General features: G+C 43.9%; 4 protein-coding genes across 6 annotated transcripts; 3 read left to right on the forward strand and 1 right to left on the reverse strand.

Moving 5' to 3' along the window:
• Nucleotides 1-15,467: 15,467 nt before the first annotated feature.
• On the forward strand, nucleotides 15,468-65,998 carry ankrd28b (ankyrin repeat domain 28b). Of its 2 annotated transcripts, none has more exons than XM_079751342.1 (28): nucleotides 15,468-15,767; nucleotides 26,998-27,081; nucleotides 29,121-29,199; nucleotides 29,773-29,843; nucleotides 29,917-30,120; nucleotides 30,471-30,558; nucleotides 34,256-34,398; nucleotides 53,242-53,454; nucleotides 56,137-56,215; nucleotides 56,338-56,452; nucleotides 57,051-57,133; nucleotides 57,409-57,472; nucleotides 57,549-57,617; nucleotides 59,276-59,416; nucleotides 59,568-59,679; nucleotides 59,766-59,792; nucleotides 61,330-61,404; nucleotides 61,490-61,691; nucleotides 61,785-61,872; nucleotides 61,951-62,068; nucleotides 62,236-62,455; nucleotides 62,794-62,881; nucleotides 62,991-63,074; nucleotides 63,169-63,314; nucleotides 63,441-63,523; nucleotides 63,626-63,708; nucleotides 63,869-63,960; nucleotides 64,426-65,998. In XM_079751342.1, the coding sequence occupies exons 1-28, from the start codon at nucleotides 15,741-15,743 to the stop codon at nucleotides 64,710-64,712; spliced, it is 3,165 nt and encodes a 1,054-aa protein (XP_079607468.1). In that variant the 5' UTR covers nucleotides 15,468-15,740; the 3' UTR covers nucleotides 64,713-65,998. The 2 variants fall into 2 exon arrangements, with proteins under 2 accessions (XP_079607468.1, XP_079607469.1); XM_079751343.1 differs by having other exon boundaries at nucleotides 29,920-30,120.
• Nucleotides 65,999-68,037: 2,039 nt separating this feature from the next.
• Nucleotides 68,038-78,406, forward strand: hacl1 (2-hydroxyacyl-CoA lyase 1). 2 transcript variants are annotated; one of them, XM_079734576.1, is made up of 17 exons: nucleotides 68,038-68,723; nucleotides 69,033-69,137; nucleotides 70,000-70,040; nucleotides 70,143-70,223; nucleotides 70,339-70,411; nucleotides 70,500-70,577; nucleotides 71,150-71,244; nucleotides 72,964-73,076; nucleotides 73,568-73,703; nucleotides 73,872-73,977; nucleotides 74,072-74,155; nucleotides 75,439-75,540; nucleotides 75,841-75,995; nucleotides 76,831-76,989; nucleotides 77,250-77,357; nucleotides 77,730-77,916; nucleotides 78,268-78,406. In XM_079734576.1, exons 1-17 carry the CDS (start codon nucleotides 68,673-68,675, stop codon nucleotides 78,298-78,300), a joined length of 1,707 nt encoding a protein of 568 aa, XP_079590702.1. In that variant the 5' UTR covers nucleotides 68,038-68,672; the 3' UTR covers nucleotides 78,301-78,406. The 2 variants fall into 2 exon arrangements, with proteins under 2 accessions (XP_079590702.1, XP_079590703.1); XM_079734577.1 differs by lacking the exon at nucleotides 78,268-78,406 and having other exon boundaries at nucleotides 77,756-77,888.
• Nucleotides 78,407-79,244: 838 nt separating this feature from the next.
• On the forward strand, nucleotides 79,245-85,371 carry colq (collagen-like tail subunit (single strand of homotrimer) of asymmetric acetylcholinesterase; the record flags this gene model as incomplete). The annotated part of the gene is made up of 17 exons (XM_079731565.1): nucleotides 79,245-79,338; nucleotides 79,847-79,950; nucleotides 80,205-80,315; nucleotides 81,253-81,297; nucleotides 81,472-81,498; nucleotides 82,527-82,598; nucleotides 82,717-82,779; nucleotides 82,867-82,893; nucleotides 83,014-83,058; nucleotides 83,195-83,230; nucleotides 83,324-83,404; nucleotides 83,515-83,611; nucleotides 84,255-84,382; nucleotides 84,598-84,717; nucleotides 84,836-84,962; nucleotides 85,078-85,180; nucleotides 85,293-85,371. The coding sequence occupies 17 exons, from the start codon at nucleotides 79,245-79,247 to the stop codon at nucleotides 85,360-85,362; spliced, it is 1,350 nt and encodes a 449-aa protein (XP_079587691.1). The 3' UTR covers nucleotides 85,363-85,371.
• Nucleotides 85,372-93,738: 8,367 nt separating this feature from the next.
• Nucleotides 93,739-102,843, reverse strand: plekha8 (pleckstrin homology domain containing, family A (phosphoinositide binding specific) member 8). Its single transcript, XM_079730381.1, has 13 exons — nucleotides 102,695-102,843; nucleotides 102,004-102,120; nucleotides 101,742-101,897; nucleotides 101,541-101,662; nucleotides 101,127-101,285; nucleotides 100,983-101,023; nucleotides 100,734-100,849; nucleotides 98,173-98,440; nucleotides 97,312-97,397; nucleotides 96,493-96,551; nucleotides 95,666-95,867; nucleotides 95,366-95,427; nucleotides 93,739-95,274 (listed from the first exon to the last, which is right to left on the reverse strand). Exons 1-13 carry the CDS (start codon nucleotides 102,732-102,734, stop codon nucleotides 95,077-95,079), a joined length of 1,626 nt encoding a protein of 541 aa, XP_079586507.1. The 5' UTR covers nucleotides 102,735-102,843; the 3' UTR covers nucleotides 93,739-95,076.
• Between the last annotated feature and the right edge of the window lie 27,049 nt (nucleotides 102,844-129,892).

Below are 129,892 nucleotides of genomic sequence, written 5' to 3' on the forward strand. Positions count from 1 at the left end.
GATTCCTGCAGGGAAAGAAAGAGACTTAAGGTGTGAGATAAAAGCTGGCCCACAGCGAAAGACGTATACTGCCCTGATTGAAGGCAACTCCTCCCTGCAGCTTCCCCAGAATCTCCTGGTTGCCAAAGTTTGTGCTGATGTAAAGAGAGGCTGTGCCCCTGTCAGACTGATGAACCTGTCCCAGCATGCTATTGTGATAAGGCCACATACACATCTGGCCAATGCATTCCTGGTGGACCATGTCGTGGAATTGTCAGACGACAAGCAGAGTAGCTGTCACAGCAATGGTAGTAAGGAGGCATGCCTGAGTCTGGACCAGGTAGTGGCAAATTGTAAGGTGGATGTAAGTGAAGCAGCAGTCGAAAATGAACACCAGCGCTCCCTCCTTAACCAGCTAGTGGAGAGGAATGTAGGTGTTTTCTCCCAGCATCCCCTGGACTATGGCCACACAAAAACAGTGCAACATGACATACCCCTGGTTGACCCTAAGCCTTTTCGACTGCCGTACCGCAAGATTCCGCCTGCACAGTGGCAAGATGTGAGGAAACTGTTGACGGAGATGGAGGCAACAGGAGTCATCAGGCCTAGTAAGAGTCCATATGCTTCCCCAGTAGTGATTGTCACTAGGAAAGATGGGTCACTAAGGTTGTGCGTAGACTACAGGAAGCTAAACTACAGCACGAGAGATGCATTCCCCTTGCCCAGAATAGAGGAGGCTCTGGAAGCTCTGGGCCAAGCAAAGTACTTCTCCACACTTGACCTCACATCTGGTTACTGGCAGGTGGAGGTGGCAGAGCATGACAAGCACAAGACAGCATTTAGCACTCCCATAGGGCTGTTTGAGGCCAACAGAATGCCCTTTGGGCTGCAGAATGCTCCGTCCACCTTCCAGAGACTCATGACCTGATGCTTTGGGGATTTGAATTTCACCCACCTTCTGATCTATCTCGACGACCTCATAATTTTCTCCAAAACCTTTGAAGAACACCTGGAGAGATTGCAGCTAGTATTCGACAGGCTTCAGGAACATGGCTTGAAGTTGAAGCCCTCCAAGTGCCATCTTGTGAGGATAGAGGTGCAGTACTTGGGTCACTTGGTGTCTGCAGAGGGGATCAAGACAGACCCAGAGAAGATCAGCAGGGTAAAGGACTGGGAAAGGCCCACGAATTGGAAGGAAGTGCTGCAGTTCTTGGGGTTCGCTGGATATTACAGGCGGTACGTTGAAGGCTACTCAAGTATAGCTGCTCCTTTATATCGCCTCACATCCGGTGATCCCAGAAAGAAAATAAGGGGAAAGAAGAGATTGGGTCCCGAACCACCCTTTTTGTGGACTACAGAGTGTGAAAAGGCCTTTCAGTCCCTAAGACAAAAGTTGACAACTGCTCCAGTGCTGGCCTATCCAGATTACAGCCAGCCTTTTGTGCTTCAGACTGATGCATCGGGAGAGGGGCTTGGTGCGGTCTTGGCTCAATTCCAGGGTTGAACCGAGAGGGTCGTAGCCTATGCGAGCAGAGCCTTGAGCCCAGCTGAGTCAAGGTATCCTGCGCATAAACTAGAGTTTCTTGCTCTGATGTGGGCCGTGACAGGCAAGTTTTATGACCATCTATATGGGCGTCCATTCTCTGTCCAAACGGACAACAACCCACTCAAATATGTGATGTCTGCAAAGCTGGATGCAACAGGCCAGCGGTGGGTGTCTCGGCTTTCTGCATTCGACTTTGACATTCAGTATCGAAGGGGACGGAGTAACGCAAATGCTGACGCCCTCTCCCGTATGTCCAGCAAGGAGGTCACGCAGGTCCTACGAACCTGTCCTCAGCGGGTAGCAACCAGTGAGAATGAGCGCGTAGAGGCACAGCCCACCCAAGAACCAGGCGGCTCCCCTGGAAAGACCACCGAAGACCCTCAACCACCAAACCCTCAACTGTCAACGTATAGTGAGCCCTATAAAAAGGTGGGGACAGAATCACTGCCTGCCATGAAAAAACAGGAGATCCGTGTGGGGCAGAAGGAGGACCCTGTCATTGGCCCTGTCTTGCACTTTAAATCTTTAAACCACAAACCAAACCGCAGCGAGAGAATAAGTGTGGGCAAGTGTGCCTTCTCTTAAAAGAGTGGAGGAGTGTGGTGATAAGGGACAGTATCATGTACCGCTGCATCCAAGACGGCCGAAGGGGAGTAGTGGAGCAGTTGGTGCTGCCAGAGAAGCTACGTGCAACGGTCAAGACTGCTCTCCACGATGACTCAGGGTATCTAGGATTTGAAAGGACGTTGGAGATGATAAGAGATAAGAGATAAGATTCTACTGGCCAAGAATGGTCCAGGACATCAAGGCTTGGTGTGAGCAGTGTGAAAGGTGCTGTCTAAGGAAGACTCCAACTGCAGGCCTCAGGGCTCCCCTGGTCAGTATCCACAGCAGTGCCCCCATGGAGCTTGTGTGTGTTGTGTGCAGTTATACATGCCTATAACTGCACACAACACGATTCCACTGGGTACACACCATACTACCTGATGTTCGGTAGACATCCCAGACTCCCAGTCGACCTGGTCTTCGGGCTTTCCACACCCAATGAGCCATGTGAATACAGTGAGTATGTGCAAACTCTGCATGACAGTCTCTCACAGGCCTACGCCCAGGCTAATCAGACTTCTCGGAATGCTAAGGCACAGCAGAAAAAGCACTACGACAAAAAGACAAAGGGTCAAGACTTCAGACCAGGGGATAGAGTCCTCATCAAAGTGTTTCATGTGGAGGGCCGGCAGAAACTCTGAGATAAATGGGAGTCATTTCCATACATTGTGGTGAAGAAACAGCCCAGCACGCCTGTGTATGTGGTGCGATCAGAAGATGGCGAAAGGGAGAGAGTGCTACACCGCAACCTCCTTACACAGTGTATGTTCCTTCCAGTGGAACAGGCTGGTGAAGTGACAGGAGAGGAGGTTGAGTCGGATACAGCAGAGGATGAGGAGATATACAACACAGAGGAAGTTGTGGAGACCGTTCTACCTTGGACAACAGACGGCCAGGTGGATGGACACACAGTAATGGAGGAAGAGGATTTGGATGATGGACAAATGGATCAAGGAGAGGAGGAAAAGACAAGTGCTAGGAGAAACCCACAGAGGACCCGACGTCCCCCGAAAAAATTATCTTGCGAGTCACAAGTCTTGATGTCAGAGGACGGCCGGAGAAAGAGAGAAAGGGGATGGGAGTTGTGGCAAAGGGCCAAAGAAAGAAGAGCAGCAGGGCTTACGTAAAACAATGAAGCCATATCCTGAGAGGGCCCTTGGTGCACACACATTCTCAATGCAGGACACATAGTCATCACGTTTTTTGTTTGTTTTCATTGGCTGCTGTTTAACTGACTGTTCTGTGCATAGCGACCAGTGTTCCGTTTTGCTTATCCTGATGGCTGAGACGCCATCAAGTAAAGAAGGGGTAGATGTAAGGTTGTTAATTAGACAGGCCAATACTTTTTTGCCCCACTGTATATTGTGGCATCCCGCCGCTGAACCTCGGACCGGGCGGGTCCGAAGACACGCAGTAGACCTGGTTTACCGTCGCCAACCTCCAGCCGGCGACAGAGAGCACCACGTCTCTCCCCCCAATCAGCGCAATCGGGGACACCTGGCCGGAGGAAGGGAAAGGACCGCACCACATAGAGAGTGACACGGAGGGAGTAAGCACCAGACCGGGCGAACGGCAAGGGACGCGGAGGGATTCCGCACAGCGCCGGGCAAGTGACACGGCGGGAGTGCTCGCAAGACCGGTAGAAGGGCGAAGCGACACGGAGGGATTCCGCACCACGCCGGCGATCTAGAGGCTCACGGAGACCCTAGCACGAGTATACAGACTATTGATTATTCTCGTGAAATAAACGCAGAATGCGGCTTTAACCCTTGATTTCTGTGTGATTCCTGCCGGGTATCTGACAATCGGGGAAACGGGTTGCCACGTATGGTGGAGAATGCAGGCAACTCGGCCGCGCTACGGGCCGGTTTTGTGAGGGAACCCCCTTCAGCCGGCATGCAGAACCCGGATGGGACCGCGGCGACGCCCGCCCAGCAGCAGCAGCGGGAGACCACGGAGAGTCTGGCCCTGCTCTACGAGGTCGTACTACGGCTCACCGAACTAAGCGCCGCGACCGCCGCCGCAATTGCCGCCCCGTTGCAGCCGGAGACGACGCCGCCAGAGACGACGCGGCCCGAGATGAGGCCGCGGGAGATGAGGCCGTGGGAGGCGGGGCCGCGAGACGAGCCACGCGGGCAGCAGACGCAGCCATGCATGCGAGCAACCTGCTGGGCACAGGGGAAAACGGGAAGCCCGACCATACCGGCGCGGGTAATGAACCAGGACACGCAGGCCCTCGTGGATACCGGCAGCGTGGTCACTCTCCTCCGCCCCGACTTGGCGGGCGGGAAGGAGGGCGCGCCCATAGAGGTGACCTGCATACACGGGGACACCCGGACGTTCGAGACCTGCCACGTCGTCATCCGGACCCCGCACGGGGTATTCACGACGCGGGCAGGGATCGTACCCCACCTACCGGTGCCGCTGCTAATCGGGAAGGACTGCCCGATCTTCCACCGGCTACAGGACCCGGCGCGTGAACTCCGGAGCCGGAGAGAACCACCCCGCAGAGGGGTGAGGGGAGCTCAACAGGCCTACGGGGCCACCAGGCCTCCGTCGCTCCCCGGAGGGCGAACAGGAGAGGCTGAGCCCGCGGCCTCACCGGAACCAGAGGCCGTGGCGCTGCTCGAGGCCGACTCGGAGCCAGAGCTCGAGGCCGATCCAGAGACCGACGTCGACACCGAGCCCACGACAGAGGCCTCATCCAGGCCGATGAGACGTCGGTCGAGACCCAGCCTGTGGTGGAGACGGAGCCCGAGGCGGAGGCTGAGCCCGCGGCCTCACCGGAACCAGGGGCCGTGGCGCTGCTCGAGGCCGACTTGGAGCCAGAGCTCGACGTCGACGTCGACACCGAGCCGGAGGCAGAGACAGAGACGGAAGCGGCAGAGACGTCAGTCGAAGCAACAGACTCCCTTAAAGAAGCTGAGGACGATCACCTGTCCGTGTCGATCCCCAACAAAGACGCCATCACGCTGGACGTGGATTGGGACGACCTCCTGGAGACAGATGAACCTGTGAAGCCTCCAGATCCCGACAAGAGCGCTGACGACCACCTGGTCCCCTCTGGACCCACGGGCCACGACGACGACCTGATGGAGGAGGTGACCAAGGACCCCGGCCCCAAGAATGCGTCTACCGCCAAGCCGCTGCAGCAAATCACATTGGACCACGAGTGGGCCGATCAAGCCCAGAGCCGGCGGAGGGCGGAGGGAGGTCATCCTGGTCACCGACCACGCCCCCCGGAACCGGAGGGCCGGAGCCAGGGACACCAACGCACGAGTGACGCGGTGGTTCCGGGCCCCCCGAAACATCAGGTATTATCTTCTAGGGAGGGAGGTCATCCTGGTCACCAACCACGCCCCCCTGAAGTGAATGGCCGGAGCCAAGGACGCCAACGCTCGAGTGACGCGGGGGTTCCCAGCCCTCCAGAACGTCAGGTACTATCTCCTAGGGAGGGAGGTCATCCTGGTCACCGACCACGCCCCCGGAAGTGGATGGCCGGAGCCAGGAACGCCGGCGCCCTGTCACGCCGGGATGCCTGCCTGAGCGGGTTCACCGACGACCAGAGGCCTGAGCAAGCGGTGGAGGAGTGTGGCATCCCGCCGCTGAACCTCGGACCGGGCGGGTCCGAGGACACGCAGTAGACCTGGTTTACCGTCGCCAACCTCCAGCCGGCGACAGAGAGCACCACGTCTCTCCCCCCAATCAGCGCAATCGGGGACACCTGGCCGGAGGAAGGAAAAGGACCAGAAGCCGGGCTTAAAAGGCGCACCAGACCGGGCGAACCAGGAAGTGCCACGGAGAGAGTCCGCACCACATAGAGAGTGACACGGAGGGAGTAAGCACCAGACCGGGCGAACGGCAAGGGACGCGGAGGGATTCCGCACAGCGCCGGGCAAGTGACACGGCGGGAGTGCTCGCTAGACCGGGAGAAGGGCGGAGCGACACGGAGGGATTCCGCACCACGCCGGCGATCTAGAGGCTCACGGAGACCCTAGCACGAGTATACAGACTATTGATTATTCTCGTGAAATAAACGCCGAATGCGGCTTTAACCCTTGATTTCTGTGTGATTCCTGCCGGGTATCTGACAATCGGGGAAACGGGTTGCCACAATATTTATTCCAGATGTTATATTGTTGGAAAAATGTCCCAAAGTTTGGGAACCAATGATCCATGATTTGCTTATTTATTAAAGCATTTAGCGGCTTTTATCGAAAGTGACTTACAATATATATAATACGATATTGATAATACGATATTGAATGATATCTTTGTTATTTGGGTTTTCTTTTAGTCGTCCTTGCCTACAGTTGACATGTCTACCCCAACTTAACTATGTGTTGTTTTTGAAGAAACTCAAGTTCACAAGTTAATCCTACCAAGTTGATTCCCTAGCACTGTAGATGAACTTTCATCAGCTGCACTGGATCTTTTTCAACTCCAAGGGAGCATTACTCTTAAGTACATGGACAAAGACTTGGATAACCAATTCTTCGCTCTAACATCAACAGATTTGGTTAAGGAAAAAGACACAATGAAAATAGTTAGGAAAGAAGAGTCTGTTATTCTGACATTGACTCCCATCAACGAGTCAGTTGCTCCAGTGCCACAGGACCAGTCTTTCCAGGATGACAGTTCTGCAGTTAGCTCGGCTGAAACCTTAATTTTACAACGGCCCCCAGAGTATCGTTCGGAACCATGGCCAACTAATTTCCTTATACCCACCTTTTCATATGATTTTGAAATGTTCCTTCAAGCAGGAAAAAAGGATTATGAATGTAATGGCTCACTCTTAAACAATCCAAACATGAAGTCAAGCATACTTGACAAACTTGCTGACACCATGTTCTACAACACTGCTTATCCTACTGGCCTTCAAAGACTGGCCGTTGTAGAAGCTCTCTTAAAAAAGCATCCACGCCTTGGGGAGCCTCAAACCTCATCTTCAGGCATGTATGGTGGCAGCAGCGTCTTACTTACAAGGTGGCTAATTACCGTAGCAAAATGAAAAGGCGTCAAGTACCTTGTCCTGAGCTTGATGTCAACTCCTTGAAAGGGAAACCCCCGGGTGAACAAAATCTGGCAAAGAATTGCAAGAGACCAAAGGGAGCAGAGGTTAACTACCTTCCTCCACACCCAAATGGAGAAACTACAAACAATCTGGAGATGGAGAGACAAGAACTTCTCAATGAGGTAAAGAAGAAGAATAACAACAAGGTGATACAAGAAAAAATGTGTAAAACCTTCTCCATGCGAAGGTTTAAGGTTGTGAGTGGAACTCAAGCTGCTGAAGACTTCACAGAGCGATGGCCTGCTTTGTTTTGTGCAGATGGGGTAGGTGAATCTAGACCCTTGGAAATATTACCTGCTCCATTGAGCAGTAACAATGGTTCTATAATAAATATCCTTTCACCATGAATATCTTAAGGTTTAAAATGTCTCTTCATAATTTGCACACAACTTGTTTCTGTGTTTCATAAATGCAGATAATAGAGGAATTCCGCAGAATAACCACAATTTCCCTGGAGCAGAGCTTCATGTACAAACTGGACGCCTACACACCCAAACTTCTAGCCCTGATGAATGCCAAGGGGGGACCAAACTGAGGCCGTTCCTGTTTAAACTGAGGCAGGTGTGTGCTGGGCGTTTTTACTTTTGCAGGAAGATGGACCTTTTGTCTGACTTTCTCACACAGTCACACAGCCTTACACATATTCTGAAGCATACAGCGCAACTCAGTGGTTTCCCACTCATTGTGCTTGTATCTCTCCCCCAAATGTATTGTCTTGCCTGTGACATTTTATTGTTTATGAGTAATAGTTCAGTATTGACATTATCTATTGGTTTACAGAACCAAAGCATTGGGATGAGACGGATAGCTGTTATCCGCAGCCTCATTCCGTACCTCGGCGAGAAGGGAGAGGAACTTTTTGAAGATTGCCAGGTACATGTACAATCACAAAAACCAAGATATGCTCTTGGTTACAAAGCCATAGGGTTCCCTGGGACTCTTAGGGCCCTATCTTGCATCCAGCGCAATTGACTTTGACACTGACACGTGTCGTTGCTAGTTTGCAACTGGCGCAGAGCGTTCTTTTCCCTCCACCGCCACGCGTCAGTTAATTAGCAAATGATCTTGCGCCCCAAGGGGCGGTTCGGCGAAAGGAGGATGCGTGTTGTGGCGCAAACGTTCCCTGGTGCTATTTTGAGGTTTCAGAAAACAATTCCGCCACAAACCAGGAAATACCTGGTTTAAAGCTTGTTGTGCGTTGATTAAAGCGCGTGGTGCGTTGTTCAGATGCTATTTTAAGGGCGCATGCATAATGTTGCTTGTGCACCTCGCGCATACACTTTGCTTCTCTCATCTACCTGGCCACACATTCTTGGTAAATTATTTGGGAAAGAACAGCTGATACAGCGGTAATAAGTTGTACTTTTAAATCAATGCTTCTGCAAACACCGTACAGCAAACACATATTTTCTTGACACAGACATCGTGTACAAGCCTATAACCTTTACAATTGATGAGCATTTGATCGTGAGTAAACATTGTTTTACCGCGAGTGAGTGTTAAAAAGGATGAATGAATGCGGGCGCGCGTGTGTGCGTCCATCTGTTTAAACACCAAACTAAACACGTAACGCATAATACAGTCCATGGCAATGTATATTAACGGGGGGACACATGCATATCAGGAACACAAGTCGATAACAATAATGCATACAATACTGCTAAGAAACGATGTTTGTTAATGTATTGCGTAAATCATTAAATAGAACCACAGTTACCGCATATCATATTTGTGTTAAGTTCTCTTTGCCAAAATTTATTTAAGAACTTTATTGGAAGAAAACCCTATTCCATGTGTGAATTAGGCCATATTATTTGGCCATAAACTGAGTCATTTGAAGTTTGAAATTTATGTGGTCATGCATCAGTCTCATCGGAGACTGAAACGCGCTGTCAAAATCAACTCGTCAGATTCAAATGCGCTCATGGCTCTTAAAGGGGATGGGAGATGGCACTCTCATTGGTTCATTGCACGTTATGCCCAAACCACACCTACGGGTAATTAGGCTACTTCAGACCAACCCCTTTTAGATTTGCGCCGGGCGCAAGTCATTTATCCGCCGGTAAACTAGCAACATCGCCATAGAACCGCCCACAAAGCTACTTGCGTTTGGCGCTTCTCACTTGCGTTTCAGACCGTTAAAATAGGGCCCGTAATGTGCCCCTGATAGTCAAAATTTAAAATCAACGGAGCCCTCAGGTGAATCTAGTCTTCTAGTCGAACATTTGGTGTTGAGGTGCGTCGTTTTTTTCAACCAATGAGCAGTATCTCCAGCAGTGAGCTTTGCCCTCCAGGCATGAAATCATTCCAATACATTGTGGTATCCCAACCTTCTGCTTAGAAGTGTTTAGTTTAAAGCTCAGTCAACTAAATAGGAATTATCCTATGGCAATGAAGTCGATATGAATGATTGAAGGAATCCGGTTTGTTCCTCAATAGCATTGTCTTCTTTTCTTGTAAATTGTTTGCAGGAGGACAATCACAGTGATGCTACTGAACACGTCCTCAAGATCATGGTCGTCCATGATGCTTCAGAAGAGGATCCAGTCGATGTCTCCATCATTCTTGAAGGCAGAGAGGTGTTGCATGGATGTGGAAACACCGCTAAAGCTTTTAAATTATTGATGGGACTGATCTATGCCCTCAACCTTGCATACCCCCAAACACTACATTACACTTTTGAGGTGTTTCAGAAACTTTTCCTGGAAATGGATGGGATGAAGCTGTCCCCAAAGGTACCATCCTTAAAGTCTAAATTGCTATCTTAAACCCACACACACAGTGATATGTTCATTTTGCTGAATTAGAGCTTTGTTTAACAAAGCTGTTTTAAGGTACACAAGTTATGTGTACAGTTATCTCTGGCGAAGAGGAAAATAAGTTAAGTTATTGCAATTTTTGCAAAAGAAAGGGTATTCTATGCGATTGAGTTTGTTCAATCTTATGAAGCTCAAAATTGCTGAATTAGAGCTTTGTTTAACAAGCCGTTTCTTGTTTTGTAATTGCACCCTTTCATCGTTATCATGTTATGGTCTTTCATCACATACCTCTTTCTAATCTTCCTGTATGAACGATTGTACTCAGTTTTTAGGACATATTGTATTTCATACATTAATAACTACAAATTAAAAACATGAACAAGTTATTTTTTTAAGGTACACAAGTTATATGTACTGTTAGGACTGAAGAAGAGGAAAATACGTTTATTTAAGTTATTGCAATTTTGGAAAATTTCTTGTTCGTTCGTCTACTATGCGTTGTATTCGATTGAGTTTGTACAATCTTACGAAACGCAATGCTTTACTGTTCCGTAGAGACACATTGTTTTGAGAAACTGCAATAGGAAAAAAGATTTGACTATTCATCTTCATCCATTCCTTGTTATCAATAAAATTGCTTCATTACAGTACCATATCTTGTTGTCTTTTCAAGCTTAATAAGCTCAGTGCCTTATTTTTTGTTGACTTATTCAGTAATTGAAGTTGTGTATGTGGGGCTACTTTAAATAAGTAACAATTTTCAAGTTATTTGTTTTCATACAATAGTTTTATCAATGCTTTGAGCATTTAGCTATTTGCCATTTGGTAATATTTATCAAAATAAATTAAGCAACATTTATGTAATTTTAGTGTGTAAAACCACTAAATACAACTGAGTAATAGAAATAGAATAGTAAAATCTACTTATTCAGTTCATAACACTAAATATTATAGACAAGTAAGATTTACTCAATATTTTGATGACCATGATGTTCCTGTATTGACGTAATTAAGTAAAATATACTTAATATTTTCACAAATGTCAAGGATAGCAGCAAGTACATTTTACTTGTTGGTGGTAATTAAGTTGTACTTGATTATTACTTACTTTTTTTTTGTGCAATTTGTTACAAAGATTTTTTTTAAGTAAATTCAACAAGTTACTTTTTTGAGTGTACTAACTTCATTAAAATCAAGGCATTGTAATTCAAAGAATAAATCAATTGCAAAAGTATGAAAATATTTATTTAGCACTGACATTACAACAATGCACAATATAAAATAAAATTCAAAATAAATTGTTTAACTTGACCCCACTCATGTGTACATCAAATAAATAATAATTTACAGGCCTATAACTGACTGGCCTGCTGAAAGATTGTAAAATTAAATGTTACAAAAACACAAAGTGCATTTAGATGAAGTGCATTCTCTGTAGGACTACTACAACAAAGTGCATTCAGAACAAGACTGCAACAACAGTACACTATATATATATATATATATATATATATATATATATAGTAACAATATTTTTTCTGTAGGCCTACAACATAACATCAAAACAAAGATTGCTATAGCCCATATGTTAACCATAGCCCTTATCAACAACAAATGCGCAAAGTGGAAAGCAAATATTTAAACACTAGACACAAGCCCATTCTACTTTTCAGGTAAAGTGGCAGGTTTTTCTTGATGAAGAGTAGCTTCTCTGCTTTATCACAGTGAAGTCTGTTCCTCTTCTCATCGAGAATATGAGCTGCAGCACTGAACAGTCTCTCGCTGTCAGTGCTTGTGCACGGAGCAGACAAGTACCTGCGTTCCATCTTTGCCAGGTCAGGAAAGTGGCCTTTGTTATTTCTCCAGTAGGCAAGAGGGTTATCACTTCTGGGGATGGGGACTTCAGACAGATAACCATCAAACTGTTGAGCGGTTGAGCTTGTCCTCTGCCTGACATTTGAGAAAGATAAATAAGGCCAGTGCATAAATAAACATTTTTGTCAAATAAAATAAAAAATGTCTAGCAGAAAAATAAAATCATCTGATAGTCACATATAGCAAGTCAGAACAGAATAGCCTACCTATTATTTGGTGCACTCTCTTACAGGATCTCATTGAACATATCAGACAACGAGGGTGCCTCAGCTGGTGCAGAGAGACGAGTCCTTTTTCTGAGCTCTGCTCTCCTTCTCCTGCGCTGTGCACTTCTCCGTCTCCAAGCGGGTTCTCCGCATCCATCGTGGCCTGGATCATTTCTCGTGCACGCTGCTTTAATCCCACATCCAAGTAATGATCTTTAGAACGCGGATCAAGTACAGTCCCGATGAAGTGCAGAGGATCCGAATAGATCTCAGTGAAATGTGTGCTGACAGACTCTAAGAGTGTACTTTTCATTGTTTTCACTCTGTGGTCTGTCTCAACCTCTTTGCTTAGAAGACGCTTTAGTGCTGCTATGAAAGGAATAACGTCTGCTACAGATGCATCAGAGGAGCTGATCTCTTTAGTTAGCTGCTCAAAGGGGGCAAGAAGAGAGAGGATGTTCTCTATTAAGACCCCCTGGTGTGAAGTGAATGTCACGGGGAGCTCGTGATCTGCGCTGTGTGCAGCCAAGACTCGCTTTTGCGTGAAGAGGCTTTGTGCCGCATTCTTCTCATATTGAGAATGGCAATCAGAATGTTTTGATTTCAAGTGATAAATTAAACCCGACGTGGAGAAACTCTTTGTAGATATACCCCCTCTTGAAATTGTGGCATTACAATTTTTGCAAATCGCTATACGTGGGTCTTTCTCAGAAACATTGAAAAAGGTCCACACCGCAGACATATTGGCGCTTATCCAGACAAGCGTGTGCAGGCCGCGTTTTTTGTTTGCATCATCACAAATTTCTGTTTCGGCCGTGTTGTTTCGGTGATAAAAGTATTTTCGCCGAAAACCGAAAATGCGCTTTTGGGGCATTTTCGGCCGAAATTTTTCGGTGGCCGAAAATTCGGTGCATCCCTAATAATTAGCGTACTAGAGAGACGCCGTTCTTTACGCGCGTTGTGATGTGCACAAACGCGTGTATTTTACACAAAGAACTGTGTATTTTACGCGCGCTCTTGAAGGGCTTCATTGCAGCGTAAAAAGCGGCGCAATTTTTGCGTATTATGGCATAAGAAACACAGTTTTTTTTTTTTTTTTACATTTTACGGCGTAATGAAGGTGATACATGACTGAATGAGGTTGTTTTCTGGCAGTGTTGGCTTGCCATATGAACGCGCGCTGAAGGGCTTTCAATACGGCGTAGAGTTTGTCGAACGGCGTTCAATACGGCGTAAAGTTGGTCAGGACGGCGTTCTGACCAACGTAAATTAACGAATTAGCGAATTGTGGCACACTCGGCTTGCCATAGCCGGCAGCACGTAGCGCGCGGTTCAGTCTACTTCAGATTGTTGTGGAAGTGGAAGAACCAGAGACGTCGGAGAACCCGACGAAGTCGTTTGTGATTCATAATATCGTCTGGAGGCGCACACAGCTTTTGGCTGTGATAATATGTATTATTTGATATAGTTAATATCAAATAATAATCGCTCCCGGTTGATTGCACGAATAATTTGTGCTCCGATATCAACAGGCCTCTCATCAAAAGGGCATGCCATTGTGAACACATGCAATCTGTGATGAACGTGGGTTTAAATACCCAAAACGGGGTTATGTTCCAAACTTAACCTGCGCAAAACCTGCTCCGACCAGGTTTGATTCAGAGCATATGTTTCTATAGTAACTAACATACCGTTGTGGAGTGCAGTAAATGACGAGACAAGAGACGGAGATGGGTCGAGTCAGCTTTACTTTCCACTTCAAATTTAAAACAAGTTACTCCAGCATGAGTTCAAAACGTAACTGCCGTAAACCAGAACTGTCGTAAACCGGAACTGTTATCCCAAAACCCTTTTCCTTAAAGGAACAGTCCCTTGGTGAATGTCTTTATTGTTGTTGTGGGTCACCACACCGTGTTCATTTTGGAACGGATAACCTAGGGTTACCGCAAACCCTGGGTTAACTTACCCGGTTATGTGATAAACCCGGCTTTGTTGAATACCCCTCTGTTCATCTTTGTGGCATGAAATTGGCTAGTCGTTTATTGTTAGCTACATTAGCCTCTTTAGCAAACAAGCCCGAAAACAATAAACACAACTTTACATTGTATTGCACGCACAGGAAGACCATGCAATGTTTAAATTGGTGACCGGAATAAAATAGCAATGTAATCAAGTGTGTAAGAGCTTTAAAATCGACATTAAAATGACCTACGTGGTAGAAATACAAAAAAAAAAATCTCTTCACGGGCGCAGCCATTTTGTTGAGAGCGTCATCACTGCTCTCGGTCTACTCTCAAACTGTGTTCGAAATCATTCCCTATCACGGATATAGTGCACTATATAGGGTACTCGCCATTTTGTAGTGGTGTTCGAATTCTTAGTGGTTAATTTCATCCACTATATAGTGCACTTAAAATACCCAAAATTTGAGTGTACATACGATGTACCCTACATGTTACTCCCGTATACCAGAATGCAATGCGGTCGTGTTTTTCCGGAGGAGAAGAAGCCGAATAACCGCGAAAACGAACACATTTAATGATGGAGTCTCCGGCTTTCGTTTAGAAATGTCAACGATTTATTTCGGATTTAACATAGAGAATTTAACATTCAAAATTAATTAAAAAAAAAAAACTTGATCAAGGAAATGTAACATTTAACATCAATACAACCTCCAGCTTTCCTCAAGAGTGCCCGTTTGTTTACAAGATAATAAATTTAATAACAATGCATTTTATTCATAACGCACTTTACATCAACTTAATGACCTCAAAGTTCTACAATGCACATTAAAAGAAATACAACATAAAAGACTAACTAGATTAACAGAGAAAAAATAATCATTTAAAATAGCATTTTAAGCCAAAGGCTTTTCTGAAAAGATGGGTTTTTAGGCCTTTTTTAAAAGGAATCCACAGTCTGTGGGGCCCTTAGATGGTCAGGGAGAGCATTACAGACTTGGTGCAGCTGAGCAGAAGGCGTGATCGGCCATAATTCGGAGCCTGATGTGGGCTTGTCTGTCTGCGTCACACAAATACCCGGCGCATTTACTGACGCAAATAACGTTTAGAAATGTTCAGCGTAGTGTCCGAATTCTTGTTTGTTCGTTCCCTATATAGTGCAATATATCATGAACACTATATAGGGAATAGTGAGTGAGTAAATAGGGAACAATTTCGAACACAGCTTCAGATTTTCGAAAGATGAAGACAAAAAGGGGGCGTGCCTTCGAGAAATGCCCCAAGAAAGCTGGGAGATCTTCGACTTTCGCCTCGGAAGCCTGGCGTTCGAGGTTTCAGGAACACACGAGTCCGTGAGAGGTCCATGATGTTTCTGTAGAAGGAAGTCGTTGGTCCACCAGAAGCCAGCCACAACTGCTGTTACTGGGTTATGTAAACCATCTGACCAATTGAATTGCCTCTCTCTCTGAGGCAGACTGTAATTGGACTGTGATGGCGATGATGTTATCTGAGGTGGGCTGTGATTGGACCGTGACTTCGGTAACGTTATGGAGCTTCCGCTGATAACTTCATGCCATCACCCAGGAAGCTAGCAGGAAAGCTAAGCTAACGTCACGCTAGGCCTCATTGTAACTATCAACAAACCCGCCGGATTCGCTATTAAAACACCGCTATTGAAAGGACAGCGGAGACACGTTTATGATCCTGCATGAGGACAATCACAACTTTTAAAATATGGTGGTTGTCAAGATCCGAGACCAGGTAAGGTAGCACTTAATGCTACATTCAGCTACCGCTGGCTGCTCTCTTCAGTTCAGCTCAACTACCGACTGATGCTGCAGACACAATATAACTTAGGAAAGATTCCGTGATTATCTATTATAGAAAGAGTCGTTAAGAGAAAATTGACGAACTTGCATATTGGCTTGTTGATTGGGACACTTGTTTTCATCCAAAAATGAAGTTTGATGGGTTAAGTTGGGGTTACTGTCGTCAGCTAACCAAGGCTAATGTTTGATGCTCGTCTCCAACACACACACACTGACACACAGATATATGTATATATAAATAATTGAGCTTTCTTTAGGGTAACTTAAACAGTGTAATGAGTATTAACTAACGTGAGCTGTCTCCAAATGACGATCACAAGTCGGAAAATCTTACACGATACTGGCATTGTTATACCAATGACCATCTTATACATAAGTTATGTACTTGAATCTTTTTGAGCGTTATTGTGTCAAGTGCCAACTGTGTATGGTGACATGGTGGTCTCATAAATCGAGTTGGGCCATAAGCGGTGTCCATTCGTATCGGTGTTGCATGTGTTTTGCAGGAGATATTCTCCATGTTTATCCATTCCTCATTCCCTTTCCACGGTACTGTCACATCCTTGTTTTATAATGAATGCAGTGGCCAAACTGTTGATTTATGTATATATCACTTCTCTTGAAAGTGAATTGTGCCAAAAAAAAATCAATATCATTATTTTGGTTCGTGCGCCATTAATTGTGAATTGTATGCGTGAATGATGGTGGGCCTGTATTCAAGCGAGCTGGGTTAGCATGGATTGCCATGGCGCGGTCACCATGGTGATGGTTTTAACCAGTCAGGATGGAATGAGGTAAAATACAGCACATCAGACGGTCACCATGGTGATGTTTGAACGAGTCAGGATGAGGAACAATACAGCACATCAGGCGGTCTTCTTCAAGCACTGCAAATATCCCGCATTGATAAGTTACCACTTGGCTATTTCTGTCTGACATTTATTCAGTGGATAGAGAAAACAATTGTTGATTGTAAACTCAGTTTTACCTTGCATATCGGCCTGTTAACCTCTTCTGTAAATGCGGCCCACAACCGTGTTCCCAAAGTAGGGCTTTGACACTAGTTCCTTCTGGCAGTACTAAACTGTAAATACTGTTGACACAGTCACTTGTGTTTTGTTGCACCGAAATTTATAAAAGGACAGTTAATTGTTGAGTCAATGCTTACCGAAAACAGTTTGTTCTCTTAACTCGCATGCTACTATTTAAGTGTCTGTATAGCATTGCTCACTGTTACATCCTGTTGAACAAATGTAGGTCTAAATGTTTAGCCCTATAAGATATCCTCTGTGTCGTCTGCATGGCAAATTGTCTAAACAAGCAAAAAGTTCTGGTGGATGTGGTAGGTGATTGACATTAGCAAACAAAATGTTATTTATACAATAAATTGAGCTTATAAAATGCACTTTTAGAGCTGTTGAAATTGCCAACAGTTTGAAAATGATGTAGAGTAACAAAAAACAGCTAAATAAATTTATATTTCCTTCATTGTGACTAAAACTTTATGGTTGCCATTAGGGCTGGGCGATATATCGATATTTAAAATATATCGATATTTTTTCAAACGCGATATGGAACGAGACCATATCGTCAACATCGATATAATTTAATTTGCGTTGAAATTACAGCACATTTGTTCCAAATAACAGCAGTTTCGAACCAAGCTTGTTTGTAAGCGAAAGGCCAACGGCTCCATAGTATGGAAATGGTTTGGATATAAGGTGTCTGACGAATTACAAAACAGTTGGTAGGTATAGTAATAACGGTAACTCCACTGTAACTAACTTCAAGGTTTCTCACTCCGCGAGACCCAAACATAAAACATAAACAAGTAACCTAGCAACGCCCCCCCATGCAGTCGTTACATTCATAATATTACGGCTTTTGGCTGTAATATTATATATTATAATGTTCTCAAATACGAGGCGGAGGCAGTGTCTAGTCCATGGTTTATTCAACCATCAAACTGTATTCAATTCCGAACGGTAGGAATAGTAATGGTAAATCGGCGCAGAGATATGACTTTTGGTCCATATCGCCCAGGCCTAGTTGCCATTATGGTGACCGAATTGAGTACAGCTGCTTAAACACACACATATTGTAGGTCACACGTTTTTGCTGTTTTATAAACAATTAATTCATAAACTGTCTGCTCCGTAGATAGGAATGGACTTTTAAATGATTATAACTACCATGCATGTAGAAATGTAAGGTCTTAGTAAAAACATGAAATTTATTTAATGTATTTTTGCCAGCCAAAAGAAAATTCCCAAATTGAGAAGGTTAAACTTAATGAATCAGAAATGGTTGCATCTGAATGGATGGCTTTTGTTAAGACCACAGGAGATGAACAGGTAGCTACAGGGTGTGGCTGAAGTATGGCTGAATAACACCAGATGCCTCAAGAAGAGCATTTTTTAAAGTAGCCTGCTGGACGGTTGCCTATCCAGCGAGAGTCAAACCAAGTTTATTTATATAGCCCCTTTGTTGCCATTCTCAATAGGCTTTCCAGAGCCTCATTCAAATTGAATGACACCCCTTAATCATAAGCCATCTAATGGGCAATAAAAAAGCAACTTAACAAACGTGCATTCAAAGTTAGAAAGATGTTGATACATTGTACAATTAAGTAATAAACCCTTTATGTTGATATAAACGTGATCAAATAGACCACCCCCGGGGTTAGTTCGCCATTCACCCCTCCAGGCAAACTCTGGAGGGAGCAACGGCCTTGTTTGCTTTCAACCTTCACGAAAAAGTTAAACTTCAACCTTTGCTTAATGGGTGTTTGTAATTATTGCAGTCGAAGGCCAGCAATGTTAAACCTCTGGTATCATTTAAAAATAAATAAATCCAGAAACATCCATAGCTTGAACCCATTCAAAATCGACCTTTGTAAATGTGCTGTGTGCGGAATTCTAAATCCAATTTTATTCATCAATCGTGTATTTAATGAGCTGGCCCTAGAGTCTAGGGCTGCACGATTATGGTCAAAATGATTATCACTATTATTTTGATCAATATTGATATCACGATCATTTACCACGATTATTAATTTGATTGACACATTTTTTTTGAACTGTCATGTAAACAACACTGCTTTAACATCCGCGATCCATTTTAACCATCCAAGCAAACTCTTACTTTCTGGAGTCTTGAAAGTAGACGAGGGCATCCTACACGACGGAGTTGGGTATCTTGTATTATGTCAAATTAAATTACTTAGTTCAACTGAATTCCCCCCAAATTATTGCATTAACATGCCGCAAGTGTCCTTCAATGTATTTTAATGGTCTGCTTGGATGGTCCAAGTGTAGTTTTTTGGGGAACTCAGAAACTCATCCTAGCTCAGACTGAAGCTGAATGTTAGCTTCCACATATGTACGTGTTTAAAAAATAACAAACTTCTTCTTTTTTTACTTATTTACCAAATGGTCACATCGTGCCATAAAGTGATTTCAGTCCACCGTTGCATCCTATTGAAGCTATCGCCCAGTTATATGTAGACCTGCATGCTTTCATCTGGATTTTATGCAAATATGAATAACAAAATATCCAAGGTAGTAGTAACTTTAACGTTTCTTGTAAGTCTAACTAAACAATCACAATCGTGTTTATAGTAGTGTCACAATACTGGATTTTCAAACTTCGATACTATACCTGGAAAAATATTGATATTCTATACCATTTTCGATACCTGGGGAAAAAAGTTTTTTTCAGGAAAGAACGTAACCAAAGTAAATCGAGTATATCTCCAAAACGGCTATAATATTACTTCTTGGTGCCAATAGAAAGATTGTTGTGCAGGTGAAATGTTCAATGTGGATACTACTTTACGGCATAAGTCGAAGATTACATTTCCACCTGAAATTATTACCAGTCATTATCAGTTGGTATCACTGTCATGCTATGAGACACAAACAGGTAGATATCTTACTATTTTGACACTTGACACTTCTATTTAAAGTTCAGGGCAAATATAATCTAATGACACCAAGCCAAACATTCGCAAATACACATATGGCCACTAGTTTGTGCTGAAGAACATGTGTTCTGATTGAAGGCAATTCAGGGCTGTACGCTTACTTTTTAAAGTGGTAGCACTGGTGCTAGCAAGCAAAAAAATTCAGTAGCAAAAAAATAATTTTGGTAGCACACATACTATAGTCAAAATAATTATTTAATCAGATATAATTATATGAACAGAATAGGACGTATATACAAAAGTAACACAATATGAACAAATTTAACAACAGTAAAATGACAATGAACAGATTAAATAGTAAAGTGACTGAGAGCCTTTTTTCATGTAGTAGAATTAATGAAGCAAATTTAGTGAACGGGAGCTCCTCTTTGGCGATGCAGTACGCAATATTCATTTTAATTTTGATTCCCCAAATTATGTCCTCATTCATGCTTTGGTTTTGTTTGCTCACAGCAGCGGTGATCGAACCAGCACGGTTAACCTGGGTTTTTGCCAAAAAAGCCTCCCGGCAAGCGATGTGTCGCTTTGACAAGTTGTGCTTAGTGACGTTGCGCCTCTTGAAAATAGTGTTCCCTGTAATGTAGGGTGTCTTCCCAGATGTCCTTTCCCCTGCCTCAAGGCAATATTTACTAAACATAGACTTCTTGGATTGGTCGTAGACCAGCCAATTGAAAGTTTTTAACCACTGGGTGTTAAACCTGTATGTTTTCCCGTTGGCCGAGACGGAGTCACGGGTGCACTCGGCTTCGTCCGAAGGTACCGGTTCCGTGCTTGTGGTCGCCGAGTCAATCTCTTCCGTATGTGGATTTTTTTCCAAGTTTCCATCTTTATTTGATGAAGAAGAACGTCCGAATACAGAGAAATACCTTTTCATTTTTCTGTTTTGCTTAAAAAGTGAATTTCCCGCGACCATTACAAAGCCTCTTCCTCAACGTGCGAGTGTTCGGGAAATGTCGTTTTTTAGTAGTTGAGCGGCATTGGCGAGCCTATAATTCAAAATACATTTCCCTACATGCATCGCTCCCATCATGCTCCCACACACTCATGCTTAGCAGTGCCATTGAGAGCCGTACAGAAAGACGTTTTTTTTTTTCGGCACGGGTCCTTCTCACCCTTTCGCGCCAGTGTGAGTGGACTTGTATTTATCTTTGCGCGTTATATATTTTAATAGCAATTGCGATCAAAACTGTCGCACTGTACAGCCCTGCAATTTTACCTAATTTATTGTAAACACCATGTTTAGTTGCAAAATTTGGCCGCTGGATTATCTGTTTATGGTGATTTAATGAGATCGGGTTCAACTTTGTGGACAAAAATCACAAAGGTAAAATTTCATTTTTGGTTGTTAAAAGAAAACGGGACGTGTCTTCTTAAGTTGTTATTTGCGAGTTTTAGTCCCAGAATGATATGGTTTAGATTGTCGGAATCAGTGGAGGCTCAGCTTTCATATAATATATAGTTTGTGCAGGTCAAATTTCCTGAAAAATATCGCTATTGCTGTGCATGTGCACAGTTATGAAACCCAAAACCGTGTTCTTGCATTTGCGTATGACTTTAAATGATTCTTTTGACTTTTCTTGGTAATCTGCTAATCTTAAGTACTTCCAAACCGCACTCCTCCATCACTACTCCGTCTACCTTCTCTACCTAAACCTGTCGCAGCGGCGCTGCACTGAGATGCTAGCTGTGTTGGCTAACCTTTAGCTACCGTCACACAGAGCATTGAGACTAGTGCCGAATCACTGCCAGAGACCGCTCTGCGAGTAAGTGACAGGAGGCGGGGCTATGTTTGCGCTGTGTGTCTGTTAACTCGCTGTCCAAGAGAAGACAGCGCGCTGATCAATTGCAAATATATCTATTTGGTGTGATTTTGCGGAAGAAATGGTTGTTCTGCAGTTTTTAGAAACTCTTAAATAAATAGCCTTTTATATGAACAAACCCTAAAAAATGCACTTGCCCTTTCGGGCAACCAGAAATCATCTCAACTTGCCAACTATTATTTTTAGTTGCCCCGAGCAAGCGGACAACTGTTAGTGTCAACCCCTACGCCTCCTACTACAAGTTACGCCTACTACAAGTCACGCCTCTGTCTTGCAGGACGCAGACGGATACTATTGAAACTACCTGCAAAAAAACCCACAGCTGAGACTTACAGGAGCAGATTCGAGCAGTTGTAACGATAGAATTGTGCTCGCTCATTAAAATGCTGATTCACCGTAGCGTTCTATATCATTTTATTTGTGAGGAGATTTTTCACAGATGTGCAACTTCTGATGCATTATTCACATTTGGGTTTACGAATGCACACATTTTGGGCATGTTCTCAGATTATGAAACACGGGTGTGCGAATGTGTTTTGCACCAACTGCGCTGCACAATTGTAGCAAAAGTGTCAAGTGCATGACTCTTTGAAGTTGTGATGCACAGGATAGGTTTTGTGCACCTGTAACACAAACTTGTGAACTCGTAGACCGTATTTTGTGTTTACAATGGTAGAAAAAATATTTACGACTTCAAATGTACTGTTACGCATTTGTGACTTTAGAGTACACATGCAAAATAAATATTTTGGACTTCAAATTTACTGTTACACATTTGTGACTTAAGTGTACGCATACAAAATCTGTAGTTACAGGTGCTAAACACTTTTTCTACAATAATACCTTCATATTGGTTTGCTTTGCAGTGGAGCCAAAGCGTATACTGCATGGGCGGGTCACGCTTTATTTTTGTATACAATTTTTTTGCCAAACATGCCTTTATTTAGAATTTTTCTTTTTTTATATCGTTAGATCACATACATTTTATAGTGGGAAGCCAATATCGTCATCGTGATAAAAAATGTATTAATTGTGAAGCCCTACTAGAAACCATACTGATCTCGCGTTCTGTTTTGCTACACAGATCAGATTAGTCTGGAACTCTGGCCCCCAAAATCGATTTCCTGAAATTACATTGTAATCAGGCCAATCAGGGACTACGTCATAGTTGAGGATGTAATTGGGCCCATCAGGGACTGCCGTCTTCAAAACGTTCAGAGGTTCTTGCATGTCTTTACTTAAACTTTCCCGTGTTCCGAAATAAGTGTTCAGGAAATGCCCCTCAGAAGTTCGTAGGCTATGACATAAAACCGAAAAAAGTTATGGTTCGTGAGACTATACTTCATAACAACAAGTACGGATGCCCAGGAGGCCTGTTTGCTGTATTCACAGAGAACAGATGAATTATTTATTAGAAATGCTTGCGATGGTTGAACATGAGCGAGAATTTATCAGGTTATGTTAATAATTGTAAGTAATAATATACTGTAATAAAATGTTAGACTGTGTGTTAAGTTCGCCTCTTAGTGCTTACTACAAGTTCACTTTAGTCTATCAATGTAATGACAGAGAAATGGGCAGCCATTGTTGTGACGTGAACTCTGAGGTTTTGGGTAGCTTTACTTTCGCACGAAAACTCAGACCCAATAGAGTGTTCAAAGCACTATCCTCCGAGCTTAAGGTCCGAAACTCCCGGAAACTCAGAGCGTTATGAAGACGGCGTGAGTCATAGGTGATGATGTAATCGGGCCAATCAGGGAGGGACTGAGTCGTAGTTAATGATGTAATCGGGCAAATCAGGGACTGAGTCATAGTTGATGACATAAAGTACAGGCCGCCGCTTGCAAAATGATAAAGGCGTCACCCTAAGCAATGGGTGGTAACGTTAATATTAGAGTAGGTCATCAGATCACAAAACTCACGGTTCAGATCGTGTCACGTTTTTTGAGTCACGGGTCGGATCATTTTCGGAACTACAACAAAAAAGATAACAAGACAAATGTGACTTTAAATAAAATCTTCAAATGTGTAAAAATAAAATGAAGTGAAAAATAATAAAGTAATAATCCTGCTTCCTTTAAGCATATTAAATATTTTAAAAAAATGCTTGTGTCCACATAAAATAAAAACCTATAAAAAATAATTTAAACAAAATAAAGCAATCTGAGGCGTTATTCCTTCTTTTTAACATGGATAGCAAATAATAACAAAAAAAAAACTGTCCAAAGGAAGCACAGAGAACGGGCGAAAAGATCAAGCCCCCAGGAACAGTGCATACTTCCGCAATCCACCAGTGCTCAGCGGCTTTTTTAGACTGGTTCAGCAGCTGCTCAATGACTCTCACATTCCTCTGCTTGCGATCACTGCGATTCACCATGTATTGATCCATTTATTCAAAAGATCCAAAGACAAAGAACGGGTGCATTACGGTATCCTTTTCATAATATTGTTAATAGCCTAATAAACATTTCAGTTGCGTCAGTATTTAATTTTTCATTTGCTTGTTTAGCTGTATGACAGTTAACAATGTTGGTGTATTACAATTATTTATGTGGGTAGGCTACTCCAACCTCGTTGCTGATCGATATGTAACCATTTATTTGTATATGAATTATTGATTGCATTTTTTATAAATAGTTGGTAGGAATCTGTTTCTTAAGCAATAACATTGAACTGTATTTTTTTGTAGGCCTACATACATTTACTATGTTGTTGGTGTTATATGGAGCAATCTTTCATATTCATGAAGTAAACTTATACTTCCATGGTCGGTAAACAATGCGACTGCGATCGCTCAGACCTCTCGCTAATGATGCTACAATGCTAGAAAACAATGAATATTTCTGCACCCGGTACGTCATGAACTAGGGCGTGGCTAGGCTCCCATGATGCAGAAGCAAATCTCTCCTTGATGTTGCCCTGCGACATTGAGCAGTTTTCATAGGAATGAATGGGCGCCATTTTGGAATCCGCTGTACATTCTATATGTCCATGGGAAAGACTACAACCTAACATAAACAGCAAATTTCCGGTTCTGGGTCCGGTTTCTGTTTCAATGGGATTTACAAAACGCCAAATAAAACACGACAGAAACTCTTTCGCTATGATACTTGATTAGGAACATCAACAAACACAACTAACCACTCGGTGAGTTGCACATTTCTGAAAACGAACGTTCAGGGTTGTTTTAGGGACAGGTTTGTGAATGCCAAAAGCCAGCGTTTCTGAAGCAGGCAGGGGCGAATCGAAATGAGCCAAATACCTGAGACAGGACCAATAGTCAACATTTCGGTGTGTCAACCACTATATTTCATCCTAGACAAACCAGAAAGGGGGCTCAATTAGAGGTGGTTCGGTCGCGAACTGATTCGTTCGAACGAACGATCCGAACTGGTTCTTCTCTCTCGTTCGCGTCGGTCGTCTCGTTCGTGTCGGTCGTCTCGTTCGCGTCGTTCGTGACTCAGAATTGACTCCTCCCAGACCCACGACTCGCAGACAGTTCGTTCAGGAAGACGAGGGACCGAGGCGACTCACGGCACACACTGTTGCTTGCACTGCACCAGGAGCAGGTTATAGTTATAACTAGGCTTTACTTAGTTAGCTTCAACGATACATGAAGTAAACATACTTGGAACGTCCATGTAGGCCTACGCAGCAGCACTATGCGCAGGTGATGCCGCATGATATGCCGCAAGGCATATCATTATTAACTAACGCATTATCTCTGAGGTGAAGTAAAGCCTCAGGTGGTCCGTTACATTTTCTTGTCAAGTAGCCTGGTGTTTACATTTTAGGGTTAGGGTTTCACATTGTTCCTTTATCTCGGGTATTTTTTTAATATATAAAATTAACGATATTGACTCAACTTTCAGGATAAAGTGATTCGATTCGCCATTCGATTCACCGGAAACTCGACTGAACCAGTTCAGTCGAGTTTCCGGTAGCACTGAGTCTGACTGACTCAGCTGAGAACCATGCAATTGGTGCATTGCATGATGCGATTCACCGCTACCGGAAACGGAAACTGGACTGAACCGGAAACTGGGCTGAACGAACGAACGAACGATTCGCGAACGACTCATCTTGGCGAACTGACTGACGGGAACTGGTTCACGTAAACAAATCATTGAATCCACCTCTAGGCTCAATGTGCTAAATACCGGAATTGTCCTTTAAACATCCGCTGATCACGTGAACGCACAACTTTTTCTTTTTTTATCAGCCGATCCACGGATCAATTGCGTACCGAACCGTGAGGGTTGATCTGTACGGATCACGGGTAACCCGTGAACCGTTGCACAACTATATTAGAGTAAACAGATATAAATGCAGTTATTGCAGAAAAAGACTCATAACAACTATGAAACAAGAACAACAGTATACACTAGTGGTGTTTTTCGGCAGAAATGAAACATACATAGATTTAAAACAAGAGCATCGAAACATATTTATGAACCATACTTTTTATGATTTGTGGTGACTGTTAGACCGTCAATGCTGGTCATTTTCTCCCCATTCCACTGAACTGATGAGCATCAATGTCCATTCAGCATATGTCTGGAAAAAAGTCTAGTTGACAACTAGCCCTTTCTATCTTAAGGTTTGGTTTTGTAACCATCAAATCATTGGGTTTTATTACTTATTTAATAAATTAAAACTTAAGTAATGAATGTCTCTTAAATTAAACTCGAACATCTCTAACTTTAACCGTTATACCTAAACACTAAATATTTCCCACATCTCAGTCTTGAAAACCTACAATCCTAGTCCCTGGAATCCTTTTTGCTTTAGCAGTAAATGTCCCAACACAAATAGCCCAAGGATTAGTGGTGGCCAAGCGCTGGGCTATGTTGGCGCATCACATGTTTGGTGCAGAATGTCAGTTGATGCTCTCCAGTTTCGGTAAGGAAGAACATTTTGAGACCTAGTTTCAGTTGTTGCTCGCGTGCTGCCTATCAATAACTTAAGACATGGGAAACCCTTCTATAAGGGTAAGCAGGCCCCGCCTTTTCTCATTCCAATGTCATAAAAAAGCTACAGGCGGAAAGCAATAGAAGTTCAGTGAATAAACTGTGTACTCTTCCCACTAGATTTGGTGGATGTGGATAGATTGATTTGATTATTTCACAGTGCGCAGTGCTAGACCAGATCATAACCAAATGCATTTCACAATAGAACCCAGGAAAGCTTTATACCATTATATTCTATTGTTTTACGTGTCTGGTTAGCATGTGATGACTGGTATTTAACGTAGTGGTGTCCAATGTGGTCGTAGTCGTAGTGTTATCCAATGTGTGTTATCCTGTGATATTTTCAAATGCATGGTATTTAACATAATCTCATTGTTTCTTTTGCAGCCTGCTTTGCTGAAAGCTATTTTCAATGTGGACCCTGATGAAGTACGCTCACTCATATTTAAGAAAGAAGATGTAAATACACAGGTAATCTCATCTTAATCTTCCTTCCTACCATCTTGTAGCTCTTACTATTTGCGGCACATGCTGTATCCAACTTAGATAAATAGGATATTTTAGAAGCATGTCATTGGTGAGCAGGTGGGAGGTAGGGCATCCTTCTCACCAATTACAGGTCAACTGTGGCTGTTCGGATAGGTTTGTACTTGACTCAGAATTCACTCAGAATCACCACTCTGTTTGCCCTGCTTTATGCCATTGTATCAAGTATACTGCGTAATCTTGCTTTATAAAGATTGAATTTCTATTAACTTTCCACCTTTAACTTTGTTTGGTAAATCAATACAGGATGGATCAAACTACAGTTCATTACTTATAGTCAATGATGCAATCGTGCACTATTTTTTTTATATTGTCTGTCCGTCAGTTGAGAGCGGGCTGTTTTAACATGCTGTACTGTACTAGGGATGGGTCCGATTATCAGATTATTTGTTCCCGAGGGTCAAATTCGATTTTTGACATTTGGACCGTTAACATTTTACAACGATATGGAACGAGACCATATCGTCAACATCGATATAATTTAATTTGCGTTGAAATTACAGCACATTTGTTCCAAATAACAGCAGTTTCGAACCGCGCCTGCCGCCTGCTATTTCGTAACTCTGCGTATGTCTCTCCCGCTCTGCCTCCGGCTCACACACACACAGTCTCTGCCCCCCCCCCTTCCACTCACGTCACTGTTTGAAATCGCGAAACATGGAGTCCGCCGGCACAAGCGGCTCCGAGGAGCTTGTTTGTAAGTGAAAGACCAACGGCTCCATAGTATGGAAAAGGTTTGGAAATATGGTGTCTGACGAATTACAAAAACATTAGGTAGGTATAGTAATAACGGTAACTCCACAGTAACTAACTTCAAGGTTTCTCACTCCACGAGACCCAAACATAAAACATAAACAAGTAACCTAGCAACCCCCCACTCAGTCGTTACATTCATAATATTTCAGAGGCGCACACAGCTTTTGGCCGTGATATTATATTTTATAATGTTCTCAAATACGAGGCGGAGGCAGTGTCTAGTCCACGGTTTATTCAACCATCAAACTGCCGCCTTCCCCCCCCCCCGTCGACAAATATCGATATTTATTGATATTCTGCTTGAAGATATCGAGATATGACTTTTGGTCCATATCGCCCAGCCCTACTTTCTAGATGTGGGTCTGGAGTTCCAGGCTAAGCCTCCCTCTATTTACATCATAAAAATGACACAATGATGATAACAAATGTTACAATGTCTCAATTTAAAAAAATGAAAATTTATTGAACTGTCCGTAAATTATGCCGAAAAAACAATCAAAAAATCGTGCTAATATCGGCCAGGCGATATATCGGTCGATCACTAGTCTATAGCATATAACAGCGTTGTCTGATTACAGTTTAATTCATATTTCACAATTTACCAGCTCTCGTTTTGAAGACTGAATCACAACGCCATTCGTTTCAATGGGAATCGCGACGGTCTATACTTTCACCATAAAGTGTGCATATTTATAATTTGAAATTCGTCCCCCCCTTTATACCACAGATACTTTAGGATATATAGCATATAACCACATTTTCTGATTATAGTTTAATACATGTTTCACAATTTACCAGCTCTCGTTTTGAAGGCTGAACAGACAATTTGACTTGAACTACTTAGCAGGTAGTTGTTTTTTTGCGTTTAAGATATTAAGTGATTTCTTGCCGATGATCCATGGCTGCCTTTGTGAATGTCGGCACACATCGAATAATCGATTATTCGTTGATACCAACCACTGATTATTTGACCATGAAATTGTGAGTTTACACTCATATACTGTACCGAAACTCCACTTGCCTGTGTTAAATTCCATCTATGGTTGTCCTATTTCAAGAAGATTATAGGATTACAGGATTAATAGCATATAACTTGACATTTACAGTACTATAGATGTATTTCTACACAAAACGTTAGTTAATTTAGCTCAGGTAGTTTTGTTTTGAATGAATAAGGGCAACGTATCATTGTCTTCCTTCCATATCAGGACAATGAGAAGCGAACCCCTCTGCATGCTGCTGCCTATCTGGGAGATGCTGAAATCGTAGAGCTGCTGATACTGTCAGGTAGGGTTTAACATACAGAATGACACTGCAGTCTAGCACTGCTATGGAGCTTTATCAGAATATAATTACTACATTTTCATTATTCACTATAAAGTTTTTTATGTGTACTCAGCATAATCCTAATGACAATATAAATTATTACTTTAAGAACTTTCTAAGCATTAGTAATGAGAAATATAATGTTAAAGATAACCAATCAATTCAGCAATAAAATATTATGGATTTTGGTTGTCTTTTATATACAAAGGTCTCAAACAGTGGCTAAAATCTAATCAGCAGTGCACACATGAATAGTTCTTAACTGGTTTACTGCTTGCTCATATTGCCTTTGCTCTGTTGCCTTTTAATATTCCTTATTGAAAATTGCTTGTATTTCTTTGACTTCTTTATATTATTTCTTATTTTAATTGCCTTATATTTTATTGACCTATCTTTTCAAAAGCTTGTGTTGTCAATTAGCAAGTGCTAAAACACTTAAACAATGCATCTGGTCTGTCCAATGTAATTGCTATGTCCATATAAAATAAACACTAAATAAATAAATATCAATACTAAGACATGTGTGTTCTCTAGGAGCTCGGGTGAATGCCAAAGACAACAAGTGGTTGACTCCTCTGCACCGGGCCGTGGCGTCCTGCAGTGAGGTAGATGCAGTACTATCACAATCCTTTCCTCATCAGAGGTTACATTATCCCAACCACACATGGTCTGTGCCAGCAGGAGGCTGTCCAGGTGCTGCTGAAACACTCGGCGGACGTCAACGCCCGTGACAAGAACTGGCAGACGCCGCTGCATATCGCCGCGGCCAACAAGGCGGTCCGCTGTGCTGAGGCGCTGGTCCCCCTGCTCAGCAATGTAAACGTTTCAGACCGGGCCGGGCGCACAGCGCTGCACCACGCTGCCTTCAGCGGGCATCTGGAGGTGTGTAACCTAACACCTTAAGGCTGGCTCTGGTCTTTACTCTCAGTTGTTTTTTTTTCAACATTGTTTGAAACTTCGAGCATTGTGCATTTCAAAAACAATGATTGTAATTCTAGGGGTTATGCAGTGATGCAACTATCTGTATATTTATAGTGCAATTGGGTGGGGTTTAACCTGGAAAATGTAATGTCTAAAATGTATTTTATTGAAATTATTTCCCCTTTGTTTTCAAAACCTTATGTTAGAAGAATATCCTGGACTTGACATCTGTGATATGATATATATTTATTTTGAACAATGGATTTGGATTTGAAGTTACCACTGTGGTCTCATTGTGTTTCTGTCTGTAGATGGTGAGGCTGCTGCTGTCCAGAGGAGCAAACATCAATGCATTTGACAAGAAGGACCGCCGCGCCATCCACTGGGCAGCTTACATGGGTAATGAAGACTAATCCTTTATATTCAGCTAACAAAGCTAGTCCAATGGACAAAAGTTCATTGGACTTTTGTCCCTGTTGCTACAAAGGGTTTTAGAGAGTTTTGAGGAGTTCAATTTGTCTGTAGATTTTAAAATACTATTGTGAAACTGATCCTAAAGCTGCTGTAGTTAAGATTTGAGTTGTAAAGAGAGAGGGTGGTACAAATCAGAAGAGACGAAAATAAACACTTTAATAATGTGATGGACAGGCAATATGGATTTTCCGAACAAAGCAGGGGAGACCTGCCATGATAGAGCAGAACCGAGTTGGGAGCAGTCTCACATCGATATGGTCTCCGACAGATGCAAGCGCCTTAGTCTGGCATCGCCAGAAGAATGGCAAACTGCAATATTCTTGAACGTCTCCTTTTATTTTAGACTTCCAAGGGACGTCACCAACGGTTGCAAACCAATGTGACTCTTGATGCAATTGGATAGGTCTACAACCAGTCGGAGCAACGAAACGGGTGACAAAGCACTGAGTGCAGAAAAACATATTTATTCTCAAGAAAAGCGTTGGTTCTTCTTTTAGTAAAAAATATACCGCCAGTTTGTTTAACTACATCAGCAATAGCCTTCTTTGTTAATGTCTCTATGGAGCTGCTCATTATTATCACACTTGTGTTTGGTCGGTCTATCTCATACCGGGAAAAATCATTTTGTATGAGAAGGGAGACCTTACCTGGAGAGGGCTATAGCATTTCCAATAAAAGTGTCATTATTTGTACTCTTATGCCTTGTTCACACGGCAAGCAAAAGGGACCAATATCCAAAGTCGGTTGGCTAGATGCCACTTTATTCTACAATAAAAAATATTAAAATTGGCACATCAAAATGGTTAACATGGATGGGATAATGTTTTAAAAGTAAGATACATTATGCTAAAATACAAAACCGTAAAAATCTGCCTTTAAAATATCCTTATTAACAACACACTAACGAAACAACAAAACAGTTCTGAATGGGTCAATTTAAGAAAAAACAATTTCATTAGAGGTTGTCAAAACAAATAAATGGTAAAACCTTTTTATTTTACTTTCTTCAATCTTTGATAAGTTAACCGTTGCAATGTGTGAAACCCCCAGTCTGCTGCGTGTGGATATATGAGCTCCATCAGGGGAGGGAGGGGTGTCCGTAGTGTATAGTATAAACCCCCACCCGCTCCCTAGAGTCCTTGTAGCGCTTTTCCACCAAACGGTGCTGATAGGTCCAGTACGATTAGGTGTAGTACAGTTAGGTGCGGCTCAGTTACGGCTCACTTTTCCACCAGTGACAGTACCCTTATGGTAGAGCGGGGTTTAAGCTGGAAGGTGATAGCCGCAGCAGCTACGTAAGCATCATGAAATCATAGCAGCCCGACACAGTGTAGCCTGCTAATAAATCCAATGAAATAGAAGAATGCGACACATTAAACAAAGAGCAACAATGGAGGACTTCCAAGAAACTTTTGCGCAACATTTTCTTCAATGAATGAAGCTTTCTCTGTTATCCAGAAATAACTCGCGGGTACTGTATTTGTTGCTTTTATCCCCCTGTCGCACGGAAGTGCCGATTCTGTCGACCAATCATCGAATGGCGTGTGTAGCTCAACCCTTTCGGCACCCTTTCAGACCGCTTGGAACCACAACAAAGGAGTATGGCTAATCATGGCTAAGACTGGACCCCGCCCACTTTTGGAGGTGGAAACGCATACCGCACCTAAATGCACCTAACCGCACCGCTCGGTGGCAACACGCCATTTGTGTGTAGTATGAACCAGCTCCCTAGTGTCCTTATGGCGCATATCCACCGGAGGGTACGCTTCGACCCAGCACGCCTCAGTCCAGTAGTGAGGGTGCAGTATAGCCCAGCTCAGTTACAGCTTGCGTTTCCACCGCCGACAGCACCCTTATGGTAGGGCGGGGTTTAAGCTGTATGGCAATAGCCGCAGCAGCTAAGTAAGCATCGTGACCGCATAGCAGCCCGACACAGTGTAGCCTGCTTATAAATCCAAGGAAAAGAACGTGCACAATGAACAAGAGCGACAATGTAGGACTGTAACAGGTCCACAAATACACAAAGGCGAGCAGGCAGGGGTGCTGTCCCTCAGTGGGAGGTCTCTTTTATTGTTTTTAAAACGAGAACACAAAAACTCGTAACGGTAACGAAAAAGGGGTTCGTTCCCACAATGTCTCTCTCTCGCTGGACTCGTGTGGGTTTCCCTCGTGCGGGATCTCGGGGGTCCGTGCTCTGGGTTTTCCTTCTCCTACTACAACAGAAAGCAGGCACATAAGTACACCCTCCCTGATTGACCTGAGTGCAGACACCTGCTCACCACCAGGGCCAATCCCCCCCGGCCAATCCCCCCGGCCAATCCCGTGCGCTCCCAACCTGTCCATACTCCCCCTGCAGGCCAGACGTCGCACGTCCCCCCACAAGGACGTCAAACTTTTTTCACAACATTTTCTTCAATAAACTAAGCCTTCTCCAGAAATACCTTGCGGGTACTGTGTTTGTTTATTATTCCCCTGTCGCACGGAAGTGACGATTCTGTCGGACGGTACGGGTGGGAATCTCTTGGCACCTCACGATTCGATTCCGATTCAAAGGTCAACGATTCGATTCTATACCGATTATCGATGCATCTCGATGCAGCAATTATTTTTTGAACTTTTCCATGTGTGATTTTCAAAAATATATATATACATCTGAGTTTGCTCCGCTGGGCAGCCACAATATCCCCTGCAGTAGAGAAGAACCCAAAATAGAACCCAAAATGCTGCCATACGGGAGCTTTTAAAGAAGCCGGTGCAGGTCGTAAAGGTTTGCTGCTCTCAGCCATTTTGTCTCTACTTAAAGTATATAAACAATTCGCAGTCGCGCACGTGTGTGGCGCGCATGCACAGTCTATACGTGTGCGGCGTGTATAGACGAAAACTGGCATGCAGAAAAGAGTTTTCTGTAGCGTTCTTCAGCAGGCGAACAAAATGTTGCATAACAAATGTAATTTTTAAAATTCAGATTATTAACTTATCTGCATCGAGAGCGAATCCTTTTAGAGAGAATCGCGTTGCATCGGAGAATCGATTTTTTTTTTTCTTAGCCCTATCGGACGGCATGTGTAGGACGATTACAGCTCAATACGGCTCAGTCTGGATCAAGCCACCGCCAAAAGTGGCCGTGATCCGGACTGAGCCGTACTCCTCCGTATTTCTTTATTGTGTGCGTTCTTCTTTTTCCTTGGATTTATTAGCAGGCTACACCGTGTCGGGCTGCTCTGAGATCACGATGCTTATGTAGCTGCCGTGGCTATCGCCTTACGGCTTAAACCCCGCCCTACCATAAGGTACTGTCGGCGGTGGAAACGCGAGCTGTAACTGAGCTGGGCTATTCCGCGCCCTCACTACTGGGCTGAGGCGTGCTGGGTCCAAAGTATACCAGCCGGTGGAAAAACGTCATTAGTGTATACTATGAACCAGCTCCCTAGTGTCCTTAGTGTTTAGTATGAACCCCCCCCGTTAGTTCTTTGTCGACCAAGACTCCAAGAGATTTATGGGTTAGCCATACAACATGATTTAAAATGTAGAACAAATATATTTGACATTTGGATTTCAAAGTGCCTTGAAATTTTGATGGCTAATGTGTGTAATTATTCACTGTCAAACTTTGATCTTCTAGGTCATATTGAGGTGGTGAAGCTGCTGGCCTCCCATGGAGCAGAGGTGGCCTGCAAGGATAAGAAGTCATACACACCACTGCATGCCGCCGCATCCAGCGGTATGATCAGCGTGGTCAAATATCTCCTCGACATGGGGGTGGATGTGAGTCTGTCTGTGTGTCTGTCTCACTAACACTAAGAAACCAATACGCCAATTGTCGTAATTATGGTCAGCATTCAGGCAACATTTCAGCGTAGAGAAGAAAATCCAGCGGCCAAACTTTAGTCGTTGTTGTTCAAAATGAAACAATCGGGAAGAAAACTAGTGTTGTAATGTTTAAAGGTCCCATGGCATGAAAATTTCGATTTTAGAGGTTTTCTTACATTAATATGAGTTCACCTAGCCTGCCTATGATCCCCCAGTAGCTAAAAATGGCGTTTTCCCCGTATGTCGTCATACGTGGACATGTTACCTCCCCTTTCTCTGTTTTGCCCGCCAATGAGACGATGAGCTAAGACTGTGTGTGTGTGTGTGTGTGTGTGTGTGTGTGTGTGTGTGTGTGTGTGTGTGTGTGTGTGTGTGTGTGTGTGTGTGTGTGTGTGTGTGTGTGTGTGTGTGTACACACACTGTAACGCAAGTGTTGCACACTTCTTTGTTATTTGGATAACCGTTCTACTGTTGGAGTTATGGCGCATAACACGTCGGGTTCTCTGACGTCTCTGGTATTTCCACAACAAGACTCGTAGTGGGAGTTATTTCAAACATAGTTTAGAAGGAATTTGGGGAAAGGAACTTTGGCTTTGACTCCCTGAAGTACATGAACTGCAGCATGGAGGAGAAGGGGATTGTCTCCCGCCAGAGCCCTGCTGCCAAGGCACCACTGCCTCGGCGCTGCCCGCTGCCGAGGCAGTGGTGCCTCGGCAGCAGGGCTCCGGTGGGAGACAATCGCGGTCAACAATCGCGGGTAGCAGTCCCTATCTACTCCATTTCGCGGTTCAGTCTACTTCAGATTGATGTGGAAGAACCAGAGACGTCGAATAACCCGACACAGTTGTTTGAGATTCATAATATCGTCTGGAGGTGCACACAGCTTTTGGCCGGGATAATATAGATAATATGATATAGATATCTGATATTATTTAGATATAGAGCTCCAGGACTCCCGTCAGAGCACCCGGAGTCTTCAAGAATATTTACAGAACACGGCCAAAAGCTGTTTGCGCCTCGGCATTGCGATACATCCGCTGTAAACACGAGCGCATGGTACCGTGGCCACAAGCTGCTCAGGGCCACACCCCCACCCTCCACCTGGACCCACCTCTAAGAAACGGCAAGTTTGTGGAAAGCTCATTGTGGGACTGGCTCGTAGTGGCAAGCTCATTGTGGGACTGGCTCGTAGTGGCTTTAACTCTGCACTAAGGCTGATTTTCTTGAACGTCATCAAATACTGTATTAGGGGTCCACTAACACCTATATAAAAGCATCCATAAAGTAGCATGCCATGGGACCTTTAAACACAAATAATGAACATTTATGAAAAAAAATTTTGGCAGACTTTTTTATTTAGTAATATTCAATCAATCACGTGTTTTGGCGTGTTGATACGCATTTTTAATTTTAGTTTGTTTTTCGAAAATCATAGTGAGGTTGTTAAAATATTTTGAAGCGTTAAAGATGAGAAATTTTGTTAAACTAACTGTCTTAAATGTATGGCTTATTTTACTGCTCAAAGGCTCATGCAGCTCCCATGAAGTAACATACCTGCAAACTAGTTCCTTTTTGGCAAACTGACAGTTTTCAAAAAACATATCATCTACCTGAATTATGTAGATCCTAAGAGTTTTTTGTGTGGGGGGGGGTTTGATGTATGAGGTCTTGTGTCATAGACTAGTCAGACCAGAGACGGTTCTGAACAATTGTGGTTGCCCCTACTGCTGGAAGTAGTCAAACTAGGACAGGGTTTTCGTTTCATGCAATTTCTTAGACAAGTCAGCTGGAAATAGCTTAAATGTAGTCCAGCCCATTACAACCAACAAAGTCAGCTCCGTTCCAACCACACCGTGTGTGCCCAAGAACAGTGCATGCTCTGCTGGAAGAAGTAGTTGGTAGACCATAGAGGAGCTCTTTCTTCTTACCAGATTAGGTACCTGATGGTATTGGACCCATGGACCATCTGCCTTGCAGGCGTGTGCTCTACTAGAGCTACTGATGGCCTTTATCAACAGTGGTTGATCAGTACATGTTGTTTGGTTGTTTACTCTGGCATTCAAACGGTAGTTGATTCTATGAAATAATTGTACATTTAAAATGGGGTGCATAGTTAAAATTATAGGTCTTGTTTAAACTTTAACCTGCAAGCTACTACCTCGACGGCAGGTGCAATCCGAATGAGCTACTCAAAGCCATGGAGCTCAGAGGAGATTTGAATATTCTTACCAAGTACTTTAACATTTGGGGCTGTTAGCAGACGGTTTTATCCAAAGCGACTTGAAATAAGTACATTTGTCAGAAGGAGAAACAATATATCAACAAGGAAGCTTGTTATTCAGACTTGGAGATTTTTGGAATGTGACAAACTAATGAAGTAGAACGGAATGACCGATACCACTTTTTCACTTCAGATACCGAAGCCTTGGCTATCTGCCGATTCCGATATCCATCCGATAGTTTGTTTATTTGAACAAATAATAATAAATATAACCGCAAGCGGTGATTAACGGGGTCCGAGCAAAATTAAAAGTCAAGAAGACACTCATGGATATATAAATATGAAATATAATTGAAGGAAAGATGTTCGACTTAATGCAATACTGTGCCTCGGCTTTCAGGTGAGCTGCAGAGCAATGGCCGAATGTCATGTTCAGCTTGTTCATAATGCTCTAATCGGGATTGCAACTCTCAACCTAAGGATCACCTGTAAAAGGCATTATCCCATTGAGCCACTTATAAACCTGAACTGCAGCCTCATTCACATGGTCAAAATGTCTATTGATAAGCACACAACATCCAGAAAACTCCAAGCACACATTTCTCAAGTGAATTAAGGGCTTTCTTAAAGCATATACCTGAGAAATCTTTGAAATTCTGGGGAAATTAAACATTTGTAGTCAAGAACACTAACGGAAGAAATATAAATATGACCGAGTTAATTATGAAGGAAAAATGGTTAACGAAGAAGTTCCCATTAGTGCCATACTGTGTCTTGGCAGTCCGATTCTTGGAAATTAATGAGCCGGAATGTTGATTGCCTGATGAATTTCAGGTGCTGTTCAATGTTGTGAATCTTAAATGAGTGGCAATGACCAAATGTCTTGTTCAGCTTGTTCATAATGCTCTAATCAGGATTCGAGCTCTCAACCTAAGGATCACCAGTACAAGGCATTATCCCATTGAGCCACTGACATTCCTGAACTGCATGAAGCCTCATTCACTGTGAAAATGTCTATTGATATGCACACAACATCAAGGAAACTCCAAGCCCACATTTCACAAGAGAATTAAGTGTTTTCTTAAAAGAGTACAGATCTGAAAATTCGCACTGTTAATGTTATCTACCCAATGATAGCTGTATGGTAGTTATACAATAACGAAATAGTCATATAGGCAAAATGGGTTGAGACTGTGGACGTTTGGCTTTTTTATGAAATTGTGGGAAAAGTAAACATTTTTAGAGCAGAAGACCAGGGTGAAAAAGATGCATCTGATTTTAGAGATTTATATGATGAAAGAATTTTGAGTCCAGGTCAATCTGGTAAGGAGAAATAAGCCTAATTCATGATTTTTTACAACAGCGCCACCTTTGGGTGCAGTCCCACAATTTGGGTTTATGGGTAGTGGGGGTTATTGGTAACCATACCTGAAAGAGTTTTCGACTTACGTAATAGGCTGCAGTATGACTTTTACAGAATTTGAGGGAAAAATGTTACAGAAACAATAGGGGACCAAGCAGCTTGGCTGCTCAGTCAGAAAAAACTGCATTGAAAGTTTTCTGTAATTTTACATATGCTAATTAGGCTATATCTTATTAAATATGCTCAAATTTGCATATATTTTGAAGCTAAGAATCTGACCATTGAAAAATGCCAGGCTCAAAATTCTTTTTTCATTTTGTTACTATATTAAATAAAAAAAATATTTACAGAGGGGATTATGGATAACGCCTTTCGTTGTCCAGTAAATCAGAAAATACTGCCAATTGCCTTAAAAAATGTATTTTTGCCCTGTTTTCTTTATAAAATGTCATGTAACTCAGGCCAATAATGATATATCAACAAATCCCTCATATAAAAACCTTCATATAGTAGCTAAGAATAACATTCTAAAGTTTGGAGTATGTAGGTGCTACATAAGTGGAGATTCCTCCCTTGGCGTGTGAGAAAAAACTAATTTTGAGAAAATGGCCTTTAAAGATTTTTATGGCAAAACTAAAGACGATTACATCACAAAACTCAAACATTGAAGTTCAAAGTTCAAAAGCTTTATTCGTCCAACATGTTGCCATATTAGAATTGTGTTTTGATTTAAGATAGTCTGTTCTCTAGTTGTGTGTATGTGGTGCTTGTGTAAGAAGTATGTTGTGTGTGTGTGTGGGTATGAAAGATTTTGTATAGATAGATTTTTTGGCTAGAGGCACTCTGTATCTTCTGCCTGATGGAAGCAGCTCAAAACAGCCGTCGAGGGGGTGGGAGGGATCCAGGAGAATGGAATTGGTCTTCCTTTCCACTGCTTGAGTGTGCAAGTCTGAAAGCTGTTTTTGTTGGGTGCTGGTTATCTTGCTTGCCTGCTTAATTATCCTAGCCAGTTTTCCCTTGCATCTGCTTGTTAGGAAGCTGTACCAAGATGTAATGTTGAAGGAGATGACAGATTTGATCAGTGTCTGATAAAACGTTAATAAAATGTCCTTTCTGACATCGAACCCTTTCAGCTTCCTCAGGAGACACATGTGTTGTTGGGCTTTTTTGTAAACTCTGTCTGCGTGCTGGGTGAAGGAAAGACGGTGGTCAATCTGGGTGCCATGGTACTTGAAATGTTCAACCTGTTCAACCACTTGCCCCTCCAGTCTTAAAGGTGTGGAGAGTGGATGTGGGGTTTCGGGTGCCCAGCACCTATGGCAACACAGTTCTTTGGTCTTGCTGATGTTTATTTGCAGTGAGCTCTCCTTGAACCACAGGGCCATGGTGCTGACATACTGCCTGTAAGGGTGTGCTCGTCTGTCAGGTTGGCCACCAACGCCATGTCATCAGCATATTTAAATAGTTTAAGTCTGATCTTGCAGGTGATCTCATTTATGTATATAGAAAAGAGAATTTGTGACAAGACACATCCCTGTGGGACTACTGTATTTAAAATAGTGTTGGTAGATATCACACCATGCACTCTCACATGCTGGGGTCTGTTCCTTAAGAACTCCTTAATCCAGAGAATCGGTGTTGGGTTGACTTGTAGCTGCTGAAGGCGATGTAGAAGTGTGTTTTTATTCACTGTGTTGAAGGCTGATGAAAAATCCATGAATAGAATCCTGGCAAAAGAGTGTTGGGAGTCAAGGTGCCTTGTCACAGTGTCCAGGAGAGCTAGTCTGGCATCCTCCACACCCAGTCTTGGTTTATAGGCAAACTGCAACGGATCCAGACTTTCTCCAACCATGGTGGTGAGTTCCTCTGCAACAACTCTCTCCATACATTTGCAGAGGATAGAGGCGAGTGCCACAGGTCGGAAATCGTTCAGGGTTTTTGGCATGAGGCTTTTTAGGAACAGTAATGATGAACAAAGCTGGCATCCAGAAATAGCTTAAAAAGTTGTGTCATCGCACCACCTAGCTGGGTTGCACACTCCTTCAATAGCCGTACCTTCAGCCTGTCTGGTCTGGGAGCTTTTGAACCTGGAGACGGGTAAAGATTGAAACAACCCTCTTCTCCTCTACACAGATAGATTCAGAGGGGTAGTTGTATGTGACCCTATCCTCCACAGAATCAGTGTTGAATCTGGCATAGAAGGTGTTTAGTTCTTCAGCAAAGGCAACAGGGTCTGGGCATTGTATCTTGGCAGCATTCTGAGTTCTGCCCATCATGGTGTTCCCTCACATCTCCACTGGTGAACTTCTTCTCCATTTTGTCCTTGTATTTGATCTTGGCAAGCTTGGTCTTCTGCTTCAGCTCCCTTGTGATGTCTTTGACACGTTGTTTGTCTCCTTGGATAAAAGCTATTTTTTTCAAATTGAGACAGTGTTTGAGTTCTCTGGTTACCCACGGCTTGTTTTTGGCGTAGTGCTTGATCTGTTTGGTTGGAATAACACTATCAGCACAAAATGAGAGGTAGGAGCATATGGATTCATTCAGCATGTTTAGGTCACCATTGCATGCTTTGAAGAATATTCCCCAGTCCATAAGCTCAAAACATCCTCTCAGCTTTTCTACAGAATCATTAATCCAGACCTGGATGGTTTTGGTCTGGATTTTGTGTTTTTAATTTTTGTCTATACTTAGGCAGTAGTAAAATTAGGCAGTAGTAAAATAAAAGTAGTAAAATTCTGACGACCCAAGGGCAGGGCGGGGCTTTGAAACATATGCACCAGGAATGTTTCCTAGACATAAATCAAGAGTCCTGTCCAAACGTGTTGGAGATGTCACATATTTCTCTAAATTTGGGAGAAGTGCGATGACGTCACAGCTGTTGAAATCTCCAAGCAAAAACACAGACTGGTCAGTTGCCCTGGAGACGGCATTGTTGTCTCCAGGGCAACTGACCAGCATTCTAAAATGCGCTCTGCTGCTAGCGCGTTGTCAGGGCCAGGGACATAAACAAGAATTACAGTCAGTTTTTGAAATTCACGGGGAAGATAGTGGGGACAAAAAGACACCATCATGATTTTGTAGTGGCGTGAGCAGTGCCTCTTACGCACTGTGAAATTCGTTGCCCATCTGTCATTTACAGCCATGCATAGACCGTCCCTGATTGATTTCCCTGTTCTTTCTGTGTCTCGGTCAAAGCGTATGAATGTGAAGCCATCTAAGCATACTGCAATGTCTTCAGTTTTCCATGTTTCAGTGAAACAGAATAAACTTGTATTTCGGTAGTCGGAGTCACATTTGACAAAGTGACAGCAGGTAACGGTAGCTTACTTCCTCGTCTCCTCTTCCTAATTCCTCCCCTCGATCCTTTTTTCCCCCGTATTGTCTTTATGAGTTTTGGTATGAAATCCAGTTGTTCGGGTGATAAGTCAACTGTCTAGCAAGCATGTTGAAGCTTCAGAAGGTCCGCTCTGGCGTAACTGCGTCTTGGTGGATTTAGATACGTGGTGACCCCAGCAGAGAATAAACATCCATAACTTGTTGCAGAATGGCTTTTAAATTCCACCAACACAGATTTGACAGTGTCCATAATTCATAAGAATATTGTCATGGTTTAAACTGGACAAAAATGTGAAAAAATGAATTAAATATGTTTATAAAGTAGCCTTTCAATCACACAACATAGTTCCCCAAAATTAATGTGCAGTTTACATCTCCATGCCATTACCATATGTAGGGCCCTTCTCTACCTCCTGCTGGTGTCTTTTCACTTTTTTGGCTGTGCTTACACTTTTCCGTTTCCGCTTTGCACTGGCGGAATGGACACTATTGGCTTTTGATATTCTGACCATGTCATCAACTTTCATTCGATTGACAGTAACCACTGTGCTCTGAGGCCACAACTTCTCCATCACAGCCAGCATGGCAGAGGCCCCCTCATTGAAGGTTGTGATGGCCATACTTGCTGCTGCCTCCACTCTACTCTTCCCAACAAACACAGTTTTGGGACAACGGGCCAATATAACAGAATTGAGGCATTCATTCGCATTTTGAGTGCCACCATGCTGCATGTCCTGCAGCAGGCTGTCGCTTGACATCCAGTGGTACACAGGGAGAAGCTTCTGCCCCACCTCCTTGGATAGAAAGTTCCCTGCATGGAGCCTGTGGCTCTGTGGTGTTTCTCCGTTTTCCTCCGCTCTCCTGTACCAACCCCAGGAAGGGTTGTGCAAGGGGACCTCATCTGTTATGATGTGGAGGAGAACCGCCTATATTTCATTCTTCATGCTGTCAATTGGACCCTGGTTATTTTGAATTACCGACCTGTAATAGTTTTGCGACATTTTACATTTTTTGGACGTTAATTTCCCCAGACCCTTCCCCCCCAATTTGCGCTCAGCACTTAATTTCCGAAGGGCTGTGCCCATGCGCTTATGCGCATGGTTAATACACTCTAATTTATTAACCTCATGTTCTGGGTATGGGTTGAGGGACACCACCTCCCTGTGAATGCTGCACTATCCCCATCTGACAGCATCTGAGTGTACCTCAGCTGGTGGCAACTTATGGACCTGGCCCACATCCTCTTTGCTGCCTCCTGCTCCATAGCCTTACTAGAGCCCATAGAATTCTTCGCACAGTCGTCCTTTTCCCTCCAGCATTTAATCTCCTCCTCTGTTACCTTTCCCTCATGCCTGGCAGCTTTTTTGAGGGCACACCCTTGACAATACGAGGATAGGACCTCAAAGTCTATCACTAGACCTGTAAAAATATTGATGCACACCCCTATGCCATAGTGGGATGTGAATCCTCTTTTCTGCCAGGTGCCATCGAAAGATACACTGATGTTAATCATCTGCATCCTCCCTCAGCAACTCTGCCACATCTGGATTCACATCAGCATAGGCCTGCCTGACCTGCTCCCTGGTCCGGTGTAAAGACTCCAGACCTCTCAATTTCCGCTGCTAAAGTATCAGAGCGATAACTTGTTGCTCTAAATGGATGTGGTAGGCTACACCACGGGATGCATCTGCAGACCACTGCCAAATAAATAAAAGTAAGACACAATGTTTTTGCTTAAGATTTGCTGGTGCTGTGTCAAGGTATTTTGTGTTTTTTGCAGTCAAGTGGTCGGCTCTTTTAACTCTTGCAATTGATGTTAGCCATAGCCACCAAGTAACATAACTTGTCCACGGTTTGCGTTCGTACAGTGTTGGGTATATTGGAGATGATGATAGTGGAGTCGGTGGAGTCAGTCTCTTGTTGAAACAAAGTGACTTTTGGTCATTCTTGCTTTGCTTGAATTCTGTAATAATTGTGGTGGGGAGTGCATGAGTTTTGGTCAGAAGGCCTGATGTAGATTGGATGGATGCGTGTTGTGAATTGAGAACAACCAGCTCATGATGTGATATAGCTTTCACTGACAGGGGCAGGGGTTGACACTTAGGTTTCAAAAGCACTTGCCCATCGGGCAAGTACAGGTCATGTTCAACTTGCCCGAATGTGATGTTCACTTGCCCAAAATATAATCAGAATCGTGAACGGGCCTCTTTTTGCCAGGCACCCGGCCTGGTTTTGGGGGGCTCACACTGAAGCTGAATGTTAGCTTCCACAATTGTTGTGTTTGAAAATTAACAAACTTCTCTTTGTTTACTTATTTATCGAACGGTCACATCGTGCCATGAAGGGATTTCAGTCCACCGTTGCAACCTATTAAAGCTATCGCTATATGTAGACCTGCATGATTTTATGCAAATGTACATAACTAAATGTCAGAGGTAGTAGCAAAGATATGTCTTTTTTAACTTTCACGTTTCTTGTAGCTCTAACTGAAAAATCACAATCGCGTTTCTAGTAGTGTTGTCAGTCACAATACTGGATTTTCTAACTTCGATACTATACCTGGAAAAATATCGATATTCTGTACCATTTTCGATATCAGTGGAAAAGTTTTTTTCAGGAAAGAACGTAACCAAAGTAAATAGAGTATATCTCCACAACTGTAAGGGCGATAATGTCATCTTTGTGCCAAAAGAAAGATTGTTGTGCAAGTGAAATATTCAATGGGGATAATACTTGGTTAAAGTGAATAAAGCCATGGAACACAGCATAAGTGGAAGATAACATTTCCACCTAAAATAATTATCAGTTGGTCGTTATCAGTTGGGAGCACTGTCTTACTATGAGACACAAATAAAGGTAGATATCTTACAATTTTGATAATTGACACCTCTATTTAAAGTTCAAGGCAAATATAATCGAATGCACCAAGCCAAACACTCGCAAATACACATATGGCCACTAGATTGCGCTGACAAACATGTTTTCTGATTGAAGGCAATTTACCTTTTTCTTAAGAAACCTTCTCTTAGTCATTGATTGAAAACACCATGTTTAGTTGCAAAATTTGGCACAGACACTGGATTATCTGTTTATGGTGGTTTTATGCGATCAGAATCAACTTTGTGGACAAAAATCACAAAGGTAAAACTTCATTTTTGGTTGTTAAAAGAAAAGGGGACGTTTCTTCTTAAGTCGTTATTTGCGAGTTTTAGTCACAGAATGATATGGTTTGGACTGTTGGAATAAGTGGAGGCTCAGCTTTCAAATAATATATAGTTTTTGAGGGTCCAATTTCGTGAAAAAGGTCGCTGTACTGAAGAAAGTACCGGAGCATATAAAGGACTGTATAATTACCAAAGGGATGTAATCTGACTCAAGGAATTTATAACCAAATAATATAATAAACCTGTGTACGTATTTAACTAAGAGTGAGAGGAGACCAAAAACTACGTTTAACAATTTAATACAGACAATAAACTGCCCTAGAGATACACATTAAACACATTGCCATATAAACACTTCAATACACACTCACACTCTACCTCCCCAATGCTGTACCCTCCCTTTAACCCAATCACACAGCCCGCACCCACACAGACAGTCCGACCTGAGGCCCCTCGGTGGGCCTAACGAATGTCCTCGTGCTCGTAGTGCGGCGCCGCTGGATCGTTGGTGCACGTGGAGTGGGGGAGGGGAAAGGGGGTGAGTCGAAACTGCCGGATACAAAGGGGGGCGTTGGAGAGGGGGGACACCTCCCTTGTAGATGGGGTGAAGATCGGCGGTGCTGCCTGGTAGGGGGGTTTGAACCTGCCTGACGAACCTCGTCTGGATCGAGGGAGACCAGCCTCTTCCTGGGTCCCTCTGGCGACTGGGCCGCGAGCGGGTGCTCCTGGATAGCGCTCTTCACCGCGAGAAACACTAGCGGGCGAACGGACGTTAAACGCACCTCCGTCTGCCGATACACCGTGCTGCCGACAGCACGAAACACACGAATATTCTAATTTGCTATAGTTCTCGACTTTACGTCCGCACCGTGCGGTTTCCAACTGCAGGTTGCTAGAAAAAAAAACCTTTGCGAGTGGCCGACTACGCGAGACTGATTAATTGACTGCGCGAGTGACCGTATCACCGGTAGACTACATCACTCCGCGCAGATAGGTCTCATTACAAACAAATACACAACATGCCCAAACTTGTTGCATGGACCAAACTGACATAATAAAAAGGCAAACAAAAGAAATGAGTAATACAATACCCCATTAACGTAAAATCAATTAGTACAGTATGATTTTACACAACAAATAAAATAAACGTTTAATCCCTGCAAGTATGAACTATAATTGCCCTTATATGCAATTAAAGGGACAACAATATGAACATATGCAAACCTTCAGAACAATCGATCCAAAGTACTTCCAAACCACACTCCTCCATCACTACTCTATTTTCCTTCTACCTAAACCGTTCGCGGAGGTGCTGCACTTGAGATGCTAGCTGTGTTGGCTAACCTTTAGCTAACACCTTCGAATCAGTGCCAGAGACCGCACTGGGAGTGAGTGACAGAAGGCGGGTCTATATTCGCTCTGAAGCGATGCGTGTTTGTTAACTCGCTGTCCGAGAGAAGAGAAGACAGCGCGCTGATCAATTGCAAATACTTATATTTTGTATGATTTTGCGGAACAAAAGGTTGTTCTGCAGTGTCTAAAAACACTTGAATAAATAGCCTTTATATTAACATCCACCCATAATCCACTTGCCCGTTTGGGCAATCAGAAATCAATCTCAACTTGCCCAAATATTACTTATAGTTGCCCCGGGCAAGCGGGCTACCGTTAATGTCGAGGCCTGAGGGGATATTGCTGTTTTTTATTTCTGTCACACGCATATGATTGGTCTTAAAATTGTACTTTGATATGTGTTATATGTGTGCTGGATAGATCAGTCTACCAGTCTACCAAGTGGACTGTAGCAAACGTTGCTCATCTATCCATCATAAATCTAGGTGGACACGCCCCCCTGTGATGTCAGAAGCTGCACATTTTCAAAACGGTATAATATGTCCCCTTTAAGGCAGAAATGTGTACAGATAACGCAAATTAATTGTTATAAAATGTCTAATGTTTGGTGAAAGGAAAAATAAATAAAACAGAATTTACTGCTTAAAATCTGTCTCTTATGAAGCAGTGTACATTAAATATAATTTCCTATTTATTGAAGCATATAGCAAAGGCCTTCTCATGTTAATAAGATATTACGCCGTCGTATTTTTTCAGACTCCGGATAGCTCTCTTTTTCATATATGTGTTTGCATCCCTGACTTATGAACTTAAGAATTATGTAACTCTCTGCTGGCAGCTACAGTGGTATTATTGCACTCCCATGATGGCATGGGCCTTATTTCCTGGCTCTCCCCTCTGGGGTGGGTTATATACATGGGATCCTGGTGTGGTGTGAATAGGATTTACTGTTTAGGAGATATGCATATGTAGTGTCAAAGTCGCGTTAGTGCACTTTACGCTTGAGTCCCTTGAGGCTGTAGGGTTTGGAGTTTCCGATCTCTTCTGATACCATATTTTTGGAAAGATAGATAGATTTAGAAATTGAAATGAACCTATTTCGTATGAACCTAGGTACCCTATAGTACACCGGGGTCAATAAATGAGAGGTTTTGTTTTCCATTATTTTCTTCTAAGGGAGCACCAGCATACTTATTTGACATGTTATATCCTATGGATTAGAAAGCCCCCAGACCCTCTACAGGTGTTCGGTTTACAAACATGTCAACATTTTCACCTCCGGAGAGTTGGCCGGTCTGAAATAAAATGTACTTACAGAGTGGAAATCCATGCATAAGTTACCATTTCAAAGGGAACCCCCGTGTGTGTGTGTGTGTGTGTGTGTGTGTGTGTGTGTGTGTGTGTGTGTGCGTGTCACGGGCGAAACACCGCTCGACGCCAATGTTTTTGTAAAAACTTAAACAACCGCACCCGTCGTAACTGCCGCCGTTAATGTAGTCAGTTACTGAGATGTTCTGCAAACTTGTTCTAATCATGTGCGCCGTGTCGGCATTAAGGGGTGCTTACAAACAAGCATTGAGAAGCGGCAGGATCTACCAACAAGCATGGTCTGTCCACGACCCTACTCTGGACGCTATGGGTAGATCAAATCCCTACACAGACTTTTCAACATTCTCTGGACCACTGACTGAACATCACTGGAATGATTTCCAAATGGCAGAAAGGGCGTTTAGAGAGACGTTGGATACAAAGAAAGTGCAGCAAAAACAGCACTTCCTTATGTCTGCAGGTCCTGGCAAGTGGATGACATTAATATCACTTCTCAACAGCGTATTCTACAAGAATGGCATATTCAGTGGATTATCATATGGAGAGGCTTTTCTGAAATACACAGCACTCATCCTGAAGAAACTTCCAGTGGGCCAACCTTTCCCTGGGGAATTAACATCAGCTTCACTCGCTTCCTGGATTGAGATACAACTACGCTTTTCAAGGGATATAATCCTGCCCTCTCTTGGGGCCGTACAAAGCCGACATTCCAGGAAAGTAAAACGCAATAAACTTTCATATCTGTGGCAAAACAGAAGAAAAAAAGCGATACAAATCATTCTGAATAATAGTGAGTACCCCGCCCCGCCCCCCTGCTCCATTAACATCGCACACATACAGCCCTACTATGAGGATAAATGCCAAGGGAATGGCCAAACGTCATCTGCAGCCCCCCTGCCACCCCCACCCTGGTCCGGCCTGATACCATCATCCGAACCAGAGCATCTACCAAACACTGCACATTTCACAGAACAAGAGGTGAAAAAGGTAATTGACAGTTAACCTAATTATAAAGCAAGTGGTGTAGATGGGGTCACGTATGAAACACTCAAAAGCACAAACTCATATAGGACTCTAACAACAATCGTTAATGTATGTCTGGAGAACAAGAGAGTACCCGACTCATGGAAAGGGGCTCTCGTTCACAGCATACCGAAAAAAGATAACAACCCAGACGACCCGACTACATGGAGAGACATATCCCTCCTCCCAACCGTTTATAAGGTGTTCATGAAATGCCTTCTCTCCCGTATTCTACCGTGGCTAGTGGAAAATAATATTCTGTCCACAAAGCAGAAAGCCTACATAGAAAGGCAAGGGATGAATGAACATACTTTTTGCCTTAAGACCGGCATTGATGATTTTAAACACGATTCTTCCCGCTTTTACGCAGTGTTTTTAGATTTCCCTGACGCATTTGGAACCCTGGCGCACAACATTATGTTTAGATCCCTGGAAAAAATACATCTGCCTCAGGTGTATATAGACATAGTCAAAGACGTCTATAAGGATTCCTTTATCCAAGTGATATGCGGCAAACAGCTCACGGACCCAATCCCATTTCAACTGGGTATAAAAACGTGGAGTGCGGTGAACTTTGTGCTGTCAATCAATGGATGGATACGGTGGATGTGCCAGTGTGCGCTCCTTAACACCTACTCCCCCAACCCCGTGCAGGGGTACGCAGACGACGTGGTCGTATGCTCCCGACACGAAGGCGTTATAAAAGACAGGCTTTCCAGGACTGACTCTTTCTTAGAGTGGTCTGGACTACAGGTGAAACAATCAAAATGTGCTGTCTTTTATGAGAGGTGGAGTGGCGGCAATCGCTGGTATCATGCCAAATCAGGCACAATCCCAACATTCACAATAAACAATGTACCAATCAGAGTCTTTGCGCGCCACGAAACATACAGCTACCTCGGCCATAAATTAAATATCGCCGGGGAGTGGACAGCGCAAGTAGACGAGCTTGTCACAGGCTACATGGCCAGGCTGGACATGATACACTCCTCTCCTCTCCCTCTGGTTATGAAACTGGAGGCGATCGGGCAGATTGCTCTGGCCAAAATACACCATCTCTTCTCCAATGTTCACATACCAAAGAAGGTACTGTACGAACTCGACAACAAAACTGTACAACGAGTGAGAGAGTGGTTTGGCATGAGCACACACACAACCCGTGACTTCATTTTTCACAGTAAGCGGGAGGGGGGGCTAGGGATAACAGAAATTGAATGGACATATAGTTCCACACGCCTTGCCCATTTATTAAACATGCTTAACAGCGACGATCAGGCAGTCAGAGATCGCCAGAGCCTCGCTCATTCTCGACCTAGAGCGGTGCAAGGTCCCGAAAACGAGCGACCTCCCCAGCTTCCTTGGGTTTAAAAAGAAGCCCAGTGGTAAACTGGACACCAATGCGCCAGGGTTTGGCGTAAACTCTGACTGGCCCGACCTGAACGACCTGTGTGACTGGACTGGTGTTTCCCTGGAGTGGAAAAGAGCGGACAACGAGACGGTGAGCGTCTCCAAGTCTGTGATCAAGGACCTGTCAATAAATGTGCGCTCAACAGTAAGCTGCGACGGAACATCATGCGCGCTCCCCACCATCGGCGCTCGCGCGCACCTTCTAACGCTTAGAAAGCAAGAGAGAAAGGAGCGCTGGACAGGACTGAGGCTGCAAGGGAAGCTTGCCTGCCTCCAGTCAGCTGATCACTCTGTGTCCCACTCGATTCTAAAAAATGCAGCTATCGATGAGGATATCCTAATTTTTACGGTAAAGGCACGCCTTCAGGTTCTGCCAACTAAACTGAGTCTGTCCATCTGGTATCCCAATAATCATGACTCTCACTGTCTACACCATGGACAGCGTCAGACCATAGAGTCTATGTCCCACATTTTAAACGGCTGTAATGTTTACCAAGGACTATACATAGCCAGGCATGACAGAATTGTTGACATTATCACCAAAGATGTGTCACCCATGTTTGATTCCTCTGTTTTGTTCTACAAACATTCATGTGTGAAACCAGAAATGTTTCAATGCAATGACCCCCATGTATTTCAAGGTATAACAGCAAATACACCAGATGTCATTGTGATTGATGAGAATAGCAGAGAGGTTTTCCTATGGGAAATTGGTTGCACTTTCGACTCAAGTTTAGAGGAAGCTTTCCTCACTAAACAAGTTAAGTACTGTTGAGTTGTGTTACTGTACTGTTGCAGCTAACGTTGCATTCGGAAGAAAAGATGTTGAGTCTTCTTTAGCCTTCGGCATATTTATTTAGTAACTGCAGCGGACACATCATTCTCACGGTCACGCTGCTATTTTCCCACGTTCCACTACGGCATCTCAGCCGGAACAATAAACTAATGAGGCAGATGCTGCGCCATAGCGCCTCCCCGTGGCACAAGCATATACAAAGTACATCAGTACATATCAATGTAAAACCACAGCACATACAACTGAGGACATATCTTAACAAGTACCAACCATTAGTGCAAGCTATTATACGTTTAGGCTAGGGCTGGGCGATATGACGATATATATCGTGTGACGATACAAAAAACGTCTATTGTTTCATATGATGCTCTATCGTTTATATCGTCTTGCCGCAAATCACACTCTTTACGGTAATATTTTTCGTCATTTGGACGACGCTTTACATTCTTCCACACGGCACATGAAGGCAACACAAACACACATGGAGGAGAGTGAACGTGACAATTCTGAACAGGAGAAGGACTCCGACGACCAGCCAAGACAAAGTGAGCTTGTACCTAAAAGAAGGGCTACTTCTATCGCATGGACGTGGTTTTGGTTTGAAAAGTCGGACACGGACCAGAAAAACGTACTTTGTAAAGTATGCCGCAAACCGGTCCGCTCACCAGCCTCAAACACCACCAACCTATTTTACCACCTACGAAAGAATCACGACAAACAGTACGGAGAGAGTCTACGGATGAAATCCAAAAAAATACAGTCGTCGAGTGCTCAAAACAAACCCCAGACCGTGCAAGAAGCTTTTGCTCGCGGCACACCATATGACAAAGATTCCCGACGATGGAAGGCGATAACGGCTGCCATTGCAATTTACATCTGCAAAGACATGGCCCCAATTTACACGGTCAAGAAACAGGGGTTTCGTGAGTTGGTGTGAACACTCGACCCAAGGTACACAATGCCAAGCCGAAAATACTTCACTCGAGTCCAGTTGCCTCATTTATATCAAGAGTGTCGGGCGTGTAGAGGAGGAAATCCACAAGGTATTGTACTACGCTATAACAACAGATAGGTGGTCGAGCCGAACGACACATCCCTATATGAGCCTGACGATACACTTTGTTCGAGACTGGACACTCTGCAGTCGGTGTTTACAGACAAGCTATTTCCCAGGGAGAAATTATAGCCAGAGGTCTCAGGGAAGCTCTTGAGTCGTGGGGACTGCGTGAAGATCACCTAGTCTGTCACCAAGGATAACGCCACAAACCAACCACTATTTTAATTTAAAAATGATATTTTATTGTTACTGTATTTTATAGAGGTGCGCACTAGGGGGTGGGAAAAATCATGACTTGATTGTTTACAAAGTCAGGGGGAGTATTCTGTATTTTAAGGTTTTAAACTGGCTTTTAAATGCTCAGAAACTCAATTGCTGACATATTTTACCATGTATGGCTGTTACTATAAAAATTCTTATTCTTGCTGAAATATATTTTTACATTGTTTTAGACACTCACCAATAGCTAGATGAAGACAGTGACCAAAACATTGTAAGCGTGTCCAGTCATTCAGCCGAAGTGCAAGGATGTTGTTTGTGGCGTTATCCGTGGTGACACAGACTAGGTGATCCTCACGCAGTCCCCACGACTCAAGAGCTTTTTGGTTGGTTTTAATATTTTTGAAAACCAACCAAAAAAGTGTTTTCTATTTACCTTTTTGTATTTATACATTCATATTTTATATTTTGTTGCATGCATAATTTGCACAAAGGTTCTAAATAAAAGTAGAAAAATAATCATGAGTAAGTTATCTTTATTTGTAGAGTATATAATTCAAAATGTAATACGAAATAGGCCTTTCCATGTGGTCATTTTATATCAACTATTTATTTTTCATTGAATTTACAGAAAATGTGCTATATCGTGATATATATCGTTATCGGGATATGAATGACATATCGGGATATGATATTTTGGTCATCGCCCAGCCCTAGTTTAGGCTTATAAATGCCAGCTCATCGTTTTTATTTTTCGGCAGCCTAGGTCATGTCCACAGGCTGGTGGTCAGAGGCTTGAGAATTATGAGGTTGTCCAAATGTAAAGCAAAGCAGCTTGCAACATATTGCTCAATCTCCTCCATTATAGGCAGCCGAGCTATTTGGAGGAGGAGGTGTTTTCTGTACCCATAGAGTTCCTCTGTCTGTTAACAGACTGTGTGCAACCACCGTTGATTGAATAAGCTCATGTGTACGTATTGTCTATTCTGTGCATGTTTGACTCAAGCATTACAACATGTTTCGAGGATGTAGGGCATCAAAAGCAACTGAAAATATTTGTGCCCTTGCAATGTATTTTATAAATGCGGACACAAATAAAGACATTGAAGTGTGTGTGTGTGTGTGTGTGTGTGTGTGTGTGTGTGTGTATGTGTGTTGTGAACAGTGGTGACCGTGTGTGTGTGGTGGTGGTGTTGTGAACAGTGGTGACCGTGTGTGTGTGGTGGTGTTGTTGTGAACGGTGGTGACTGTGTGTGTGTGTGGTGGTGTTGTTGTGAACAGTGGTGCCCGTGCTGACCGTGTGTGTAGTGGTGTTGTTGTGAACAGTGGTGCCTGTGCTGACCGTGTGCGTGGTGTTGTTATGAACAGTGGTGCCGCTGCTGACCGTGTGCGTGGTGTTGTTGTGAACAGTGGTGCACCTGCTGACAGTGAGTGCTGTTGTTGTGAACAGTGGTGCCTGTGCTGACCGTGTGCGTGGTGTTGTTGTGAATAGTGGTGCCCATGCTGACCTTGTGTCTGTGGTTCTAACAGATCAATGAGCCCAACGTGTATGGTAACACGCCGCTGCACGTGGCGTGCTACAACGGACAGGATGTGGTGGTGAACGAGTTCATTGAGAACGGCGCCAACGTTAACCAGGTGAACGAGAAGGGCTTTGCGCCGCTCCACTTCACGGCCGCATCGCGCCACGGGGCCCTCTGCCTGGAGCTGTTGGTCTGCAACGGCGCAGAGGTCAACATCAAGGTGAGCAGGACCCCTAGCCCCTTGGCTGTGGTTCCTTAATGACGGCTATTAATCGCTCTTAGCTTCCTACAGTGCTGTGCATCGGTTTTCGGTAAAACAGGAGAATAAGAATCATTACAATAATTTGTGTTCAGTCACTTCCGTATAGCGCACCGCCACATACGGAATAGAAGAAAAAGATGGGTAACTTTCGTTATGTTCCTTCAGCCTCCAAAAACTGGCCAAGTGCCAGTTAAATGTAATGGAAATAAATAGATAAAGATACCTGAAAATGAGATGCCGCTGGGATATCAAACGAAAAGGAACTTCTTAATTAGTTGGACTGAGAAGTTTCTTTGGGTCCGTCATGACAGCGGGTAAAAGTCTGGTTTTAGGCCCCACTATCGGATTCATCAACATAATTTCACTACATTACGGGTGTAGTATGTTGACGACAGTTTTGGACACTGTATCGACCCTATATGAATATATTAATTAATAATTTGAGGCCCTAGTTAGGTGAGGGCTGCATGCAGCGCTCAACTATTTTTCTTAATTTTTATTCTTTCTTTCTTTCCTTTTTTCTTTCTTTCTTTATTATTCTCTACAAACTTTGGGACCTATCTCCTTCCTCAATTTTTCACCTAGAGACTCCATTCAATATTCAGTATAGCTTGGAATCGCACGCTCTTTTTCAGATTTTTTAAATATTTTATACTTTTTAAGATATTCTACTTTTAAAATATTATCTTTTTTTTAACATGGGAGTCAATACGAGGACGGCAGAGCCGTCCTCTGGTACTTCAACTGTTTAAGACGTAACTAAATACATTTTCAACCGTTTACCATCGTTCAAACCATTAAACAAATCTACACACTTAAATAATACCCAGAATTTAGATATCCTTTAAACTTTTTTCAGAATAACAGTTTTAGTTTCATACCGGCTTCGTTTTCAGTTGGTCTCATTGATTTACGTTGACGCTGGAGCGTGAGGACGTTTTTTCCCGCTGATTGGGCTACTTTTGGAGGACGTTCAGGCAGTGTTGCCAGATTGGGCTGTTTTTCCCGCTCTATTGGGCTAGTTTTAATCACACACCGGCTTGCTATTCTCTTAAACACGCACACACACACACACACACACACACACACACACACACACACACACACACACACACACACACACACACACACACACACACACACACACACACACACACACACACACACACACACACACACACCAGCAGTGCAGGGCAATACATTTGACATTTTACATTTCTGCATTTTTAGCAATGCTTTGCGCTTTTCATTCAGCTGTCAATGTATTTGTTTCCAACCATCTACTTTTCAACCTCACTTGTATGCATTTTCTAGTTTCTTCAGTTGGGCTAGCTGGTATGACAGCTTTGCAGCCATAATTGTTATGTTTTGTCTCAAAAAAGTTCATTAAGTCTAACTTGATATATTAACTTGTAAGTTCTTGCAGTCGAAACATGTCAGGTACAAACAAATGAATTCTAGTCTGTTTACATGAACATACAAGTTAATTGTTATGTTTTGTATTTGAATAATATATTATAATTCAACAAATACTTGTTGGTTTTATAAATTTTCTTAATAGGCCTACATTTTCCATTATTGGCAAGTGTGTTATGCTATTGAGCAAGTAAAACATAACAGCCACTTGCGCTTCGTGCAAGTGGCTTAAAAAGCTTAGTCAAGGCCTGAATATTGTTAGTGTTTTAAGTACATGTAATTAAAAAGGACAGACGTTTTTTTAAGTCCACATGTATTGTTGACATTGTATGTGTCCAGATATAAATCAGCCATGATTTTTCTTCAGCTCATATCAATCCATTTTTCCAAGCAATTCTTTAGCAGCTCCAATAGCTGTATATTTGTTTTGTCCCAACGAATCTGAGTGCCTACAGGTTGCCTTGTCCAGGACGTTTTTCTCCATTTGAGCAGGTTTTGATTCTGCTTTTACATGCCACAGGGCATGCTCACAGTCTTAGAGACTGAGGCTCGCAGTTGGAAATTCGAGCTAAGATCGTTGCTGCATTTTAGGCAGTGTGATAATTCTGAATGCCGAGCAATGTTTCAATAAGTCGCAGGAGTATGTGTAGACGTACGTGTAGGAGGATGTGTTCTTAACGGATTGTAAAGCAGGCTTAGTGTTCGCTTCTGAATCAGAATGAGGTGCTCAGTTCCCGGTTGTATGGATGTACGTAAACGAGGACCTCAACATAAATGCAACATTTTCCCTGTTTCCCTGCCATGTTTTTTCAACCAATGGGTCAAAGCAAATTGTTCCAAAATTTACCACCGTGGTCATGACCAGGACAAGTCTCAGTTTTTGAGCATTCGCAGTGGCGTGTAAACACAGAATTCAAACCTGTTGATTAGTTTGTGTGTGGGAGAGGGCAGTTCATTTGCACTTCAAAACAAAGATCCAGCTATGGGAGCTGCCCAGCACTCGTTGGTGATAGAGTGGAGGTCAACAGCTCACCAACTGCCTAACGTCAGAATACGGCAAGAGGGTTGAGCTTAACCCAACCCACGCCTCATTAACATTTCCACATGGCCTCTCATCATTTACCCTGGGGTCTTCACATACTGGCCAAATCCTTAAAGGCTTGCATTTTAAAAAATAATATCAGTTGGTAGCTCAACTTGCGACTTCCTTCTCCACCAATGCAGAGTAAAGATGGAAAGACTCCTCTCCATATGACAGCCATCCACGGGCGGTTCTCGAGGTCTCAGGCGGTCATAAAGAACGGTAAACATTATTAGCTGTTCATTCCCCTCCATCAGCATTTTATTATCTTAATCCAGAAATTCTGTGCATTAAAAAACCTTGGTGAGTTGCAACTTTCAATTCGGCTCACTCTCTTCCTCTAGGGGCGGAAATCGACTGTGAAGATAAGAATGGGAACACTCCGCTGCACATCGCGGCTCGATACGGACACGAGCTGCTGATCAACACGCTCATCACCAACGGCGCTGACACCGCCAAGTGAGTGTGCCGTGCCCTGGCTCCCAGGTGGGCCAGGCCCTCGTTTCTGTTTGTATTGCAGTAGAACATGTTTGATGACTGGTACAAAGTACCTGCTCATTCATAAAGAAGTCTGCTTAGTTAGCATATAAATACTGTAAGAACACTTAATGATGTTTTACCTATTTTAATATGTACAATAATGCATACAAATACCAAATGCACAGTAATCTTTTTAGGATGTCTGTCTAGGATGTACGTTTTCCATATAAATGCTTCTGCAGGGTCTTGTCTCAGCCCTTGACGAAGTCCACTGTCAGTTGGCCTACAGTTAACTATGGCTGCCACCCATTTCTATTTATCTGTCTCTCCCTTCACTTTACTTCCTAAAAGAGAGGATTTTCAGCCCCTTGGATGGGTTGACGCTTGGCCCTCCTTTGCTGTACGCCAGCTTCATTTAGCTACTTTTACCAGACCGGAGATGGATTAAATGTCCTCAATCCACAATATTGTTGCATTGGTACTGCTGCCATACAACAGATAAAACCTTTTTTTTTGTGCGACTTTCTTTTAGCTCAAGTATCTTCCTATGTGAGTTTAATTTTTGTGTTTTTTTCAGACGAGGCGTTCACGGGATGTTCCCATTGCATCTGGCAGCTCTTAGTGGATTCTCTGACTGCTGTCGGAAGCTCCTCTCATCAGGTATGCTATGCTTTATTACACTTTTATCTACTGGCTTCACTCCCAACAAAACATAGTATTGCATGCAATAAAGTCAACATTCAAAATGTCCTACAGTATGCTTATGTTCTTTTGTCATTTATTTGTTTCCAGGTTCTTTAAACCCAATCATGTACTACCATTTTAAATAGGTGGAAACATCTCATCTAATATATATTTTAGTATCTGATGTACACAGTGGTGTGAATTGAATAATGTGGTTGATATGCGGCTAACTATCTTCTATTCTGTTGAAGGCTTTGATATCGACACTCCAGACAATTTTGGGAGGACCTGTTTACACGCTGCAGCAGCTGGGGGGTAAGGACACTTGCACTCCAAAGTCCTCATCTCGCCTACTTCCTTTATTTATGCTTATTGTTCTCATGCCTTCCAGGAACTTGGAATGTCTCAACCTCCTCCTGAACACTGGAGCAGACTTCAACAGAAAGGACAGCTTTGGCAGGTCGGTACCATTGCCAAGTGCTTGTTTCTTCTCAGATCTTTAAGTTTTCTTTTTAACAGTTTGGTTAAAAATAATTAATTATTTAACATTTATAATAACATTGTATTTACTAGGGGTGTAACGTTTCACAGATACAAATCGGTATCTGGTTGGATGTGACTACATCGATGCGTGGGCCCCTGAATTAAAAATGACCAAGTCGATGCACCGACTTAAACGTTGCGAATCGGTTGCGTGAACCTTTAGCCTGATATCATACCTGTTCAATACAGATCAGAAAAATGGAATTTAAGGATGAGGGAGGCTCGCTGTTTGTGTATGTTTGCACGTGCGTTTCCGTGTCACGCGAGCAGGCAAGTCGCAAATCTGAAATCAAACTTGTGAAAGTCCTTTGGGTTTTATAAGGAGGAGGGGAATTTGACAAATTTATTTGTCAATTTTGTAAATTGTATAAGACAGCTATCAAGTTTATAAATAAACAAATAAATAGATATGTAGTTCTAAATTGATACATTTGTCTTCCATTTTTTCCCCATTCCATAAAGAAACAAATATAAAAACCTAAGATTCCTTGGTCGCTGTACCATATATCTATTTGAAAGTTGGCAATGGCTATTTTATAGAAGGCTTATTTTAATTAACAGAAAATGAATGTGTTAAAGGTCCCATGGCATGCTATTTTATGGATGCTTTAATATAGATATTAGTGGGCCCCTAACACTATATAGAATATATAACACTAGGGAGTCCTGGAGCTATATATCTAAATAATATATTATACATCGATATATATATCATGTAATATATATTAACACGGCCAAAAGCTGTGTGCGCGTCCAGACGATATTATGGGTTCTCAGACATCTGTGGTTCTTCCACTTCCACATCAATCTGAAGTAGACGGAGGTGGAAGGGATTGTTGCCCGCTATTTTTGACTGCGATTGTCTCCCGCCGGAGCCTCCCTGCCCGCTGTCTTGGGACCACCGCCTTGGCAGAGGGCAGCGGGTAGCAGGCATCGGGCAGCACCGAGGCACTGACGCCTCGGCAGCAAGCAGCGGGCAGTGGGGCTGAAGCGGGAGACAATCACGGCCAACAATCCCTTTCTCCTCCATGTCGCTGTTCATGTATTTCAGGGAGTCAAAGCCAAAGTTCCTTTCCCCCAATTCCTTCTCAGGCATGGCTGAGATAACCCTCACTACAGTCTCGTTGTGGAAATACCAGAGACATCAAAAAACCTGGCGTGTTATGCATTACACCAACAGCAGAAAGGTTATCCAAATAACAAAGAAGTGTACAGCACCTGCGTTACAGTGTGTGTATTAACACACACATGTAGCGCTCGCACGGTCGTAGCTCATTGGGCAAAGAATACAAAGGGGAGGTAACATTTCCCCTTATGACAACATACACGGGGAAAAATCCAAATTGGTGTGTCTGAGCATTGTTTTTTCAAAGGCAGAGCAGGATAGCTAGTGCTCGTTTTACACATTGCGCAATTTCTAGCTACTGGGGGACCATAGGCAGGCTAGGGGAACTCATATTAAGGTCAGAAAACCTCAAAGTGAAATTTTCATGCAATGGGACCTTTAACATATAGTATTGGTATTCCCATATATATTAATATACTATGGTATTCATTGCATCTTGTTTCCCCCAGAACGCCGCTGCACTACGCTGCTGCTAACTGTAACTACCAGTGTCTGTTTGCCCTGGTGGGCTCCGGGGCCAGTGTCAACGACCTGGACGAGAGGGGCTGCACACCGCTGCACTACGCCGCCGCCTCCGACACCGACGGGAAGTAAGTACAACCTGTTGACATTTCTAGTTAATAATGCTTTGGCATTGTTGGATTATCCAAGTCCCATGCATGCTCCCTTCCAGTTGATATAACTACAGTTGCATTGACTTTTGCCTTTTCTTTTACTAAAGTGTATCTCTTGTTTGAACAGGTGCCTTGAGTACTTGCTCCGAAACGATGCCAATCCAGGGATCAGGGACAACCAGGGGTACAATACGGTGCACTATGCTTCTGCATATGGACATCGCCTCTGTTTAGAGCTGGTGAGGCTTTGTGAGGCTTTTATTGCATTGTCCATATTGTCTCATTCCATAGTCATGTCTAATGGTTGATCCTTTATCCTTCACAGATCGCTAGTGAAACACCTCTAGATGTGGTGAGTGTCTGTTATTGAATTACGCAAGTAACACACTTGTGTGTATTAGAGCTATAACATATCAGGTAAGTCTTGGTCCAGTTATATGTAAATATTATATATAAATAAATTAGAGGCTGACAATAATGGATTTTAGGGGCCAATGCCGACACCGATATTAGAGAGTAAAACATTCCCCAAAACGATATATCAGCCGATATTTAAAATCGAGATCTATTGGCCGTTATTGATTAAAACATTGTGGTATCCTGGGGTTGGAATAGCAACATCAAAGTAAAACCATTAGCTAAAGGGACCAATGACCTGCAGTATGGGGAGCAGCACTAACCTTCCCACAGAACATAATAATAATAATAATAATAATAATAATAATGCATTTTATTTATGGGCGCCTTTCTTGACACTCAAGGTCATCTTACAAAATCCAACATTCATAACAGCAAGCAAAAAACAACATCATAATAAAAATGTACAAGAGAAAAGGCTGGGGTCATTCTAGTCCCAAGAATGCAACTAACTTTAAGGGAGTAGGCTTGTCTGAATAGGTGAGATTTGAAAGTGATAATGGAACTGGAGTGTTGGATGTCATGAGACAGAGTTCCAGAGGTGGGGGGCTGAGCGACTGAATCCTATTGACCCCATGATGGTAACCAGGCGAGCAGGATAATGTAAAACTGTAAGGTGTGTGTGTGTGTGTTTTGTCTTTTAAATTAGAAAACCAGCAGTAATGTTTAAAATGTATTTAAATCCTGAATCTTCAACTGCCGACTAAAGGGCTGATTATGGTTCACGCAACAAAATGACCAAGCACTTGCTTCGATGTAGTCGTGAACCTTTATGGTGCTGCGTCGGGTTTACCTGTCGCTATGCATGTCCGTGGTAAAGAGAGAACAAATAGTTGGTCTTTGTCTGTGCATGCTATTACATTACAATTGGTCTACCACTAGAAGTTTTGATAATGGTATGGATTCTAGCAACCTGAAATCTGAATATGACTCAAACAATGGGCAACAAAAACAGAAGATAGGCTGCTAGTTGGTCGTCGTTGTCCATTATGGTCATTACATTCAAAGTCTATGATGACAGAATACAAAACGTCTCCACTTTTTTGAGATTACTAGCGAGTAAAAAAAAAAAAAGATGTAGTTAGCGGACCCATCACTTTAAACAGCTCATGTTTGGAACAAGGATGAGGATCGATCACTAGCCCTCTGCGCTTGCCATTCTCTACCTTTTTTGTTGTTCTCTTCTAATCACTCAGTGTTACAATCACTGACGTTATTGATAATCTTCTTTTGTTGCTGGCTGCTTTCATAAAGAATTTGTTTAGAATAATTATATTCCAAAATATGCCAAAATCAGGCATCCTCTTTTTCTTTATCCCTTTACAATCTGAACTGCGTGCGCACCAAAATCATATATTTTTTTAAAGAGATTGTTACTCCCCTAATTGTGTATGCTGAGGCCTTATGAATCCAGCCAGCAACTTGATGTGGTTTAGAAGGTTTTGACTTTTCCTTTTTTGTGGCTTGTTCAGTTAATGGAAACCTCAGGGACGGATATCATGAACGACTCGGATGTCAGAGCTCCCATCAGCCCGCTGCACCTCGCTGTAAGGACACCCAAAAACCCTTGAGAGAAAAGGCCTGTGATAACCAACCGATACAGTGAGAGTTCATTGTTTTGATCTCTTCCAGGCCTACCACGGCCACCACCAGGCTATGGAGGTGCTGGTGCAGTCCCTGCTGGACCTGGACGTGAGGAACGGCCAGGGGCGCACACCTCTGGACCTGGCCGCATTCAAGGGCCATGTGGAGTGTGTGGACGTCCTGATCAACCAGGGAGCCTCCATCCTGGTTAAGGACTTCACCCTGAAGAGGACGCCCATCCACGCCGCAGGTCGCAAGACACTACTTTTTGTTTCAGTAGCCTTGTATCACATGAGTTGTGGAGACCTTTTTGAACAACGTTACTTATCTTCTCCAACCTCAGCCACCAACGGTCATTCAGAATGTTTGCGTTTGCTGATCGGAAATGCTGATCTTCCAAGTGCCCCTGACATTCAGGATGGGAATGGACAGTAAGTAAAGCGGTTGAACTCCAGGAACAATCTGCAGTGATTGAAACCAGACATTTGAGACGGTGTTGTGATTCTCAGGACCCCTCTGATGCTGTCTGTGCTGAGCGGACACACGGACTGCGTCTATTCCATGCTGAATAAGGGTGCAAGTGTAGAAGCCAAAGACAAGTGGGGTCGGACAGCTCTTCACAGAGGAGTGAGTAAGACTTCATACACATTCTTTCAAATATCTGATATCAGCGAAAATGTCCCTGCCTAACCTTTTGAAGGCCTCTGATACATGAGTGGGTTGAAGGTTAATCTGCCTGTGATTGATCCCCTTGACGGGGAAACCCTTTGTTATTTGGACCCCGACGTTGTCAGGCGGTGACGGGACATGAGGAGTGTGTGGAGGCCCTGCTGCAGCACAGCGCCAACTTTCTGGTCCGTGACTGCAAGGGGCGGACCCCCATGCACCTGGCCGCAGCGTGTGGACACATTGGCGTGCTGGGGGGCCTGCTGCACGCCGCCCAGTCTGTGGAGAAACTTCCTGTCCTCACAGACAACAAGGGCTACACCCCTTTGCACTGGGCCTGTTACAACGGTAAGCAGCATCTTTCACACTGATTGATTCACCTTGTTGTTTTAGCGCAGCTTACCTTGTTTTATGTGCTTGACTAAATAATCTAAATCCTACTAACTTTCCTACAGCTACACTGCACTCTGTCCATTTTTCTTTTACAACTTGCTGTGGCTCATTTTGTAGTTGCTGAAATGGTTTTCACAATCACGAATTGTTCTCAGCCTCACAGGTCGCTTTTGAAAAAGACATCTGCTTAATTTCATAAATGTAAATGATGTACCCTGACAAATTTTTACTTGGAAGATTCGAATGATGTCACAACCGTGCCCCATGTGTTTAAAATGCTCTCAATCCCCCAGGTCACGATACATGCGTGGAGCTACTGCTGGAACAGGAGGTGTTTCACAAGACAGAGGGCAACTTGTTCAGTCCCCTCCACTGTGCTGTGTAAGAGCCTTCCGTCCTCCTCCTCATCACAGCTTAAGGGAAGGGGCTTGAGTGTGCCGTTTGAATCTTGATTATGCTGATATTAATGGTTTATTTTTTTCTTGTTCAGTATCCATGACAACGAAGGAGCTGCAGAGATGCTAATAGACACAATTGGGCCAGGAATTGTGAACGCAGCAGACACCAAAAACAGGTACGCTATTAATCATCTTTCCTTTGCATTGCAGTTCTGTGCTGGAAACGTTCATCAATTGAACTAGAACAATTGATGGTTTTGTGTTGGACAGGACGCCGCTGCACGCAGCCGCCTTCACGGACCACGTGGAGTGTCTCCAGCTGCTGCTCAGCCACAACGCACAGGTCAACAGCACCGACGCCACTGGGAAGACCTCGCTCATGATGGCCGCAGAGAATGGCCAGACCAATGCTGTCGGTACGGCCACCCCCCTCCAAACAAACCATATACAATATATCAAGTCATTATATTGCTATGTAAATTGGCTACGAAAGCCCTTTCACCGTGTATGGAAAATGTATTCTCGTTTATGTTCTTGTACAGAGCTGTTGGTTAGCAGCGCAAAAGCGGATCTCACGTTGCAGGACGCGGTGAAGAACACTGCGCTGCATCTAGCCTGCAGTAAGGTCTGTACTGCCACAACATTATGCTGGTCTTAGATTTTTAGGGGCATTATTCTTTGTATAGTATTAAATTCCCATCAACATATTTATCTCTACCCTTTTTAGGGACATGAAACCAGTGCCTTGTTGATATTGGAGAAGACTACAGACAGAAACCTCATCAATGCCACAAACTCAGCCTTACAAACGTATGTTTTGCATCTCCTGATGCATCAATCGGCTTTGTGGCTATGAATGCTATTAATTCATGTCCTCTGAGGCTGTAGATCAATGTCTATACAGAACTGATATACTGATCAATATTATATGATATCAATCATTATTATTTTCATTATCTATTCTCTGAAGGCCTCTTCATGTGGCTGCAAAGAACGGTCTCACAGTGGTGGTCCAAGAGCTGCTGGCAAAGGGAGCCAGTGTGCTGGCCGTTGATGAGAATGGTAAGCTCCTGGATTCAACTTCCTCCACTTATTCTACATGGTTACTATTCAACACGGACATCCCCATTTTAAATTAATCTTGTAGTGCCAATGCTAGTACTTATTAATTAATAAGTACAAATGGGTGGTGAACAAACTCCATTGAAATAGATATCAAATCATGAGAACAACTGAGAGATATTGTTTTGTGAAACCCACCTGTATTTCATTGTTATAGGCTATGAATGATACACTTTTTAATCTATAATGTATCCCAATTGGATTTTAATTGTGTTATACTAATAAACCTTAGAAATGTCACTTTAGTTCGCTGTAATGAACCTTATTGGAATGGTATGAAATTGGATTTGCCTAGTGTTATTCATATTGTAATAAAGCCATATATTGGGATAATGGTGATATGAGAAGTGCTTGCCACTCATAAAGTAACCAACTTCCCTTCCCCTTGTCTGTGGTCGTCTGCAGGTTATACCCCAGCCTTGGCGTGCGCCCCCAACAAGGATGTGGCCGACTGCCTTGCTCTCATCCTGGCTACTATGATGCCTGTGTTCCCCTGCACCCAGGCCCCCAGCCTGCCCTTCAGTGCAATCAACCACTACACCACGACCAGCCCCTCCAAGAGCATCACCTTCGACAGCCTGCCGGCGCTGCAGGACGAGCACAGCTCCTACTGTAGCTTTAACAACATCAGCCACCACGACGGCTCCTACAAGGACGAGGAGCTCAACGACTCCGACTCCGAGACCTACTGAAGGACCAGGAGCAGGATGCACCCCCCCCCACTCTGATACACACATGCATACACGTACAGAAACACACACGCTGTGTCTTAAAAATCACCACTCCAGCTTGGACAAAGAACAAACAGACGAGCCAAACAGAAGCCTTAAGTGTCCCCTCACAGACAGATGGATTGACGGAGGGGGAGATATGGCGAGCAAGCGAAGGGGGGGGGGGGGGGGGTAGAGATGTTTCATGCGTCCCAAACCACCTCCCCGACCTCATTCAGCACAAGGTGTCTTTCACAGCAGATTGTGGACTGGAACAGTGAACTGCTGCCCCAGCAGCCCACCGAGACCTTCAGCGCTATTTACTGACTGCGTTGACAGGGTGTTCAGCTTATCTTTACATGGCAATAAACAAAGGAGTTGAAGAGGGAGTGTAGCACTGAGTAGAAAACTGAGAGGGACCAAACAAAATGTGGATACATTTTTAAGCCGGTTTTAACTGTGTAAATTGGTCTTGGACATTGATGGGGTTATTCGGATATATAAATTGAAGGCCACATTTCAAATTGTCATAGCGATGGGCGGCTGAACAGGGCATACTACAGGAGGCCGGGGGGGGGGGGGGATGATTTATTTTAAACACCAGAGTTTTAATATACCCATTTTAATTTCTTTAAACTCCTAGCCTCAAGGAACATAGTATTGGTTAAACTAAGTAATTACAAAAATGAGATGTGCAAGAAGGTTGTTTTTAAGTTGATCATGTGATGAATAAATTATTTGTGTTCTATAAGTTCTATTTATGTCATTTTGTGCCTTCATTTTTTGCTAAAACAAATGGCTGGGTTTGTAGGGGCAGTTGTGACAAATCAATGATGTACAGAACCTAGGTAAGAAGTGTATTTGTTCTTAAAGCACTGACAATACTAAGGGTGTTGTGATGGCATGCCTTGCTTTATGAAGAGAAACACTGTAAACCAATGGTAGAACAGCATTTGTATATCTTCTCTTGGACATTATGTTAATCGATGTACTGGACAGGTTTTGCTTGTTCTAACTAAAAATAACAAGCATCTGATATTGTTGACTATTCAAAACTTCTGTTTATCTTTTGAAGATTGATTTGAACTGGAGATCTGCTCCGATCTATTTGCTAGTTTCATCGAAATGTAAGAAATTATTTTCCAAGCTTTTTCTTAAAAGATTAAACGAGCATGTTCATAAAACAATGACTGTGAATTTAATGCTCCAATGAATTATTTTGAGTACCTGAGATTGCTGTCTATTTTATGAGTAATAAATGCATAATGTTATTTAACAAGAAACTCATTGACTTTTTTTTCTGAAAATTAAAACCTTTAGTCTAGCCAATTATAAAGTCTCTTGGTTGTTTACATTTTTGCTAATTATACTTGTATACCTCAATTCCATGACAACTATGTGGCTGATATCAAATATAGTTTTCAGTTCTACAATAAAAATAATGTGTTTTAAGTAGGCTTACGATTCCACTGCTATACCGTAATGGTGTGTTCCTGAATGCTCGGACGCCAGCCTTCCGAGTCGGAAGTCGGAAATCTCCCAGCTTTCTTGCGCATTTCTTGGAGGCACGCCCCCTTTTATCGTCATCTCTTGGAGTTCTGAGAGTAGACCGAGAGCAGTGATGACGCTCTCAACAAAATGGCTGCGCCCTTTTAAGAGATGTATTTTCTTTGTATATATACCACTTAATGTCAATTTTAAATGCTCTTACACACGTGATTACATTGCTACTTTATTCTGGCCACCAATTTATGCATTGCCCGGTCCTGCTGCGCGTGCAATAAAATGTAAAGTTGTGTTTGTTTTCGAGCTGGTTTGCTAAAGAGGCTTATGTAGCTAACAATAAACAACGACTAGCCAATTTAGTAACACAATCACTAAGATGAACGGGAACGCTATAAATGCTCCGAGACCAGAAATGAGGTCAAAAATGCGTCCGACCATTCAGGAACACACCATAATGCCGTCTTCAAAGCAGCTCGGAGGTTCCGTAAAGACACGCTCTTACGTGTCTTTACGTTAACCTTCCCTTCCGAAATAAAAGTGTTCAGGAAACGTTCGTAGGCTATGACATGAAACCGGAAAAACAGGTCGTTCGTGAGACTAGACTTCATAACAACAAGTATGGATGCCCGCTGGGACCTCTTTGAGCTTCTTTGCTTAATCAGATGAATCAGTTACTAGAACTGCTTGCGATGGTTGAACATTAGGGAGAATTTATCAGTTGATGTTTATAATTGTAAGCTATAATGTATCGTAATGCAAAAGTGAGAGTGGGTGTTTGGTTCGCCTCTTAGTGCTTGCTGCAAGTTCACTCTAGTCTATCAATAAAATGGGCAGCCATTGTTGTGACGTCAACTCGGAGGCTCGGGTTTCTCTACTTCCGCACGAAGTTCCGGGGGAAATCTCCGACTTAACAGAGTGGTTAAGGCGATTTCCTCAGATCTTAAGGTCCCAAAATCCGAAATTCCCGGAAACTCCGACTATTTTGAAGGCACCACAAGGCGTGTTCGCCAGTGATGACGCTCACTCTTACGCGTGTTCCCGACAGCGACCATTCATGTGCACTTGGGACACAGCCGGTTGGGAATCTAGAAGTCCTTCACAGCAGGGGTTTTTTATCCGATAAAAAACAGTCACTAACCAGAACTTAGTAGAATCAGTTCCAAGTTTGAATGCCTTTATTTCCTCGATGCCTATCACCTACTATACTTTTGCTTTTATTTATGAGAAGCACATACAGTATTGCCACTGTGTGGAAGGCAACACTTCCCCTTATCAAGAGCTGGTTTACCAGTACACAACGTTTAAAACTGAGCAAAGTCATGCCAACCGACGTAACAACGACAGTCAATAGTAAAGTATGTGATATGATGGTTGATTCTTTATATTGAGAAAAACGCTCATGTTCCGCCATGTCCATGCGCGTCACTAGTAAACCATACGTCACCAACTAGGCAACTCTTATCAAAATTTGGCCCGAGTTGCCAAACAGAAGTAGAATCATAACAACGTCATGAGGTGCCGTCATGCGAACTTCCCGACGTCGCGAAAATGTTTTCCCCATAATTTCCAGCGATGTGAACCCACCAAGAGTTGCCCAGTTGGTGACGTATGGTTTACTGGTGACGCACATGAACATGGCGGAATATGAGCGTTTTACTCAATATAAAATAATCAACCATCATATCACATACTATACTATTGATTGACGTTGTAACGTCGGTGGCATGACTTTGCTCAGTTTTAAACGTTGCGTACTGGTAAACCAGCTTTAGATAAGGAGAAGTGTTGCCTTCCACACAGTGGCAATACTGTATGTGCTTCTCATAAATAAAAGCAAACGTATAGTTTACCGTGATATATTTACCGTATATATTACCGTGATAGGCATCAAGGTAATAAAGGCATGCAAACTTGAAACTGATCCTACTAAGTTCTGTTTAGTTCTGACTGTTTTTTATCGGATAAAAAAACCCCGCTGTGAAGAACTTTTAGATTCCCAACCGGCTGTTTCCCATTAAGTGCACATGAACGGTCGCTGTCGGGAACACGCGTAAGCGTGAGCGTCGTCACTGGCGAGCCGTCTCGTTATCACCAGGGCCCTGTTTCCCGAAAGCATCGTTAGCCTAAGTGGATCGTGAAGTGCGTCGTACGAGCATCGTACAGTTTTCACACCGTTTCCCGAAAGCATCGTTGGTAACGAATGTCGTGAAAACGCTTGTAGCTAACGAGGACTCCAGGGGTACTCGTAGGGTGCTATGCGAGAGCATCGTTAGCATAGGTCCTAACCTCCCCCCAGGATCCCTTGCGGCACCCTGAACTCGGCGACCACCCCCACTGTCGCCACAATATTGTAACGATAGTGGTTGTCAGTATATTGTCGTTTATTTAGTATAGTTAGTATATTTTATAGACAGTTTCACATAACTTCGTGCAGCTATGGAGGAGGTGACTGGAGCTCAGTTAATAGCAGAAGCTCTTAAAGCTCAGGTAATCATGTTTTTAACGTTACATTCTGCTCTGCATATTGTCTCAAAGTTTCAAAGTCCATTTCAGTGGTCAGCTCTGTAATTCAGCGTGCCGAAGCTGTTTTAAGTTATGCTTCCATGTAGAAGTATTAAATACATGTTTATTGCATGCATGTAGTGCACAAGTAAGTTGTTTAAATGTTTATCACCGAAAGTGCACTATCAGGTTCTTAAATCCCTCCATAGCCTATGTCTTACTATACCTTAGGATGAATTATTAAATTGCACTCCAAAAAAAGAAACGCCTTTGTCCGAAACTCTTCAACCGCAGAAAGTGGAATACATGTTCGGCATCGTCGGGGTCCCAGTGATCGAAGTAGCCATGGCTGCTCAGGCTGAAGGGATCCGGTACCTGGGGATGAGGAACGAGCAGGCAGTAAGACAAACAGGCTCCCACCGTGTGTGTATAAAATCCACCGTGTGTATTTTACCACCAGGTGTATTATACCACCAGGTGTATTATACCACTAGGTGTATATAATCCATCAGGTGTAGGTATATAATCCACCGTGTGTATTACATCTGGGCTGTGATCATAAACCCTGCTGGCTTTCAATCTCTATCTTAACAATTTATTCTAACTATCTGTTGTTCTACTGTCCTTAAAGTATATCATCATTGTTCCTAAAGTATATAATTCTGTCAAGCAATTCAGGTTCATTCATGATCATTTCATGTTCATACTGTCACCGTATTTCTATTTCTATATATATTTATATTATATATATATATTCCTTTCATATTTAACAACAGACAATACTTTGTGCTTTACTTTTGCATTACCACCACTGCACATACTCCTCCACCATAGCACTTTATCATCATGGTCAATGTAGCAAATAATCAGTCTTTATCAGGCCTTTAATTTTATGTACCTGTGAGTGTTTTCGATTCCTATATGTGTGTGTATGTATAAGCTACTGGATGCCTTAAATGTCCCTATGGGATGAATAAAGTATGTATGTATGTATGTATCTATCTATCTATCTATCTATCTATCTATCTATCTATCTATCACACAACTGTGTGTGTTACACCACCATGTGTGTTACACCTCTGTGTGTGTTACACCTCTGTGTTTATTACACCACCTTGTGTATTACTCCACCGTGTGTATTATTTCACTGTGTATTATACCACTGTGTGCATTATACCACGGTGTGCATTATACCACCATGTGAATACTTTCTACTGAATATAGTTTTCAAGTCTTTAAACCCTGTTTTGTCATACGACAGGCTTGCTATGCTGCATCTGCTATTGGATACCTCACTGGACGGTAAATCACACACTTCCCCTGCTTTTTCTTTCCGTTACTTAATTCTATATCATCCATTGTATCAATGATACCTTTATTTCTATTTCCTCCTATTTTATCAAGGCCTGGTGCCTGCCTGGTGGTGTCGGGCCCTGGACTCATCCATGCTCTTGGTGGAATGGCCAATGCTAACAGTAACTGCTGGTATGATTTTAAAAACAAACAAAGAAGAGCTTGTTGCTTTCAAATTATTATGTATTTATGTGTGTTTGTATTATTATTTTTTTATACAAAGCTTGTATTGTCTGATCATTTCCAGGCCATTAGTTGTCATAGGTGGATCTTCAGATCAAAACCAAGAAACATCAGGGGCCTTTCAAGAGTTTCCTCAGGTATTGTTCCAGTGTTTATTTATGGACACACTGTCAACAAATATTATTTATTATTTGTGCGTTCAAACGCTTTCGTTTCATACTATAGGTTGAAGCTTGTCGCTTGTACAGTAAGTTCTCTACCAGACCGAGCAGTCTGGAAGCCATTCCTTCAATCATCGAGAAGGTAGGTATAACATAAAGGTTGTCTGTTGTAGATCAACAGTTGTAATGGTCTCCCTTGGCCCATCAATAGATTGATGTTACTTTAATTTAATGTCTACTGAGTTTGGTTTTAGACCGGTATTCTAGAGTTCTTGTTGAAAATGCTTATGTTTTGATAAAAGAATGGTGAAGAAAGGCTTTGTTTCTATATTATCAGAGTTTGTGTGTGCTAGGGCATAAATATTTCTGTTGCAGCCATTATTCACTATGTATTAGTTAATTTTATGACCATTTTGCTGCTGCTGTTTTGAACAATGGTTGGAGTATTGAGATGATATATAAAATAGTTGGTCTAGTAATAAGGGGATCCAAAGTATTGGTCAAACAACCGGAAGAAAACATAAACAAACTGGAAACATTATTAAGGAAATGGAAAAAATGGATGAGGATATTGTGTAAAAAGCAGCGGACATCGTAAGCTAGCCTAAAAACGTTCAAAGCAGTACCTCAGCATCTGATATACAAATGGTATTAGTTTCTTATAATGTACCCAAAATGTATGCTCAACTTGCATGTTGTGTTTATCTCTTAAAGGCAGTTCGCACCAGTATGTTCGGCCGTCCAGGGGCCTGTTATGTAGACATCTCAGGAGATATGGTCAACGCTAAAGTTGAAAGAAAGGATGTCAGGTTAGTTTTCAGTCTTTCACTCCCAAAACTGCAACTGTTTTAATATTGATGTTGCAGCATTAAGTCAAATCTGGCGGAACTGACCTTAGGTATGTTGACCTTAGGTATTTAGTGTATAATCTCATAAAAAATTAGAATGGTTGTGATTTGATTTCATTAGAATGAGCTATTATTATCCCCATAGGGAGGGGTCCTCTTCCACAGGGCCCGCTGGGTTTCCTCAGTAGAACAGGCTCTGGAGAAAACACTTTTTTTAATTCGATCAACTTTCAATTGAAGTTTAACTGAATCCTGTGGTACAGCTTAAATCAAAAGACTGAGATATAAAAATGTCCTGTGGTCAAAAAGTTATTCGAAGGATGGGGCCTGTTATTCCCATGCCTACGACCCATTTGTGATGCTTTTCTAGTACCATCGTTGTGTAGGGGTTTTTAATGAGCAGTGTTGTAAATGAAATGTGCCACACACTGTTGCGTTATAATATAAGTGTCTGAGGAGCTTAAACATCTCTCAGACTCCAACATCTGGAATCAACCGGATGTTGGAGTCTGGCCAGGCGGAGCTCAACACATCCACACACATTGTGGCAGTGATCAACCCCCTCTCGGCCCTATGTAGCCCAGTGAAGACCAGTATGCTCCGTTCTTTCACCAGAATATATTTTGAAGATTCAAGTAAAATGACTAAACTAGAATTTCATACACGTTTTATTCCAAGTGTAAAATAGTGTAGTGAATCCCAGTCTGTGGATGAGCGTTGTGTACGTAGGTGGGCAGCTTTTAATGCATCCATGTTTTGTAGACATTCGTTTTTTTGATGTTGTTTCCCTGTTTGATAGCTAAAAGGCTACTGTATCAAAAACAATACAATACAAATCCATGTTATGTTATCAAAAGTCATTGCCCATTTCGTTTTTATCGTTGTTATCAAAAGTAAAAATGGTGGCATGTGGCTCAGGAGGTAGAGCGGGTTGGCTGGTAACGGGAAGGTTGCTAGTTCGATCCCGGCTACTCCTAGATGAGTTTTGAGGTTTTCCTGAGCAAGGCACCTCACCCTAACTGCTCCCAACAAGCTGGCTGTCGCCTTGCATGGTTGACACCGCTGTCGGTGTGTGAATGTGTGTATGAATGGGTGAATGTTAGGAATAAGTATATGCTTCACGTGAACCTCCTAAGATGGCCCAATTTGATTGGTTCGCTATCTCGGGATATTTGGCAATATCCCATGATTGAGATCTCAAACTTGGGATATTGTTTTCATCGCAGAATGTCCCGCTTTGCAAGTCTCGTCACGCTAATGAAAAAAATAAACCGCTAATCAAAACAAATAAATCCTGGCAAAAAGTTTTATTTTGTTTATTTTTGGAGTGTTCATGTGTAGTATATACTAAAACAATTATTCACCTCAGGCTCCGTGAATAGGTAAATAATTGTTAAATATTATTAAGCGCTTTGAGTAGCCACTGGTTAGGAAACTATACCGTTAGCACTATATAAATGTAGTCCATTTACAATTTAACCCAATCAGTTTGTATTGTTGTCATCAAAAGTGATCACCCAATTCGTTTTTTTTGTTGTATTGCCTATATCTTTGTTTGTTGCTTCTTTGTGCTTGTGTTATGCTATTGTTTTATCTGTTTTGCATATATTTCATTGTTTAGTTGCCAGATTCTCCATTAGCTCCCCACAGATCTCCATCTAACCTTGTCGTTTCCATCAGGGTTGTGTCATGCTGCCCTCCTCCCCCTGTCAGCCTGGCGGACCCCGGGGCTGTCATGGACGCCCTGTCTGTCCTCAGAGCCGCTAAAAGGCCCCTGGTGGTCATCGGCAAAGGTCTTTAGACTGAACCCCAACAGACTGGGCTGTTCTGACACATCTCCTATTTTACATTTAATCAACTATACCCAAAAAGAGGAATGGACGACTTCTGCAGGAATATACATTCAAGAAAATAAAAGCAAACATATATAAAATATACCCAGTCTTTGCTGCATAACAAGACCCTTACACACAATCATACAACCTCACAGTCAGAAACATGTATGCTATGTAAGTCACAATCCAACAATGCATAATTAGCATATCAGGTTTAAATCACTGAGATTTTTATGTGATTATTATAAAAAATTCTGTCTCAATGAAAGGAAAAAAAAGAACAATTATTGTAAACCAATTGATAAATGTTTAAACACACTGGAACAGGGACTCGGTAGACTGTAACATGTTTTCCTGGTACTCTGTGGACTCAGTTGACGGTAACATGTTTTCCTGGTGCTCTGTGGACTAAGTAGACTGTAACATGTGTTTCTGGTAATGTGGACTAGGAGCAGCCTATGGGCGTGCAGAGGCCTCTCTGAGGGACCTGGTGGAGGTTGGTGGGCTTCCCTTCCTCCCCACACCCATGGGGAAAGGGGTGCTGCCCGACGAGCACCCTTACTGTGTGGCTGCTGCACGGTCCAGGTCGGTCCTCTTCAAGCCCCCATTCACAGCCACACATACCGTATGCATGCTGCTCAACCTCTCTTTCTGCATTGCGTTTTGTATTGTTCTACATATTTCCGCCACCCTTCTCTGCCATTGTCTTATTGCCATGTCCTATTGTTTGGGTTGTGGTTTGCCGTACCCAAGGGCCCTGCTCCACGCTGATGTCATCCTGCTGTTCGGAGCCAGACTCAACTGGATCCTGCACTTTGGCCTCCCACCTAGGTTCAACCCTCATGTGAAAATCATCCAGGTCGGTTACAGTTGAAGCCTCAAAGGTCATGTGTTCTGATAATTTGAAGGTAATGAGTGTGCTGTGTTTATGACAATGTTTGTTCTACCTGAAGGTTGACCTTTGTGCCGAGGAGATGGGGAATAATGTGAGGCCCGCCGCTGCTCTGCTTGGTGACGTCAACGCCATCGTCACTCAGGTACGATGATCCCATTGTGGTCCTCTTAGGTACGATGGTCCTCTTAGGTACGAGGTCCTAATGTGGTCCTCTCAGGTACGATGGTCCTGTGGTAATCTTAGGTACGATGGTCCTAATGTGATCCTCTTATGTACGATGGTCCTCTTAGGTAATAGGTCCTAAAGTGGTCCTCTCAGGTACGATGGTCCTAATGTGGTCCTCTCAGGTACGATGCTCCTCTCAGCTACGATGCTCCTCTTAGGTTTGATGGTCTTAATGTGGTCCTCTTATGTACGATGGTCCTAATGTGGTCATTTTATGTATGATGGTCCTAATGTGGTCCTCTCAGGTATGGTGGTGTTCTTAGGTACAATGGTCCTCTCAGGTACGATGGTCCTAATGTGGTCCTTTTAGGTACAATGGTCCTCTCAGGTACGATGGTCCTAATGTGGTTCTCTCAGGTAGGATGGTCCTAATTTGGTCCTCTCAGGTACGATGGTCCTTTTAGGTACGATGGTCCTAATGTGGTTCTCTAAGGTACGATGGTCCTAATGTGGTTCTCTAAGGTACAATGGTCCTAATGTGATCCTCTTAAGTACGATCCACTTGGGTACGATGGTCCTTGTGTGGTCCTCTTTGGTACAATGATCCTAATGGGGTCTTAGGTACGATGGTCCTTATGTGGTCCTCTTAGGAACGAAGGTCCTCTTAGGTACTATGGTCCTCTCAGGTACGATGGTCCTAATGTGGTCCTCTTAGATACGATGGTCCTAATGTGGTCCTCTTAGGTATGATGGTCCTCTTAGGTACGATGGTCCTAATGTGGTCCTCTTAGGTACGATGGTCCACTTAGGTACGATGGTCCTAATGTAGTAATCTCAGGAACAATGGTTCTAATGTGGTCCTCTTAAGTACGATCCACTTGGGTACGATGGTCCTTATGTGGTCCTCTTAGGAACGAAGGTCCTCTTAGGTACTATGGTCCTCTCAGGTACAATGGTCCTAATGTGGTCCTCTTAGGTACGATGGTCCTCTTAGGTACGATGGTCCTCTTAGGTACGATGGTCCTCTTAGGTACGATGGTCCTCTCAGGTACGATGGTCCTAATGTGGTCCTCTTAAGTAATCCTTGTGTACATGTTTTAAATTGTAGTCCCCAACCTAAATCTCACGTCATTGATTTATGTCACAATTGACAGTGAAGAGTTTTGTCATTTTGATATTTGTATGACCAATGCCGAACGCTATTGTCTTTGTGGCGGTAAGTTGAGCTTGTGTTTAATTGAGTATTCCTATGGCCTGCAGCTTCTGGAGCAGATCACGAAAGAGGGCTGGAAGTATCCATCCAACACGAAGTGGTGGAGCAGCCTGAAGGAGAAGATGGCTGCCAATGCAGAAACATCACAGGTTAGTGCGAACCCGATCCACTACGTCCATCACACAATGTGGTTAAACATGCATTATGATTTGAATGTAGTCATGTCGGAGTGGTTTGTGAATTCAGTTTTCTTGTGGATATACAATGATGTTTGGCCAGGATTGTCCAGGAATAATGAATTTGGTTGTCAGTGATGGAAATGGACAATTAATATTCGTTGTTGAACTATGACCTAATTATAATTTGAATATAAATCTGATGAACTGAGAAGACTTCTGTTGAAGTAAATAGTAATTGTTTATCCATCTCTATTTCTTGCTGTATTCCAGGCTCTGGCTCTTCAGGCGGTGGAGCCCATGAACTACTATACACTGTTCCACCACGTGGCCAAGCTGCTGCCACCTGACTGCATCATCGTCAGCGAGGGCGCAAACACCATGGACATAGGACGCACCATGCTGCCCAACTCTCTGCCTCGACACAGGCAAGTTCTAGTAATGAACGACGAGGCTGAGGGAGGGAGAGAGAGAGAGAGAGAGAGAGAGAGAGAGAGAGAGAGAGAGAGAGAGAGAGAGAGAGAGAGAGAGAGAGAGAGAGAGAGAGAGAGAGAGAGAGAGAGAGAGAGAGAGAGAGAGAGAGAGAGAGAGAGAGAGAGAGAGAGAGAGAGAGAGAGAGAGAGAGAGAGATGCCTTGAATGTGCAGGGTTCGGTGTGAAAGGGCGGGACTTCTAAGCAATCTTCTGAGGGACAAAATCCATTACATGAGTACAAAGATATTTCCACATCCAGAAACATGACATGGAAATATCTTTGTTCAATTCGTTATAAAAAAAAAATCAATATTTATTCTCCCTTTCATTGTGACATTGGTTAATTTCATTCTTCTCATCTCATTCTATCCTCTTGCTCCAGGGTCTGTTAACTGACATACACAGATCACATTTAGTCTATTGGAAATGGCGTTTGGGGAGTAGGAGGGACCAGAGCTTGTGTTTGTGTGTATGTATGTATATATATATATATATATATATATATATATATATATATGACTTTATATAATATAGCTGTTAACTCTGCCCCCTCTCCCAGCCTACACTCAAAAGGGTTTTTTGCTGGGCTTTTGTTTGTGTTTTTTTGTTTGTTTGATCACTTACAGATAAAGTAACTAGGTTCTACAGTTGTTTACTTAGTGATTATTTGGGCAACATTTCTTGAATTTGATTGCAGTAGAATGAAATAGCTGATTTTCTGTTATTCATCGAAGTGATGTTCAGAAATGGGGTTTTTTGGTTTGATTCTGGTCATGTTATTCCATTACAGGCTGGATGCTGGCACCTTTGGTACAATGGGAGTCGGTCTTGGATTTGCCATGGCAGCAGCAGCTCTGGAGCGGGGCCAGGGCACAGGCCAGAGGGTGGTGTGTGTTGAGGGGGACAGCGCCTTTGGGTTCTCTGGCATGGAGGTGGAGACCATGTGCAGGTCGCTGCCCTTTATACTGCATCTTTTGTTTGAAGGGAAAGGCAGAAATATCTGTTAACATTGTGCGGGGTTAACATTTTCAATGCAGAGGGTCACCTGACAGCAATGCATCACAGGTGGCACATTGATGAATTTGGCATTGAGCAACCTGTCTGAATCTGGTTAAGCCAGGTAAAAGCCACTTAGTTGATAACTTTGGGAGAGAGATAATTTTGAGGTTAATACAGCACAGGAATAATTGCTTCTTGTTGTATGTCCAGGTATAAGCTGGCTGTTGTGATTATCGTGGTTAACAACAACGGGATCTACAGCGGTGTCGACCCCGAGACATGGAGTGAGATGGCCAAGATGGGAGATCTGACCACTATGTAAGTTATGCACATGCTGTCAATGCCCGACGAGGCTCATAAGGCAGCAACCAAAAACTGCAACTTACACATTACACACTGATGGCATAGATAGATAAGGCAGCATTTGTGCGCATGGGGTGTCAGTTTCATGCTGCTTCTCTTCATGTAGGTTCTCAATAAATTACTTTCTCTTCACAGGATATATTATGGAAGCAGAGAAATACAACGTGAAGTTAATATTATTCTTTGTGCATTGATGTGTTTGTTGTGCGCACCCGAAAAGTCATTTCTCGTGGCGATTTCTGGAAGTGATCTGCCGCCATAGGCTCTCAATGAGAGATACAAATAGATGTAATGAAATTAAACATTTAGTATTTTTGTATTAATCAGAGCCCCTCCCGTGACCCTGCTCCCAGAGGCGCGTTATGATGAGGTCATGAGAGCTTTCGGGGGCCAGGGGTTCCTCGTGCGGACGGTGGAGGAACTGCACAGCGCTCTGCAGGCCAGTCTGAGTTACTGGGAGGGGCCCAGCCTTATCAACGTCCTGATCGACCCAGCCTCGGACAGGAAGCAACAGGTAAGACCCTCCATCAGGAAGACATGCTGTTATCAGGGCTCTGCTAAAGATAGGGGATACAATTGCAATAAGAAAATAATCCTGATAATATAATTCACATTTGAAACCCTGGATGATTTATGGAAAAATATGATGTATCTACACCTGTAGAGATTTTCAGAGGTGTGGTAACATCTGTTATATTATGTGGGGGGTTCTCCTTAGGTAGATGGGAGTCCTATTGCTGTATTTCATATTATATGTGGAGGCTTGTTTTATTCCTAATGAGCAACAATGGGATAACTTGAAGTATCGTGTTTTATTCCTAATAAGCAACAATGGGATAACATGACGTATCTTCTTTTCTCCTAGGAGTTCCCCTGGCTCACCCGCTCCCACCTCTGACACCCTCTCATCACCGGTTTTGGGACTATTTCTTTGATTGCTTATAAGAAATCAAAAATCACAAATTCCTACAACACACTAGTAATAGAGAACTATATAAATTAAATAATTTCATAATAAAATTCTGTCTGTCTGTCTCTGTCTCTCGATGCCCATCTTCTTGGAAGGATGTTTATTGATGAGCTTTAAGCCCCTTCATTCATAATACAGCTAATGAAGGGCTGTACAATACAGTTGTACAGCCCATGCAGACAGTTCAGAAGCTAAGGCTTTGCTCACTAACATATAACAACATATTCTGCACATAAATAATGTGTTGTCAGGTCAGGTCAATAGTGAATATTAGAAGGGGAAAGCAAGTGGAGAACTGCTTAAATAGCAAAAGTAACGGCATCACATTTTAACATGTTGAATAAAAAATCCAACGATCAAAGATATTTGAGATTTAGATATCTTGGAGCTGATTGGCAGAATGGTAGGCTTACCAATCCGTTTCAGGAAAAAGATTATCATACTAATATTAAACATTATGCCAATAATTAAACACTATGTACGATATGTGGTCTTAATTTACGGTTTTGAAGTTTTTTTTTAATTCTGTCCAGCCATTTATTGTAATTCCATGCTGCATTGTTAAGCATGTGTATAAAGAAACGAGTGAAGCCGGACCCCCCCCCAACTCCCCTCTGCCCCTCTGCAGTAGTAATGATCCTATATTGGCACTCAGAGCAGCTGGCAGGCTGACGAGCGTAATTTTAGAGGACACTGATGCAGAGGGAAAATGTAATGGGCATTGGCTGGCAGACCCCCTGCTATAGGCGGTGGAGAGAAGAGGGAGGGAGAAACAGCGGCCAGCAAGAGAGAGTCTCCTGAGAGTGAAGTCCTCTGCTGTAGCTAGAATAGATAATTAAACATAAAGTGCGACACCATTCTTTTTGAGCAGCATGGTTTTCCTAACCCTCGGGTTGTATCTTCCACTCTTGTTTTGTTATGTCCTGGCTCGGTCCTCATTTTTGGACTTTCTTGCACTTCCAGAAGGTAAGGCTGCTTTTTAAACGCGCCTGTTTCATACAAATGCAACATGCATGCAAATATGTGTGTGCGTCTGCTTCTCTGTCTCTGTATCCATGTTTATGTATGTGTGTGTGTGTGGTTTGTGTTTATTGATGCATGCATTCCTGCAAGATTCGATAATTTATCATTTGCTTATTTTATTGAGGACTGTCCTTGGGTGTGTTTTCATTTTCTTGTTGCTCCATAAATCGCTGGTCATGCCTCTATAAATAACCGCGCCGTCTACAGTTCCTCCAGCAGCAGTAGAGACACCACACTGCTGTTTATCTGATAGTTTTCACCTGTTACTTTATACATTTACATACTTCCTTAATCCTCCCTATAGTCTAACATTGGTATCTACCTGCTTGTTTGCTCGACGCATTATTTAAAGAAAAGGCAGTGTAGGTCTATGCTGTAACCGTGAACCGTGATAGCAAGACATTTGCTGAACACATTTGCGGTGTGTTTGTGTGTACTATGCACTGTCCAGGTCTCCGGTCGTCCGAGAGGAGCTTCACCCCATGCTGTCTGATGAGCCCCCCCCCACCGCCCCTCTTTCCCCCGCCCCCTTCTCTCTGGAGACGCCACGCTCATGTGAGTGGCGGTCATGTGACTTGCCCTTGTGGGAAATCTGATTGTGGATATGTCCTTGGGTACAAGCCAAGCTGCCCACCTCTCTCGCTCTACCCCCCCCCCCCCCCCCCCCCCCCCCCCCTCACTTGATCCTTGGGTCATATTGAGGGCATGGATAATATAAAATATAATTTAGTTATCTCTTTTAGTGTTCCACTAACATTGATAAGATGATTCTTCCACAATACACTATGAAGTATTAATCCTTATTCCAGGAGAGAGGCACCTCATCTGGTGACGGAGACAGAGGGAAGATAGACAAAGAGGAGGAGGGACGCCCCTGTGTCCTGGGGCCGGCGGGCTCTGCTGGCCCCCCAGGGCCCCAGGTAAGAACTCTCCTATTGGTTCTTAATAATTATTTATTAACAAGCTCATGTTCCTGAGGGAATTCATCCCTACGATGAGTTCTGGGTCTTCCTCTGTTTGAGATGTGAGTACAGAGATCAGGGTTCCACTGTTCTGTTGAGATGTGAGTACAGAGATCAGGGTTCGCCTGTTTAGATGTGAGTACAGAGATCAGGGTTCCTCTCTTCTGTTGAGATGTGAGTACAGGGTTCCCCTTTTTAGATGTGAGTACAGAGATCAGGGTTCCCCTGTTTAGATGTGAGTATAGAGATCAGGGTTCCTCTGTTCTGTTGAGATGTGAGTACAGAGATCAGGGTTCCTCTGTTCTGTTGAGATGTGAGTACATAGATCTGGGTTCCTCTGTTGAGATGTGAGTCCAGAGATCAGGGGTTCCTCCAGGCCCCTGAACACAGCCACCCCTTAACGCTCTGCATTTGGTGAGACACAAATAGCCTTTTTCCACGGCCAGCCGGTGATCCACACCACATTCTGTGAAACCGTCAGAAGACTTTGTTTGTCTGAAGCGCATACCAGGTCACGTAAATAGCATTGAAAGCCAAACACAAATTCAAGAATAAAGGGTATTTTAGCCATTGACAAGCAAGCGTTGTCGATGCATAACAATGCGGTTAAGATGTGTTAAGATGTGTTAACCGTGTTCGGCTTCGTTCTCTGATCTTGATCGCTGCCATCGGGACGAGGTCAGTATACCTGAACACAACTGCGGCCATGACTCATGCAAAGCACTTTAAAATCAATACAGTCCACTCAGCTCTCTGCTAATTGAAAGTGCATAAAAGAACAGGCATCAGGGGAAAGGCCATGAATCTTCTGTCGGGGGATTTGGTGCCAAATAAACCAATTCTAATGCAGTATTGCTCTACAATGTATACACATTCTACTGTATTACACCATCAGGGGCCGTCTGGTCTACCTGGAATAGGAGGGTCCAAAGGAGAGATGGTAAGTCAGAAAGAGTGTTATCCTCCTGTGTCTTCCACAAATTATTATGAATAATATAAACGGTATAAAGATTAGATCGCATTGAGCAATAAAACAATGTCCAAATTGTCGTAAAACGATGTACTTTTTGCATGACTACTGCCTCTCTTTCTTCTCCAACCTCCAATCTTCCAGGGAGAGCTTGGCAGACCTGGACAAAAGGTGAGATCGCCCATTCATCACTTTCCATCTTCCCTTACTAAGTGGATTTGCTCTAAGATGAGCCCCTGCTTCTAGGCTCGTCTGATTCATGTGACCAAGGCCTGGTTATACGCATTAGGAAATTTTAAATGACAAATCAACCTTGACAGCACATACTGTATATTGTACACACAGACCTTGACAGTCATTAGGATGACTGTCAGCCCTATAACCTTCCACTCAAACAGATGGCCCGTTTGGTTTTCATTAGCATGGAGAGTAACTTGAGATCCAGCCATCTTTATTAGAGCCTCTTGGCCTAGTTAACGTCCGAGGAGAAGCAGGGCTGTGATCAGTCATTTGTTGTTCATTGAAGAGGTCTGTTGGGAGAGGCTTGGTGACTGGTGGGCTGGCTGAGCATGCTGGGTAGCACTGCAGTGCAATCTAGCTTAGTGCTTAGCCTCGTAAATCATCTAATTTCCCACAAGCACCAGCTCTTGTTCTAAATACAGACCATCATTTAATTAAAGAGCTAAGTGACAGGGCTTGTTAAATTCACTCTGTCTCCACACATGCTTCTGGAATCAGGTCTGATGTGTATAATAAGGAGGTAGCCCTTTATTATATCCAAAAGCTTTTTGTCTTTCCACCACAATCTTTTTGTTTTGTGATTGAAGAAAGACTAAATTAGAAATGTTTTTGTTGTGGTTACCACAGAGTTTCTTTAAGGATTTAGCATTTCTGAATCTTCTCAAGAGCTGCATTCCTCTTGAGAAAATGATGTATGTTTAGTATCATAGATTCTTAAAGATCTTACAATCATACTGTGATAATATGGAAACCTTGTCTTTAGCCAAAGCAGATATAGTACAATTGTAAGTAACGTACTGCTGCCCAGCGCAAATAAATAAATATAGTCTGTTTTATTTCCCTTTTTAAAATTAAATTTAATAGTTTAGTTTTTCTAGGTAATGAATAAATAAATATCTAGAGAAATGTAAACATAGTAAGTAGTGTTAGTGTGTGTCATGTGACCTGTGTGCCCTCAGGGCCGGACCGGTCCACCAGGCCTTCCGGGGCGGCCCGGACCCGTTGGATGGCCCGGCCCACATGGGCCCAAAGTGAGTAAGTCCTTTTTATGCAGACATTTTGATTGGTATCCAATATGATCTAGGTTTAGAACGGATATATTCAGGAATGAAAGTGTTTTTCAATTGCTGCTGTTTTTCCATGTGTCAGGGTGAGAAGGGAGACACTGGACTGATGGGTTTATCTGGAGCAAGAGGACCGATGGGGCCCAAAGTGAGTGACCTTGGTTATTTCCTTACTAAATAGTAACAGCCTTATTATAACAATGGTTCACATTATTATGTTTTATGTTGGTTTTAGGGTTTACCAGGATATAAAGGAGAAAAGGTAAGTGAGGCGGCACAAACAAACAGGATGTTATGAGATGGTATCAGATAAAGATTAAAAAAGTATTTTGTTTAATCTACACTATATTTGTATAGATAACATTGCAATCTATTCCATAAGGGTTCTCGGGGTGATCGCGGGGAGAGTGGCACCAAAGGGGATAAGGTGAGAACAATATAGTTCCAAATCTAGAGAGATCTGATAGCATAGTATCAGAATACTAATAGCCTAAATATAACCATTGAGAATGCTCCTATACATGGCAATTCATCTTGTATTTGTCTCCGTTTTATGTCTGCAGGGAACGATGGGTTTCCCAGGGATGCTTGGGCAGAAGGTCAGCCGCACATTCAGACAAACCACTCACTTTGACTCATCACATGTTCAAACATTGAGCTTTATATGATCAAATGTGTGGCGTTGTGTTCAGGGTGAAATGGGTCCCAAGGGGGAACCTGGCACGTCAGGGAAGCGCGGACCTACTGGACGGCCAGGCAAGCGAGGAAAGCAAGTAAGGACAACTTTGTTTTGGTATGATACCGATTTCTGTAACACCTCAACTTTAGGTTTTTTTTCTTCAATATGTCTCTTTGTTGTGTTTTCTCCGTTGGGGTGCCTCAGGGAGTGAAAGGTGACTTCGGGCGGGTGGGCCCTTCAGGTCCTGCTGGCCCCCAAGGGTCCCCTGGCCAGCCCGGCCCCCCTGGTCTCCCAGCCACAGGTCTGTTAACACATGGGTCCAGGGCCTTTACTCTGTTCTTTGGTTTGATCAGTCAGAAGTTGATTTTGTTTGGCCTATGTTTGTGACTAGGCACAAAATCTTCCTTGCCTTGAGCGAGAGGCTTTTCCCCCGCCAGTATGAACGGACAAGTAGCACTCAATATCAGCAAAAGGAGGCACACATAAGTCAAGTGAAGGGTGCAACACAAGTGTATTTTATTTAGCCTCGATTCAACACAATCTCCAGTCTGAAACAGAAGGCTTGAGTCATAACAGATTTTTAAAGATGTGGTGTCCTGACGGTTATGTAAATATTGTGTCACCACCTTTTCAAGGTGTCAGTTGCTACTGTATCTTTGTCTTGTTTTTTACAAAAAATTAAGCTTATTTTGCTCTCATCTTGATTGACCAGAGTATGATTAAACATTTCTGTTGATGAGGGGACAAAAGCTTCACCAGATCCTGTAACACTCGCCTACACCTTGAGATCTCACAACACAACACTGCACATTCTTACAAGGTTGATATTATTCTGTTGAGCTCTTGTGGGGTTTATTTTCACCCGATAAACATCTTTTAATCTTCCTCTATTAAAAAAACAATGGATCTTCTACACAACCTGTTTCCTTTATCTACTTAATTAGGACTTTATATGGTTGGATCGAAAGGAGAGCGCGGCCCTACAGGGCCTCCTGGGAGATGTAGTTGCAACTCTCTCATGAGCTCACCTTTTGATGACAGTGCCAGGGGCCAGCAAGCCAGAGTGCCAGCGGTGAGAAAGCCATGGTCTTGTTGTTGTTTAGATGGATGCCCAGTATTACATTTCTACATACCCACCGTATGTCCAATGGTCAATATTCTAAGAGCCGTTAATCCAAAGCATCAGTGAAAGCCTACAGAAACTTAAAGTGAGATATTGTCAGATGTTGAGGAGATGAAGACAAATTCATTTTATTGACTTGCCATCAACATGCTTTCGCCCTTCAGATATTTGTGGTTGGCAGTCAAGACGAACTAGAGCGTCTTCAAACTGAAAATGCTTTCGCATTCCGCAAAGACCAGAGGTCTCTCTATTTCAAAGATGTGGATGGCTGGATTCCAATTCAGGTACATTGATGTGGATTTTCTTTCTGTGCGGTTATTTAAGATATCATCTTCTTATCCTATACGTCATTGTTTGTATTCTTCAGACTTTAAAATAGTAAATAAAAGTATTTTGTCCCAGCTGACCCCATTCCAGTCCACGGAGAACGCTCCAGAGGAAGAGGGTTACTGTGGCGATGGAATAGTACAGATTCCAAACGGGGAGGAGTGTGACGATGGGAACAGAGTGGTCACAGACGGCTGTGTTAGTAAGTGTCCCCTGCTATGTGAGCTATAGTAGCTATATATGCTATATATATAAACTATATGCTATCAATGTTTTGCCAAGTTGGTATAACTTGACCTCTCAATACTTTAACACAGAGTGTAAACATGCCTTCTGTGGGGATGGCTATCGCTATGAGGGGGCTGAGGAGTGTGATGGAAAAGACTTTGGCTACCAGACATGTAATTCATACCTTCCAGGGTGAGTGTACTACAGCGGAAATAATTCATACATTCAAAGATATGCAAGAGCGTGTAGTGTTGTAATGTTGTTGTAATGCTGAACCATGCATTGTGTTTCTTTGTGTTTGCAGGTCGTATGGCCGTCTAAGGTGCAGACTGCACTGTGTTATTGACTCAACAAACTGCAAGTACTTCACATGAAGGGTCAAAGCCACACAGAGCAATGTAGTCATTGTGTTCCCAAACACCAACAGGAATATATTGATGCAATAAAAGGACAAGGATGCTGCAAATAAAAGACTGAAAAAGAAGATGCAGCCAAATTTAAAAAAAAAATAAACTAAATATTTACTTCTTTTGTACTGCTGCTCTCATGCCACATAGATTGCAGGGGTTCGAATGACCTCGACCAGAGCCCACCCTTTCACCTATACATAAACAAAGAAAAACAAAGAATGCAAAATATAATTGCACTTAACATGTGAGGACTGAAGAGCATTCTACGCGCCATACCTGATTGGACCAGTTAGCCTCACCTGATTGGACCAGTCAGCCTCACCTGAATGGACCAATCAGCCACAATGGATTGGACCAGTCAGCCTCACCTGATTGGACCAGTCAGCCTCACCGGATTGGACCAGTCAGCCTCACCTGATTGGACCAGTCAGCCTCAAGGTAAAGTGGGTGAATGAAGTGGAAGGTTTCATTAAACCTTGTAGACTGGAGGCTCATTAATCCTGACTTAGTACTGTTTCAAAAAAAGAAATTAGGAAGGCTTGGAGAAACCAGGATACTGGTTATCCTACTGCTTAGTGAATGAATGACAATGCACAGAATTTGCATGAGGCTAGGGTTAGGATGGCCCCGGTGACAGCTGCCTCTAGGCATGTAACCTAATGCTGACGCTAGGACGTTGCCATGACACGCTTCATACCTGTGCTCTCTTAAAATCCTTCATTAGAAATGTGAGGTGACCCTTTTTAGGCATAGATTGACTTAAGTCATTATTATGATGTGTATTTGTGGGCAGGTGGATGCATGGCCAACAACAAAGTTGTTATACGGGGGGTGTGGGGGGGTTGGGTCCCGCTTCAAGTGTCTTGGCCTCTGGGAATCCTCAAAGAGGGCAGGTTATTACAGTGTGTTATGGTAGCAGCACACAAGGTAAACTTGAGCTTCATATTCTCAAACCCAGGATCTACTCAGGAACCATCAGGTCACATGACTCAATGAGTCGGTTCAATAGGCCTTCTGCACGCTACTCTTTGTGAATGGCATATAATGTAAGTAGAGAAACATGTTGGACCTTAGGACTGTTAAATATGGGAAAATTAGCTTTAATGTAAATGGAGGAGGTCCTTCCCTCTGCTTTAACAATATATATATATATATATATATATATATATATATATATATATATATTATATGTCCAGGCCTGAAACTGTTACATTCTCAATGTTACACTCTGCACAGGCAAGACCAGAATAGTTTCTAGCTGCTGATGGGGATGTATTATCTTCCACTGTTACATCCACATTCTATATAATGGTCATTACGCTACCCTGATACCTCTTCATTCAGTCTGTCTTATAGTGTTACAAAGAAACATGTCAATGATGAACTTAAATACATTTAGTGTTCTGTGTCTGGGGAACCGACAGTGTCAGTAGTGGTGCTGATATAAGCTATTTATTTTTACAACTAAACAAAAGTGTATGAGATGTAGGGCCAAGAATACCCTTTGCTGAGGGGGGTTAGGTTTTTTAAGTGCTTCTGGTCTAAAAGTGAATGTAACAACATGCTAATGAATGGTATATTACTACAGTTATGTTTGTTGTATGTGCATGCTTCTGCTACCATGTTTGTATGCTGGAGAGTTCAAAATTGTCCAACCATAGTTTTTGGGATGTACTGTTAGCATAAAATTCATTATTGCATTATTACCAGCGTGATCGGTGTCTTACAAATATACAACCTTGCTCTACCAAGGGCAAAGCTGACAGTATGTTATTCCGTTTGGAATACAGTTTGTCAACACATAGCCAATGGAAAATATGCCAATCACATGATATGTTGAATGTTCTATTTGTTATTACTACTGTCCTATACTGTGTATACAACAATGTTGAAACATAGCATGCATGTAACCACATATTGCTTAATGAAGTCCAGTATGCACTGATGGCTCCTCCTGGTTCATTGTCAAAGAGTTTAAACCTTGGATAGTTTGAAAAACAAATTAAAATAAATACATTCAATGTGTCAAAGACAAATTGCCTGTGTGCTGTGTTCCAGGAGGGTTTGTCAGCAGGTACAAGTGCTGTCCCTTGCAGAGGAAGCACAGAAAACCAGGCTTTGTAGTCTTCTTTCACAGGACCACAAAGTGATTTAAAAGTAGATTAATCGGATTAAGTCAAATGAAGATAGTCGTTTACTGGTGTATTTTATGCATTGTCCGTACAATTGATGGCATCCAGGGTGCTTTGGGCCAGGCAGGGAGCACAACGCAGCAGCATAGGCAGAAAACACTCTCAGCTGGCACATCTCAGGCGTTGTCATCGTTAACCTGAAGGTAACAGTCATCTAGAAACAGGTCTGCTTTTAAAGAGAGCAGAAGAGAGCACGGTTTTCAGACTTAACGCCATGTCCACACCTACGAAAACGATCTCCAACAGCAGTTGTTAAACCTTGTAGATTGAGCAGAAAATACTTTTGAATTTACAGTTAGTAATTATATTTACCAAGACAGGTTTCACCTCTGAGGATGCTACAAAAATAATACAAATCTAATCAAACAAAAACAAATTAGACGTTGCCCACCTGGTGGTTGGGGCGACGACGTCATCGTTTGCTTATTATCTGGGGTTCTCATTAGTGATGGATTTCATGATTATTTTCCTTGATTCAGTTTGCGTCGGTCAGTTCGCCAAGAAGAATTGTTCGGTATATTTTGTTCGTTCGTTCAGTCGCGTTTCTGGTAGCGGTGAATCGAATCATGGAATGCACGGTTCTCAGCTGAGTCAGTCAGACTCAGCGCCTCCCTCGTCTCATTCCTAAACGATCGTGCAAGCCGGTCATCAATCAACACAACATAACAACTTCAACCAAACGCAGTGGAATGGGGGGAGGGTTGTGTTGATTCTGGGCATATTTGATTTTTCTTGGGTTAACAGTAATTTAACACTATTGTGAAGATGGCCACCCCCACTCAAGAATCGATCAAGATCCACCAAGGTGGGGGTCCTGGGTCGCGTGCGGGAGAACGAACCATTAAAGAATGAGACAGATTGACGAGACATTCAAATATTTTAGTAATCTGGCATGACACAGAAAATACAAAGATAGCATGCATTTGCCATTTCACTGATATTTAATCTTATTATCGTACGCTCGCTCACTAGCCTCTTCCCTCTTCACCACTCACAGTCAGTGAACGAACAGCGAGTCAGCGACTAGTGGATCTGGGATGAGTCAAGTCTGAGAACGAACGAGACGAACGACAGAGAAGATTCAGGTCGGTTCGTTCTTGTTAAAGGTCCCATGGCATGAAAATCTCACCTTATGAGGTTTTCTAACATTAATGAGTTCCCCTAGCCTGCCTGTCGTCCCCAGTGGCTAATACTTTACGGGCACTAGGTATGCTGCTCGCTTTTGAAAAAATGGAATCTCAGGTGCGCTGATTTGGAATGTGGCCCCATATGTCGTCATAAGGGCCTTAAGGGGCCAAGTTACCTCTCCTTTCTCCGCCCGCCCGCCCGCGAGGGCGGAGAAATGATCTACGACCGTGCGAGAGCCGTGTGTGTGTGTGTGTGTGATTACACACACTGTAACGCAAGTGTTCACTTCTTTGTTATTTGGATAACCGTTCTGCTGTTGTTGGCGCATAACACGTTGGTTCTCTGATGTCTCTGGTATTTCCACAACGAGACTGTAGTTGGGGTTATCTCAGCCATTACTCACCCCATGTACACGGTTGATGCTGTATTATAACGTATATATTGAAAATGTCAGGGGTAGAGTATGTGCAATGTATGTAATGTAAAAAAAAAAGGACTTAAAGAAAAAACATCAATAATCAATTATCTAAATTAATAACTTCAACAACAAAAGTGTAGCAAAGTATTGTTAAAACTTGTATATATTTCTGAATGGGATTCTGTATGTTTGTTTATATATGCATAAATAATAATTATACAAAAGATCCAATAATAAAAACAACCAAAGATCTCAAACCTTTATTTTATTTTGAGGCATTTCTTGCAGATATATACAGCGCTATTGTCATGGCCATATGGGCACACTCAAAATGTGCCCACCGACTGCACAATTCACACTGCACAAAAAAAAAACAATTAAAAGAGAATTACAATTTACAATGAGATACATTGTATGGTAATATACATTTTTGTGTCAATTAATAATACAAAGCACATGTTTTATGTTATACTTTACCATTTCAAATATGCTCTCAGCAAAGGAGCACACCACACAGTAGTCCTCTGCATTCCCTAGAACGATGGTTTTCATAAACCTTTAAACTGTGGCAACTCCAATCATTATGTGAGTAAATAAATCATGGTACACTATAAATGTATAATTTGTGAATAAAAAAGAAAATACAATTCACAAAAGTATTCATTTTATTGTTGTAATGCATTCATTGTGTACGGTGGCGCTGAGCATTCACAAAAAAAAAAAAAAAGTAAGTTTCACACCGTTAGCACACCAGGATCTCGTAATTACGAGAAAAGATCTCATAACTACGACATCAGGATCTCGTAATTACGAGATCCTGATGTCGTAATTACGAGAAAAGATCTCGTAACTACGACATCAGGATCTCGTAATTACGAGGCCAGCAATAACATGGGGATTGCTATTTGTTGTGTAAGCATGTAGCCATATGACCATACGGGAAAATCCATCGACAGCACCATTAATACATATGCCATAGGGTTTAAGTTTGTCGTACGAATCGACGTGCCACAAAAAGTTTGGACCTGGGTTTATGTAAAGACGACGTCTTAGACGATTCTGTTCCTCAGTTGTACTGCTCGAGGATCTAGGATTAAGAGCAGGTGCCGTATCGTTGTTTGAGTAACTACCAAGCCTGCTTGGATGCATTTCAGATGCATACATTTGTATCCGTGAAGCATCCCGTACTGGTTCAACTGCTCCTGCAGGAAGAGAGCCACTTGTAGCACGTCCGACTGGGCTTTTCTCCTGAACAGTCCCAATGACTTCAGATGTCTGCGCAATGTTGACATACTCATATAAATGCCCTCCTCACTTTTAAGGAACATCAATATTTCCCAATGCCTCAATCCGAGCAAGAAATAAAATACAATAGCGTCGGATAGCGTCATCGTTGCCGTCCTGCAGCCAGCCAGCCACGTTATTGATGAATGAGAGGGGTGATCCTGATGTCGTAATTACGAGAAAATATCTCGTAATTACGAGATCTTTTCTCATAATCTCGAGATCCTGATGTCGTAAATACGAGATCTTTTCTCATAATAACGAGATCCTGGTGTGCTAACGGTGTGAAACTTTTTTTTTTTTTGTGAATGCTCAGCGCCACCGTAATTGTGTCTACACTTGAGATAAATGTTTATATTTTTCTTTTATCACAGACACATATTTTGGTAGGTGTTATTTTCTTTACCTTGGCATGTTTGCAGACTTACAGCAGGAGGTGTGGTTCACCAGTCAAAAAACTGACAGGTGGATCACATCTCCGTTAACATCAGCTGATAAGAACGCGTCACACTAATACACCCGTGTGACCTTCTGAAGATAATGGAAGTACATCCGTCGAAACATGTCAAGGTAAAGAAGATAACATCTACCAATATACGTGTCTGTGATCAAAGAAAACCATAAATATTTATTCATTTTATTGTATGTATTGGTCTATCCACCCCTGAAATCTTCAATAAAGACGTTATAAACAAAATATATGAAAATATGCTCCCCACATTCTTACAGTGTACATATGGTGAGTAGTGGTATAAAATAACGTGATTCTGCAGTGGGAGCATTATTTGGTCTATCCACATACTGTACCCCTGCAATCTTCCAACTTTCCTCCATAGCTTTTACAAACACAAGTATTTAGAATTGATGTAACGTGATAAATATTGTGTTATAACATAAGATGTTGTTGCCCCCCTCCACCTCCACCACCGACAAAAACTTTCTCCGCTCCCAGTACCGTACAGATAACACATATATCATCTTATTTCTACATTCAGCAGCAAAGTACATGCACACATTTACATGCTTAAAGGTCAAAAGGCGCAATGTAAAACATATTTGTAAGATAATTGCACAGTTAAAAATATGTTTTAAAGAAAATACTCACAGCCAAAAAGGTAGCAGAAATTAATGGATGCGCACGCAGGATCATGAATTTTCAGGATGCGCATGCGCATAACCACTAGGTAGCACAATTTGATGGGTAGCAGAAATTGGCTGAACACCAGGCAGCCGGCAGCGTGCGGTTCAGTCTACTTCAGATTGATGTGTAAGTGGAAGAACCAGAGACGTCGGAGAACCCGACGCAGTCGTTTGTGATTCATAATATCGTCTGGAGGCGCACACAGCTTTTGGCCCTGATAATATGTATTATATGATATAGATATCTATGTAGGCCCCTATTATATGATTTTATTGGTCTCGAGTATTTCCACAACAGACTCGTAGTGGGGGTTACGTCAGCCGTGGTTGAGAAGGAATTGGGGGGAAAGGAACTTTGGCTTTGACTCCCTGAAGTACATGAACTGTGACATGAAAGAGAAAGGGATTGTTGCCAGCGTGCAGGCGGCAGCGGGAAGCCGGCAGCAGGCAGCCGGCAGCGGGGAGCCGGCAGAGTGCAGCCGGCAGCGGGCAGTGCACGGTTCAGTCTACTTCAGATTGATGTGGAAGTGGAAGAACCAGAGACGTCGGAGAACCCGACGCAGTTGTTTGTGATTCATAATATCATCTGGAGGCGCACACAGATTTTGGCCGTGATAAATGTATTATATGATATTATTTAGATATAGAGCTCCAGGACTTTAACAAGTGTTGTACACTTAGTTATTTGGATAACCGTTCTGCTGTTGGTGTTATGGCGCATAACACGTCGGACTCTCGTCTCTGGTATTTCTACAACGAGACTCGTCGTGGGGGTTATCTCAGCCATCGTTGAGAAGGAATTGGGGGAAAGGAACTTTCGCTTTGACTCCCTGAAGTACATGAACCACGACATTGAGGAGAAAGGGATTGTTGGCCGCGATTGTCTCCCGCTTGAGCCCCGCTTCCCGCTGCCGAGGGACCACCATCTCGGCGCTGCCTACTGCAGGAGGCGGTGGTGCCTTAACGCTGCCGAGGCGGTGGTCCCTCGGCAGCGAGGCTCCGGCGGGAGACAATCGTGTTTAACAATCGCGGGCAACCTTTCTCCTCCATGTCGTGGTTCAGTCTACTTCAGATTGATGTGGACGTGGAAGAACCAGAGATGTCGGAGAACCCGACGCAGTCGTTTGAGATTCATAATATCGTCTGGAGGCGCACACAGCTTTTGGCCGTGATAATATATTTTATATGATATAGATATTGTATGGTAGCTTGGTAGCTTGAGGCCACGGTACCATGCGCTCTGTATAGATATTGTATAGATATCTATGCATAATATGATATTATTTAGATATAGAGCTCCAGGACTCCCGCCGGAGCACCCGGAGTGTTCTAGAATATTTACAGAACACGGCCAAAAGCTGTGTGCGCCTCGCCATTGCGATACATCCACTGTAAACAGAGCGCATAGTACCGTGGCCCCAAGCTACTCAGGGCCACACCCCCACCCTCCTCCTTGACCCGCCTCTCTCCTCATTTGCATTAAAGCAACAGACACTGAAACGGCGCGTTGGGGGAAAGCTCAATGTCTGGCTCGTAGTGGCTGTAATTATGCACCACGGCTGAATTTCAGGAACGTCTTCAAATAATGTGTTAGGGGCCCACGAATATCTATATTAAAGCATCCTGCTACTATGCTACTATATGTAGCATGCCATGGGACCTTTAAAGATTCGGTCATTCAAACTGATTTGGTCGCAAATGACCAATCACTAGTTTTCATTAATCCAAAAATGAAAACGCAGGGTGGCGCTTTTCTGTTTTTCACCCTGGGACCTGTTATCAAAAGAATGTGTTTGCATGCACCGAAAACTCGTGTCCTTCTAGGCGGTCGGCCCAAATGTCAAAGACTTCCGCGTTTATACACAAAAATCGTAGCCGTGTGGACAGGGCCTAGAACAGGGTTACCCTAACCCTTGGCTTGAACACACCATAACTTGCCCTCCCCCTCTGCTCCCACCCCTCCCTACGTTTCTCCGCCATTGAGAAGTGATGCATTTCACACACCTGTGATTGACAGGCCAGATGGATCCCCCAAACCAACCATGGAAGAGATGCCCTGATTGGTCTGAAATGAGCTAGGAGCGGTTTAAAGCGTAAATGTTCTCATACAAAGTCAGTCAACTAGAAAATATTAACAGCTTATGTCGCTCATAGCTGACCAGTGACTATGCCAATTCAAAACCTTTACCATTTATTGAGTAGAAATGAAATACCCTCTTATATGTACATTAATTTAAAAAGCATATTATCATTATCCACATACAACATTGTATTATTCTGATAGAGGAATGGTAAATAAGCTTTTTGCACATCTCTAATGTACAGGAGGCAAAGAAAGTGTTATTGTACAAACAAATCAACCCACGCTGTAAACTCAAAGTATTGAACAGATAGATTTTTAAATACTGGCATGTTACAAGAACATTTGCAAAAGTCATGTCAAGGAGGATCCTGCTTTACAAAGTTAGAGAGAGTATACATGGCAAGTGTAAATCTGGGTCCATAATTAATAAACATGAAGTAACTTCTATTTTGGGACAGGGTGCCAATCATTCCGTTGGAAAATTGTTCAATATAAATGTTATACATTTAATAAATTCAGGGCTTTGTGTAAGAGTGTATTCATTTTTACTTCTGTCTTATGGCACCAATGTTACATTAAAACATTGCAATCTAAATCAATTCTTGCTGGATGCAAATACCAATATATTTCACATACAAAAATTGAGATTATCAAAATGTGAACCATTTAATTTAGAGCTAATATATAAAGTCAGAGCCAGAATAACAATGCAAACTGTGCATAGATCTGTGCAAAAATGCTGATTTTGAGTTGATCAATTGCCAACACTTTAACAGCTCCATCGCATTCTTCTGTGATGTGATGGAAAGCAAACGCTAACAGCATTCTCATGTCCGTCACTTATTGGTCCCATGGAGTCTTTATACAGAACACAGACAATACATTGTTAACCTGTTACACTAAGGAAACCAATGCAAACCTATTGCCTTATAATTACAATTATAGCCAGATGAACACCATTCAGTAACAAATGTTACATAGGACAACTTCAGTAACCCACATCAGTAAATAGTTGTCCCTTATTAGAACCAAAAGCAAATTCAAGGCATATACTGGGGAAAGAAAAACTAACAACCTGACATTAGCTTGGTCAATATGGTGCATTGTATCAGCGGCAGGCCTGTCCATGAACCCGTTTTATAAACCAGAGCAAACTGGAACATCTTGGGAATAAATTAACAACCATCCTCTTTAGCCAGAACATGAAAAGATGATTATCTGGGTTTCTTGAACTAATACTCTAAAACAAATACGTTAGCATTAGCATAATTTGTTGAACCACACCCACTTTTTAGGTAATAGCTAACTAAACTGGATCTCAGGCCTGACAAGATATTTAAACTACATGTTCCTTGTCTCTCAATCCGCAATGCCTCACTGCAAGCAAATCAACGTCAACACCATCTCTGAGCAGCAGGAAGGCCCCTAGAGTCTCATACCACCTCGTCAGACTCCAGGCTGTACTCGTCGTACAGGTCGTCCAGGATGCCCAGCTGGTCCTCCATGGCGGGCAGGTACACACTCAGGTCCCGCCGCATTCCGCTGGTGAAGCCCGGCTTCAGCTGGTCCCCCTCCTGGGACACTAAGGCCGCAGTGAAGGACTCGTAGGACGGGGAGGCTCTCAGGGCCAACTGGAGGGAAGGGTTACAGTCAGTCAGAATACAGTCATGAACACAATGGGGCTGATCTAAGAAGAGCCACCAGGGTGGATAGGATACCTACAGCGAACACGCCTCGTACGACCCAGCCGTGGTACTGGCGAAGCGTCCTTCCATAGGCGTTGTCTGATGGAAAGAAGAGGGACCTTATGTGGCATACCATCTCAATCAACCATGGAACATCAAGTATTCGCAAATGGTACATGTACTCACAGTGTCCATAAGACACTGTGAGCCACTGCAGGGCCAGACATTTTTGTGGCTAGGGGATACTGGGTTTGATGCCCAATCATCCCAGACCTGTAGATGCCTAGCCCCTATCTGCCCTTGAAGGACATGGATCCATAACCAAGCATTTACTCACTGAGGGCCCCGTGGATGTCCTGCTCCCCGGAGTGGACCTCAGACAGGAACTCCTTGAGGAAGCGGAGGCCCCGTCGGAGCCACAGCAGTGCCTCAGTGGCCGAGTTGCGCACCTGTGCTGTAGCGGTCTGCAGCTCGTGCAGCACGATGGACTGGAGGGTCGGGAAGCTGTTGGGGTCTGACAACCACTTCTGGTTAATTTTCTAAAGCCAAAAAAGCAAAGAAAAAACAAATTCAAGCTGACCAAATGGCTAAAGAAGTGGTGGTTACTTTTCCACTTTGGTAAATGGACTGCATTTATACAGCGCTTTTCTAACCAGTGGTCACTCACAGCCCTTTACAATACTACCAAACATTCACCCATTCATGCACACACCGACGGCAGCGTCAACCATGCAAGGTGAAAGCTAGCTCGTCAGGAGCAGTTAGAGTGAGGTGTCTTGCTCAGGGACACCTCGACAGTCAGCAAGGAGGAGCCGGGGATCAAACTAGAAACCTTACAGTTACCAGCCGAATACCACTTCATACATTCATTACAATTGTATTTTTTGGATAGATAATTGAATAATGAATCTAATAATTTTTAGATTCATTAAATCTGTTTTAAACCAAACATATGCTTGGTGAATTAATATTAGCTTATTATACAATGCGGCTCTGACATATAAACGTGTTGTTTAATTTTAGAAATATATTAAAAGATGTCAGTGTCACATTTTTTTGCCTATTAGTTTATAAAAAGACAGGAATCCATATGGACATGAACAGTTTTGCATAATATATATCAAAGCAGGTATCAAGCCAAGTACTTTCACCATTTACACCTACCTTGATGTTTCCAACAAAATCCATTTTAACTGGAGCGAACACGGTGGATCCCAGCTTGTCTATGGAGAGAGAGGACCTTCTCAGTTCATGTTGCTGGTTTGGTTCTATCAGAACTTTATACCTCTTGAATGTGCACGAAAAATATCAATACAACGACCACACAGGAGGAAAATAAGTGATCTGTGGATGACTTTGAAAGATGATCTATCATCTAGGTCATGCATTACGTGAATGGAATGGGAGGAAAGTTGCATTGATGTGTGGTAGCTGATGAATTAGCAGGTCTGATTCTAGGTAGATCAGAAGGACAACATTCTTCATTAAACATTTGGTATTATAAACAACTATACTTTGCAACCATACAAATCTAGTGAGCAGCTTCCACTGTAAAATTCATCCTCACAAAATACCACTTGACTGCTCTGATGGAATACTTATACCAATACATACTAAGAAAGAAGCAGTACAATGGTACTTGACATATTTTACCTTAATAAGCAAGAAGCATCAAATGCTAAATTAGAATTTCACTCTGAAATGAAATGAATGAAATAATTTGCCTGGGACGCATCCGAGATCCAAGTCCAAAATAATGAAACCATTATGAAAAGAAGTGCATGCAGCTGGAAGAATGCAAATATTAGATCGGCCAAACAGATGCATTCCCCCCTTGTGAATAATAAAGCATTTCTGGAAGATCAAAGGCAGGAAGAAGAATGATCAGACATAAGCTTCATAAACACAAGGAAGGAATAAGTAACTGAGGCTGTTGACAGACAGAACAGGATGAAGAGCTGAGGAGATAACTAGGGGGCCTACCTAAGACAGGCACTATTGCATAGCATGAGTCCAAAAAGTCTTGGGTGGGGATACCCCTGTCGTCTTCCAGTCTTATATCACTAAATCTAAAAATAACAAAAAGAAAAAGGTGGAAAAGATACAAACATGAAGATATGTTTAAAATGATGTATTCCAGAAGCATGTCTTTTTATTGGGTCATAAAAAAATAAATTAAAAAAAAGTACAGGCTCAAGTAAAAGGATGGTTCAGACAGAGTCATGCAGTATCAACATCACAGCAAACCAGTTACAACCGGTAATAGAGCTGGTCAGGTTGGTCAATGTAAATCGTTAACAGCTCTTTCATTCAACTGACAAAAAATGAAATTAAAAGTAAGTTAAATCAAGAACATAATTTATAGCATATTATAATACATAATTAAATTAGTAAAATCATACTTTTCACATATTTTCCAGTAACACTGTAAACATTGGCAGGATAGTAAATAATTTGAATTAAAAGAGGAGGTTAGGTTTGAAAAGAGTGAAATTGTAACAAGGAAATATAACTTTACAAACCGAAAAATCTGGGGAGGGCGTCTCTGTATGTGTTTAGTAACCAAGAGAGAATCACTGGTTATGAATGTGTCATCGTTTCAAAATATATAATCCTATTGTGCAAAACATCTAATAGCAAGTGCAAAAAAGACATATGACATTTGAATTGACACCTGAACACGCACACCCATACTCTCCATATATAAAACACAGTATAGACAATGAGGGTACTAAAAAGAGAGAATTAAACACTGGGTGGGCTAGCTTCAAATCAGTCTAAATGTCCCATTGAGCTGTTTGATCATCTTAAAGGATGTGAGCCTCTTGTAGAGAAGTTCCATACCTGTGACTCATTGTGCTGAAGAATGTATCTACGCCCTCCTCCTCCTCCTCCAGCCGAGGATCCTGAGGAGGTAGGACTTGGTCCGGGGCAGAGACCATCTCCCTCTGGTCTCGGCTCACCTCATCCTCTCCATGCTCTTTGATTTGGTCCATGTTGTGCTTTTGTTCTTGTTCAGGATTGCTCCCCTCTCCCTCCAGTTGAGTCTCAGGTCCAGCAGTATCAGGGGCTGGAGGCCCATCGTCCTCCTCGAGAGCTGAACCCTGGAGAACTGAACACACACACACACACACACACACACACACACACACACACACACACACTTTTATTTGAATCCAAATTTACAAAGAAGGAGAAAAGGATCCAAACATTTTGGGAAGAAATATTAATAATGTAACAGGTTCAAAGCTTACATGCCTTTACAAGACCTACATGATAAATTGATAAGATATTCCACCGAACAATTATGGATATAAAAAACAAAAAAATGTCTTGTTTCCAGATTTACATGCTACCTATGGTGGCTGAAACAGAGAAACATTTTGCCAATCTTTTGGCTTCCTTCCTATGTAACCCCACCAACCACAGTCCTCCAACAATTTTTTTGGGATATGACCTAAGCTTCCAAAGATTAAAGATATAAGTTTGCATTGGTAACCTAGTTGGCATATACAGTGGGGCAAAAAAGTATTTAGTCAGCCACCAATTGTGCAAGTTCTCCCACTTAAAAAGACGAGAGAGGCCTGTAATTTTCATCATAGGTAAACCTCAGCTATGAGAGACAAAATGAAAAAAAAAAATCCAGAAAATCACATTGTCTGATTTTTTAAGAATTTATTTGCAAATTATGGTGGAAAATAAGTATTTGGTTACTTACCAGCAAGATTTCTGGCTGTCACAGACCTGTAACTTCTTCTTTAAGAGGCTCCTCTGTCCTCCACTCGTTACCTGTATTAATGGCACCTGTTTGAACTCCTTATCAGTATAAAAGAAACCTGTCCACAACCTCAAACAGTCACACTCCAAACTCCACTATGGCCAAGACCAAAGAGCTGTCAAAGGACACCAGAACCACAATTGTAGACCTGCACCAGGCTGGGAAGTCTGAATCTGCAATAGGTAAGCAGCTTGGTGTGAAGAAATCAACTGTGGGAGCAATTATTAGGAAATGGAATACATACAAGACCACTGATAATCTCCCTCGATCTGGGGCTCCACGCAAGATCTCACCCTGTGGGGTCAAAATGATCACAAGAACGGTGAACAAAAATCCCAGAACCACACGGGGGGACCTAGTGAATGACCTCCAGAGAGCTGGGACCAAAGTAACAAAGGCTACCATCACTAACACACTACGCCGCCAGGGACTCAAATCCTGCAGTGCCAGACGTGTCCCCCTGCTAAAGCCAGTGCATGTCCGGGCCCGTTTGAAGTTTGCTAGAGAGCATTTGGATGATCCAGAACAGGATTGGGAGAATGTCATATGGTCAGATGAAACCAAAATAGAACTTTTTGGTAAAAACTCAACTCGTCGTGTTTGGAGGAGAAAGAATGCTGAGTTGCATCCAAAGAACACCATACCTACAGTGAAGCATGGGGGTGGAAACATGATGCTTTGGGCCTGTTTTTCTGCCAAGGGACCAGGACGTCTGATCCATGTGACGGAAAGAATGAATGGGGCCATGTATCGTGAGATTTTGAGTGAAAACCTCCTTCCATCAGCAAGGGCACTGAAGATGAAACGTGGCTGGGTCTTTCAGCATGACAATGACCCCAAACACACCGCCCGGGCAACGAAGGAGTGGCTTCGTAAGAAGCATTTCAAGGTCCTGGAGTGGCCTAGCCAGTCTCCAGATCTCAACCCCATAGAAAATCTTTGGAGGGAGTTGAAAGTCTGTGTTGCCCAGCGAAGGCCCAAAAACATCACTGCTCTAGAGGAGATCTGCATGGAGGAATGGGCCAAAATACCAGCAGCAGTGTGTGAAAACCTTGTAAAGAAAACGTTTGACCTCTGTCATTGCCAACAAAGGGCATGTAACAAAGTATTGAGATGACCTTTTGTTATTGACCAAATACTTATTTTCCACCATAATTTGCAAATAAATTCTTTAAAAATCAGACAGTGATTTTCTAGATTTTTTTTTTTTCATTTTGTCTCATAGCTGAGGTATACCTATGATGAAAATTACAGGCCTCTCTCATCTTTTTAAGTGGGAGAACTTGCACAATTGGTGGCTGACTAAATACTTTTTTGCCCCACTGTATGACTCACCAGTGGCTGGTATTTCTGTAACTTACACACACACACACACACACACACACACACACACACGATTCCCAGGAGAGCTGACCAATTGTATAATGTAAAATAGAGTGAGGAACGTTTGCTGTATTTGCACTAATTAATTTCTACAGGAGATTGTTGATATCCACTCATTGACTTTCCAGAGAAGGCAACCAGATGTTTATCCTTGGTCACTAGCCTGGCAATCATTATTACAAGCTGTAGACAGCGATCATCTGATGACTTGTGACATTTGCATTGTAATGTGGGGACGTCTAACCTGTTGAGGGGGCTTGGTCTCTCTTGGAGGGTATGTCTGGTTTTTCTGGTTCCTCTGCTCCCTCTCGCCCCGAGTCCTGGCTCTGGTTTCCATGTGATTCCTCTGACTCTCTCAATCTGGAACAGATACAATACATCCCAATTCAAGTGCATCTACACACTTTTTTGTTCACTCTTACAAAAAATACAACTTGCATGCATATTTTAAAGTCAATGAACAGAATTGGAGGCACATGTATGTGTGACCTACTTTTCTCCCAGATTTAGTTTCAGGTGACTGAGCGGTTTGATCTGGAGGGAGGAGCGGCCATTAACATTAGAGTTGAGCAACATCCAAATATTGCATTTTCACAACATCTTTGTCAAAGAAGCAATTTGCGCCAGAGCAGTGTACCTTCTGAGGTTTGATGGCAGCTACTGGGGGAGAGCCAGGTGGACTCTGTGACACCATGTCTGATGAGAATGTGTGGTTGGCTATCTGCATGCACTCCTCAAGGGTTTTGAGGAATGTGGTGCATGTGGATTTAACCATGTTCCCAGTATCCTCACCTGCCTGCAGGAACCATCTTGGTATTAGTACACATATGCACAAGGCTAACATCCAAAAGCCGCAGAGATTCAGTTGTTGCCTTAGTATGGTATAATGCTAAGTTCATGGCAGTGGTGATAGGTCACTTATGGAGACAATGTTTGCTGACATAATGGCATACATGGCAAGAGCTAGTTTTATTGCTGTGTCTGTAGACCACAGAGCTTTCCCCTTACCGTCGGCCTCTTTTATTTTCTCTACCTCATCAAAAAACCTTACTTCTGCAGAGTCTCCAAGCTCCTCGCTGTCCTTGATCTTGTTCACTTGTTTGAGGAGGAGGTCACAGTACAATCTAAGTTCTGACACCTTGGTTTTTAGTGCCTCTGTGTTCTCTTGAAGCTCTGAAAGTTATAGAAAACAAGATGAGCATACAAAGTCAACAGTACATCTCAAACATACTTGATATAGCATTTAGGTTACCTTTCTCTCTCCTTGTCCGGTTGTCTGTGAGACAGGCCTTTGCTGTTCCCAGAGCCACCAACCACTTCTGCCTCTCTGCTGCATTGATGGCTCGAAGGTAAAAGTACTGCTCTCCAGGTATTGTGAGATCAACGCGGGTAATGTCCGTGGAATGGACTATACCATAGTGGTGAACATTAAATGCAAAGTAAGTCTTGTTACTTGATGTGTTACACAGTGTGTGGTCTCATATACAAATCACAGGAAAGTGCAAGCTACCAACCTTGGATTTCACACACTGAAATCTTAATGCTGCCTTTACATCCTTTCCAAGCGTCTTCTTGAGAATCATAGTAAGACAGCGTCCCTCCATCCAGAACAAACCACCGGGGCTGCCAACCTGCATGAAATCAGATCATATAATATTGTAGTATTCATCGTAAAGCGATTTGTCATTATGGGAAGACATGGTTGTGTTTGACACTGCCACAACGTTTCTCATGCGGGACGTCTATATCAACGATATATCAACAAAGATATACCAGGCTGGTATTCCAACAGATATACCAGGTTAACATTTAGCTGGTATATCAACACAGATATACCAGGTTAACAGTGAGCTGATGTATTCTAATGTACAACAGACGGAGTTCAGTGACAGGTGGGAGCTAGCTAACTCTCTCTCTCTCTCTCTCTCTCTCTCTCTCTCTCTCTCTCTCTCTCTCTCTCTCTCTCTCTCTCTCTCTCTCTCTCTCTCTCTCTCTCTCTCTCTCTTATAAATAGTGAGAGAATACCGTCGTTGACTTCGCAGTGTTAGTCGATTACTTTATTTGGTACATTAAACCCGAGGTAGTGCTTTAGTCGTAGCGGCCGTTAGCTCGATGGATTAACTCGCTGCTGGTTTTAGTAACGTAACTAAACTCTATCACAAGTGATAACAGCTACATGCTAGCTACGTGTTTCAAATGACTTACCACTTATGTAATTGGTCCATTTATGTAGTATTCCCTCCATCGCTTGTTAAAATATTGTTACGCTCATTACCTGTTTTTCGTCATAACAATGTGTAGCCAGATGCTGACTGTAACGACTCCATTCTCCCTCATTAGTGTACACTGAGTAAGAGCGATTAGTGATTTGCGTTTAAACTGCGCAGATTAAGTGCGTAACGTTCGTGAATACCGAGACCCGGCCGTCAAGGAGCTCCTCCTCCTGTGACGACATCAGGGGTCCGCCGGCGGGGGGGGGGGGGGGGGGGGGGGGGGGGGGGGCGTGTCCTCGCTGCTCCTCAAACACGAGAGCCAATCAGCAGAGGACTGGTTAATGTTTCCCAAAGTGTAGGGCGCAGAGTAGGGGCCTCTACGAATAGTAACATCTCCTAACCTGTATGCCTCCTTTCCTTAACCTTTCTGTAAAACTTCATCGGGTCAAAGAGAGATGAAAAGATGCTTCCTTTCGAACATAGGAAAAGACAGCACTGTTTAAAATGAATTCGACTCCACTCTTCCTAACCAACGTCTTTGCGCGACGGCGGGTATTGCTGACCTCTAGCGTCTGTAGTGTGAAACTACAATTTTCCGAAGATTGACTAAAACAAGCGCTCTTTGATCCATGCGTTCTTGTCGTATTGATTTCAACCAGGTTATTGCCAACAATGAGAATCACTTGGGTCGGACTTGGCTAACGGGAATATTTCAGGCCACTTGAATTCCAATTTACATGTGAAAAAAAGAGGCTAAATTTATGTTGATGTTGAAATTAACTGCCCCCAATAGTCTTTCTTAAATGTGAAGTTGGCACTGACTTCCCAAGTCACTTGAGAGCTTCCAGGAGATGGACCTCAAGAGCGACAGGAGGCTGTCCAGACACGAGGTATGGAGGCTGTTACAGAACCTTTGACACTATTATATTGATCCAGCCAACCTAAATATATGAACGTGTATAGAACAATAGTGGATACACTATCTTGTTATAGCTAGTTATACAGGTCCATTATTTTGCCAGCCATATTGATTTTGAGAAGTCATTACAAGCCATTAACCAAATGTACCCTAGTCTAACTGGTTGACCGTAAGCACTGGATGTTAGATGATCTCTAGTCCATCTAGGGCAGGGCACGCCAATGTGCAATAACACTATAGGGTATATTTACTATTATTTTTAAAGAAAATTTGAAAATCGGCTGATGAACATGCAATTGTAACGTAGTTTGAGAAGGAAAGGAAAGGAAAGACCAATCATGTCTGACTCGCATGGGGCAGGCCTACTGATTAGGTTAATGTTTACGTTAAGGATAGGAAAGTGCACCACATACACCAGCAGCCAAAATGACACATTAGAAAAGCCTGTAGCCAAGTGAACACTGTCCTGCGCCTACCCAATGTCAAGTGGACCGGGTTGAATTACTGCGAGTCTCCTGAATCTGTGCAAACTAGATGTAACTCAGAAGGAAATTGGGCCCTGATATATTATTTTATTTCCATATTATATACTTATTTCTCAAAGTTTCCCCTTTCTGTACTTTGTCTGTACTATTCCCTTAATATTGTATTACCTGTTGGGTTATTAGGCTGTCCATCAGTGATTTTGCTCATAGGGGAGAACGGGGTAATGTTATGGGGTTATGTTTTCATTCCCCTCCCATTTCCCTTTGGCCACGAAGGAGAGAACCTCCTGGTGCTGTGGTAAGCATGTTTTTTTCACAAAAATATTTTTTTTGCTTGTGAAAGTAAATTTTCTTGCTGTCTCTTGCTTTTGGCACAACACTTAATCAACTGTTGTGTAGACTATGTTGACAGTCTCTATGGTTACTGCTACGGCGTGCTGACGTCACGGGGACGCACGGCATGCTGGGGCGCGCTGGTGGTGATGGTCGTGGTTGTTGAACTGGGCTAATAAAGCTAGTGGGTGTAACACCGTTCGCTGTCTACACTCTTCCTCATTCATGCACATCTACATGGTGTCAGAAGTGAGCCGAATCTAATCTAAGATAGCACAAGGACTCCGCCGGATCGACCCGCTCGTCTTTCACGAGGATATCGCTCACAACTGGGAGAAATTCAAGCGGGAATGGCATGTCTATAGCAACGCCGGGCTAGCGACGGCTAGTACAAAAGTGCAGGCCTACACGTTTCTCAACCTCGCCGGTCCGGAGGCATTGGATAAACTCGACACGTTTGATTTTGCGGCCGACGAGGATCGCGAGGACCCTGCCGTGCTGGTAAAGAAATTTGAGTAATTATGCCTGCCGGTAAAGAACGTAATTATGGACAGACATGCATTCAACACGACTGACCAGAAACGGCACGAGTCAATCCAGTCATATGTTTCCACGTTGAAGGTCATGGCCAAGAAATGTGATTTTGGGACACTGCATGATGAACTGATTCGAGATCGTTTGGTCTGTGGCATTCACGGTGACGCTGTCCGTGCACAGCTTTTAAAGAAGAAGAAACTGACGCTAAATTCGGCCGTTGAGATCTGCATGCTACACGAACGATCTGAGAAGGGCAACAGGGAACTAAAAAAGGAAGCAGAGGTGTGCACAGTGCAATTCGACCCATGCACAAACTGTGGTGGCCACACGCACCAGACCGAAACAAATGTCCAGCGCTCAACAAGCGCTGCAACACGTGTGGAAGAATGAACCACTTCTCTAGATGCTGCAGATCAGGCAAACCGTTTGCCCCCAACAGGCCAGGGCAGGTTCCGCCCCCCGCTGCACGCAGAGGCAGATACACACACGTGAGTGAACTTGACACGCAGCCACTGCAAGAGCCAACTGATGTGTTTCACTGTGAGACTGTGGAAATGTTTTACTGTGAGAGCATAGACAAGCCAGAGGATGTGCGTGAACAAGATGAAAGGTTTGCTGAGCTGTCTGCATGCAGCACTGGCAGACAACTGACTGTGAAGATTGACACTGGGGCCAAATGCAATGTCATATCCAGGGCTCTTCTACAGTACATTGATCCTACTGCTCACGTCAATCTCAACAAAAGAGCAAATCTTGTAGCGTACGGAGGTCATATAATCCAGACTCTTGGTGCGGCAGACATGGTTTTTAGTTGCGGTTTGCTACGTTTCCAAGTTGTGGACAGAAACGTCAAACCACTGCTGGGTCTCAGGGACAGTGTCAGGCTCGGCTATGTGATTTTTGGACCAGAGGTGCATGCCGTCCTCCAGCAGGAAGCGCCAGGGCTGACGGAGTACAAGGACCTATTCGACAGCAGCGCCATTGGCAAGCTGCCAGTAGTGTATCACATGCGCCTGGATGACACCGTGCACCCCACTGTATGCGCTCCAAGACGGGTGCCACTGGCCATGAAGGACAAGATTGTGGCGGAACTGCATAGAATGACCCGACTCGGAGTCAACACACCGGTTCAGGAGCCCACTGAATGGGTTTCAGCCATGGTGGCTGCAAGCAAACGAGATGGGAGCATTAGACCCCGTCAACCTCAACAAAGCCCTCCTAAGACCCTACCACCCATTGAAAACTGTGGAAGAGGTGATCGCTGACATGCCTGATGCCAAACTGTTCAGCATTCTGGATGCTAAGTGTGGTTTCTGGCAGGTGCCGCTCAGCAAAGAATCCTCAAAACTCACCACCTTCATGACTCCTGTGGGCCGCTATGCCTTCCTACGGATGCCCTATGGCATCACCACGGGGAGTGAGGTTTTCCAGAGGTGCATCGAGGGACTGCCGTGTGCAATTGTGATTGATGACATTTTGGTGTGGGGCCGCTCGAGAGAGGAGCATGATCTCCGTCTCCGCCAAGTCATGGACAGGATACGGGCTGTCAATCTCAGACTGAACCCTGAGAAGTGCCGTTTCAGGGTCACTGAGGTTGCTTATGTCGGTCACCTGCTCACCGACCAGGGTGTGAAACCTGACCCTGCCAAGACCGCTGCCGTCCGCCTGATTCCCCCGCCGGAGGACAAAAACGGTCTTCAAAGGTTTCTAGGCATGACCAACTACTTGGCCAAATTTGTACCGGACTACAGCGAGGTCACAGCACCCCTGCGCGAGCTGTTGCGCCAAGATGTAAACTGGTGCTGGCTGGAGCTCCACACAGCGGCGTTCACAAAGCTCAAGGAACTTATCGCAGGTCCCCCGGTGCTGCAGTACTTTGATGTGCACCAACCTGTTGTGCTGTCAGCTGACGCCTCACAGCACGGACTGGGTGCTGTCTGCCTCCAAAACGACAGACCGGTAACTTTCGCTTCAAGGGCCCTCACAGAGACTGAGTCGCGCTACGCTCAGATTGAAAAAGAGCTCCTGGCCCTTGTCTATGCTTGCACAAGATTCCATCACTACATATATGGACGGGCTGTGACTGTCGAGACTGACCATCAGCCGCTCATTACCATCCTAAAAAAGCCACTTCACACAGCCTCTGCGCGCCTCCAAAGGATGATGCTCCGCCTGCAGCGTAACAACCTCAACGTCATCTACAAGAGGGGCAGGGAGCTCTACGTCGCTGATGCTCTTTCCCGTGCACACTTGCCCTCCACTGACCAAGCTGAGGAAATGGAGGAGTACGAGGTTATGATGGTGGACGTCCTCTCCTCACACAGGGTTGAGGAACTGAAGCGTGAGACGTTGGCTGATCCTCTGTGCCGGCGTCTCGCTGAGATCGTTTCTGCAGGCTGGCCCAATGCATTTAGGGAGGTGCCACGTGACCTGAGACCGTTCTACGCCATGAGGGAGGAACTCACGAGTGACGGTGGTTTGCTCCTCCGTGGACGGCGGTTCGTCATTCCACACTCCCTCCAACATTACTACATGCAACAGCTGCACCAGGGCCACACTGGTCTCGAGGCCACGAAGCGCAGGGCCAGGGAGACAATGTTCTGGCCGACCATCTACACTGACATTGAAAGAGAGGTTTCCAGGTGTGCCCCCTGCAATGCTTTCAAGCCACACCAGCCTAAGGAGCCCCTTCAACTGCATGACATCCCAGACCTACCGTGGTCCCTCACCGCAGCAGATGTTTTTGAGTAGGAGGGGAAGGAGCATCTTGTGCTTGTTGACTCCTACTCTGGCTGGTTCGAGATAGACCGGCTCCCGGGCACAACAAGTGCCACATTGGTGGCCAAGTTTAAACGCCACTTTGCTACTCACGGAGTACCACAGCAACTCATGACAGACAATGCTGCTTACTTTACAAGTAGGGAGTTCCGGGAATTTGCTCTCAAGTGGGACTTCTGTCATGTCACCAGCAGTCCACTGTACCCTCAGTCCAATGGGCTTGCTGAGAGGGCTGTGCGCTCGGCAAAGCACCTGCTGGAGAAATGTGCACGAGATGGAACGGACATAGATGCAGCTCTCCTCAGCCTACGCAACATGCCCAGGGACGGGTTGCCGTCGCCAGCCGTCGGCTTTCATTCCCATGACCAAGGCCATGTACTCACCCGAAGTCGAGACACAGGTCCAGATGGCCCTGACACGGGCGAGACGGAGTGGAAAGGCCTACTACGACAAATCAGCTAAGCCACTGGCTCCACTGTGAGCTGGGCAGACAGTGAGAATGCAGACAAAGAGAGGACACGACAGGTTGGCAACAGTGCTAGGAACAGCACCACAACCAAATAGTTACCAGGTCAAGGCTGGAGATGCAACATATGTCAGGAACAGACACCACCTACTCCAGACACCTGAGACCTTTGTTCCTGACTCCATGGCAGGGGGCCCGCCTGCTGTTGCTGCAATCGCACATCCACGAAACCCACAACATGACAGTTTGGGACCAGAATTGTCACAGGGGCAGCGGCCTGTGATTTTTACCCGCTCAGTGAGAGCGTCGAGGCCCAGCTCTCGCTACAAGGACTTTGTCACAGACAAAGCTCTGTGATGTGCAGGCACACTGACATTTGACCCCCCCCTAATGTTATAGCCTGTTCTGGCTTTGTGGACTGTTGGACACTCTTTCTAAAAAAAAAAAAAAAGAAAACGGGAGGACAAACAGATATATGTTACATGTTCTGTATTAGATGCTTGGGGTTTCATTATATGCAAGTCTGCTATGGTCTATTATGTGCTATGTTCTATTATGTGCTATGTTCTATTATGCGCTATTTTATATTATCTGTTATTTCATATTATGTGCCTCGTTAGCATATAACTTAAGAAGGGGGATGTAGACTATGTTGACAGTCTCTATGGTTACTGCTACGGCGTGCTGACGTCACGGGGACGCACGGCATGCTGGGGCGCACTGGTGGTGATTGTCGTGGTTGTTGAACTGGGCTAATAAAGCTAGTGAGTGTAACACCGTTCGCTGTCTACACTCTTCCTCATTCATGCACATCTACATGTTTTGCCAAAGCAAATTGATTCAGGTAGAAAAACTTATATCATACATGTTAATGAACTACCAACATATAAAACCATGTGATGATGCTACCTGAAGATTAGCCTGAATTACTAAGAGAGGTCGTTTTTTCTAAAATGGTGGTGGTGGGGTAAAGTGAGACAAATGATGTGGGGTACAGTGAGACAGTGTCTCACTGTACCCCACCATGAGGCACAAGTTAAGTTTAGTTTTAAACATATTTTAATGTAATAAAACATTACATATGTTTTATTTTTAATGTCATAAACATTGTAGAAAAGCCATCATGCCAAGGCAATACAGCAGGAAGACAACCTGGGGCAAAACACCCCTCGAGGAGATGGAGAGTGCAGCCGCTGAGGTCAAGGAAGGGAAGATGTCCTTAAGAGCAGCTGCAAGGGACAGAAATATTGACAAGTCAAGCCGCCTAAGATTCATGAAGGAAAAAGAGAAAGGGGAAGTAAAATCAGTAGCCTGGTGTACAGTGGCTGAGGCAAAGAGAATATTCACAGATGAGATGGAGGAGGAGCTTGCCCAACACTTGAAACAACTAGCTGACCAGTTCCATGGCCTTCCTCCAGTTAAGTACCGTCAACTGGCATTTGAATATGCAGAGAAAAACAATATCCCTGTCCCTGCCAATTGGACAAAGACACAATGTGCACTGCACATTGTGCAGGTAGGCTAGGGTGTGCAAGAGATCACATGATTCTGTAGGTTAACTAAGGCCAACTGATCTTGCCACAAAGCTTAATCTTATGATAATGATTTGTCTACTCAAGGTGCAGATTGGTTTGGCAGCTTCCTAGCACGTCGCCATCGCTCTTTCCGAACTCCAGAGGCAACATCCATTCCTCAGAAGAATCAAGGGAAACACGAAAGAGTGGGAGAGACCCACGTTTGCTATAAAGGAAAATGATGTGGCACCTGTTCATAAAAGTGATGTGGTGAAGAAGCTGCCTCAACCTTAAAGGCCTGGAGGAACCACACGGAGAGATCAACTCTTCATCTTTCCCTGTAACCTTCAGGGCTGGAATGTAGAGTAGCCTACTTCGAGTTAACTCATAAAGCACATCCAAACAGTAGGCTGATGTTCTAATCCAGGTGGACCAATCCTGTGTTCTGAGTTGCAGGCTTTTCTAGATTTGATTTTGTTCAGAGTTACTTTCAAGTGTTTAGAAAAAAAAAAGTGCTTAATTGACCAATCCCCATAATTCTGTTACTAGTCTGAAATTAGTTCTGGAATGTGTGGTTGTCAAGCTAGCTGTCAGGATTCTAACTGTTAAAACATGTGTTGTTATGGTAGTTTCAGAGTGGATGAAGTAAGTGGATCAGTTTACCCCCAGCTGATTCACTTTACCCCCTTGATTTCGCTGGTCTTTCTCAATATACCCCTAACATGGGGTAAAGTGAGACACAAGACCACTTTTTAAAAAACAATCATATTTTCACTGCCCTTCTTCCTGAATACATTCTGATAATTTCCAATGCTAGGAAACATCCTGAATTAATGGAAAATGTGTACATTTTACTGATATGTCATTTTAGCTCGCTTAGAGGGGAGCAAATCTAAAAAATGTCTCACTTTACCCCGATCTCCCCTACTGGAGTCTTATTGGCTGTATCTAAGAATACAGACCTCCTAATGTCCTAATGGGGAGAGGGAAGTAAGCCCCACCTTTCACGTAGCTTTCGTCAATGCGCAACCAGAACGCTAACACAAGCAAGTAAAACAAGCTGAGAAAACGAGTCAAATCGTAGAAAGTGTTAGTTATAAAACTGTATAAAAAACGGAGTGGAAGTTGAAGGGAAACAAAACCGAAGTGAGAGAGAGGGAATTGATGACCAAGTGCCGGGAGTTTTATTATTTTCGGCGGAGTCTTGGTGAGTTCATGAAGCTAAAGCTAATGCTCATTGCTAACCATGCTAGCCATGCTTTGTGTTACCATGCTGTGTCTAACCACGAGGCTCAGTAGGAAGCTCGTAATTCTACCGCTGATGCTGTGTGTGAACCTGACTCTGTGTTAACTGTTGTACAGTGTTGAAGCTACAATTAAAGCAGAACATTATTTCACTGATAATATGATAGAAAATATGAAGCTAAGCCATTTTACTTTGCTGCTCAATTTATTTGCACTTTACTTTTGTGGTGTTTTTATGTTTACAATTTGAGTATTTATGCTTTGTTATGCACTACTTGTGCTAATGGTATGTAGCATATGTTTAAAGCGATTGTTCTATATGCCCTTATATAGCCTTGAATTTAATATGTTGAGGTGTAGCCTGTAAGATGTGTTTTATGTTACACAGTAAAAACACATGGTTAAATAAGGTTTATTTAATCATATTTAATGGTTAAAAGAGTTGAAGAGACTGTGATTCATGATAAATAGCTAAATATAATTCATATTTAGTCAAAAGATTTATACATTTCATATGTGGAAAAAAGCTGTACAGTTAAAAAAGATAATTCATTCATTGTATTACTATGGTGGTTCAACAGTATGTTGAGGATTTTGATGATATCCGTCATGGCCATAAAGAGTTTTATTCTAAGACCCATGTAGTAATAGCCTGTTTTCATGTAGGCTAGGTTTTTTGGAGTCCTTGGAAACCCTTGAGAATCTGGATCGAATTCCCCTTGACGAAGGGGTGGCGAGCTAGTGAAGATACCTCTTTATCCAAAGGAGTGGACCGATATCACCTGTGCAGAGGAGGATACCAATCTTCCTTTACATCCATCACTTGAGCATATCAGCTGAAAGCGCTCTGAAGCGCCACACATGACCAATTTAATTTTACCTTTTGACTTCTGACTTGACATTCCCCTTTTTTGACTAAAGTACCTGGCCGAACCAAGGAAATTAAAGGAACACTTGCAAGGAATTTATTTTCGTTTATATTTTATTATTTCCTTATGGACATTTTTCAGGCATTTCATGGTGTTTAAAGATAATTGTTTCTGACCTAATGTTAGGGTCTTAATTGTGGAATTCCTGAATATTCTTGATTGCACTGAAATCTATTTTATTATTTTTCTACAAGGTTGAATACAGTTAATCTAAAAGTTAACCTGTGGCTCCAGTTAATCATTGTGTTGTCATTTTATTGTTTCCCTACTTACGAACCTAGTGACTAGTCCATATCTGAATACTATACTGCCCACTAGGGTTACAAAACTTGGCGAGCTAGCCAGGAGGGATTTATTTGTGACACAACTGCACTTTTGCAACCTTGACAATTAAAGTGAACCAAATTTGAGCAACTGGAGCAACTTAAGGTTAATTTGCCATTCATTTGAACTGAGTTTCACTTTTATTTTTGGTGCATTATTCTTACAAAATGGAAGTTGTGAAATCTCAGAATGTTAAAGTTCTGTTTTAGTCAGTGGACTTACTCACATCGAGACAGACAATGAAGTTTTTTGACTTCCTGAAACAGTTTGGTCCTGTAGCAAGAATGGTTGACATGCCTTCAGTTGGTAAATAAGTTATTGTTATTGTTGAGTTCCAGCATGAGGCTACAGTCAAAGAGCTTGAGAAACGCTTCTTATCTTTTGACCGATCTTGCACTGCAAAACCAGAAGTTGTGCACCATATTCAGAGCCTATCAAGTGTCTATAGTAGTGAAGTAAGTTTCTCAGTAACCGAAACCTACCTGTCCGAGCTGAGAGATTTAGCAAAAAGGAGTAGCAGGTCTTTTGAAGACATTTTAAGGGTTGAGTTGGGTAGGATAGTAGAGTCTGCGGGGAGGGAGGTCCCAGTAACTGTTGCTGAAACCCCTTTAGAGCAAAAGCCATTTACCCCCACAGATGAGCCCCAAGCCACACCACCTTTCTCCCCTGCTAGTGAACATGTACTCCCAGTAAGTGTCACCCCTCAGCCTACTGAGACTTGTCCAGAAACCTTTCAAAATGAAGGTAAGACAATGCAAACCTCCCAGATCCCATCCAACCTACTCAGCACGCCTGAGGTGCAATGTGTCATTGTGGAGCACATTGTAAAAAGCAGTAAGGTGGCATCTCATTCCAACTTGTCTTATAAACTGAAGCCCTTCCCTGGGAGTTTTCCACGCCCTGCTTTCGAAATTGACTATGAGGCATGGCGCAACAGTGTGGAATTCTGCTTGAATGATCCCACAATTTCAGACACCCAGACTGTAAGGAAAATGGTTGGTTGAAATGGTTGAAATCACTTGGTCCAAAAGCAACTCCTAAGGCTTATCTCACACTGCTTGATTCAGCCTATGCCAAAGTGGAGGATGGTGATGAGCTCTTTGCTTGCTTCTTGAACACCAACCAGAATGTTGGTGAAAAACCTTCTGACTACTTGCAGAGACTTCACAATGCTTTGAGCTTAGTAATCAAAAGGAAAGGAATTGCTCTTTGTGAGGCTAACAAGCACCTACTCTGTCAATTTTGTCGCGGCTGCTGGGATAGCTCACTGATAACCAATCTCCAGCTTAAATAACTCAAAGGTTTGCCTCCATCTTTCGCTGAAACTCCTGCTTTTAGTACATACTGAAGAGGATAAGCAGGCAAGTAAAGCAACAAGGATGAAACAACACCTTGGGATCAGTAAGAAAATACTTTTTCGCATCCCCAGACCACATGCATGCTAGCATTGGCAGTCTTGACCCTGTCTCAGAGGATATTTCCTCTGCTACTACTAACGACCTCAGAAAGCAGATTGCAGATCTTCAGGCTCAGGTAGCGCAACTCAAAGTCAACAGCACATAGAGACGTGTAAAAAAGGCATCAAAAGAAATCAAGAAATTTCAAAAGACAAAGACTGAACCAGAAACACAAGGACTCCAACAGATCACAGCAAGGATGCCAAAACCTTGGTATTGTTTCAGATGCGGTGAAGATGCTTACATTGCCTCAGGTTGCAGTAATGACCTGAACCCAGCGTTAGTAGAGGCATAGAAGAAAGCTCTAAAAGAGAAACAGCGTGTGTGGGAAAGCCACCACAACACCCCTGATTTAAACTAATTGGAGCTTCTGTTGAAAGACAAACAGGAGCTAAAAATGAGCAGCGTCCTACCCTTACAAAGAGTTAGAAAGCTGTGAGCTTAAAGGCTGATGTTTGCTGCAACAACAAACTGCCGAGCCCACTTGTGGGAAGAAAATGTACAGCCAGAGTAGCAGTTGATGGAGTGGACTGCTGTTGTTTACTCGACTCAACCTCAACCATAGCCATGGCCTTCTACCAAGAACATTTATCTGAGCATCCAATCAAGCCGAAGGAGCCAATGGCCAGACTGTCCCATATCTGGGATATGTGGAAACCAAAATAAAGTACCCAAAAGACTTCTTTGAAACTGAACCTGAAATATCCACCGTAGCTCTTATTGTGCCTGATCTTCGTTCAAACAGTGACACCCCACTGCTGATTGGCACAAACACCCTTGACCCCTTGTATGAGCTGCTGTGCAAATTGCCCTTGCCAAATCATCAATATTTTTCCTATGGCTATCAGCAGGTGCTAAAAACAAAACACAGGAAAAAACAAGCTGATAGTGGCAAGATAGGTTTGTTGACACTCAAGGGTCGGACCCTGGAAGTTCTTCCAGCAAACCAGAAACTGCTGCTTGAGGGATTTGTGTGTGCTAATCAAGCAAAGTCTGAGCTGTGGGCACTACTCGAACAACCAACTAACTCATCTTTGCCAGGTGGTGTCTTTGTCGATTGTTGCCTGATCACCGTGCCAACTCATGGTTCTTACTCAGAAACTAGACTAATCATGACATCACCTTGCCTACCAACTGTGTTATTGCTGAGTTAATTGCCCCTGATTGTGTCCTTCCAAATTCTGTACCAGATTAAAATAACCAAAAAGTCTCTGCTACATGTTCCCACCAGCAGCAGACTACAGACACAAAATCTACTTCGAGGTTTTAATTTGGTACTTCACCCCTTTCTGCATAGTGGAAGCAGAGAATCACTCAAATGTTGAACACTTTCTCTGATGTGTTTTCCCACCATGACCTCGATTTTGGTCATGCAACCAAGATCCCACATCACATGAAGCTTAAAGACGAGACCCCATTCAAACAGAGATCCCGACCGATTCAGCCTCATGATTACGATGCAGTCAAAAAGCATCTGCAAGCTCTTTTAGATGCTGGCATCATCAAAGAGTCATCATAGGGACCAAAGGATACTCGTGCACATCCCCATGTATACACCTCACCGAAACACTCGACGTCAGGCATCATCTCGTCCCCCATTGTGGTAGTTTGGAAAAAGAATTGTGACGTGAGGTTATGCGTGCAAATCTGCAAACCATCCGTGATGCATATGCACTGCCAAATCTTGAGGAGAGTCTTTTTTAGCTCTTGCTGGATCACAATGGTTCTCTGTTATGGACCTCAAGGCGGGGTCTTACCAGTTGGAAATGAACGAAGCAGACAAGCCAAAGACAGCTTTTGTGTGCCCCTTCGGGTTCTATGAATTTAACCGCATGCCCCAAGGAATCACAAATGCTCCAAGCACTTTTCAAAGGCTCATGGAGAAGTGCATAAAAGACCTCAATCTGAAAGAAGTTCTTCTCTTTCTTGACGATTTGATCAGGTTTTCAGTACACTTGCGGAGCATGAGACCAGGCTCATTCATGTCATTGAACACCTGAAAGAATACGGACTCAAGCTCTCATATGAAAGTGTAGGTTCTTTCAGACCTCCTTTTGCTATCTAGGACACATCGTGTCCAGAGTCTTTAAAAACCTGGCCACGACCACAAACCTTGAAAGAACTCCAGTCATTCCTGGGATTTACCGGTTACTACTGGAGGTTCGTGAAGGACTATTCAAAGATAGTCAAACCACTTACCTCTCTCACCGCAGGCTACCCACCTCGTCGGAAAGGCTGTAAATCTAGTCCAGGTGACGGTAAATACCTAAACCCCAAGGAACTGCTTGGAGAACGTTGGAGTGATGCATGTCAGCAAGCATTTGAAAGCATTATCGAAAAACTTACCTCTTCACCTGTGCTAGGCTATGCTGATCTAAAACTGCAGTACTCCCTTCATACATTTGCAAGCACCATCGGTCTTGGAGCTGCTCTGTACCAAGAACAGAACGGAGTGACACGTGTAACCGCCTACGCAAGCCGAGGTTTATCCCGCAGTGAGTCCAGATACCCTGCTCACAAATTAGAATTTTTGGCCCTTAAATGAGCCATAACAGACACATTTTTACGACTATCTGTATGGTAACACATTCACTGTTATCACAGATAACAATCCTTTAACCTACTTTCTCACCACGGCGAAGCTTGATGCCACTAGCTACCTCTGGCTGGCAGCATTTTCCACATTCAACTTTGACGTCAAATACAGAGCCGGAAAACACAATCTCGAAGCAGATGGTCTGTCCCGAAGGCAACACGGTGTGGTGGAAGATGACATGAGTTTTGAGGAGGAAGGTCATATCCAAGAGTACCGATCCCGTCCCATGTCATCTTTCAAGGATGTAGGGCCACAAATCCTCCTTGCAAATACAGTCGCTGCAACCTGCTAGAAACATACAGTCCTGATGCAGAATGGCTTGTCTGCCTTTGGGCTTGTACAATCTCTTGCCATGTCTCCTGCTGCTATCCCTGTCATGTTTGAACAAGAGGATCTTAAGAATGGTCTTCTGACAATACCAAAGTACAGTCAACCTGATCTGATGCAGATGAAGAGAAATTATCCTGTCATTGGAAAAGTCATTAGCTTGTTGGAAGCAGGGACCAACTTACCTGACAATTACAAAGCCGACTCCCATGATCTTCAATTGATCTTGAATGAATGGAAGTGCCTTGAGCTACAAGATGATCTTCTTTACCGAAAGCGCCTGTCTGGAACAGAGATTCTGATGCAGTTTGTTCTCCCTGAGGCCCTCAGATCCACTGTGTTGCAAAACCTTCATGATAATATGGGCCATCTAGGAATCGAGCGAACAGTTGACCTTACAAGATCTCACTTCTATTGGCCCAAAATGGCCTCAGAGAATTTGAAATTCGTCCCAGCCTTTATACGACAGATACTATAGGGTCTATAGCATATAGCCGCGTTTTCTGATTACAGTTTAATGTAACAGTAAGCTGAAAATACCGCAACTGCAAATTAACCACACGGAGATAACCATGGCAACCGGTCAAACAACCCGGCGTTCTGCGTGCGCATCCGCCGTGTTGATAAACAACTAACACCCCTATTGAACGAAGTTAAACCGAGTGAGCGTGCCGTTCACAGACACAAGAATGAACGAGTTCACAGTAACGTTTATCAGGCAGTTATACAGTACGTTCAGTTCACGTTCGCCCAAAATATGAAAGAGTTCAAGAACTATCGTTCAAGGAACGCGTTCAGGCACAACACTACTAGGTATACGTAAAGTGAGAACCAGCCCGTATCAGCCCAGAGATAATCCTGTTGAGCGATACAATCTGACTTTACTGAGTATGTTGGGTACATTGAAGGACACCCCAGGCTGACTTCGTTAAGCCGCTTACTCATGCTTACAACTGTACTAGAAATGACGTCACAGGCTTCTCCCCATATGACCTTATGTTTGGGAGGCAACCCCGTCTGCCCATTGATATTGCTTTTGGACTACCAGTCACCGACAAACAGCCCCTCTCACATTCACAGTATGTGAAAAAGTTTAAAAGCCATCTTGAGGAGAGCTACCAAGTAGCCATCAATAACTCAAGCAAAGTGTTTGCCAAAAACAAGAAGAGGTTTGACAAAGTCATTCGTGAGTCTTCCTTGGATGTTGGAGACCGAGTCTTAGTCCGCAATCTTTGTCTCAGAAGTAAACACAAACTGGCAGACAGGTGGGAGTCGACAACATATATAGTCACCAAACAAATGGGAGAACTGCCTGTATACACAGTGAGACCAGAAAAAGAGGTTGGACCTCTGCGATCACTCCATAGGGATCTCATACTCCCTTGTGGTTTTCTCTCGCAGACAGAAGAGGAACCAGAGCGCATTAGTAAACCTCGAAAACCCCGAACCCGACTGTGGGGGGACGTGCGACATCTGGCCTGCAGGGGGAGTATGAGCAGGTTGGGAGCGCACCGGATCAGCTGGGGGGATTGGGCCTGATTGCGGACACCTGCTCGCAATCAGGCCAATCAGGGAGTGTGTATTTACGTGCCTGCTTTGTTTGTAGTAGGGAGAACCGGGAGCAGAGAGAGAAGGATCCAACGCGGTCCCCAGACGAGATCACTGATCACGGAGCGCGGAACAAGAGGACTCTCCCGCCCTGGGTTAACTTATAGTTTCAAGCCTCTGTTCGGTTTTACTTTTGGTTGGAATAAACAAGCTCCCAGTGAGGGACAACAAACTGTGGTCTCCGCGTGCTCTCTGACTCACTACAGTGGAGCCCAAAGTAGGTCTCGAGCGCAGGAAGGATGGACCAGTCCCCGTTGGGAAGCGTACTCGGGCACATGGCCCAGATGGCCGAGCGGCAAGGCCAGCTCCACCAGGCACAGAACGAGGTGCTCGCGGAGCAGGCCCAGTCCTTGGCCACCGATCGGACCATGCTCCGTGAGCTCCTCGCCTCCGGCGGACCCGGCAAAGGACCCCGAGGGGCGCGACCCGCCACACATATCCACGTCCCGAAGATGGGGGAGGCGGATGACGCGGAGACCTTCATTGAAACCTTCCAGGGGGTGGCCGAGGTCTCAGGGTGGCCTCTCAGTGGGCACATGAGTCGCCTCCCCCCCACTCCACATACGGGCTCTCATATGGCAGGGGAGGGGTGTTGGCGGTGCGGGCGGCCTGGCCACTTCCGGCGGCAGTGCCCTATGATGGAGGTGGGTCAGGTCGTCCGCGTCACCGGTGCCCCATCTCCTCCCCACGGTCCGGGTGAGGCGTACTGTATCCCGGTGAGGATACAGTGTGGTACGCACCAGGCGCTTTTGGACCCGGGCTGCATACAGACCATGATCCACCAGCGCCTGGTGCGGTCCGAGGCATTAGTGGAGGCGTCAAGTGTTTCGGTGAGGTGTATACATGGGGATGTGCACGAGTATCCTTTGGTCCCTATCAAAATTCGTTGTGGGGGAAGAAAATATAGGGTCAAGGCGGCAGTTAATTCGAGCCTCACGCATCCCCTGATTCTTGGATTGGATTGGGCGGGGTTTCCACAGGCTGTTAGGGGGACTACGGGGATGCGGGCATGACAGGTAGGGACATGTAAGTCGTGTGCTGTGTTCTGCGCCGAGGCAGACGCTGCTCGGGGACTGGGGGAGGTTCCCACCGAGGTTCCCACCGGTGGAGGATTTCCCGTTCGAGCAGTCTCGTGACGCCACATTGAGCTCAGCCTACGACCAGGTGATAGCTATTGATGGGAGTCGGGTCCGGCCAGATGCAGCGCTGACTTACCCACACTTTATGGTGGTTAGGGATAGGCTTTATCGGGTGAGTCGTGACACCCAGAGTGAGAAAGTTATCACCCAGTTGCTGGAACCCAGGAGCCGCCGGGAAATGGTTTGCCAGGAAGCGCATTATAACCCAATGGCGGGCCATTTGGGGTAGAATAAGACACTTAACCGGATAATGGCCCGATTCTATTGGCCGGGGATTCGGGCGGAGGTGCGCAGGTGGTGCGCATCCTGCCCTGAGTGCCAGTTGGTGAATCCCGGACGTCCCCAGGGCTCCCTAACGGCCCCTTCCCCTGGTGGAAGCCCCCTTCAACCGCATTGGCATGGACATTATCGGGCCATTAGAATGTTCCGCACACGGGTATCGATATGTGTTAGTCTTGATAGACTACTCAACCCAATACCCGGAAGCAATTCCGTTGCGCAACATTTCCGTGAAGAGTGTTGCGCAGACGTTGGTTCATGTCCTATCGCGGATCGGAATCCCGAAAGAGATTCTCACTAACCAGGGCACCAATTTCAGCGTCTATCACCCAGCCACGGACGGTTTGTGTGAGAGTTTTAACCGGATGTTAAAGTCCATGATCCGTAAGTTCGTACACGAGGATGCTCGAAATTGGCATCAATGGCTAGACCCTCTGTTGTTTGCAGTGCGGGAATTGCCCCAGGCTTCCACAGGTTTTTCCCCATTTGAGTTACTTAATGGGCGCAAGCCCAGGGGCGTCCTGGACCTCATTAAAGAAAACTGGGAGGAGGGGTCCAGTGACAGCAAAACGAAATCCAGTACGTCATGGACTTGCGTGCAAAGCTTCAGTCACTAGGGGTATTGTCACGTGAGCACTTGCACCGAGCCCAGGAGAGTCAGAGACGCCCGTACGACAGAGGGACTAGATTACGCGATCTCATCCCGGGGACAAGGTCCTTGTACTGTTGCCCTCTAGCACCAAATTACTCGCGAACTGGCAAGGGCCCTTCGTGGTCACGCGGCGGGTCGGGGACGTGGATTACGAGGTAGCGCATTCGGACAGGGGCGAAAACAAGCAGGTCTATCACATCAACCTCCTTAAGAGGTGGAACGATGTGGTCCCTGTCACGTTTGCGTCGACGCTGCCGGAGAGAGAAGTGGTGGCGGTGGCGGCTGTCCTTCAGTCGCTGAGACGGGCGAGGCTCACGGCCAACCTGAGGAAGTGCGTGATCGGGCAGAGGGAGATCCAGTATCTGGGGTACCACCTGGGGGGGGGGGAAGGTCCGGCCACAGGTCGCTAAGACCGCGGCGGTCACCACCTCCCCTCGGCCCAGGACCAAGAAGGAGGTGAGGCGGTTCTTGGGGCTGGCAGTTTGTGCCGCACTTCTCGGACCTGGCCCGCCCCTTGACCTACCTCACCCGTAAGAGGGCCCCAGATACAGTCCAGTGGTCGGAGCCATGTCAGGTGTCTTTTGAGGCTTTTAAAACATTGGGCGCAGTCCTGACCCAGCAGGTGGAGGGGGTTGACCGCCCGGTGCTGTACCTGAGCCGGAAATTATCAGACCGGGAGGGTCGGTACAGCACTGTGGAGAAGGAGTGTCTCGCCATCCGATGGGCACCCTTTGCTACTACCTGCGGGGGCGCGCGTTCACCCTCTACTCCGACCACGCCCCCCTCCAGTGGCTCCACTGCATGAAGGACGTCAACGCGAGGATCACCCGGTGGTACCTCGCATTGCAGCCCTTTAACTTTCGGGTCGTTCACAGGCCTGGGGCGCAGATGGCCGTGGCGGACTTCCTCTCCCGCTCCGGGGGGGGGGGGAGTGAGTTGGTGTGTCGGGCGGACGCGCGACGTCTGGCCTGCAGGGGGAGTATGAGCAGGTTGGGAGCGCACCGGATCAGCTGGGGGGATTGGGCCTGATTGCGGACACCTGCTCGCAATCAGGCCAATCAGGGAGTGTGTATTTATGTGCCTGCTTTGTTTGTAGTAGGGAGAACCGGGAGCAGCGAGAGAGAGTTCCAACGTGGTCCCCAGACGAGATCACCGATCACGGAGCGCGGAACAAGAGGGCTCTCCCGCCCTGTGTTAACTTATAGTTTCAAGCCTCTGTTCGGTTTTACTTTTGATTGGAATAAACAAGCTCCCAGTGAGGGATGACAAAAGGTGGTCTCCGCGCGCTCTCTGACTCACTACACTGACAAAGCCCAGATCAACCAGAGGATAACAGCTGGAATCAAGAGGATGACGAAGATATCTGTTATCACTTTGAACCATCACAAAAAATAAGAGACACGTTTCATCAAAAACATTGACAATCAAATAAAGAACACAAATCCACCTGGTTCGGAACCAATGGAATATCAGGAAATACTCTCTTGTGAAAATTACTTACCTGATGAATCGGCTAAAGTTCCTCACTCACCTGAAACTATTTCCATGCAAAAATCTCTGAATGAGAAGTCTAGCCATGTATCGAATCAACCTGAAAAGGAAAAAGAAACAGAGCCATTCTGACCTGAAATGGTACAAGGAAACACACCAAATGGATTGTCTGAACCTGAGGCTAAGGACAGTGAAACAAATATGCATCCATCCATGCAAGAGTACTCCTTGGCAGATGTATCACACCTACCTGAAACGAGCCCTGTACATACAGAAAACCAGAATGATGCAGAAACAGAAATGTTAAATCAGATCAATGAGCAATCAGAGACTGAACCTCAATCGATCAGAAGATCTGACAGAATTCGACAACCACCCCGTAGACTTGACTATCCCGAGCTGGGAAATCCCTTAGTCACAGTGGTTAAGTCATTATTCATATAAACAAAGACCAAGGGAGTCTCTCTGTGGGAGTCCCTCGAGGAAGACCTTAGAGGCCACGGTATAGTAGCTATGTGTCGTAATTCAATTATCGTTATAATCTCTACTCATAGGCGACGCCGAAATAGATCCTCTGCTCTGCGTCGCAACCCATCCAATCTATGCCATTTACCCACCCTCGCCATCACTGACCTTGAAGTGATGGGAGGACTCTGGAATTGCCAGTCAGCGGTCAAAAAGGCAGACTCTATTTCGGCCTACGCGTCCCTCAATACCCTCCATTTCCTGGCCCTGACATATACCTGGATCACTCCAGAGAACTCTGCCACTCCTGCTGCCCTTTCCACTGTTTACTCTTTCTCACACACCCCTAAACCTTCGGGGCGAGGAGGAGGGACCGGACTCCTCATCTCTCCGTTGTGGACCTATCAGGTCCTACCACTAGAACACTTGGCCAGATCTGCATTTGAACTCCACGCTGTCACTGTCACCCTTCCTATTAATCTCTTCATTGTGGTAATGTACCGTCCCCCTGGTCCCCTTCGTGACTTCTATGACGAAATGGATGCCCTTCTCAGCTGCTTTCCTAAAATGGCACACCATTCGTTATACTTGGCGACTTCAACATCCTGCCAGAGAAGTTGCACTCACCTGAATTAACCAACTTTTTTGCCACCTTTGACTTAACACTATCCCCTTCTCCCACACACAGGGCAGGGAACCAGCTTGACCTGATATTCACAAGGTCCTGTGGCACCTCTGCTCTCTCTGTTACCCCACTCCCCGTGTCTGACCATCATTTTGTTGCTTTTTCTCTCCCCTTAAAGTCCTCTCCCCCCTTCCTTTCTAGTCCCCACATTGTCACCACCCGCCGCAACCTCAAAACTCTCTCTCCCTCTACGTTTGCCTCAACTGTTCTGTCTTCACTACCTTCTATTGAACAATTCTCTCAACTATCCACAGAGGATTCCTCTGACACCCTGCTATCCTCCCTCTCCTCCTCTTTGGACTCCCTCCTTCCACTCCAGACCGGCACGATCTTCACCCCCCCCCTCCTTGGCTGTCTGAATCTCTGCGGACCCATAGAGCAGAGTTGCGGGCAGCTGAGAGGAAATGGAAGAAATCAGACTGTCCTAATGATCTATCTCACTATCTCCTTCTTCTCTCAGGTTTCAGGTTTTCAGGGAGTCCAGCTCCTGGCTGGACTCCCTGCCTCTGCGATTAAACCCTTGCAGCGCATCCAGAATGCGGCAGCGCGCCTCGTGCTCAACCTACCAAAGTTCTCACATGTAACCCTCCTCTTCCGAACCTCCACTGGCTCCCTGTAATAGCTCGCATCAGATTCAAGATGATGGTACTGGCATACAAGGCAGTCAATGGAACTGCCCCTGCCTACCTCCAAGCATTAGTAAAGCAACACACCCCAGCTCGATCCCTCCGCTCAACTACCTCAGCTGGACGTCTGGTACCGCCATCGCTAAGAGCAAGCAAAGGTCGATCAGCAAAGTCACAACTTTTCTCTGTTTTGGGACCTCAGTGGTGAAACGAGCTCCCTACCGATACCGCAGAGTCGCTCACCAGCTTCCGCACCAGCTTCCGCAAAAGACTCAAAACTCACCTGTTCAGAGGTCATCTCGACTCTGCATAGAAACCAATGCACAGCCACCATTGAATGTTGTACGTCCTGGCACTTGTACACTGCACTTATTCAAGGTACTTAATTGTGTAGCATCTACAGTAGCTGCTATCGCTGCTTTACACGGGGAATGGGTTAGCCTAGCGATTGTAATACTTGCACTTGGTTCTATGAACGTCGTTACTGTACCGACAGCGATATATTGTTTCACTTCTTATGACAAATGTACTTATTGTAACAAATGCACTTATTGTAAGTCGCTTTGGATAAAAGCGTCTGCTAAATGCCCTAAATGTAAATGTAAATTATTCCAGGGTTTAAAGTGTAATTCCGGCGAAAATTGAACCCTTTGTTTTGGCATGAAAACCCATCAAATAAGCCCTCCAGATACCTTTTTCATTGAAAATTGAGTATTGTAGTTTGCCCGGCGCAATGTTTGGCGTCCATGTTATTGACTTGGGGCATTGAGTTTCGCTTCCAAATCGGCATTTTTGAACCACTACTATTGTTAAAAATAGCACCAAACCTCTGCAGTAGCATGACTAGGGTCCCTACACATAAAACGAAGCACAAACAACTTAGTTTGCAAACCCAAAGTTTATTTAAAAAGACAAGCATTAACAAGCATTACTGTTAGGTCCGTGTATACAGGAAGTCCACACAAGTCGATTGCCGAATGTGCCGGAGTTCAGTTCAAGGAGGAAAGTTTTGGAATTTATAATTAATATATATATATTTATAAATAATATATAGTAAGAGTTACAGTTACAAAATATATGTTCGCTACAATCAAGCATGGCACGTTGTTGACAGAAGACGCACTGCCATCGGATTGCTCCGGACTCGCCATTTCTGCTGCTTCATCGAATCGGTTTGGTGTGTGTGTTTGCGTGTGTGCCGCGCGTGTCCTGGCTTGTGTGTAAAAACACTGGCTCCGATTGGCTACCATGAAACATGCCTTAGCCAATCATAATCGCTTATCTCGTTGTTAACCCACCCGGTCTCCTCACTAGCAGTTTGTGTTTGGAGCCAGGGGTGCGTTCGGATTACGCAGTTTATTCAATCAATTCATAGTAACGCAGCGCATTTAAAGTACAGTAACGGTAATGGCGCTGTAACGACGGAAACAGTAATTAGTTAGATTACCCCGTTACTGAAAAAATAACGGCGTTACCTAACGGCGTTACTTTAAACGGCGTTATTACAAACACTGGTCACTAGTAAACCATACGTCACCAACAGCGCAACTCTGTTATCAAAATCTGGCCCCAGTTGCCGAAAGGAAGTAGAATCATAAGAGTGTCATAAGTTGTTGTTCACGAGAACTTTCCAACGTCGCGAAAATGTTTTCCCCATAATTTCCTGCGATGTGAACGTACCATATGTGGTTCTAGTTGACTGCCTACCTCCGTAGAAGACATCAAGGTCTTCCGAGTTGCACTTTTGACGAAATTTCCGGTCTCGGAGCATTTATAGCGTTCCTGTTTGTCTTTGTAATTGTGTCATGAAATTGGCTAGTCAATTATTGTTAGCTACATTAGCCTATTTAGCAGACCAGCCCGAAAACAAACAACACAACTTTACATTGTACACAGCAAGACCATGCAATGTAAAAATTGGTGACCAGAATAAAGTAGCAATGTAATCAAGTGTGTAAGAGCATTTGAAATTGACATTTAAATGACCAACGTGGTACAAATACAAAGAAAATAAATCTCTTCACTGGCGCAGCCATTTTTGTTGAGAGCGTCATCACTGCTCTCGGTCTACTCTCAGATTTCCGAAAGTTGAAGACAAAAAAGGGGCGTGCCTCCGAGAAATGCCGCAAGAATGCTGGAAGATCTTCGACCTTTGAGTCAGAAGTCTGGCGTCCAAGGATTGAGGAACACACAATTTGCTATGGCTCATTTCTGACCAATCAGGGCATCTCTCCCCTGATTGGTTAAGGGAATCCATCCTGCCAATCAAAGATGCTATTTAAGCCCAGTTCAGACCAAATATTTGCCTCGCAATGACTTGCAACGAGAGTGTTTTGGACCATCGTAGGGGAAAAGTTGCAGCAGTGCAGGGGCGAGGCCACAGCTGAAATCTGATTGGCTCCTGACGTGCCTCTGTTCCGTCAATCAATTGACGAGATGAACGATAGTTATGATATTATAGACGGCTACGCCTACAATCATAGAACTAGAGTTATAATATCATAACTATTGTTCTATTTCATGTAGGCTATGTCGTCTATGCTTAGCCTTATGGGCTAAGGCGAAGCTGCAAGCGGAGCCAAATCAACGTACTCCTGCTGGACCCCAGTCAAAAAACTTAAGTCATCAGGGCACATCAGACTCAAAAAAGCTGAGGATGTGCAAAACACAACAGCTTGTTAAAAAACAAATTCCTCCTAGATCAAGCAAGGCAATGATCAAGAGAAAAAAGTGAGTCTGTAAAAACTCTGGCTCAATCCGTGCTTCATGGAATCCATGAAAAGGAAAAGAAAAACAAGAGTAATACGGTTTCCATTAGGTCAGCTACCACCGGCGGCGGAGGTATGGAGTCCAACTCTCCAATAAGGAACTTCTCTCGTCTGTTTCTCATTTGAAAAAACGGCAGGAGAGAAATACTGGCAGTCAAATCCAACTCGCTAGCCGGCAAGAGGATATTAACGATGCCGTTTAAAAGAACATGCCAATATTCTTAAGCCGTAGAAGGGCCCCCGGACTCCAACACAGAGTGGCTGAGTGAGCCCCTGGACATGTCTGACATGTAAAAATGGACAAAGGGGCCGGGGGAAGACCAAGACGCAGCCGCGCAGATGTCTTCCACCAAAACGCCTCTGAGTAGAGCCGTTGAAGCGGCCACGCCCCGTGTCGAGTGAGCTTTAACGCCCTGGTGCTAAGCCCTGCCGAGAGTAGGCTAAGCAAACACCCTCACATATCCAGCGAGAAAACCACTGTTTAGAGAGCGCGGCACCTGCCAGCATCGCTATAACACCCAAACAACTGTTGTGTGGAGCGGAACGCGGCCGAGCGTTTCACGTACATAGCCAGTGCCCGCACCGGGCACAGGAGATCGAACTCCGCCTCCGCCTCACTAGAATGAGGTGGAGGGTGAAAAGCCTTAAGCACAATATCGCTAGACCGGAAAGAACTGTAATTGTTATTTGAGAGGAACGCAGGATTAGGTCTGAGCAGCGCAAAGCAGCTGTCCTCGTTAAGCAACAAGCAGCTCGGGCTGACAGACAGAGCGGTCAACTCACTGGCCCGTTTGGCAGAAACCAAAGCCAATAAGAGCGCCGTCTTAAAGGACAGGGCATCCAAAGGGGCCTGAGACAGAGGCTTGAAAGGGGCCCTGGACAACCCACGCAACACGATGGGGAGATCCCAGCGTGGTGTCAGCACGTGCGTAACAGGCCTAACATGTCTCGCCCCACCCAAGAATGTCTTGACCAGTGGATAGCTGAAGATCGGTGTACCATCACAGCCTGCATGGCCAGCCGAAACGTCTGCCAAATAGACCTTGATAGTGGAGAAGGCCAAACTTTTTTCCAATAAATACTGCAGAAATGCAAGCACGCTTCCCACCTCGCAATGAGATGGGACAGCGTGGTTCCTGTCACACCAATTAGAGAAAGCACCCCACTTCAACGCATAGAGAGAAGTAGAAGGTGCACGAGCACTCTGGATAGTGTTGATAACTGCTTCAGGCAAACCTTTGCCCTGCAGGATCAACCTCTCAGGAGCCAAACCAACAGCCGTCCCGCTACATCGGGTGGGTGGTGCACTGTCCCGTGGGCCTGTGAAAGTGCATCCGATCTGAACGGTACTGGCCACGGCGCCGTCCGTGAGTGCGCCGCTAGCTCTGGAAAACACAGAGCTGAGCGGTTCTCCGGAGCCGCTATATTGAGGGACAATCTCTCCTGCCTGACCCGTTTCAGAAGAGGAAGGATCAGCTGGAGCGGGGGAAACACTTACAAGATAGCCTGCGGCCAAGTGTGTGTGCCAACGCATCCACCCCTAACGGGGGAAGATCCCGAGGGTTGAGAGAGAACCACCAGCTGCAGTGTGTGTTCTCCCTGGACGCGAACAGGTCCACCTGAGCCGTCCCGAACCTCTGCCAGATCAGTCTGACAATGTCGGGATATAACCTCGTCTCGGTAGGGACCACCGCGAGACAAGAGGTCCCCGAAGTTCTGGGCGCCCGCGATATGCAGGGCTCTTAGACTGAGGAGATACTGATGAGCCCAAAGCCAGAGCTCAACCACCTTTTGGTGGAGAGCAGAGGAGTGCAATCCCCCCTGTCTGTTTATGTACGCCGCCGCCGACACACTGTCTGTCCTGATCAGAACATGGCGGCCACGTACCAGGTGAAAGACATGCAACAGCACTTTCCTCACAGCGGCGAGTTCCAACACATTAATGTGTGCTGTGGGGGGCGTAAGCCACTCGCCTCCGACTAAGTGGGAGAGGCACAAACCCGTCAATGAGGTGTCCGTGAAGACCACTACGTAGGACGTCACTCTGCCCAGGGGAACACCCCTGAGAAGGGCAGGTTTTTTTTCCCAATATTCAAGGTCTGCTGACACCGAACGGGGTATGAGCAGCACCCTGAGCTTGTGTCACATGGGGTCCAACCGTTGGCGAGCAAACCACCGCTGGAGTCTGCGCATAAAGAGCAGACCCAGGGGAACCACGGGATGGGTGGCTGCCATCAGCATTAACAGGCGCATGGTGGACAGCGCAGTCAAATTTCTGCGAACGCGAAAGCGGGAGAGTACCAACAGGATGGCGTCTCGTCGAGGAGGCGAGAGCACCGCTGTCATGGTGGCTGAGTCTAGGCAAAGCCCCAAGTAGACTATCTGCCGGCTGGGGAGTGGGGAGCTGTTTTCCCAGTTGATGGCAAAACCCAGGAAAGAGGTTTATCACCATCATTGTGTCCCTTCTCGCAGCTTCCTCTGAGTTGCTCAGAATAAGTAGGTCGTCAAGGTAGAAGAGAACCCTCTTTCCCTGACGCCTGAGCGGTCCCAACGCCGTTTCCACACACTTTGAGAAGGTGGGCGGGGCCAGGGAGTAGCCGAATGGCAGGCACTGATACTCGTACGCCACCCCCATAAAGGCAAAGCGGAGAAACTTCCTTTGCGCCTGCCGAACAGGCATGTGTAAGTAAGCTTCCTTGAGATCCAGGGATGTGAACCAGTCGCCCTCTCGTCGCCGGACGAACATTGGACGAACATTTGAACGAAATTAGTTGTTTTGAGTGCTGCAGCAGAACGAATCAAGGAATATGCACAGTATCGGCCCAAAAGCAATAAGGCCTACAATGCGCTTTACAAAGGAGAAAGGCGAGAATATAGCCTAGACCCACCCCTTTATGGCTGGTTCAGACTGCACGATTCTCAGATATTCCTCCACGATTTAACATGTCACACTATACGATCACAGAGCCAGGAAATTGGGCCTTGTCTCGTCGGAAGACTGGCCACACTACAAGATTCAAGGGTGCGATGCTCTCTACTTTGTATCATTCACGTTTGCAAGATATTTAGAAAATCTAAGGTTTAGAACTGACATAAATGCTTTTTACATTTTTGTCATAAAGGTTCCAGTAGTTTTTATATCTGCTCAATGCAGCAACTCCTCACAGTAGTTGCGTTGCGCGTGACATGAGCGATACAAAGTACCCGCAGCAACAACGTAGCCTAGTAACAAAGCGTCAACAATGGATCCCGAGTACCTAGCACTAGGCATTATGCTGGCGGTTTGAGGTTTATGATAGGCTATGATAGCTATTAGCACGTCAACAGCTGTTGGCTGCAACTTATCGGGTAGGGCAAGGGCGTCGGCTATTTCTCGCCAGGCTGTATCCCTTTTCACGCTATCGTGGAACTCCTTTGTGGACACGACAAAAATACAGGGACGTTGCTGCCACATTTCAACCAAAGTTGTCTCCATTATGTTGTTCCATTTTCTCTCGTTTTCTTTTTTAGCATTCTTCTTCTTGCTATTGATCGTATTCATTTTTGTAGTAGTTACTGTGTACTCAG

This window comes from Pollachius pollachius (genome assembly GCF_949987615.1).
Source record: "Pollachius pollachius genome assembly, chromosome: 1".
NCBI lineage: Eukaryota > Metazoa > Chordata > Actinopteri > Gadiformes > Gadidae > Pollachius > Pollachius pollachius.

Coding starts and splice junctions, on each gene's coding strand:
- ankrd28b (XM_079751342.1), top strand. CDS start 15,741: ATGGTGGTTGTCAAGATCCGAGACCAG. Junction 29,844..29,916: donor CCGTGGCGTCCTGCAGTGAG/GTAGATGCAGTA, acceptor GGTCTGTGCCAG/CAGGAGGCTGTCCAGGTGCT. Junction 63,075..63,168: donor GCAGCAGACACCAAAAACAG/GTACGCTATTAA, acceptor TGTGTTGGACAG/GACGCCGCTGCACGCAGCCG.
- hacl1 (XM_079734576.1), top strand. CDS start 68,673: ATGGAGGAGGTGACTGGAGCTCAGTTAATAGCAGAAGCTCTTAAAGCT. Junction 70,041..70,142: donor ATTGGATACCTCACTGGACG/GTAAATCACACA, acceptor TATTTTATCAAG/GCCTGGTGCCTGCCTGGTGG. Junction 70,224..70,338: donor AATGCTAACAGTAACTGCTG/GTATGATTTTAA, acceptor GATCATTTCCAG/GCCATTAGTTGTCATAGGTG.
- plekha8 (XM_079730381.1), bottom strand. CDS start 102,734: ATGGAGGGAATACTACATAAATGGACCAATTACATAAGTG. Junction 101,286..101,540: donor AGCTTGGAGACTCTGCAGAA/GTAAGGTTTTTT, acceptor TGGTTCCTGCAG/GCAGGTGAGGATACTGGGAA. Junction 96,552..97,311: donor TGCAATAGTGCCTGTCTTAG/GTAGGCCCCCTA, acceptor CTCTCTCCATAG/ACAAGCTGGGATCCACCGTG.